The sequence below is a fragment of the Cotesia typhae genome, unplaced genomic scaffold, assembly GCF_013202065.1.
Source record: "Cotesia typhae breed Kobodo isofemale line unplaced genomic scaffold, CoteBio_Ctyphae contig_26, whole genome shotgun sequence".
Lineage (NCBI taxonomy): Eukaryota > Metazoa > Arthropoda > Insecta > Hymenoptera > Braconidae > Cotesia > Cotesia typhae.
Window position 1 is genome coordinate 4,143,881 of NW_027423732.1, and position 144,179 is coordinate 4,288,059.

At 32.1% G+C, this 144,179-nt stretch overlaps 11 protein-coding genes and 1 long non-coding RNA gene across 17 annotated transcripts in view; 3 read left to right on the forward strand and 9 right to left on the reverse strand.

Annotated features, from left to right (window-relative positions):
• Window positions 1–933: 933 nt before the first annotated feature.
• Window positions 934–17,520, reverse strand: LOC141525299 (uncharacterized). 2 transcript variants are annotated; one of them, XM_074239726.1, is made up of 6 exons: window positions 17,419–17,520; window positions 6,226–6,441; window positions 5,717–6,122; window positions 5,446–5,643; window positions 4,485–4,836; window positions 934–2,294 (listed from the first exon to the last, which is right to left on the reverse strand). In XM_074239726.1, the coding sequence occupies exons 2-6, from the start codon at window positions 6,435–6,437 to the stop codon at window positions 1,867–1,869; spliced, it is 1,596 nt and encodes a 531-aa protein (XP_074095827.1). In that variant the 5' UTR covers window positions 6,438–6,441; window positions 17,419–17,520; the 3' UTR covers window positions 934–1,866. The 2 variants fall into 2 exon arrangements, with proteins under 2 accessions (XP_074095827.1, XP_074095826.1); XM_074239725.1 differs by lacking the exon at window positions 17,419–17,520 and having other exon boundaries at window positions 6,226–7,484.
• On the reverse strand, window positions 13,744–14,920 carry LOC141525307 (uncharacterized). The gene is made up of 3 exons (XM_074239740.1): window positions 14,883–14,920; window positions 14,660–14,762; window positions 13,744–14,578 (listed from the first exon to the last, which is right to left on the reverse strand). Exon 3 carries the CDS (start codon window positions 14,417–14,419, stop codon window positions 13,892–13,894), a length of 528 nt encoding a protein of 175 aa, XP_074095841.1. The 5' UTR covers window positions 14,420–14,578; window positions 14,660–14,762; window positions 14,883–14,920; the 3' UTR covers window positions 13,744–13,891.
• A 33-nt stretch (window positions 17,521–17,553) lies between the features above and the next one.
• LOC141525300 (uncharacterized) lies at window positions 17,554–31,722 on the forward strand. Its single transcript, XM_074239728.1, has 9 exons — window positions 17,554–17,666; window positions 28,835–29,457; window positions 29,557–29,681; window positions 29,763–30,028; window positions 30,184–30,449; window positions 30,515–30,684; window positions 30,789–30,966; window positions 31,094–31,212; window positions 31,317–31,722. The coding sequence occupies exons 2-9, from the start codon at window positions 29,367–29,369 to the stop codon at window positions 31,647–31,649; spliced, it is 1,548 nt and encodes a 515-aa protein (XP_074095829.1). The 5' UTR covers window positions 17,554–17,666; window positions 28,835–29,366; the 3' UTR covers window positions 31,650–31,722.
• Window positions 20,883–23,667, reverse strand: LOC141525289 (uncharacterized). The gene is made up of 2 exons (XM_074239712.1): window positions 22,385–23,667; window positions 20,883–22,138 (listed from the first exon to the last, which is right to left on the reverse strand). The coding sequence occupies exons 1-2, from the start codon at window positions 22,537–22,539 to the stop codon at window positions 21,871–21,873; spliced, it is 423 nt and encodes a 140-aa protein (XP_074095813.1). The 5' UTR covers window positions 22,540–23,667; the 3' UTR covers window positions 20,883–21,870.
• Window positions 25,347–28,765, reverse strand: LOC141525301 (uncharacterized). 2 transcript variants are annotated; one of them, XM_074239729.1, is made up of 4 exons: window positions 28,711–28,765; window positions 26,874–26,973; window positions 26,606–26,730; window positions 25,347–26,509 (listed from the first exon to the last, which is right to left on the reverse strand). In XM_074239729.1, exons 2-4 carry the CDS (start codon window positions 26,938–26,940, stop codon window positions 25,838–25,840), a joined length of 864 nt encoding a protein of 287 aa, XP_074095830.1. In that variant the 5' UTR covers window positions 26,941–26,973; window positions 28,711–28,765; the 3' UTR covers window positions 25,347–25,837. The 2 variants fall into 2 exon arrangements, with proteins under 2 accessions (XP_074095830.1, XP_074095831.1); XM_074239730.1 differs by lacking the exon at window positions 28,711–28,765 and having other exon boundaries at window positions 26,878–26,930.
• Window positions 31,723–45,746: 14,024 nt separating the features above from the next.
• Window positions 45,747–48,426, forward strand: LOC141525496 (uncharacterized). The gene is made up of 5 exons (XM_074240011.1): window positions 45,747–45,806; window positions 46,551–46,637; window positions 46,751–46,921; window positions 47,082–47,405; window positions 47,483–48,426. The coding sequence occupies exons 1-5, from the start codon at window positions 45,747–45,749 to the stop codon at window positions 47,492–47,494; spliced, it is 654 nt and encodes a 217-aa protein (XP_074096112.1). The 3' UTR covers window positions 47,495–48,426.
• Window positions 48,427–48,589: 163 nt separating this feature from the next.
• LOC141525302 (uncharacterized) lies at window positions 48,590–108,448 on the reverse strand. 3 transcript variants are annotated; one of them, XM_074239731.1, is made up of 5 exons: window positions 102,856–108,448; window positions 54,355–54,643; window positions 53,887–54,185; window positions 52,994–53,201; window positions 48,590–49,077 (listed from the first exon to the last, which is right to left on the reverse strand). In XM_074239731.1, the coding sequence occupies exons 2-5, from the start codon at window positions 54,641–54,643 to the stop codon at window positions 49,052–49,054; spliced, it is 822 nt and encodes a 273-aa protein (XP_074095832.1). In that variant the 5' UTR covers window positions 102,856–108,448; the 3' UTR covers window positions 48,590–49,051. The 3 variants fall into 3 exon arrangements, 2 of the variants coding, with proteins under 2 accessions (XP_074095832.1, XP_074095833.1); XM_074239732.1 differs by lacking the exon at window positions 102,856–108,448 and adding an exon at window positions 55,566–56,339; XR_012478835.1 differs by lacking the exons at window positions 48,590–49,077; window positions 52,994–53,201; window positions 53,887–54,185; window positions 54,355–54,643 and adding an exon at window positions 96,723–97,356.
• Window positions 65,010–67,209, reverse strand: LOC141525335 (uncharacterized). The gene is made up of 2 exons (XM_074239786.1): window positions 65,423–67,209; window positions 65,010–65,333 (listed from the first exon to the last, which is right to left on the reverse strand). Exon 1 carries the CDS (start codon window positions 67,162–67,164, stop codon window positions 66,610–66,612), a length of 555 nt encoding a protein of 184 aa, XP_074095887.1. The 5' UTR covers window positions 67,165–67,209; the 3' UTR covers window positions 65,010–65,333; window positions 65,423–66,609.
• On the reverse strand, window positions 99,151–100,505 carry LOC141525233 (uncharacterized). The gene has a single exon (XM_074239625.1). The coding sequence runs from the start codon at window positions 100,224–100,226 to the stop codon at window positions 99,213–99,215; it is 1,014 nt and encodes a 337-aa protein (XP_074095726.1). The 5' UTR covers window positions 100,227–100,505; the 3' UTR covers window positions 99,151–99,212.
• A 5,890-nt stretch (window positions 108,449–114,338) lies between the features above and the next one.
• LOC141525417 (uncharacterized) lies at window positions 114,339–115,716 on the reverse strand. Its single transcript, XR_012478848.1, has 2 exons — window positions 115,668–115,716; window positions 114,339–115,489 (listed from the first exon to the last, which is right to left on the reverse strand). It is a non-coding gene; the product is annotated as an uncharacterized LOC141525417 (long non-coding RNA).
• Window positions 115,717–115,775: 59 nt separating this feature from the next.
• LOC141525415 (uncharacterized) lies at window positions 115,776–119,440 on the reverse strand. Its single transcript, XM_074239911.1, has 3 exons — window positions 117,533–119,440; window positions 117,102–117,386; window positions 115,776–116,983 (listed from the first exon to the last, which is right to left on the reverse strand). Exons 1-2 carry the CDS (start codon window positions 117,975–117,977, stop codon window positions 117,256–117,258), a joined length of 576 nt encoding a protein of 191 aa, XP_074096012.1. The 5' UTR covers window positions 117,978–119,440; the 3' UTR covers window positions 115,776–116,983; window positions 117,102–117,255.
• A 20,007-nt stretch (window positions 119,441–139,447) lies between these two features.
• Window positions 139,448–144,179, forward strand: part of LOC141525262 (uncharacterized) — a 7,884-nt gene continuing 3,152 nt past the window's right edge. The window contains exons 1-4 of one of the 2 annotated variants that reach the window (XM_074239660.1): window positions 139,448–141,284; window positions 141,358–141,485; window positions 141,579–141,780; window positions 142,336–142,409. In XM_074239660.1, the coding sequence (XP_074095761.1) occupies window positions 141,216–141,284; window positions 141,358–141,485; window positions 141,579–141,780; window positions 142,336–142,374 (438 nt within the window). In that variant the 5' untranslated portion in view covers window positions 139,448–141,215 and the 3' untranslated portion in view covers window positions 142,375–142,409. Of the gene's footprint in view, window positions 141,285–141,357; window positions 141,486–141,578; window positions 141,781–142,335; window positions 142,410–144,179 lie in introns of those variants that run through there. The other variant, XM_074239659.1, reaches the window with a different exon arrangement.

Genomic DNA, 144,179 nt, shown 5'->3' on the forward strand with positions numbered 1-144,179 from the left:
CCACGTGAAAACTTACTTTTTTACTGTTATTTTTACTTATTATTTTAGTTATAAGTGGTTTTTACAAATTTTCTAATATTCAATTATTAGATTTAAAAAAGAAGCGGTGAAACCCGATCGACAAAGTGTTCAAAAAAATTTCGGATTATTGAAGTGATAAATCTGAAAATATTTAATGATCAAATTAAGTCAGAACACTGCGTCAAAATAAATTTTTTTTCAAATCTTCATTTATTGCTTTTATCTTGTTATTTTAAAATTTCTTCTTTCTATAGCGGTCTTTTTTTATTACACACAAACTACTTTCTTTCTTCGTTGTACGTGGGTAGTGTGGCAGTGCCCTCTATCGAGATATTTTATTACTATGCATAAATCCACATTTTGTTCTGAAGGCCTTACTAAAACCGCGGGATTTAATTTGTTATTTTTTCTTAATAAATGATTAATCTATTTTTGTTTAATTATTTTTGTTTCAACTACCTATACATGAGAAGTTTTCAAGAATTTACTTCATCATATCACTAATTTACTTATTTTATTTTTGGTGGGAATATCGATATGTTCCATTTACTCAATATTTTTATCTCATAATGTGACCAAAATTTTTTTTTATTCCAAAATATCAGCAAGATTCTTATAGTTGTACGCCTTATTGAGAAGTTCTGCAATGATTCCAAAACTCGTTAATACTTATATTGCTTATATTGTCCACGATTAAATCATTGGTATTTATACTCTAATTATTAATTTATATACCATTAATTGGTCAACAAAAATCAATCTTCGGTTTGTCCATTGCCATATACTAAATTTAAAAAAAAAATTTTTTTACAATGGTTAAAAAAATTACTTTTTCAAAATATAATTTTCAAAGATTCTATTATGAGAAAGTTAAATTCTTTTTTTTTTAAGTGATTAATTAATTCTCTTTATTCTTGTTTCAGTGGATTGATTGTCTCTTGAGATAGTTGAGTGTTATTTGAGACTTATCAATTTTAAAAGTGAAGAATATTGAAAAATTTTATTATTATTATTAGTAGTTATTGAATATAATTAATTAAATATGTGCAATTCATAATTTTTTTTTCAATTTTTTGCGAAATTCGATACTAAGCTTTCATGGGAATTACTTTACTGTTTGAATAATTGTTGCTATCGAACGTTTTAGTATTTTTTTTTTTTTTTACTTTTCATAAATTTCTCAAGCTTAATATTTTATCAATCTAGATAGAGTTAAATCAATTTCAACTTATCTCAATCGATAATTTTTCACAGCTTACAAGGCTGGTAATAAACATTGTTCTGATATTTTAACTACAATTCGTAATATATTTTTCATAGCAAATAGAAACCTTCAGTTTCATAACTGTCTGATGTTGTCTATTACATATTTTTTAAATTGTCTTCTTTTATAACCGATCACTAATATCTACACTTCTTTTTTTTTTATTTTAAATTTGTTAGTAAGTTAATTTTGGATGTCACAATAAAAGAATTGTTAATAAAATTATTCGTTATCCCTTTGTTTTTTAAAACAGAATGAATCTTTCGATTACAATTTCTTGATTTTATCAATTAAAAGTACAGAATTGAATGTTATGAATATAAATATTTATCATCAAAGTTTGTTGAGCTGTTCTTGAAAGCAGATTTCTAATCGCTATTGTTGTTGTAACCAAATAGTTATTAATATTAATTAATTATACACTAGTGACTAAAATTAAGGATATAAAAAAAAATTCCAAATGTTTGGGTGATTCTTCAACAGGCTGTAACTCGGAAGAAAATGGTCGAACAGTAAAAATAAAAAAAAGACAAATTGTTTTCATGATCAGTATATTATTTTTTTTCTTTTTTTTATTTATATTAATCAACATGATTGTTTAGTATGAATAGCAAATCTTTATCGTATTGAAAACAGCGGCGGCGTACAGTTATCAATTTTTCTACAATGGAATTTTCATTGTCTTCTGCTGTTATAGCTAATGATAATGCCTCTGGATAAATTTCTAATGGTTTTTCATTCATAGTTATTGCATCAATCATTCTTTTCATATTATCTTGTTCTTTCTGCTTAAGAGATACAATATCTGGAAATTGGTCAATACATTCGAGCAGGTTTTTTGTCTTAATTACTTCTGGATCCTTCAGATGATTATCGACAGTGTTCCAGAAGTTAATTATATTTTTATTTCTTTCTTCTGTTTCTTTTGTTTTCTCACGACCGTCGTAGGCATTCTCTAATATTGCATCGAAATCCAATCTCGCATCTTCTGCAAGTGATTTAATTACACCTGTAAATAATCATTGGTTTTTACTATCGCATGTTATAATTTTTTTTTTCCTAGGTATTTTAATGAAGGGGGTAGAGTACTAACAGAAATGCTGATTTTCGGGGACCAAAATACAGAAAATCGTAATTTTTTAAAGTAAACAACAAATTTCCAGCTGCTGTTGAAAATGAAAAATTTTTATTTTTTGTGGGCAAAATGGGGTACTCCTAAAAGAAGCTTTTCTGTAAAATTATAATAAGCTTGGAAAAAGTAAAATGACTCAGTATACATGTTTTGAAAATTTTTTTTTCGATAGAGTAATTATTTTGATCTTTTAACACTCGAATCGCCGAAATATCTTTAAGTATTTAATGACGTCTTTCCAAAGTAAAACCAAATTTTTGGAAAATTAATATAAGTCGTGTTGAAAATATTAAGAGAATGTTGCAATAGTGATAAAAATCGTAATTATTTTAAAATGTTTCATAAAATAACTAAACTATCTACAATATAAAAAGTATTTACTGATATATAATTTATTGAACATGAACGATCTTCTTTCATCGTAGACACTTCCCTTGATTCAGAATATCATTTTGCTCCAGAACCACTTCAATATTCGCCTTAAAATTTTTCGGCTTCGGGCAAATTTTTGTCTCTGGATAATGCACTTAGCTTGAAAAACTAAAACTGTGCAAGGAATATAACGAACTTCTAGTTGAAATACTATCTTTCCTTCAAGAAACTATTTATGACGATAAAAATTATTGAAGACAAAGCAAAAAGTCTCTTGAAATACAAAAATCTTTTAACCCAAGAAAAAATTTAATGGATCTACAATTATTACATCTAAAGCCTTGTAACAATACTTTTCCCCAAAATTTAACCAAATTTTTACCGGAGGCGGAGATACCGGCTGGGTAAAGTATTTACGCTCGCCCTTTTTAAATATGAAATAAAAATAACAAAAGTAACCCGGAAACTCCTCAAGCTGGGTTAGTGCACGATAGGACGCCAGGTAATTTTATCTAAAAATTACCAAAATAATCAAAATTCCAGGGGCCGCCCCGGACGATCAATTAACGATTAAATTAATGTGAATGAAAAAGTAAACCACAAAGTAATTAAATCAAGATTAAAACAGAATATGCAATCAGAAATAATGGATCGATAATTATAAAAATAAACAAACAATTTATTCAAAACGAAGTTATGTGAAACTACATCATTTTATAAATAATAAATTAAATCCTTTGTGGAATTTTTCTGATTAATATACATATATATACACATAACTTTTTGTTCGACTTATTCATAAAATTGCGTTTGAGAATAACAATATCCGCAACGAAAAATAATAATCTTAATAATAATCAAAACATAATTTGCGTTCGAAATAATACTCGAATTTATGATCAAAGATGACGTAATATTTTAAACGAGCGATCACTGGCCAATTCAGGGACCCACACGCGGCTTTCGGGACAGGTGTACATTTATATCAGTAGATAAATTAATAAATAAATACAAAACAATAAAGTCCGAGACACACCGAGTGTGGATCTGTTACCAAATTTAGGCGCAGGGAGGGACGCGCACAGGAAATAAAAGCCCTGTAACAGCCTTTAAGATTATTTTCAGAAATGAAATTAAACTTTTTACCGGAAATACTTATTTGTAATCAGTAGCAAGAAACAGTGGTTTTAAGGAAAAAAGGGTTCAGTTTGAATACACCGAATTGTTCTACACTGATAAAAAGTTAACTTGACTGAAGAAAAAAAAAACTTGGGTCAATTTTCTTAAAAAAATCATTTTGAAGGAATTCATTATCTTGAGTACTGCAAAACTAATTTTTGAAGCAAAAACTTTCTTCATTTGAAATTTGTCTTCGGGCCAAGCTTACTTCTTTATCGGTGTAATTAATTCTTACATAAGTACTCAATAATTTAATGAAAAGTTATTAAAAATTGATTTTTTCGGTGAAAAATTATTAGTACTCCCGATAACATAACATCTTCTTAGAGTGCAAGACAAAGTTCAAATTTGTCTAATCATATAAGTAACACGTTGCAGAAAAAAAATATTAACAAGTTTTGTGCTGAATATTGTGGAAAAATTAATTTTTGCAAATCTGTCTACAATATTTTTTATTGTATAATTTTCACTGACATTAGTTGTAAAAAATACAAAAATAATAATATTTAAACTTACCAAGAAATAAATTATGACTTGGCCGCTGTTCTTTTATCACAGAATTAATTTTTTTATGGTATGACTCCAACTGGTTATCGGTCCTATTTTCAGTAACACGGTAAACTGATATTTGTTCAGGGCCTTCTGCTCGCAGCCATTGTTTTGCATAATAATCGAGATAACGATCAAAAAATGATCCGAAATTTGTTTTACAATCATTTTTTATTTGATGAAACGTATTTACAATGTAGTCAGGTGGTAAAAGGGCCAAGTACTTTAATCTTCGTAGCACAACATAAATTTCTGGGTATTTATCACTTGTGATCGTTTTATCAATGATCTTATGATCATTAGCATTCTTCATCAACGCCTATAAATAATTAATGGTTATTAGTATTTATCATACCTTCACTGATAAAAAATTTAACTTGATTCAAGACAAAAAAATCTTGAACCATGATTACCATTTTGAACAAAATAATTTTCTTGAGTCAAGAGCAGAAATTCTTGAACTGAGAATAATTTCTTGACTCAAACAAATCATTTTCTTCAAAATGGTATTCTTGGTTTAAAATTTTTTTCTCTTGAATAAAGTTAAATTTTTTATCAGTGTTTGCTTATTTACAACTACATAAAAAAAAATTGTTATCACATTTTTCTTCTCTCGTTTAACGACTTTACGTTGAAATTAATTGTAAATGAAACTGACAAGCAACAATTGGAGCAAGCATTATCAGAAAATTAACAACTAATTAATATATTACGATTTTTTTTGTAACTTTGAATGTGCTTCTCTCTCAAGGAATGCAATTGTATTGACTTTAAGCTATGGCCGTATATGATGTAAATTAATTACTATTGTTATAATAATGATAATAATAATAATAACTATTATTATTAATTTTATTTCAATTTTTATTTTTATTTAATCTGAGAAAATAAATTCGTAAAATAAGATATAAAATCGAACGTTACTGACTTGAGCGTAATGAAAGTAACAAGTTCTTGTCTCGATTTGCGGAAATACCAATTTCAATGCATTTCGCAGTGCTAATTCATGATCAGACATACTGTATTTGGGCTTAAATTCTTCAAAATTATCAGCAATAAATTGAAAAATTTGTTGATAGCACCCCGTCGACTTATTCGTCATTAGAGCCCACATGAATGGAACAGCCTATAAAATTTGAAAGAATCATTTAACATAATCATTTACCGTTTATGGCAAGAGAAAAACCTTTTTTAGTTACCTTGTTAATTCCGTGATTATTGTTTATTTGTGCCATAACCGTTAGTAATTGACCTTTTTTTACGTGCAAGTTTGGAAATGCTTTAAAAGTTGCGTCTACAAAAATTCTGTCAACATGTGAACTTATATGACGTATAAAATCATGGTCATAAATTAATACGTTTGTAGCTGATAAGAGTTCACCGTTAGTTGTTTTTGTTTGGATTGTCTCATGTTTTCCAATAAGTTGAAATTGTTTTAGTTTACCATATTTCAAATCTTTGTCAGATATTTCCAGAAATTTTCCGAAAGTATTTATTTCTTTTTTAGGAAGCTGTATGTTCGTCGAAACTGGGTTGTTTTTGTGGAGACTGCGCTGAACGTGCTTGCGGAGGGCTGCATTACGTGTGGATTGCGGTACTAGATTACTGAATTATAAAAGAAAAATGATTAAATTCTGTGGATTTTCATAAATTTTTACGATTTATAAAAATAAAATAAATAATTTCTAAATAATAACAATGCACTTACTTTGATTTTACAAAATTTATAATCTGCTTCGGTTTTATAAATGGAACGCTCGCTAATTTGTTAATTTGTTCTTTGCACATTTCTTTCTGTTGTTGTGAATGTTTGGGATCGTGATTGTGTCGATATTTTTTGCTGGGTTTAAACTTTCCGTTGATGTAGTATCCTCGTCCAAGGCACTTTTTAACTTTGTAATTATCTCGAATGCAATTCATGTATCTAAAAAGTTTATTGAATAAGAAAATACTTGATTATCGGGCTTTATCATAATTAAAATATCCATTAGAGAAAGACAAATTTTTTTATTTTCTATTGATTTATGTCAATAAAAAACATCAGATCTAAAAAATATCAAACGAGCATGCAACGGCGTTAATATTTGAGGTTTTCTTGTTGTCATACAGTACACATGAAAAATATAGTGATAAAATTTTTGATGAAATGGATGTTTGATAACATACATGTGTATTATTTCATGTAGGAATCTAAAAAAGTATCAGTACATAATGAATAATGTACACAAAACGAAAAAACAATTAATCTGACTCGAAAAAAAATTCTTCAATCAAGAAAATCATTTTGAAGAGTCTCATTCAAAGATAAGATAAAAAATAATTGACGTCCCGATTTTTTGAGCTTGCAATGCTCGAAAATCGTCCAACACGTTGATTTTTGAGCTCTTTGAAGAGCTTAAATCAAGTTTAAAAATCTGAAAATTGTTTGAGATCAACATTTTTTCAAAATTGTTCAACAGCAATATTTTTTAAACACGTTCAATTTTGATCTTCCCCTTTCAACGCAATTTTGTAAGCATAAATAAATTAAGGTTGATCTCTTAGGATAACTAAAATATGTTTGAAAAGTTAACTGAATAAATTATACTTTTCTTTGCAACACTTTTGAATTGAAAGTAGATTCTCGTAACGAAAATAATACGATTTATTGACTAAATGGCTGATAATAGGGGTCTGGTTGATAGAAGAGTCACTTACCTTAAGTTTGATAGAGACAGAAATTACGATTAAAATTATTCACGATATAAAACGAGGATGATGAAATTGTTATTTTTAAAGTCTCTGATAGCTAAGAAAGAAGGGAATTTTCGGAAAAAGTTCTATATACAATTTGGGCATTTAACAACTAAATATCACGATTAAATCCGACAAAAAATTTAACGTTGTGTCCGTGTACCCAAGATTTACAAGATACGGAAAAAACTTAATGAAATAGCAGGGGGTTTTATCCTGTTGTTTCTGCTTCTGAGGATTGAAAAATACAAAAAAATGTAAGAGTAGAGTTCACCACATTGTCTATGCATCCAACTATTGAATGAATCAAAAATACTATGTTAAATTTTTCCGTGGCCATTAATAATTATAAGCACGGATAGGATGTAGGATTCAACTCATAGGATTTCCTTGTCTCTAAAATCATGGTTTCCGTGACTCTTAGTCCTTAGATCCAAGGACAGAAGCATAAAATGTCGATTCTACGCTGTTATCCATAGATGTAAGGACTAAGAGACACGGAATATTGTCCGAGGCTCTAAGTAAAATAGACCCAGAAAAAATCGAGTCAGACGTTTCTATGTTTCTCTCCGTGGACCTAAGGACTAAGAGACATGGAAAAAAATCAACAGAAAATTCTATGTTTCTGTCCGTGGACCTAAGGACTAAGAGACACGGAATGTTGTCCGTGGCTCTAAGGATTAAGAGCCCCGGACAGGACTAATACAAGTCGTTTCATACTTCCTGTCCGTGGAGCTAAGGACTAAGAGACACGGAAAAAAATCAACTTAGAAAATTCTATGTTTCTCTCCGTGGACCTAAGGACTAAGAGACACGGAAAAAAATCAACTTAGAAAATTGTATGTTTCTGTCCGTGGACCTAAAGACTAAGAGACACGGAATGTTGTCCGTGGCTCTAAGGATTAAGAGCCCCGGACAGGACTAATACAAGTCGTTTCATACTTCCTGTCCGTGGAGCTAAGGACTAAGAGACACGGAAAAAAATCAACTTAGAAAATTCTATGTTTCTCTCCGTGGACCTAAGGACTAAGAGACACGGAAAAAATCAACTTAGAAAATTCTATGTTTCTGTCCGTGGACCTAAGGACTAAGAGACACGGAAAAAAATCAACTTAGAAAATTGTATGTTTCTGTCCGTGGACCTAAAGACTAAGAGACACGGAATGTTGTCCGTGGCTCTAAGGATTAAGAGCCCCGGACAGGACTAATACAAGTCGTTTCATACTTCTGTCCGTGGACCTAAGGACTAAGAGAAACGGAAAAAATCAACTCAGACAATTCTCTGTTTCTGTCCGTGGACCTAAGGACTAAGAGACACGGAATATTGTCCGTGGCTCTAAGGTTGAGAGACGGAAAAAACGAAGCCAAACAGATCATTTTTTACGTGTTATCCGTGTCTCTAATTTGAGTCACGGATTTTGTCGTCGAATGGTGTCTTTAGCCGTTTTTTAAATACTCTAGAGTATGTAGCAATTTCCTGCATTGACCCAAGCGTGGACCAAAGAAGGTGCGCTGAAGCTGGGTTCCCCAGTACTGACCTACCCCAGCCCAGTCATTCAACTCTGTGAGCTTCTACATGGTTATCCGTTATTTTAAATTGCCTCCTTATTTTTTAGCTGTTAGAAGCAGTGATAATATAGAAAATTTCGGTTGTCACCTTATTGGCCGTGCCTCCAAGACTCATGAAGCATGGAAAAACTTAAAAGAGCGTAAGGAGTACACCATAGTCCGTGCCTCCACCTCCTCAGAAACGCGGACAAAGTTAAATAAGCGGATAACTCTATTGATGTTGTTTGTGTTTTCGAGAATGAAAGGCACGGACAAAAATGAAAAAGCAGATAATTATTTTTTGTTATTTATTGCTATGATCAAATGCACTTTTATGAATCCTATGAGTTGAAAATATGACAATAAGTAAAGAATTCGAAATGAGATCCATTCTGTCATCTGGAAACCAATTCGGTTGAATCATTTCTAAATTTTACATACTCGTGTAAATCATCGTAAAAACACTTAGAATTGCATCTGAAGATTCCAAAACCGCGTTAACTTATCGAAGCTACAAGCAATAAAAATGAACACTAGTAATTTCCATCAATCTATAAAAATTTTTTATTCTTAGCTAGAATTAAAAAAATAACTTACTTAGTCGGTAAGAAAAGAAATTATACTATCAACAAGACTAGTTCGAGCCCCACAAAGTTTTATCCAGAGCTCATCTAGTTTTCTTTAAAACATCGTATCTCTTAGTGGAGTAAATCATGTAGATGGTTTTAAAAGATAATTACAAAATTATCGACAGAGTTGTCAAAATTAATCTACCAGCGCTTCCGTATTATTACGTCTAAATAAATATACCTGTGAATTAATGTAAATATAAATATAATTTCTCAATAAACACACGCAAAAAGTCATAATTCATACAAGGAGCTGCCAATAAATAAAAACTTCACAAATAAAATTGTAGTTTTAACATTTAAGATTTATTTTATCAAACACTAGTAAAAATATTATTTACTATTCCCATAAAAATCAACATGTTAATTTTAATGAAGTTATCAATGATCAAATTTTTAGTTTATGTTAAATCGACTTAAATAGAACACAAAGATATATTATAAATATTAACTATTGGTACATGACTAAAAAAATATAAAAATAGTAAAAAGACTAAATTTTTTTTTAGCCTTGACAGTACCATAAATATGAAACTTACACCCTAAAGTGGGTTTTTTTTGACGCTTAGGTCTTCCATATATGTTGCTCTGAATTCCGATGTGTCCTGTTACATCCGATGATTTTAGTTCTCCCGTGTAAAAAAGTTGCGGAATTCCTCCGGCGATCCCGCCGAAAATCCTGAAGAATTCATATTTTAACACAAATATGAATTCCAGAGAAATTCCAGATGACTTCCAGAGGAAATCCAGATGAATTCCAGATAAAATAATGCAAAATGATTTTATCAAAAAATTGTATTGTCAAAAATTGAAAGTTTATTCGGTCTAACTTAAGCCTAAAGTCCGCAGAGATTCCCGCAGAAATCCGCAGAGTTTCCACTTGGATTCTTTCGGATTCTCCGAAGGAAATTTAAGAAGCCTGTAACTAATCAATCCACGGAATTGAATTTTGCAAATCTATACAGAAAACGTTATCAAGTTTCTATCGAAAACTAGCAGAAATTCCTGACAGAAAAAAATTTTTATCAAGCTTAATATATCGAATTTTTATTCAAGTTTCTACTACAATTTTTCGATAAAATTATTTTCTGATATTTCATCCGGAATTCTTCTGGAAATCATATTTGTGTCAAAATAAGAATTCCTCAGGACTTCCAGTGGAATTCCTCAGGACTTCCAGTGGAATCACCGGAGGAATTTCGCAACTGTTTTACACGGGCTGGTTCATTAGATGTAAGCCCTTAAAATTATAAACTCAATATTGGTACATAATGAATGCACGTATAATTTAACACAGTAATCATTAGAATGAAGGAGTTACCCATTCGTACAACACGTAAAGAATTATGGGTTATCAATTTATCATTTTGTATGAAAGAGAAATGAAAATTTCTTTGAAGAGAAAATTTTGCATTTGGAAAAAAAACTTTCAACATAGCACTAAAAATTAAAAAGAAAAAGTACTTACGCTACTACTTTATTATATCGTTTGACAAACCGCTTTGTTTTTACATGATAATTATACCCATCAAAATACCAAGATTTCCTCCGTGTACATTTTATTTTTTGAGCAATTATCAGTAGTAATCTCCATTATTGAAAACCATAAAACATTTATCTTAATACAAGTAATATTTAATGAAAACTCAATAATATAATTATAGACATGCACATTCGTCCGAGTATGAATATTCATCAATAAAATATATACTATTGATACTTGAATTACTATTATTATAACGCGATTATAGATTAATGTTTTTAGGTTAATAAGAAATATTAAAAACTAAATATTGAAATTGAATTTCGCGCCGCTGACACTATCGCCGTGAGTAGATTCAGAACTATGATGTGAGTATGGCAGGTTCTGATAAATTCAATGGAGGTTTTAACTTTATTTTCAAGCTGACGGCTGCATTTTGCAGGTTCTCCATATTAACATAGACGATACTGCTGCAATAATAGTGTCCGTGTTCCTGAGCGCTAAGAAACACGAAGATAAAAAAATTTGGAGTACATTTGTACTTGCCTCTGAAATTTGAAAGACACGGAGTTGCCTTTAGAGCAGAAGTTATCATTTCCTATCCGTATTGCTAATAACTACGGGGACTCTGACATGGAAACTAAAACCTGGCTGCAATTATCCAGGTTTCCATAATAATATTACGGCAGGTGAGGTTTGCTCTGCTGGTTAGAAGCCTGGACAGAAATCAATGAAACCAGATCCCGTTGGATCCAAAGAATATCTCTCCAGTTCTTAAATTGTTAGTTTTTTTTTGCGATCCTATTTTTGGATAAATGGTTGTTTTTCTGTACTTCTTTACTTTTTTGATTAGAGTATCGTTTTAGTTATCTTCAACTGAAAAAAAGTAACTGATTTTGATAACGTGATATGGGATTATTTTAATTATTCTCACAGCATTAATTGTTGAATAAATCAATAAATTGATCATTTTCAAAATAAAATTAAACTCTCTTGTTTTTATTTTAACGATATGAATATTGTAACTTTTCTTGGTAAGCAATTTATGATAAGTATTGAAAGAAATATCTAATCAAAATTTTTTTAGATTAAAAATAAATTCTAATTTTTTAGATAAAGATTGTGAAAGAATAATCAGAAAAACAGGCAAGTTAGACATAAATATTTTATAAATATTGTAAACTAAAATAACAAATTGTAACAGGATGGGGTTTCTGTAATTACTTTCTTATTGGACTATGTGGTCTATGCACACTAGTTGAAGCTACTGCGGCGCTAATTATTTTAATTGCAATTTCTGTAGTAACTTGTGATCTTTTTTTCAATAAAAGACAGATAGTAATTTTGAATACTGTTTTATCACTAAGTAATTAATTCTAAATAGATTTAATTCTTTAAATAGAAATAGTGAAATTTCATTTCTTTTGTCTAGGGATCACTCTTGGTGGATTATTATTTGGTACCATAGCTGACTATGGTGGATGTAGAAATTTAATTCTAATTCATATTATTTGCTTCTTTCCTTGGACTCTCATTCTCTCAAACTTATTTATTGATAAACTTTTTTATTTTCATGTTGGGAATTGGATACAAAAACACTTCAATTATATCTCGTTCCAGATGTCATAAGGGCGTATACCGGTAAAATATAGCACTGAAAAGCCATAAGGGCATATGAAAAAAATTTTGTATGGAAATCGACAGATTTTTGTCTGAAACGTGCAGAAATGCCAAAAAAAAAAATTTTTCTCAAAATTGAAATTTTTTTTGGACTTAAAAAAAAATGAATTTACCAAAAAAAAGAAATTTCAATTTTGAGAAAAAATTTTTTTTACATTTCTACACATTTCAGTTTAAAGTACGTCGCCCTTATGGCTCCTGGTACCAACCTCAGATACCATAAGGGCGTATAGTAAAAATTCAAATTTTTTTTTTAAGTCCAAAAAGATATTTTAATTTTGAGAAAAAATTTTTTTTTGGCATTTCTGCACGTTTCAGGCAAAAATCTGTCGATTCCCCAAAAAAAAATTTTTTTACATGCCATGGCATCTGTAACACGATATTTTATTTATATTGAAAAATAAGCCTTTAAATCTATTTGTTAAACTATTAGATTAGCAGGAAGTCACCTGTAAATTTGAGTTTATTTGATTGAGAGCGTTCCAGCTAAGAGAAGAGGCATTTGTTTAGTTTTTGTTGACCTGCTGCTATGGACTATTGGCTACTTTCTGTCATTAGGTATTTATAATTTTTTTTTCGCAGACGTATTTATAATTTCTTTATCGCAGACGTCCACAGCAAGCTTTAATTGTCCTCCAGCAAATGTTTGTTATCAATAATTCTCAGCATATTAATACTCTGAAAATAAATAGACACAGAACAGCCTAAAGAACTCATGTTTTCATGGTCTATCCGTGTCTGTGAAATTTAAGAGATGAGACGTACAAACAGACAGTGGCAATTTTTCGAGATCTTGGTCTGTAAAAGACACTAAAATGGAGACTGTGAACTGCATTGGTCCAGGTCCATATTATGGGCACACAACTGCCGTGTACTGAAAATTACCTCTTTTCCGTGTGTCTTATAGTCAAGAGCCTTGGAAATAGAAACAAAGGGCTACAATGATCCGTGTCTCAGAAATTTAAGAAATACAGAATTGCTGTGAACTATGAAACACGAATGAAGCTAATAAGAATTCAAATCTTACAGTAATATCTTCAATACCATTTAAAATAAAACGACACAGATGAAATCACACACAAGTTTGTTTCATTTATTTGTAGTTTTTAAAAGCATTGAAACATTGTTATGGATCTTTTGTGGGTTAAAAATATCGCATGTTCTCTCGGACTCATACAATTAACCTTTGAAAACTTATTTTAAAAGTAACAAAGCTGAATACCAAAATTTTTAATAAACACATAAAATAATTTGTAACTCATATAGGAAATAAACGATGCTTATTTAATATATTAAATAGACTAAACTCTTTTTTTAACTTTTTTGACTCCGTAAGTTTCATATTCGGCACCTATAGTAGGTTTTATTTGACGTTTAGGTCGTCCACATACGTTACTCTGGATATCGTTTTGTTTTAATTCAACAATTGGCTTAGAAATTGATATTTTTGATGAAAGCTCATGATCAAGATCAGATGGAGATTTTAAAGCTGCTGGTGTAGATACTAAAGACGGCTGTTTAGATGGCGTAGGCAAATTTGAGTGTTGCAATTGAATTACCGTTGAAGTTGAACCATTTTGTGAAGCAGGCGGGCTTGTTGAGGGGAGAAGTTCAAGGTGTGGAGGTGAATTAATTACTGACGATGGCACTACAACATGCGACGACTCTTTACCTGAAGAAACTTTCGGATGATGTTTATCAACTGCTTTTTTTTTTTTATCTAATTTTTCAAAATTATGTAACAACTTGACAAGCATGTCTTTCTTCGTTTGAGTTGTACTGTCATCATAAGCGATACTCCTTTCAAATTTTTGGAAAATTTCTGACATCGATAATGTATTATACCTAGAACTTTTAAGATTCTTTTTTTTTTCCGCAGCCACCTCCAATTCAGTATTACGTTCTTCATCACTGGCAAAAGTTTCATCACTTACGTCGTTGTCATTATTATCTTGATGGCTACCATCAAGAGCAAGGTCATTATTTTCCTGTAAAGATAATTAAATTATTAATTAAGTAAATCATACATAAGTATTGTGTTTTACTAAATTTGTTCCAGTCGAACTTACTGGCAGATGGTTATGATCAGATATCCACTTTGATACGACTAACAATTTTTTATGTAAGTTCGCTGTTACATGGAGCTTAACTGGACAACCATTCTTGTTGGATCTGTAATATATATAAAAAATGTAACTATATAGTAAAACATAACGTTGAATAATCATAATTAATGTAGATGCAATTCAAAAATTTCACAACTAATAATTTGAACAATGAATGATTACTTACTTCACCTTACGGGAAATAACACCATCCTTTTTTTTTGACTAAACTGTCCTCCTCTAGAGCACCGCAAATAGTAATAATAATAATCTAAATTAGGGTAGTCGTTTGCATTCTTACCCATGTGAGAACAATGCGTCACCATTTTACGAGAGTCATATTTACTTAAAGAAAAATTGGTTTGATCTTGATACATTATAATATGATTATTAAATTCTTCATGGTTATTGAATTCTTGGTTAAGGGAAAACAGATCAGCCATAGCGGCATGTAAATAATTATATCCAAACAAATAATTTAGAATTATTAAAAATCAAAAAGTTTTAATTTTAAATTATAAATTTAAAATATACACATTAAGGACCGAAAAATATATCTCAAAATTTTATAACAGGATAAAAAATCGTTTTATTAAGAAAACTTTATGAATGAATAAGAGAGAGAGAGATCAATGTTGAGTTTATAAATGTTATACTAACCAAAAAATATATATAGGAATTTAGCAGTCAGACAACAATCGAAATTGACAACAGTCGATATCTTGACAAGTGAACTTACCTTATTGATTTGGAAAAATCAAAAACGACTGTTATTTTACATGAAGTACATGAACCAGAAGGAAGTTAGCGTAGAATAATTGTTTTTTTAATTGAACCATATGTCAATTAATTGCTCTTTAAATACTCTATTAAAATCCGTAATTGCTTTACGTCTATTACTATTAGTTGATTTTTAATTAATTTAAAAAAAATTTAATTTTCGAGAATTTCGTTTGGCTATAAATCATGAATTATCCACTTTTTCTTGACTTTTTTTTGCTCAAACAATTGCTTTCAATTTGCTCTATTAATAAAAAAAAAAATATTGTAATTTTTCAATATTTATAATATTTAATATAAAAAAAATATTTGCATGCAAATTGTTGCACTATGACGTCATCGGCGGTTGTTGAATCCACTAAAAACTATGCTTACATGAATCCTCATTACGATGATTTCATCTTTGCCTTAATGTTTATATTTTCATTTTAAGGTTATATAGCCGTATTATTATGATACTCAAAAATAATACTATTCATTATTAATTACATTATTACACCTGCTCAAAAATAAAAAAACGTAGATTTAATATTAACTAAATAATTTTTATGAGTACTGTTGTTAGTGAGCTATTGTAGATAGCGATATATTTGCTTATATAGTAATGACTTTGTCGATCGGGTTTCACCGCTTCTTTTTTAAATCTAATAATTGAATATTAGAAAATTTGTAAAAACCACTTATAACTAAAATAATAAGTAAAAATAACAGTAAAAAAGTAAGTTTTCACGTGGTTACTTTTGAAATAAAGAAAAGTTTTACACAATATAAGAAAAAATTCATAAGGATTAGTGATAAATAAAAAAAAATAACGATTTAATAAAGATTTATTGATAATGTGATTTTTTTCACTTTAACCATGTGAAAATAAATTTTTTACTGTTATTTCATTTTTTAGGTTTAGCATTAAAAAATTTGCGTAAAATTTTTAAAATTCAATAATTGGATTAAGAAAAATTGCAAAACAGTAGTTAAACCCATTCGACTACGTGTTTGAAAAATGTAGGAGTAATGAAGAAATTAATCGAAGAGTATATAGTGGTCAAATTAAATCAGATAACAGAATTAAAAAATTTAATTTTTTTTCAAATCTCAAAAAAACATAGAACCAAACGTATACCTACGATTGGACAGGGCTTCCAAAATCTTCAATTCATATAAATGTTTTTGATAATTTAAAAAAAAAATTCCAAGGAGGCATACATTTTGAAAAGCGAAATTTTTTTTCTATAAATCGAAAAAAAAATGACTACAAAAATATTTGATAAAACCATACTTATTTTCGGCGAAAAGCATGCAAATAAAAAAGGAATTTTTTGAAATAATTGATATGTAAGGGGAATGGAAGGTCCAAAGAAATGTGAAAAAATTAACGGAGTTATTTATTTGTTAACAATCAAATAAATACTGTGGTTCAAATGAGAACAGTAAATAGTGTTATTTTATTCGTAGGAAATATGAACATTAATTAATTACAGTTTATTTCTGACGTAAATTCTAAAAGTGTGCAAATATCATATGTACAGTAATTAATAAAATGTCAAAGTTAATCATGAAAAAAATTTATTAAAATTAATTACAAATAAAAGTTAACTAGTGGAAAAATAAAAGAGAAATTTCATTTTAATAATAAAAATTAACAAATGATTTTGAAAACCATAGACGGTTCAAATTTATTAAAAGAATTTGAAAATATATTCTTTGTTAATTTCATACTCATAAAGTAAATATAGAAAAAAGATAATAATTATTAGAATATTTTTTGTGACAAATTACATTTTTTTTATTGAGTAATAATGACATTTTTTAGATTTTTTTTGTTTATATTAATAAGTTTTTTTTATAAATAAAAAAATAATTGTAAGTAATTTTCGTGATTTAAAAAATATTATGAACATTCAGTGTATATTAATTTCTGTAATAATTTGTATTTTTTAACTTACATAAGTAATATTCAATTGATACGATGATAAAATTTTAATAAATCTATGTTTTTGCTCCACAACACTTACGTACACTGTTGTAAACTCCATTTTTTTTAAATCCAGAATTAAATTTTAATTGAAAAAATATTTATTAAAAATTGCGACGCTGACACTTACGACAAGGCAGTTATTAATTGAATAATAATTTAAATTTAAATACCGATTGATAATTTCAGTATCACTCCAAAAACGAAGAAAATTGTCTCGTAATGTTAATAGATATTTTAAACACATCAAAAGATTATTATTATTATTTTTATTATAATAATAATAACTATTATTATTATTATTATTATTATTTGTTATTAATTGCTCAGGGGGGTTTTCCCCGGAGTCCGACTCTCCGAGGGCCCAGCCTGAGCGCCATCCATTACTGCTGCACCACTCCGCACAACAAGGCGGTTAGTGAGTGCAGCAGGCCAAATTCATTTGCCTAAGTAGACGCAGGGATCCCAAAATGACAGCCTTTTGCATCCGCACTGCTAGAGACACGGCTGCTGAACTGCAAGCCGGTATCTTCGCAAGTGAAGACACAAAAGACTGTTTCATCCCTCCAAGGACGCCGACAACCAAAACGACGAGCTTGACACGGTAACCTGGGTACAGTTTGCCAATTTCAAACAGGAGATCCTGATATATCTGGTGTTTGTGCTCTTCTTTGGCCGAGATATTGTATTCGGCTGGGGCCGAAAACTCAATGACATAAATGTCACGAGTAGCCTTGTCAAAGAGCACAATATCAGGTTTGTTGTGGTCAATCCGCCGGGTTGTTGCGAATGGTATGTTCCAATAAATTTTGGAACTGTCATTCTCAACAACCTGCGGAATATCTCCTGGCAGATAAGGCAGCACTGGTGTCTCATCGATACCGCAGCTATATCTGAGATGATAATAGAGTACTCGCAGGGCAGCATTGTGACGCTGTATGTAGGCACCTCTTGCCAGCACAGGACATGCCGACAAAAGGTGCATCAGCGTCTCCGGATGTTGTTTACACGTCCGACAGGACGTGTCCGGAAGCTGCACCTGGAGCACCTTGCTACGGTATTCGAGAGTGTTGATAACACCATCTTGGCAGGCAAATATAAATCCTTCGGTCTCGGACATCAGGCCAGCTGACTTCAAGAAGGAGAATGTCAGCTGGGTGGACAAGCCATGGTCACGGACGTGTTTGAAATACACGCTGTGCATGGACTTGTCCATGTGTTCACCGAGGAGTTTTTTTCCTCGGCTATCCTGACGACGCTCTTGAACTCCTTTTTCGGGAGTTCAATGAGAGCGTTTATTTCTCCGAGACCTAAGGTATTTGCCGCGTAGATTGCTGCCTTATACAAGAACGACCCCTTCCGCGCATTTTCATGACTATGAACAAATTGCATCAGGAAGTCGTCCTCGTCTGCTGTGAAATTGGCAACCTCGTATGTTAAACCCAGAACCAAACGATCGTGAAGCCGCTCCAAGCTCTGCAATCCTCTCCCTCCGATGTTCCGGGAGAGGTACATCCTGGCGACTGATGAGTTAGGGTGCATGCTCTGATTCATATTGATGACTTTACGGGTTTTGATGTCGAGATCTTTCAACTCATTTCGAGGCCATTTCAGGATCCCAAAAGAGTAAAGTAGGACCGGGACAGCGAGCATGTTAGTAGCTGAGACTTTGTTCTTGCCGGAAAGTTCTGATGACCAGATCTTCCGGAGTCTCCTAACATACTCACTGCGAAGAGTTGTTCGGACTTCAGAGACGGCATGCATTTGCCGCTCTTCAATCCCTAGATATCTGTACAACTCTCCGGCGTCTAATTCTCTTAAGACGCTCCCATCCACTAATTCGACATCTCCACCCGTATCAGAGCACTTACCCTTCGCCAGGTGTACGACCGCACACTTGTCCAACCCAAAAGACATTCCGACATCTCGTGTGTACTCTGCTACGATGTTGATGGCCGTTTGTAGATGATCTTTGTTGGCACTGTATATCTTTAGATCATCCATAAACAGTTGGTGAGTGATCGAGTATACTCGATCACTCGGTAGCCCCGCAGAGTACCCACGAGTTTGTCGGAGGGCAACAGATATTGGCAGCAGTGAGATGCAAAACAACAGAGGGCTCAGAGAATCTCCCTGAAAGACGCCTCTCTTGTACTGAACAGTTCCGGTTACGTGCAATGCATTTCCACTTCCTATGTGAAAACGCGTTCGCCAGAGCTGCATCGTACGTTGTATGCATCCCACTGTTTGGCGATTGATTCCGAGGCATTTGAGCAGATAGAGAATCAACTCATGTGAAGTTGAGTCAAATGCCTTACGGTAGTCAATCCAGGCCATAGACAGGTTGCGTTGGTAGTAGATTGCGTCTTGAATGACGCATCTATCTACCAACAAGTTGATCTTGCAACCTGACACGCCCTGTTTACTGCCACGTTGTTCGTATATCTGTTGCCACACAGGCTCTATCTCCTGCAAGATACGGTTATTTAAGATTTTTGTAAAAATCTTGTAAACCGCATTCAAGCAAGTGATAGGCCTGTAGTTCTTTGGGTCGGACAAGTCACCCTTTTTAGGGATGAGTACGGTTCGCCCTTCTACCAGCCAGTCTGGAATTGGTTCGTCGCCCTGAATGTATGATGTAAAAATCCGGGCCAGATGAGCATGTGTAGAAGAAAATTTCTTCCACCAGAAGATGTTTATGCCATCTGGGCCCGGGGCAGCCCAGTTCTTGCTGCCATTCAGGGCTTTACGAACCTCTTGCACACTGACTGCAGGGCTCTCTTCGGCGATATCCTGCCGTCGGTGTTCTCGACAGAATGCCTCGAAGTCGTGCAGAGCTGGAGTATCCGGGTTGACGTTTGGTTGATCTCCGTACAATTCACTCCAAAGGCTTCCACTCGCTCAGATGATGGATAATTCTCGGGAACAGCGGTCTTAGGTGACAGAAAGCGTGAAGGGTTGGATCGAAACAAAGAGTTGTCGATCAACCGCTTCAGCCTTTTCTCTAGTGACTTTTGGAAGCCACCAGAGCCCGCAACCTGTTAAGAGACTCTTCTTTGATGACAAGAAGAGTACTCTTGTTCAGTGTGTGATGTCGCCTTCGAAGTTCTGCCGCCAGGCGACGAACTTTGGCGTGTACGGTCTTTGAGTACTAACATACTCTATCACACACTGAATGCGGGAGACTTGTTTCCGAGAAATGTCAATTTTGTGTCCAAGTTGAGCGATGCGCAGCTTCAACTTCGCCTCGAAGGAGATAGAATGTCTTCTCTCTATCGGCAGAAGCGAAGCCGCGGCACCGTAGACAACTTGGTTGACAGTGAGCAGAGTGGAGTCCTCTTGAAGCTGTGTGGGGAGATCTTCGTTCACCGTGTCGAGCTGTTGTTTTGAGTGAGTCATCTTTTTGGAGATGCTCACTTGTCGACCTGTAAAGAGGTTGTCGTTGTCCTCGGAGAAACGGTGCCGTTCTTGGTGTAGCGGTGCTGGAAATGAAGGCCGATTAGACTGCCTTCTATTTGGCAGCAGCGATCGTCGATTATGCCGAAGGTATGAGGCGTAATTACGCAGGTGTTTGGGCGTAAAATGTCTGTGCTCCGGATGCATGCCACACCAAAGTGTGTGCATCCGGGCCATATACCCTGATACCTCCGGCTCGCTGTTCTGCCAGCACACCAAGAGATCGGCGCGAAGCTCCTCCGTCCACTTAAACTTAATCCTATAAGCGCCGGGGTCGTCATAAGTCATCGGGTCCGGTGTGCTCCTCCCACCTGATGACTGGTCCTCATCCGAAGAGGACCGGTTGTGGGGAGCACTTCTGAGATTATACTGTTTTGGAACTCAGATATTACGGTGCAACGGGTAGTTGGCCCGTTGCTCCGGTTACGTTGTTAGCCTACAGACCAGATGTTGCGGTCTGCGTTTCCCGCGGTGCGCCACTAGGAGGCCACGTAACAAGCACCGCTTATTATTATTATTATTATTATTATTATTATTATTATTATTATTATTATTATTATTATTATTATTATTATTATTATTATTATTATTATTATTATCATTATTATTATTATTTTTAAAAATTATTATTAATATCATTATAAATTATTTCTCACTGAATCATTAATTATCACTTTAAAAGAGTAATGTATATTCATTTTATTAAATAACTTTTACTTTTATAAAAATTTTACATGTGACTCCAATTTACAAGCTGTTACAAGCGTGTAGCTTGAGCTGCTTGAATAATATTCTAGCATAAGCCTATGGATGATGCTTCTTACTCGATATTGAAGGTATATCCGCCATCTATTGACCAACTGCTACACCATCATGAAATGGCCTACCTTATCCACATGTACTTTTATCTACTCATTTCAATGAATAATTTTACAGGAGGCAGCACCTATATACTTCCCGCTGTGTGTTAGCTCCCTAATGGAAACACGAGCGTCCTCACAGTAGAACGTTGTGATACCAACTTGACAATGTTAAATGTTCCAACTTTGTTGGCAAAGTGTCCCCATCCCGCATGGTAGCTCGGTAAATCATTCCAGACACAAACTTCTTTTAAATTAATTTTATCTTCTAAATATCCATCCTTAGCATGTTCATCGTAGTCTTCTACTTTTCGTATTAAAGTTTCATTTTCACTGGTTTGTTTTTCAGAATCAGCTTTGGTTGTCAGGCATATTCTGCAAAAGTAGGTAGCATTAAAGCTTTCTGGGAAACCCAAAATACTGTTGAGACCTAAATTATCTCCTGCTATAGTTATCAGAACAAATTTCACATTTAATTCTTTGTTATTGTTAACGCAAATATTGATGCAAACTTCTTCTAACTTTTTTAAATCTAATATTAATTTTTTAAATATCGATTTATTACCAAATTTTGTTCTGTCGTTAGAATAAAATAATTGAGTTAAAAAAATATTTTCTAACCTACTGGACATAGTTGGCGGAACGGTTGCGATTGACGTATAAACGGCACCAAGCTTATTTATCCCAGCATGACTACCAAGTGGATTACCTGTTTCTAAATCATCGTAGAATACTATTAACGGAAGTATTAAATCTTTGTTTTCTTTCTGCTTCATAACATCACTCCACAAAGTACCTTGAACAACGTTTCGTATAATTTTATTTGTATTATTATTATTTTCCTCAATTAATTGCTTTTGGTAATTGTAGATTGTTGTAAATACATCAGGTAGCTCCAAAAATAGTTTCAATGAATGTTCTAATGGAACAATGTAAGTTTTCGCTTCTGTTAAATTCAAGATTTTTTTATTGTTTACTTTTTTTTCTTCTTATGAGTCCCAACAACTTCACTTCTTGGTTCAACATAACACTCTGAATTTTGATAATGTTGAATACGTCTGTATTCTGTTCCCAACTGAGCAAAAGCATTTTTTATTTCGATGTATATTGACGATATGTTTTGTAACAGGGTAAAATTACCCTTAATCGATAAGTCACCGAATATCGATAATTATTCGACATAGCACTGGCGCGTCTCGATCTTCGGGCCTAAAGGGAGAATAGGAGGGGGTGAGTTTGGGTTAAAATAGGTGAGCCGTGCAGTGGAACAGGGAGAAGTAGTGTGACCGCCAGACTGAGTGCCACGGAAATCAAGAAGGACCGATCCCCGGAGTAGTGACGAGACGAAGGAAGCCAACTACAACTAGGACTTCATCCTCAACGAGTGAGTTAGATCATCGTTTTGTTCGTCAAGGTGTCAATTATTGCTCTGTGGGAAGGAAGTGGACCGCGGTTTATCCAATACCCAGTTACTTCTCCTAATTATTTATCAATTGGATCGTTAATCGACGAAAATTTTATTCAATAATTAAATCGTAGAACATTTGCTAGTTTTTGGATTAGTGATTTTCATGGGGGTTTATACCCGAGGATCACTTAATCGACCTTGCGGGGAAAGTTTTAATATCTAAAAGTTTTCAATCAATTAACTAACATCTAAGAAAATTCATTAAATTAATTTTTCAATAATTAACTGAGTAAAATTGATTGATCCTTGTCATTGAGAAAAATAGACAAATTTTTATTCGTGGAATTTTCGTCAAGCGTCAGTTGTGTGTCGCATAAATTCCAATACCCAAGGTCAAGCAAAGACTTGACTAGCGAATGTTCTAGCAATTGAAGTTGACTATTTCGACTCGTGTCGAATTTTTATAATTGATAAAACGCCCGGGAAAAAATGATCAGACCTGACCATGCCTGTTCATGTATGATCAGGCCTGAAATTAGACCTGATCATGCCTGTTCATGTATGACCAGGCCTGAAGTTATACATGATCATGCCTGATCAGTTCTGTTCATGCCTGCTCATATCTGGAGTACTAAATACGCTCAGGCCTGATCAGGCCTGTCCATGCCTGACCAGACCTATCCATGCCTGCTCATGTCTGTTCATGTCTAAAGTGTTAAATACGCTCAGGCCTGTTCATACCTGTTCATGTCTATTCATGTCTGACCATGCCTGTTTATGACTGTTCCTCTCTGACTATAGTCAGAGATATGATAAAAATTTTTCTTTGACGAAAAAAATTTTTGGTCATCACAAAAAGTGCAAAATTATTTTTAACATTACGTTTATTTAAATAATTTTGAAATAAAAAAATTTATTACATTTTCTATGGGATGTTATGGTCTGCTCTGCTCCTGCCTAATATGAAAATCATTACTTATTATATTATTTAAATAAATGTGATATTATAATGAGATTCGGTTACATAAATAAATTAGGACTATCAAAATATATTATAAAACCAATTTTAACATTATATTTATCATAAACTTATTCGATACTCTATGTACTTCATAGAATTGTTACATCTAATATAGCAGCACAGCAGGCGGGAAATTCAAGGCAAACGGATAACACCAGAGTTAAACAGCATTGAGCATGGTTGGTAGTTGGATGGTTGACCGCTGGTGTTACATCCTTACAATAATATGTAATTATTTTTTTTTTTATTTTATTTTATTATAGAGAATTGCGTACGACTCTATCAAGTACTACAACCATAAAATTAAGCAAAATAATTAATTAAAAATAGTAATGGGTTTTCAGACCTGACCATGTCTGATCAGGCCTGATCAGGTCAATCCATGCCTGATCAGGCATGGTCATTTTTCATGTCTGATCAGGGCTGAAGACTCATGCCTGTTCATGTCTGATCAGGTCTGATCATTTTTTCCCGGGCGATCAGAAAATTGTTGACAATATTTTATATTAAGAATTAATTACTAAGATTGTTATATTTAGAATTTATTATTGAAAATAAGATAGATCGGAAAATTATTAAGTATTAATTGATAAGAATATTATAGTAAGAATTTATTATTGAAAAACAATACCGATCGAAAAATATATTAAGAAAATTATTAATTGAGAATGTTATAGAGTAGAAAATTATTAAAAAAATTTTGTTAGGAGTTTTTATTGAAATTATTGTATTATAAATTATTTTAACAACTATAATTTAAGTAAATTTTGGGGATTAAGTCCGTGAATTAATTAAATTAATTTTACTCTAAATTGATAATTATCGGCATGGACATTAAGTCCAAGTAATCAGTGATATTGAGTCAAGGTCAACACGAAAAAAAAGTTTAGTAAGAAATTGGTCATGATATAGGAATTTTCGTTTCACCGATAGCCAATGATTGAATAAAATAAAAATAAAATTAATAAGTAGAAATCAATTAAGCGAAGTGTGGGTTATGTGTGTGAAGAATTGTATGGGTTATGCGTGATAGAGAGTGTTAATAGTGTTAAATGCGGTAGTCCTGTGGACTTAGTTTTAAGTTAAAAGTGCGTAAAGTGTGGAGTTAGTTTTGGTCGTCCGGTGGACGTTAAATTTTAAGCTTAGTTTTAGGTCAGGTGTGGGAGACCGTTCGTTAGAAAAAGCCCAGTAGTTTTAAGCAGGTGTGGGAGACCGTTCGTTCAAAAAAGCCCATTAGTTTTAGGTCAGGTGTGGGAGACCGTTCGTTAAGAAAAGCCCATCTAGTTTTAAGCAGGTGTGGGAGACCGTTCGTTCAAAAAAGCCCGTCTAGTCATCGTATCGTCAATTGGAGGTTCGTTTGTAAATATCGTTTATTTCGCAGTTATTCTCCGCTTCGTTAGATTATAAGTGTGTGTGTGAGCGCTTAAAATTGTTAAGTTTGTTAAATTTTTATTGTTAATAAAACTGATCAGATTGCTAATTAAATTTTTATTATTTAACAGCACCTTCCTCCACTCTCTCTACCCTAAGATAAGTTTTCTCAGCTCTGGACCGGTTCCAGGAACCGTGATTAATAATCCTGGTGGCGCCCTGATAATTTTTATTGTTATTAGTTTTGTTAGTTAATTTTATAATTGATTAGGGGCTAACCTGAACAGGTAAAACTGTTACAGTTTGTTAGTTTGTCTTCAAATGGCATGCTGGAGTCATTTAATGATTTTATAACATTCATCAATAAATCTAATGTGAATGTCTCAATCATCTTAAATAAACTTTGAATCAAGGATCTTGGCGTGCTCAGAAAGTTGTACATATGAGATATAAGTTTATTAATTTCAGAAAAATAATAATTAGATCCATTACTGCAGTTTTCTGTTCTTTCATACCCAATGGTTTCATCAAAATCAGTATTAATATTGTTTATATCAGACGAGGCTGAATCAACGAACGATCCAGAATTGCTCAAAAAAGTATGATTCAAGTTCGTGTGAGATAAATTAAAATTCGATGCGTAGTTGCTTTTATTAGATGATGATGATGATGAACGCTGAATAACTGATGAATAGTCATTATGAGAATGATCGAAATGATATTGTAAACTATGTTTACTATCATATAATCGATAACAGTTTTTCACTGGACAGGGAAATCCAGATTTTTTGTGAGTTTCTGTTAAATGTAAAATGTGTTGTTTGATTGTTGTTTCTGATATATGGCATAATGTACATTCTAAATATGAATAACTATCTGCTGTTGATGATGAACTTGATGGTTGAACAGTACTCGTATTGCTTGAACAATTTGATACCGAGTATTCCTGAAAGTTTATTAAATATAATAAGTATTATTAACTCGGTCAAACTATTATGATATTTTATATATATATAATATAAAAAATATTTGGTTAACTTACTTGATCCGCTAACACAAAACTTTCGATGTGTTTCTTCAAAGATATTTTAGTATATTCATCTAGACATAATTCTTCGAGGTCCTCATCGGTTAAAAATTTTAATAATTGAAGTGTTATCCCATTATCTGAGAATAAAAAATTTTATTTTAGTCATTACAATTATTATATTAAACCTGACTAAAAAATCGATGTAATTCATTCTTTCAAAATTCTACATCTTTGATAGTTCATGGTTTAGCAGCTGAGTATTTATTATTCCAAGCATTACCTACAAATGTTTTTGTTGTACAGGTAGGAATATTCCATGTAGAAAATGTTTCTTGTAATGTCCACATTTCACGAGTATTATCCGACCTCTTGGTACAACGCTACAAAAATTATATTTGAATTAAAAATTTTATAGAAACCCTGATTAAAAAAATGGATTGAAAAGTATTCAAAATAATTGAACACATGTAACTGTATATCTAAATATTAATACACTATAGGTATATAGTTTACATAAATTCAATTCTTTTCAATCCATTTTTTAATCTTACAATAATTAGGTAATTATTTAGTATAACGATCACGGAGTTCTTTTGTCATAAAAAATTGACATTTAAAAAAAATTTTTTTCTTTCATTTGATCATTTCACAACAGATTATAATAAAACATAGATCGACAATGAGAAATCAAAATTTTAATGAGTTTTTTGCTATTAAAAATCACAAAAAAGAATAAGGTTATTGTTTTTTCTAATTAACAAAAAAAAATTGAACACCCTTGTGGAAATAATTCTCTGAAAAAACTCTTGAAAAGTCTTTATAACTCTGAATAAGACTTTTCGAAAGTCTTCACATCCCTAACTAAGTAAAGGAAAGTCTTAATAAGTCTTCAAAACTCTGCAATACTCTTCAAAAGTCAAATTTTCCCTGCAATTTCGGAATTTCTCAAAGAGTTATTAAGACTTGATAAGACTTGTTCAGTTTTACAGCAAAAGAAGAAAATATTTCTTTTCAAAAAAATTACTTATCAGAATTAAATAAGACTATAAAAAAGAAGTAATGCATGTTTTAAAAAAATTTTTTTAAATAATATTTTCATCACGAAAATACTTTGATGGGCATCGAATCACTCATAGTTGAGCAAGTCAAAACATCAACAGCAAATGAAGTGCACTTGATGTTGGAAAAACAGATACTACTCAAAGAGTAAATCCAATCGGTATTTAATTTGGACTATCAAATATTAAAGTCAACTTTCTAGGTAGGAAAGAATTTTCTATCCACACGCTATCTGCTGGAATTAATTGATACCTAACATATTTTAGTTTACGAATTTACAGTTAGAATCTTTGAGTGTTCTTAGTTTCTAATAGGTGGCATGTGGTTAGAAAATTCTTTCCTACCTAGAAAGTTGACTTTAATATTTGATAGTCCAAATTAAATACCGATTGGATTTACTCTTTGAGTAATATCTGTTTCCAACAGCAAGTGCACTTCATTTGCTGTTGATGTTTTGACTTGCTCAACTATGAGTGATTCGATGCCCATCAAAGTATTTTCGTGATGAAAATATTATTTAAAAAAATTTTTTTAAAACATGCATTAATTCTTTTTATAGTTTTATTTAATTCTGATACGTAATTTTTTTGAAAAGAAATATTTTCTTCTTTGCCTGTAAAACTGAACAAGTCTTATCAAGTCTTAATAACTCTTTGAGAAATTCCGAAATTGCAGGGAAAATTTGACTTTTGAAGCGTATTGCAGAGTTTTGAAGACTTATTAAGTCTTTCCTTCACTTAGTTAGGGATGTGAAGAATTTCGAAAAGTCTTATTCAGAGTTATAAAGACTTGTCAAGAGTTTTTTCAGAGAATTATTTCCACAAGGGCAGCTTAAGAAAACAATTCTCAAAAATTTCATTTTTTTTTTTTTATTTAAAAAATTGACCTTTTAAAAGTTTTGTTTCAAACTAATTTATTTTGAATGAATTTTTAAGAATATAAATAAATTATAGGTGGAAAGAAGTTTTATTGTATAGATTTTCAAACTTATAACCCGGCGACCGTGATTCTAAACAATTACTAATAATTATTTACCAAAGAATTTAGAGGTTACTTACAAACCAAACAGTTTATGCTGATCGATGTTATTTAAATTTTTGGAGTACTCTAACGGTATTTTTTAATTTATAAATATATATTGTGATTTTAATTAAATTTTCACTGTGAACATTACATAATTAGCGCATTACAAAACAATTATTTGTCCAACATAAAAATGAAAAGTTTAATGCCAGTAATATCACTAAAAAAAATGTCGCCATCTAGTACAGTGGTTGCTTACTAGCGCGCTTCCTGGTGTCTAAACTTACAACTTATTTTGAGTGAGTTTGCCTTTGTCAATTATTTACTTTCTTCGCTCTTAATTACGTACGACGTTATTGGTAATCTTTTATTAAAAAAATAATTGCATAACTTTTTTAAAAAACTAATCAACATAGTGTAATTTATTATTGTCAAGTAACAATTAGTTGCATTAATTAATTTTAATTTTCAAGATTATCGCATAGATCGATGAAAGACATTGATATTTTTTACATTCAACTACAGTTAAAAAATAAAATAATTATTGAATTTTATATTTTTAATCAAATTTAATTAAAATAATGTGCTATTAAAATTGACCACTAAGGCCTTACTTTCATTATTTAATTAAAAATATTTTCAATAACGATCAAATTTTAAATAGCTAACCTATACATGTCTATGAGTTAAGATGTCCAATAATAATGATATGCCGAGATTATCGATAAAAGACCTTTTTGATCAATGGAATATTCCCGAAGATATAACAAATAATTTTATTGGTAATCAAAATTATTTCAATTATTAGTATTATTACTATTGATGTTTTTAAAAAAATTACGATCTTCAATAAATAACAGAACATCATAATATTTTTTTAGGAGATGAAATTACACTTCAACTATTAAAACAATTGTCACCTGATGTGTTGAAAGAATTATGTCAACATATTCCTACAAGAATAATTTTACAGCAGCATATTAATCAATTTGTGGTACCAAATCAGGTAAGTAATTTTATTTTTTGTTTATAAAAAAGTTAGTGATTTCCTTTAATTTATTTAAAATAAAAATGTTTCAATGTGTAGAATAACGCTTCAGAAGAAGTTAATGAAGACGATGGAAATAATTCTGGCAATGACTGTGATGATCATCCTGAAGTAGCCGTAGAAGCAGAAGTTATCGATGAAGTTGATTATTTTCCATCTTTAGATTTAACCAAGCAGATAACAGCATCTCCTGAAGGACCTCTTATCTTTGCAGATTATTCCCAGAATGGGAAATTAAATCCGACTAATCAACAGTCAGTAGTGGACATTATTAGTCGCTTTTTGTTTCCTTGGCTGGAGAAAAAGTAAGCAATTCTATTCGATTTTGGTTGTCTATATTATATAAATTTACACATAACAAGTATCTTCTCGGTGAATTGAAATATTTCTTTTATAATTGAGCAATGTTGATTCCTACAAATTTATTTTAGTTAAAAATATATTTAAAATTTTTTTACAGCATGATAACAAGTTGTCATTACCGTTGTTTGTTAAACAAAATAAAAAAAACATTCCCAAATGAATGTTTAAGTGTTTACTTTATCAAGCCAGTGCCTAAACGGCTTTCACCTAGTAATAAGCCTATTCCTATGAGAGGCAAATTGCCTGATAAAATTAGAAATACAAGGCACACTTCTGGGATTACTAAGGGTAACAGAAAACGAAAGAGCAATGTATTCGATTTGACTATTGAAGAAAAACGAAAGCGATACGACGAATTATTAGGTTTGTAATCGATGTGATAATTAATAGATCGTAATTAGAAAAATAATATAAAATAATTTTTTTAGGTGACCACGCTGATGATATCGAATGGTTGAAAGAAAATGATGAACCATGGGAAAGTGTTGTGGCAAAATGGAAGGAAACATATGAAATCAGAAGCTGTTGTACTCATAAGACAGTCACTGAGTTTCTTGAAGAATGGCCGATACTCAATGACTTGAGAGGAAAAGATTTGGTAAGTTTACAATTACATTCAAATAAATGTTTTTTTGTGAAATGTTCAGGTAAAAAAGTAAAGAAAAAGATATCGTAAACTACATCAATCTTCTTTTCTTTCAGATTTCTTTGCACTTTTTAAGTATGTACCCTGATAAAGCAAATCTTTTGCGGTCTGGTTGGTCAACATTCATTGATAGAATCAAAACTTTAAGAAGTTTAAAATATGCCGGAGATGAAACAATTCAAGAATATAAAGAATTTATTACTACTTTAGGAAATGGAGAAGAAACCATTAATTGTAATGATCTATTTTATTTATTTATTTTTTTTTTTTCAATAATTTTGTACTTTGACCGTAAAATAATTTATTGATACTGTGAATGCATTGATGCTATTTTAATATTTTGTTCACATAATGTTTTCAGTGAAGTTTGTTATTGAGCTTTTGATGTTGCCGTATTTTGTTCCCCCAAAGGGAAGAAATTCGAAAAAAATTAAACACAGTAAGAAAGAAGCATCTAATACGATAGTTCTTTTTGTAGAAGTGAGTTAATTAAAATTTCATTGGTTTTACAGCCTACTTCCGCTAGTTGAAAAGATAAAATACATATTAATAATATAACATTTCATCATGATTATCATTTTCAGAATCCTGGTGACATTGAGACTGAAATCGAGAAACAGAGGACCCGTGCTTATAATAAGCATGATACGGTACCACCATATGTACTTATTCAAGGGAACATGACAGAGCATAACCAGGTGCTGTTGGTTGTAGACGAAATTAAATATCAATTTACGTCAGCAATTACAGCATGTGATTGTTTATTTAAATGTTACCACGTTTTTGGAGCACAATATCCAAAGGATTCAAATCATATATATTTATTAATACAAAGGTGCCTCTTCAAGATTAAAACTCAGTATGATATTTTGCCCACGACGATTATTGATATCGATCAAACCTTTGACAGACCATAGGATAAAGCAATATTTGAAAAAAATTTATTTGAAAAGAAAAATAACAATTTTTAATTGTGTTGTGTTTAAAAAATTTAACAACTATTACGAATGTTTAATTTTAATTATTTATTTTATTTATCATGTTTTTTAGAAATAAAAAAATTTTTCTAATAATAAAAAATTGTAACATTTCTTTATCTACCCTTTAACATGTATTTTTTTATACTCTAAAAGCTAAAATAATATTTTATGATGATTAAGCACAATTTTCTTTACTTGATCAAGTTATTTTTATATTAAATAATCAATTTATTCATAAAAAAGATATGTTAGATCGAAAGTCTATTGAAAAAATTTTTTATTGACTTCAATAACATGGTGATGGAAGAAATTATTACTTGAACCAAAAATTTTTAATTTTTTAAACGATAATGTTATTTTGGTTGAAAAACTTAAATGTATCGATTGAAGATAATATAGTTTTGAGTAAAGATACAAAACTTCTCCAACAGAGACGTACATTTCTCAAGCCAAGAAATTCTAAACCAAGACAAGAATTTCTTAAAGCAAAATAATCATTTGTCTTCCAAAATAAATTCTTAGATCAAGAAAATATCTCTTGAATCAACATAAATTTTCTATCAGTGTACATAAAAATTTACTAACGTGACATCACTACTCCCAGATTTATTTTTTAAAATGGTCACAAAATTATTTCTCATGGATTATATATAAAAAAATTAAAATTAAAAAAAATATATAAACATTGACGAGTCAACGTCCGCTGTAATTATTTAAGTAAATAAATGGAAACTTATAGATAATACCTTATTTTTACTAGATAATTTCGTATTTTTCTTTGATCCAGCAATTGGTGTTCCGTTTCCGATACTCGTTCTTTTTATAATAGGAATTCTTTTGTCTGATATATGTTGATTTCTTTCTCGTAAGGCGTCTTGGTCATCTAAAACCAAAATATATTCATAAGACTATTTAAACAACAAACTACTAAGGAATTCAATGAAAATTAATTAAGTTACCCGACATCCAAAAATTTTAAGAATTTTTTTTATTGAAACAATTATTGCAAAATAAAAAAAAAAAATTTCATATGTAAAAAACTTTAAAAACTATGAGTCCAATTTTTAAAAAATAAATTTTTAGTTCCGATATAATAAATTTCAAAAAATTATAAAATTAAAAGTCGACTAATTTTAATATCATAAAATTTCACTTACCATCATCATCTAAAATTTTTATTTCCACTTCATTATTATTCACTGTAGTCATGTATATTGAACGATTTAAATCATCCTCACTTGTAATTTTCAAATGGCCATGCTGAGTTTTAATGTAGAGCTTATTCCGATGAGCGATTTTAAAAACAGAATTAGTTTCTACGTTGGTTTTAATCAACACCCATTTCTTTAGTACTGTAATTTTTAGAACTCAAGTAAGGTAAAAGTAAGGTAAAATCAACGGTCAGTTGTCAAAAACCACATGAAAATATTTAATACACAAACGAATCACTTGTGTACACTTTTATCAGCGTCAGTAAATCTATTATAAAAAAATTATTATAAATTGGCATAACCTGTACAATTAAATTATCAGAACGCGTGTCAAGCACAATAAATTTATAAATGTATGTTACGAGTTTTTTCGACAGTATAATCTGTTATAGTCGTCCCGGTGAAAGAATGACTTTTTTCACCACCACATGGTCAATCCCCACCATCACAAAAAATTTAGTGCGCCTGTGCAGAAGTACTACACACCTCATCAACAAAATACTCCGCCGAATAAAAGTAGTCCCTAATTCCGTGAATAGTTGTGTTTGGTACATAGAGTGCGCTTCAGTTGTTCAATTTTTAGTGGCAATAATTTAAATGAAAATTGCTTAGACTTTATTTAACTTCTACTACAGCTTACTTATGAAATGTGGGCGAATTTTTATGTATAAAAATTAAGCATATTCAGCTGTGATTGAAGTCTACTGCTCCCAAAGATACAAAATTGAGAAAAAATATGTTAACGTACTTTGATTATAATATAAATAAATTGAAAAAATTATAATATAGATAAATTTAAAAAATTATCCCTAATTAAAAAAATGAATTAAAAAGTATTGGAAATAACGAAATTTGAATTCTTTTCAATACTTGTGAATACTTTCAATACTTTTGAATTCTTTCTCTTATGGAGAATTAATATTGTCAATCGTTTTGAATTTTTTTTTTAATCAGGGAGTACACAGGTAAGAAGTGAAACTTCTTTATGAAATTTTATTTTTCTACTGTTTACAATTTCACAGAAATTAGGTATGAAAATTAAGTTAGCCGACATTTAAAAATTAAAAAAAAAATTTTTATTGAAAAAATAACTAAAAAAAAAAAAAAATAAACTGTCCATTGTTAAAAAACTTGAAAAACTGTAAGTGCTATTTTAAAAAGATATTTTTTTGTTCTAATTTAATTATTAAAAAATAAAATTAAAAACGTCGGCTAACTTTGGTATCATAAATTGGGTGGATAAGACAAAAAAAATTTGTTTCAGTATTAAATTAAAGCTATTTTCGTATTATAGCCATGCATACAAATAATGTAAGTAATTCATTTTATCATTGCTCTTATTATTATTATTGTATTTCATCAATTATGATCGCATTGTAATAACCATTGTTGTCATTAATTAAACTATGCTATTACGTAATCTAAAAATTAGTTTAGATTAAATTTTGTAATTTAGTTAGTCAATTTACAAAAATTATAAAACGAACTTCAATATTTACATTTCATGTCATAACTTGGTAAAAATGATTCAAAGCAGATATTTAATAACTTACTCAATTACACAAGTTATGAGTAAATGATTGGAATTATCTATTTATGTAGACATGTAATGACTTTATAGAATTCAAAATAAAGAAATAAATCATTAGAAACGAATAATTACAAAAGAAGTACGTATACCTTTTTTTATTTTCTAATTGTGTTTTGTTTTATTTTTAAATTATTATTTTATTTGTTAATATAATTGTTTTTAAAATTATGAAAATTAAGTTATCCAACACTCAAAAATTTTTGATAATTTTTATTAATTCGAAATAAGCATTAAAAAACTATATTTTTTAAATTCCATGTATAATTTTTGAAATTTTCTACATGTGAAAATTTTTATTTGGATTTTAAAAAATTATTTTTATTGCATAAGATTATGCTGAAAGAATTATAAATCTTTTCTCATTCAAATTTATAAAATATCGAAATAATTTTATTAGTAGAAGTATAATTTTACTGTAAAAGATTTACTATACATTATTATACTATACTCTATATCTAATTAATTAATTGCTACCCAAAAACATATCAACTATCCTTTCCATATAGAAAAATGAAGATTTTTTGATGATTGAATTGAATTCTTCGAGTATTTTTAGTTTGCTGCTAACAAGCAGTAGGAAATGAACAGTGCAGATAAGTTTATTAATTATTTATTTTGAGCTTCTAAATCTTAATAATATATTGTAACCGTTCTTTCTATTAAAAAAATAGTAATTGGAGGTTTCTTAAGTGAAGGTCAAGCTATGAATTCAATTTTTCAAGTGCTCTTGGTCTACTGCTAACGAGCAGTAAGAAATAAGTTGCATGGATAAGGTATATTAATTCTTTATTTTCTACTTTTAAATGTAATTAATTCTTTATTGTAATCAAAACAGATATCGAGTGTTTTTTCTATAAAAAAAAAGATTAATTGAAGGCTTTCCAATAATTCAATTCGATTTTTTGAATACTTTCAATTTACTGCTGACGAGCAATAAGGAATAAATAGTGTATATAAAGTATATTAAAGTGTATTAATTATTTATTTTGAGCTTCTAAATATTATTATTTAATTATAATCAAATAAGATATCATCTGTTTATTTTATGAAAACCAAAAATAAAAAAAGAGACGGTTTCTTCAATAATTGAATTGAATTTTTTGTCATTTTTTTTGGATTACTGCTAACGAACAGTATGAAATAAATAGTGTAGATATGGTATATTAATGATTAATTCTAAGATTTTAAATATTATTAATTGATTGTACACAAAAGAGATATCAAATGTTTTTTCTATACAAAAATAAAATTACTCAAAGGCTTTTTTGAATAATTTCGGCTTACTGCTGACGAGCAGTAAGGAATAAGTAGTGTAAATGCGGCATATTAATTATTCATTCTGAGCATTTAAATCTTATTATTCAATTGTAATCTGGTCTGGAAATCTTGTGTACAGTCTCCTTAACAATTTTTAGAAGTTTTCTTCCTTAATCTCCGGTGGACACCGAGAATTGAATTTCTTATAGTCGAAATTCAGTTAATTTAATTTAAAAACTCCCTTTTGTAGGGCTGTTACTCGGTATCCATGGGGTTAATCTATCGATTGTGGGTCTGGAAATCTTCTGTTTCGTGTCCTAGATGATTTTCATGAGTTTCCTTCCTTAATCTCCGGTGGACACCGAGTATTGAATTTTTTAAAGTCTAAATTCAGTTAATTTAATTAAAAAACTCCCTTTTATGAGGCTGTTACTCGGTGTCCATGGAGTTAATGTGTGAATTATGGGTCAGGAAATTTTCAGTAGGGTCTACTGAAAAAATTCTATGAGTTTCCTTCCTTAATATACAGTGGACACCGAGAACTGAATTTTTCATAACTCAAATAATCGACAAATAAGTCAAAAAACGCCTTTTATGGGGCTGTCACTCCGTGTCTATGGGGTGGATCCATCGATTATGGGTCTTCCCATAGAAATCTTCCATAGAGTCTCCTCTATGATGCTTCAATTTAAGATTATGTATTATTTATCAAGTCAAATCATTTGTTAATGTCGAGAAGTTAAAATTATGTCAATTTTTTTTTCAAATTACGTTGATGATCTCAAGTTTTTTTGTTGTACTTAGGGGTAATTATTTGGTGAAGGTTACGGTTTAACAGTTTTAGTGTTTAATAGTGAATAATAGTGAATAATATAGTTTATTTACTTATTGGACATTACTTTTATAAAGGTTTCCCTCATCAACTATCAACGGTCTCATTTAAGATAGCACATCGAAGGTATATATATTGATGATTAATATATGTATAGTGTCTAAAAAGTTACCCGAGGAAGTGATGAGACACCAAAAAAAAATATTTCAACGACGCAAAGTGCTCTACCACTTTTCTTTCTGACGCATAGGTAATTAATATATTTATTTATATAAATTGTAAATATATTCATTAAAATAAATATCCAGAGACAAGCTTCGACTGCAAGCAGGAAAGTAGCGGTGAAACATACGTATGCTTTATTTCTTAAAAACGAAGTGAACATTAAAAATTTTTATTAAAATTTTTCCATGCTTGAAAAGTTCAGGCATGAAAAAGCTTTAATTTATATACAGGGTGTCTCTGAAGTGGCGGGAGTAATTGTTGGGGTCGATAGAGAAAAAAATACTGAATCGAAAGTTCCTGAGCCAAAAATTTTTTTGGGCCATAGAATTTGAGTTATGAATTAAAAACGATAGCCAATCAGAAGCGCGCTATTCGAGAAATGAAAATGAGCGGGGAAGTAGAGGAGACGCGAGAGTGAGATGCTGCAATAGCAGCTTACTCGCTCACACAAAGCCGAGCATGAGAGGGGATTGTGACGCTATGAGCCGAGTACGTAAGTGTGAATGAGTGGATGTATGAGGTCGCAAGCGGACGGCTTAATGTATGAGTGTGTGTCCGTGTATCGCAGCATTATTGGAGGCGTTGTAACGCTGAATTAAAGCTAACCGGGTACTCTAAGACAGAGGAAAAAATTTTAATTTTTATTTTTATTCGAAAAAATTTAATAAAAAAATAAAAAGGCCCAAGATTTAACCAGACCCACAGAAACGGAGAGTAAATTTTTAATTCTCATTTATTTTGCTGGGGATTATTTTCAAATACAAAAAAAAAAAAAAGGCTAAGATTCAACTGGAATCCAAAAAGAGATGGATGAAAAATTTTATTTTTATTTTTAATCAGCAAAATTATTTTTCTTCAAAAAAGAGCCCAATCTCGACTGGAGCAAGAAAAAATGATTGAAAAATTTTATTATTAATTTTCAATCAACAAAATTATTATAAAAAATAAATGGGCCCAAGTCTCAACCGGACCCAAACAAACGGATAAAAATTTTTATTACTTACTTAATTTGCTGGAAATTATCTTTAAAAACGAAAAAAATGCCCAAGACTCGATCGGATCCAAAAAAATAACAGTACAAAAATTTTTCCTTATTTTCAATCAGCAAAATTGTTTCTTTTAAAAAAGGCCCAATCTCAACCGGACTAGAAGAAACTGATTGAAAAATTTTATTTTTATTATTAATCGAGAAAATTATTTTGAAAAAAAAATAGGGCCCAGAATCAACCGGACAAACAATGGACTTGAGTTCAATTTTTTCTTAATTTATAATTTGACATTCTACCTGTTAATTCACCGATAGATAATTCTAATAAAAATATCAAAATTATTCGGACTTGAGTTCAATTTTTTTCTTAATTTATAATTTGACACTCTACCTGTTAATTCACTGATAGATAATTCTAATAAAAATATCAAAATTATTCGGACTTGAGTTCAATTTTTTTCTTAATTTATAATTTGACATTCTACCTGTTAATTCACTGATAGATAATTCTATTAAAAATATCAAAATTATTCGGACTTGAGTTCAATTTTTTTTTAATTTATCATTTGACATTTCGCTTGTTGATTAAGTGATTAATAATTTTAATAATAATATCAAAATTATCAGGACTCGAGAGCGATTTTTTTTTAGTATATTTTTTACATTTTACCTGTCAATTAACTGATAAATAATTTCAATTAAAATATCAAAATTATTCGGACTTGAGTTCAATTTTTTTTTAATTTATTAGTTGACATTTTACCTGTTAATTAACTGATAAATAATTTTAATAAAAATATCAAAATTATCAGGACTCGAGAGCGATTTTTTTTTTCAATTCCTTATTTGACATTTTACCTGTCAATTAATTAAAAAATAATTTTAATTAAAATATCAAAATTATTGGTACTTGAGTTCAATGTTTGTTTTAATTTATTTTTGACATTTTACCTGACGATTAATTGAAAAATTATTTTACAGAATAATTCCCAGCAAAATAAATGAGAAATGAAAGTTTTCCATCCGTTTGGTTGGGTCCGGTTGAGTCTTGGGCAATTCCTTCTGTTTTCAAAAATTATTCCGAGCATAAGAAATAAGTAATAAAAATTTTCTATCTGTTCGTTTTGGTCCGGTTGAGTCTGGGGCCTATTTTCTTTTTTGAAATAATTTTGTCAATTAATAATTGATAATAAATTTTTTCAATCAGTTTTTTATCGTCTTGTCAAGATTAGGCTGATTTTTGTTCAATAAATTTTTGTTTGTTATTGAAAAGAGAAAATAAATTTTTTTGCATTCTTCTATTCTTGGCTCTGGTCGAGTCTTGGGCATTTTTTCGTTTTTAAAAATAATTCCTAGCAAAATGAATGGGAAATAAAAGTTTTCGATCCGTTTGTTTGGGTCCGATTGAGTCTGGGGCCTATTAATTTTTTTTTAAGAATAATGTTGTTAATTAATAATTGATAATAAAATTTTTCAATCAGTTATTCGAAGTCTGTTTGAGATTGGGCCTTTCTTTTCAAGGAAAATTAATCTTGGTGATCAAGTAATAAAAAATTTCTATCCGTTTATTTGGGTCCTGCTGCGTCTTGGGTCTATTTTTTTTTCTTAATAATTTAGTTAATTAATATTTAGAAATAAAATTTTTCGATTTATCTTTTTCGGGTCCGGTCGAGTCTTGGGCAATTTTTTTGTTTCGAAAAATAATTCCCAACAACAAAAAAACAGGAATAAAAGTTTTCTTTCCGTTTGTTTGGGTCCAGTTAAGTCTGGGGCCTATTTTCTTTTTTAAAAAATTTTGTTGATTAAAAATTCATTATAAAACTTTTCAATTATTTTTTCTTGCTCCAGTCGAGATCAGGCCCTTTTTCAAAGGAAAATAATTTTGCTGATTAAAAATAGAAAAACAAAGATTTTCAATTTATTTTATTTCGGGTCTGGTCGAGTCTAGGGCATTTTTATCGTTTTCAAAAATAATTTCCTGCAAAATAAATAAGTAATAAAAATTATTTATCCGTTTGTTTGGGTCCAGTTGAGTCTAGGGCCTCATTTGTTTTTTTAATTAGTTTTGATGATCAACAATAAAAAATAAAATTTTTGGATCATTTTTCTGGGTCCGGTCGAAATTGAGCCTTTTATTATAAAAAAGTTAATTATGATGATTAAAAATGAATAGTAAAATTTTTTTATTCATCTCCCTTTCGGTCTGATGGAGTCTTGGGCATTTTTTTCGTTTTTAAAGATAATTTCCAGCAAATTAAGTAAGTAATAAAAATTTTCTATCCGTTTGTTTAAGTCCGGTTAAGTCTGTGGCTTATTTTCTTTTTTAAATAATATTTGATTAATAATAAAAAATAAAATTTTTTAATTAGTTTCTCTTAGTCTGTTTGAGATTGGGCCTTGTTTCGAAAAGAAATTAATTTGGCTGATTGAAAATGAAAACAAAATTTTTCAATTTATTTTTTTTTTTTTGGGTCCGGTCGAGTCTTGGGCGATTTTCTTCGTTTTTAAAATAATTCCCATCAAAATAAATAAGTAATTAAAACTATCTATCTGTTTGTTTGGGTCCGGTTGAGTCTGCGGACTATTTTTTTTTTTAAATAATTTTGTTGATTGAAAATTAATAATAAAATTTTTTAATCATTTTTTTGCTCCAGTCGAGATTGGGCCTTTTTTAAAAGAAACAATTTTGCTGATTGAAAATAAGGAAAAAATTTTTGTACTGTTATTTTTTTGGATCCGATCGAGTCTTGGGCATTTTTTTCGTTTTTAAAGATAATTTCCAGCAAATTAAGTAAGTAATAAAAATTTTTATCCGTTTGTTTGGGTCCGGTTGAGACTTGGGCCCATTTATTTTTTTATAATAATTTTGTTGATTGAAAATTAATAATAAAATTTTTCAATCATTTTTTCTTGCTCCAGTCGAGATTGGGCTCTTTTTTAAAGAAAAATAATTTTGCTGATTAAAAATAAAAAATAAAATTTTTTCATCCATCTCTTTTTGGATTCCAGTTGAATCTTAGCCTTTTTTTTTTTTGTATTTGAAAATAATCCCCAGCAAAATAAATGAGAATTAAAAATTTACTCTCCGTTTCTGTGGGTCTGGTTAAATCTTGGGCCTTTTTATTTTTTTTTATTAAATTTTTTCGAATAAAAATAAAAATAAAAATTTTTTTCCTCTGTCTTAGAGTACCCGGTTAGCTTTAATTCAGCGTTACAACGCCTCCAATAATGCTGCGATACACGGACACACACTCATACATTAAGCCGTCCGCTTGCGACCTCATACATCCACTCATTCACACTTACGTACTCGGCTCATAGCGTCACAATCCCCTCTCATGCTCGGCTTTGTGTGAGCGAGTAAGCTGCTATTGCAGCATCTCACTCTCGCGTCTCCTCTACTTCCCCGCTCATTTTCATTTCTCGAATAGCGCGCTTCTGATTGGCTATCGTTTTTAATTCATAACTCAAATTCTATGGCCCAAAAAAATTTTTGGCTCAGGAACTTTCGATTCAGTATTTTTTTCTCTATCGACCCCAACAATTACTCCCGCCACTTCAGAGACACCCTGTATACATAATGGGTTAATGAAATATAATTGTTAATTAAAAATTTATTTCTCAACGACCAAAAAAGAAAAAAATTCAAACGACAATGCAAATACAAATTTTTAGTAGTACTCAATAAAATACAGAAATCGCCATCTTTTGAAATTTACACTCAGAGACACCAAGATACACTAATTAAATTAGCATGGTTTACAAATTTACCATCTCTAAAAATAAATGTAATTTATTTATTAAACGTAATATGCGAAAAATATACATTATCTTATGTGTAATTTTTTTTTAAAATATACAAATGAATTAGTAATATTAATTTTTAAACATATTCCGCCTATGTTGCCGTATATTTTTACGAGTTCAAGCTTACGCAATGAGATTTCCATGTTACCGATTGACAAAAATGTAGAAGTCTGTACATATCAAAGAGGGAATTAACGTATATGTATGAAAAAATTGGAGTAGACAATTGTTCAAAGATATATTGGCATATTGGATCCGTTTCGTTAGTCAGGCTAGCATTGATATATCAATACTTTTTTTTCTAATTACAAAATAATTTTCAAATAATTAAAATCAACCATGAGATATGTTCGAGGTGATACTTCACCTAAAAAAGAAAGAAAATTAAAAGAAATAACAGCTCAACTTAAAAATAGACGAGGAAGGCCATGCAATCGACAATTACAATCAGCAATTGTTTGTTGCCACAGATTTATGACTAGTGAGAAAGAAGCTGGTGGTCCTATTATTCCACTCAATAGAGTAAGGTAATTCAAAAATTATAATTATTGAAGCCGCAGGTAGAATGTAAGTGTCATTAAGAAGAATGTTCAGTGTCGTTATAATTTGAGTTCATATATATCTATTAATACATCGATCAATGTCAATATATAACAATTTCTGAGAACACTTATTACGAGATTTTGTTGATGAATCATACAATTAAATCAAATCAATAAATGATTAGTCAAAAAAATTTTGGAATCAAAGAGAAATGTAAAATTTTTTCTATAAATGTAAGAATACTTTTGCAACAAGAAAATATAAACTTACATTGAAATCATCTAAGAAGTAATAAAAAAACTTCATTGTAAAATATATTTTAAAAACAAAAATATAAGGAATAAAATGTCATTGTTGTATATTATAGGGTTTATGAGTGACATCTTTGTAATCAACGAATAAAAATTTTCTTTCAAGTCTCTAGATTGGATAGTTTAAGTAATAATTATATATGAAGATGTGTCAAACATTTTACTCAATGTATAATTTTTTCAGAGAAAGAGTTATGAAAGCCCTCAGTGTATCTCAAAAGACAGTAACAAAGTATGTGAAAGTTGGAAACTCAGGTGCAACTTACAGTACTCCAGGTAAATCAAGACCTCGAAAAGCTCCTATTCGTGATGTGAGTGAAGATGTGAAGGAGAAGATTCGTACAATAGTTTACGAGTTCAGCAGAAGTCGTAAGTTTAACATTTATCAATCTTATTATTTATTCAAAAAGACAAAATCTGTTAGAAATCTATTGTATGGTACTTACAATACGTAAAATTAAAAATCATTAAAAGATAATTGATAAAAAAACGTAAAGAAAAAGTAATAAAAGAGAAATAAAATTACAGTTTTTCCTGGAATAAGGAATGAGTATTGAAATACCAAACAATGACTGTAATTGAAGAAAATTCATAACATGTTTTTTGTCTGTTGAAAATTTTTTAATTCTTTAACTTTTGAAATAGGTCGCTCTGTGACAGCGAAAGATATTTTAACGAAAATCAGGTAAAAAAATTATTAAACGTTAATACTCTATATTTCAAATTATTAAAAATTAAAAATTTTTCAGAGAAAAAAGAATTGCATTTGAGGGGAAAGAAGAAGTTTTACGAAAAGTTTTGCATGACATTGGATTCAAATACAAAACCCGAAATGGAATACGCTATATTATAGAAGATTCAGACATAGTAATTAAGCGCTTGAACTATCTTAGAAAATATAAACTGAATATGGATAGCAAAAACCCAAAAAAAGTCATATTCCAAGATGAGACCTGGACTTACCGTAATGGAACCAGAAAACGCAAAGATTGGCAAGATAGCAGTCGCAACAGCTGCTCGTTGAGAAAAGTTTCTCAGGGACCGCGATATCTAATATGTCATGCTGGAGGAAAAGATGGTTTTGTAGAAAACGCTTCTTTAATTATGTGTATAGAGAAGAAGCCTAAAGTGCAAGATGATTACCATGGCGACATGACCTCGAAAATATTTTTGAACTGGTTTGCAAAGATGCTAGAAAATTTAAAGGAACCATCTTTAATAATTATAGATAATGCATCATACCATTCAACTTTGATAAGATATGTAGATAGACTATATTTTTAAACTCAATTTGTAATCAAAAATATTATTTTCAATAACAGTTAGCACAAGGCTGTTATAGAAACAGATAGACAGTCAGCAATGTTTCAATTATATTATTTTTTTTTCGTTAAAATAGAGCTGTCTGGAAAAACTAAAAAAATAAAAATATCTAGTATGTTGTAGTTATATTGCTGAATTAAAATAGTAGTATCATTTTGACGAGATTACTTTTTAATGAGAATAATCCCACGTAAAAATTAATGATTGAAAATAATAATTTTAATAATACAATGTATTTCAAAAAAGACTTTCACGTAAATTTTCGTTTATCTAATACAACATTTTTTAATTCTATGTATGATAGATATTTAATTAAAAAATATTATTTTCTGTAAATGATGATGATCTCAATATTATTTTAGGATGGTTTATTTGTTGCACTGGTGGGTTCTTTTTGATTTTCAGAGTTGCAAGAATGGTTAAAAGCACAAGGGATTCCTTTCGATAGCAAACTAACGAAGAAACAACTCTACGAGCTATGTCAGGCACACAAGCAACCTGCAAAATATGAAATAGACAAATTATTGTTAGGGACACCGCACGAACTTTTACGGTTACCTCCATACCATCCTTTTTATAACGCAATAGAGTTGGTCTGGGGAATAACAAAGAGGTATTACGATAAACACGTCGGGCGTGATAACGACTTTTCAGAAGAATCAACTTTTAAAATTTGGGATGAAGCTTTAGCGCAAGTCACTCCAGAAATGTGGAGTGACTGCGTAGCTCATGTTGAGAAAAGAATCCTCGAAGATTACGAAAAAGAGATTGGCCAGGAATTTCAAGTATTTTTGAATAATGAAGATGATGATGACAGCGATGAAACCTGGGAAGATGTATCGGATTAGATAGCAACAGCGATCAGGAAATGACGTTATTGAATTATGAGGAAGAAGATGTTATTAACAATAATGATGTTATAATAGAAAATGATTTGGACAATAATTTCAACGGTATTGAAGTTTCAATTGATGAAATTCAATGCGACAAAGTACTTTCTTCTGCAACATCCGAGAAAGAACAAGAAGTACGAAGATCGTTACTAGCAACTTTAGATTCTTTGGATAATGTAAGGATATAATACAGAAGTACATATTATCGAATCATAACTTTATTTAATATATGTAACAGACTTTCGCTTTTAATACAACTATTGAAATATACTAGAATATAATTTTTTTCTTATAGGATGTTCAAAAAAATGAAAAAAAAAGTACAAAAACACCAAGATTTTAAATCTAGATCAAAATCAACTATAGTAGCTGTGGCTGAAAATAATAATCGTAATTCTCATAAAAGCTTCACCAGTAAACTACACTCGGTAACTAAAAAAAAGTTTTATTAGTGATGTAAAAAAATTTTTAGTCGATAAAGAATAAAGAATAGAACTTTATATCTCGAACCTATAACTTCAAAGAAAGTTTTCTTTAGGGTAAATATACTTTTTTACTTTCAGGAAACTCAAGCAGCTAATAACTCAATAAATGAAGAAGTCATTGATGACGTTATACCTCCAGAGGAAATTGCTGCAGCTGTCAATAGTATTTTGGATAATACAGAAAATGTCGAATCAATATTATCGGATGTTTTTTCAGAATTTAAAGTGTATGAGGTTAGTTAATTTTTTATTGTTAAACATTTTTTATATTATCTTTAAAATATAATTTTAAACTACCGATAAAATAATAAAAATTCCTGAAAGATCATAGGCAAGTAATAAAAGTGCTCGGAATTTATAAAATAGAACGAAAGTTAGTGGCTTCTTCATATATTAATGACAAGAATCAGATCACTTTTCAGAATAATATCTTTATAACTAAAATCTTTAGGTATCTGCTATATAACAATGTATATTTTTAACTTGTCACAAAATAATGTTGAATTCGTGTTTTTAACAGAACTGTTTAGGTCAATCGGAGGATACTACGATTACAACTAGTGTTAAGATGCCTATAAAAGTCTCGGATATTAAAACTCTGTTTCCTGGGAAGTGGCTGAACGATCAAGTAAGCGATATATAAGTACAAATGATTTGTCATAAAATAACTTGTAATGAATAATTATATTCATTTTGAAATATTTTGATAGCCAAGTGAGAAAAATTCATCGAAATTAAGTAAGTCGTAATACTAGATGTTTACTAGTTTACTACTGTAAACTATTATTTACAGTATGCATGTGAAGATTTTTAAATGTAGAATAAAATTTACCTAATAATTATGTCAATGATGCATTGAAATTGATTATATCAATTTACAATATTAATTGTATTTATTTTTTATATTTATAGATCATTAATGTTTATTTTGAAATGATCAAAAAGAGAGGACCCTCAACGCTGCATGTTTTCAATACATTTTTCTTCAGGCAATACTTAGAGGGCTACAATTCTGTGAAAAGGTGGACAAAGAAAGTATGTCAATATAATACGATCAAAATAATTTCGAGTTTCTGCGTTTTGAAAAACCATTATCAGATTTATTATAAGTTCTGCTAGTTTAAGAAATACATTGAAAAAATTTAATGATTTCAAATTTTTAGGTAGATATTTTTTCTAAGGAGTTACTACTGATACCAATTCATTTAGGAAATCATTGGTGTTTGTGTACTGTTCATTTCAAAGTAAAACAATCGCATACTATGATAGCTTAGGGAAAAAAAATTACGAATGTATGAATGTGAGTATGAAAAGTTTTGAGTTCATTAAATTAAAATTGACACATTTTGCTTCAATGGTTTTATAATTACAGAAAATTTTGGAGTATTTGGTTGAAGAATATCAACACAAGAGAAAGAAGAAATCGCCAACGGCAACTTGGAAGAAGCTGCACCCAAAAGTACAATTTTTATTTTTTAGAAAAAGTTATACGTTAGCTTAAGTTAATTGATTAGTGGAAATGATTGACATGCCATTTGAGATAAAAATAATATATTCGTTGTTTGTTCACAGAATATCCCACTGCAAAAAAATTTAAATGATTGTGGAGTTTTCGTATGCACATATGCCAAATATTTAACAAGAAATGCGGAATTTGACTTTACATTTAAAAATATGTTAAACCTGAGACTACAAATTTTAAATGAAATAGTATCCGGTTTATTAGAAAATCAGGTAGCGATTGTAAGTATATATTAAAATAATTTTATAAAAGCAATTTTTATACGATGATTATAATTCTTTCATTATGTTATTTGTTGTTTGACTTAAGTTTTAAATTAAATATATATTAACAAAATTTTTTTCATTATCGTCAATTTAATGTCGCAATTTTTGTATTCAGGAATTCAACATTGGCAAACATAAAGATTCTCAACCAACACAAAAAAATGAAAGCTTCTCCGAAGAAATAATAATAAAGACAGATATTCCCGAAGTTTACGTTGTTCAATCTGCTAATTTTCATCAAGGTAGCAGCGAAGTTTTTAAACATCAAAGAGCAAATGCTCAGTGTATGGCAATGTCTGTTATAGCCATATTACTTATTCCTACGAAAGCTCAAAACATATCTGCTCAATTATTGAACAAAATATTAATTGAAGGTGATAAATATTATATTGATTGTTTAAATTCACGAGCACGAGCGATTAATAATGATCATTTAATGGTAACTGAATTAAAAGAACATTTTAAGCTTGATGAAAAAATAATAACAATAAATATTGACGATGTTTATTATAACAGATATTACAGTAATGATCTGGTACGCGATCTGACAGATGCTTTGGCAGATATTTTAAAAAAATATAAAGCTGAGTCGGAAAATGTAGGCTTCTTGTTCATAGGAGATAGTAAAACTGTTTCTTTTAAAATTGTTGATGATTGTAAATCATCATTTTTAATGTTTAATTCACATGGAGTGAATCTGAATAATATCTACGTACCAGAACAAGGTTTAGTAAGGCTGTTTTATTGCACTAATCTCGGTTCGTTGGCTAAATTACTTGTCCAAAATGTTTCTAATCCTTATTCATGGTACTCGATACACATTTTAAGATTTGTAACCATTAACTAGAAACCCAAATTCAACTTTTTTTTTTAATGTAAATTTTATTCGCGTTATTATTAAATTTTTTTTTTTCATAAACAGTTGTATTCTTTTATTATTTTATTAATAAATTATATTTTATTACTGACTATAAATATTTAATTTATTTGTTGTATTATTAAAATATTTATAAATTATTTAATTTTCAAATTGTTTCGCGCTGTATGCATGCGGTGGCGCTAATTTTAATTTCCAGATCATAACTACTTTCACGCAGAGGGATATCTCGTCATTTTAATACGCATGCGTAACAAAAATATATAGAAGTGGGGGATAGTCTGATGGTGGGGAAAAAAGGCATTCTTTCACCGGGACGACTATACATTCATCGAAACTTCTACAAAAGTTTTGTTTACTTGTACTGTCGGTTGTTAATGTACAGGTTAAAGTGTGTTTCAGCACCATGAACATGTGCTTATTCCCGCCACTATGCAGAGTGCGCTTTTGTGAGCATTTAGTCGAACGAAACTGTAGAGGGAGGTTCACATATACATCTATACTATGCTATCCTGTCTACCATACGAAATTTAAAGAGTGTGTATAATTCGAGCGCCTCCGTTTTATTTACTGTACTAAAATACGGTATAGATGAATGAAAGTAGAAGGAATATACTTTTATCTATACTCGGTATTTTGATCATAAAGCTACAATATAATTTATGTGGATATTTTTGTAATCATGTGCTATAAGGTTATAAATGAAATTTATAAATAATTAATTCTATAGATCACCTTGAGATATAATAGTGTTTACAATAATTAATACAAATAATTAATCAACACGAAATATAATTACTATAAAGACAGGATATCAAGTTGATTTATATATTTATCTGCAATAGACTCCAGGTAATTGTGAGGAAGTGAATTAAATAACACCAGTATTTATATTTAATACTCTAAATAAATCTTTATTTGTCTTCTAAAACTCTAATAATTAACAAACTGTAATTAATATAACGTAATCTTTAATAGAGAGAATTAATATATATAGCACGTGGTAGCGTGTAACACGACCAAGTGAAGAACGCACATACGGATACAAGTATAGAAAAGAATGTGGGGAGAGAAATCGTATACGCCATCAAGCGGCGCGTAGGCCGCCGCCAGCTTACTAGTTATAATAATAATAAGCTTAAACGGGCTTGGGTAAATCTTGATCTCCTAACACTCCCTTCATTTTCCCACGTCCAGCTTCCACTGCGTTACTTCTTACGATCAACAGATTTTTCTGTAACATAGTGAACATATAATTATAATTAATTCTATCAATTTTATGAACTTCTAATTATTCTAGTCCAAAATTCTATCTCTTAAATATCTAAATGATTCTGCAGGTAATGGTTTTGTAAGTATATCTGCTAGGTTCTCTTTCGTAGATATCCAACTGACTCTTATTCTATTTTCATTAACGCATTGTTTAATGAAATCACCATGTGTTTCTGCCATGTGCTTTCTATTACCTGTTTTCTCTCTTTCTATTAATTCTAATTTAATTTCATTTACACTATTATCGAACATCTTAAGCTTGTGACTTCCATCCTTCTTAGTACAGTCGCCTGCTGACTTGTTATCACACCAAATAGTAGTAGGAAATAATGTCTTTCCAATTACAAATCTAATTGCTTTATCCAGAGATATTATCTCTTGACAAGCATCACTCATTGCCAAATATTCTGCTTGACAAGTGGACAGTGTAACGTACCTTTGTTTATGACTTCTCCAAGCAATTACGTCACCAAAAAGTCTAATAATATATCCTCCTGATGACGTGGAGTCATCATTATCTTTGAAACTGGCATCTGAGAAAGCTCCTAGGTCATCTGAGTTACTTGTGTACTTCAGGTTTAAATTTACTGTACCTTTCAAATATCTCAAAATTCTTTTTACATCTTTCCATCCAATCATCTTCGGTAGCACTTAGTTGTTTTCTAGCTAAGTAATGTACAGCAAACGAAATATCTGGTCTAGTTCCATTTGCTAAGTACATAAGACTTCCAATTGCCTCTCTGTATGGAGCTTTTCTAGTTATTGACGATTGTTCACATTCAGATGATTCTAACTCTTCCAATTTTCTTCTTTTACTTCTATTTTCAGCTTGTCTGGTAACCATTGGAGTATTCTGCGGTTACAGTCAGTCATCTTTAATCTATCTAAAATGCTTTCGATATAACTACTTTGATTTAATACAATGTATTTCTTTTCTCTATTTCTTTCTATCTCAATTCCAAGAAATTTCTTGGGTTCACCAAGAACTTTCATCTCAAAATTCTTACATAAATGGTGTCCAATTTCGTCTAACTTCTTTGGATCATTGCTAGCAGCTAAAATGTCATCTACATAAATTAGCAGTACAGCTACAATTCCATTTTTCCTCCAAGTGTATAAACATGGTTCATGTAGATCATTTTCGAACCCAATCTCTTTTACCACTTGATTGAATTTTATATTCCACTTCTTAGGACTTACTTTTAATCCATACAAAGATTTCTTTAATTTAAGTATCTTTGTTTGCTTTGTCTTTTCATCTACATCTAGACCTTCTGGTATCTTCATGTAAATATCTTCATCTAAATTTCCATAGAGGAATGCAGTTTTCACATCATATTGACAGATTTCTAGATCATATTTATTTACTATTGAAAGTAATACTCGAATGAGTGATAGTCTAGATACTGGCGAATATGTATCTTTTAGATCATAATCATTTTTATCTTTAAAACCTCGACATACTAGTCGTGCTTTATAAAGTACATCTTTATTTAATCCTATTTTCCTTTTAAATACCCATCTTGAATCAATGATATTTAATTTTCCTTTAGTTTTTCTTGCTTCTTCCAATTCTACGAATTCCCAGACGTCATTTTTAGTTATTGAGTCCAATTCATCTTTGATAGCTTTCATCCATTGACTTCTTTCACTTAAGTTACTTGCCTCATCATACCTGATCTTATTGATTCTTGTTCATCCATGTTAAATTGATCTTCAGACACGTTGACATTTCTTGCAAAGCTTATGTCTTCAATCAATTTTCTATCTTTATCCTTTTTAGATTCTAATTTTCTTTTCATCTCACCTCTAGTACATGGTCTAATTTCTTCTGATGAGTTCTTCTTTTCATTTAAGTTTTTAACATCTAGTGAATTTTTACGGGGTCTTCCTCTTTTTCTTTGTTCCGGTTTCTCCTTTTCTTCGTTGGTTTTGTCTTCTAAATTATTTGGTACATTTTCATCTGATTTCCAACTAATTTCATCTTCAGTTTCTTCTGTTTGTTTAATCTTATATACATCTTTGTACACTAATTTTTCATTGAATCTAATATGTCGTGACTCTAGAAATTTTCCAGTACTTGGATGCCATAGCAAGTATCCTGTGGGTTTATATCCCACCATGACTGCTTTGATTGCTCTCTCGCTGAACTTGTGCTCTGGTTTTGGAATTCTAATATATCCAATACATCCAAATCTTTTAATTTTGTCAAAATGACAATTTTCATCCTTATTAAATTTCATCAATGGTACATCATAATCTATAGATTTGTGTGGTGTTCGGTTGTATGAGTGAACAGCTGCGTCCACTGCTAACTCCCACATACTCTTGGGTAAACCAGAATCTAGCATATAGGTTCTGACCTTTCTCTGTAACGTGGCGTTGAATCTTTCAGAGACTCCATTATGTTCAGGGGTATAAGGCGGTGTTAATTCTAATTCTATCTTTTCTTTTCTTAAAACCTCTAGAAATTTTCCACCAGTGAATTCTGTTCCTTGATCCGATCTAACGTAGCATACTTTTTCATCTTTGCCGAGTAAGTTTTTTGTAGATATTAGAAATTTTTCTAATGTTTCTCCTGATTCATCTTTAGTCTTTACTGAATATGCTCTAGCTAATCTGGAGTAATCATCTATGTACACATTAATAAATCTTTTGTGTCCTGGGTGTGAAGTTGGTTTTATTGGACCCATCGTGTCCGTATGTATTATTTGTAATGGTCTTGATGCTCGTCTTCTAACTTCTTTAAATGGTAATTTTTGCTTCTTTGATATAATACATATTTCACAATCTAGAATTGAATCATCAAATCTAATTTTTTCTAATTTGCTGTATACTTTCTGTAACTTCTTGAGATAATTTAATGAAGCATGACCAAGTCTTACATGCCATAACATAGCTTCATTTATTTTACTTGACTCTGTTGTCCCTTGCTCTAATGAATTTGATGTGAATAGCTCTTCTAAATTCTTAATGCTCTCGATGTCATCTAACTTAATTGTATTTCTAGTTATTAAACTAGAATCCCAATTAAATATGTCATCATTTGGATTTTCAGAATGTTGTCCTATTTCTGGAGGTGTTGTAACTTCTTCCTCCCTTCTAATTGAAGAATCCTTGGCCTCTATGTTTTCTGAATCTCCCTTCTTCCTTTGTAGATCTATTTCTGATTCATCGGTGTCATCTTCTTGAATCATTACAGCTTTACAACGGTAAGCGTTATATTCCCAATCTGATTTATTTTTATCGTCGATGTAATTCTTAACTTTGAAGTTCAAAATCCAGTTGGGTTGTTCATATATTCATATATTCCTTCTAGTATTATTTCTTCTAAATTTTCACTAAATACTCTCAAAGTTTTATCATCTAAATAAATCTTAAATCCTTTATCTACTAATTTTCTTAATGATAATAAATTATCTGATACATCTTTAGCGCTAATAACATTTGATAATTTAATTATCTTGTTATCTTGATTCGTGTAGAGCAAAAGATCACCCTTTCCATCTATTAAAATGTCAGCCGATTTATTCTTATTGGCACTCTTAATTACTCTATTTTCACATTTTTCAAAATTACTTAATATCAATCGATTCTTTACTATATGATCTGTTGCTCCTGAATCAGCAATAAATTTAATCTCATCTATTAAATCGTCACTTAATAATTTCTTACCTTTTCTTTCGTCAGTCACTCTTTTTGCACTTCTGTTGTTGTGTGCATTTTGAACTGACTGTTGATCATTCTTATTATAATTCTTAAAACGTCTATCGTTATTATATGGCTTAGAATTCACATTATTTCTAACTCTAATAAAACCTCGTCTATCTATTTTACCTCTAGATTATATATATTATCATTATTATTTAAAACCTTACTTTTGAGTCTTCCTTCCTTGCATTCTGCACCTTTGTGATTTTTAATATCCTGGCAAAAATAACAAAACCACAAGTCTTTTGACAATGGGCAGTCCTCAATTCTGTGTCCAGTCTTGGCACATCTATAGCATCTAGTTTTACTGTCAAACTTGGCTGTCTGAGCTTTGACAGTATCATCTCCATCTCCGGTCTTCTTTTCTGCTTCTAACTGTAGAATAAAAGATTTCATTTCATTTAGTGTCATCATCTCTTTTGACTGAGATCTCTTAAGAAAATCTGCGGACATTAATTGAGGAGTTACAGGGGTAATTGCTTGATAAAAGGCTGATCTAATCTCTTGCTGAGTTAATTTTTCTCCATCTCCACAAGAATCATATTCTCTAATGATCTGGTCAAATTTTTCACAGAAGTCGTTGACCTTCTCATTCTTTTTCATCTTGATTGAATACAATCTTTTTCTAACTGAACTTGATGTAAGGTTTATCTGTTCTTTTCTACATTCTTTAATTCTTTTCAAAATTTCTACGGGTTCAGAAATATCAATAATTCTCTTGTGATAATTTTCATCTAAATGATTAATAATAATATCTCTAACAAGGCATTTTCTTTTATTATTTATTGAATTTGATAAGTTATTATTATTACTGTTATTTTTATCTATTACATCTAATAAATCACAACTAGTAAGTTCTGATTTTAAATAATCAAACCAGATATTATAGTTTGTTTTTTGAGTTAATCTATATTCTCGTCTAACATTAATCTTACTTTGATTTGATAGTAATGCATCTTTAATTACATTCAAATCTCTAGAGGTAATATGATTCCCATATGTAACTTCTAAATCATTCTTATTTGGGAAAGTAGGAAATGTATGTGAATTCTTTCTTTACCTTTGTTTCTGCCTTAGTCTTTTCACGATCTAACTCTGCTTTATACCCTTTTGTCATTACCTTTAGGGCATCTAGCATTGCAATAGAGACTTCCTCGAGTCTCCTAGCTGTTCTTTCCATTGACGTTGCCATTTCTTGAGTCTTCTTGTTTGACTCCCGCATCAACCTCTTCATATCATCTAAATCTTTATTACCAAGCATTAACATCTTGTCGCTGCTTCTAATTTTAATCTTGGTATTTTCACTCTTATCTTTAAGATCATAATCATCTTTAGCATCATTTGTACCATCATCTGTACCTGTAAACATGTAATCTTAATTAGTATCTGGGATTTTCTTAACATCTATACATCTTTACACATCTTAAATAGGCCTCATCTAACTACTCTTAAACACTTTCATCTATTCTTAAAGTGTGTCTTCTAATTATGTTTACAGCTTCTAAATTATTTTATAGTCATTACTTACTCGTCGACTGGCTTGGTTTGACAGGAGTTGAGAAGTTATTCATCCTTTTGGATGACACCTTTACTTCCTTATTATTATCAGTTGTTGTTGATGACTCTGAACTAACTTCATCTGTGGATTGAATCAATCCTTTGTTAAACTGTGATAGACTGTAAAAAGTGTCCACAATTTTCTCAGTCTTAATTTTTAATTCTGATTCTTGTTCCACATTTTCAGGATCTTCAATTCTTTCAAGACTTCCCTCACTATCATAGTCAACCAGTGTAATTTTTTTATTTGACTCTGACATCTATTTCGGATTTTATGAAACAGAATTTAAATTTAATTAAATATACATTTAATTAGTAGTTTATTATTTAATTAATAATTTATCATCTATCTCTTATTATTAATATTCTAAAATTCTATTCATCTAGTACCCGATACTCTTCTTAATTTTTTATTCTGTTTCGTGCTTCTAAACCAAAATAAACGCACAGCAATTTACTTTAATTTGAAACGCAAAATTGATCATCGACACAGCACCACCTCGAGTATGCATACCTATTCCAACGTATAGTTTTACGTACGACAATAAAACGACGTTGAAGGCGGTTGATCACGCACACACTCGGGATACATTGTGCAAACAAACAACCTCACAAACTATAAGATATTTGATACCGAACGCAAGCATCGCATATCTCAAGTTACCGAAATATTTCTGATATGTATTTTATATTGATCAATATTGATGACATGTCCAAATACATTTTTATTTTATTTCAAAATTTATTATGATTCGTAATCAAATCCAAAATCTAGTTTAAATCATCTTAAAGCATCGTAATCTAAAGTGTAATACACGTGATTTCTTATATGTTATTATTATTATTATGACGCCGTTATCCGACATCTTGAGATTTTTCGCGCCTACCGGCTTCACTGATTATTTCATCATAAAACAAAAGACAATCTACTTAATGTTAATCTCTTTGTCACATTCTAATATACTGAAAATTATTTTCAGAAATCTATGAATTTATTTAATGACGCAAATAAATATTTGTCAGTTTTTCTTAAGTTGTCTAATTCGTCGTCTGTTAATACGCATCTATTGTGTTCTATCTTCTATGTGCATGCATGACTCCCTCATCTATTCATTTCGTCTTATCTTCTTACTTAATTTTTGTATTTTTATTTTCTAAATTAATGTTTATAAATACTCTTACCTTATAATAAATCACTTCCACAAAATTTATTATATTTTTAGTAACAAAATCACAAACGCTGTGGTAGCGTGCACTGGGCCTCAATAACCTGTGAGGAAGTGAATTAAATAACACCAGTATTTATATTTAATACTCTAAATAAATCTTTATTTGTCTTCTAAAACTCTAATAATTAACAAACTGTAATTAATATAACGTAATCTTTAATAGAGAGAATTAATATATATAGCACGTGGTAGCGTGTAACACGACCAAGTGAAGAATGCACATACGGATACAAGTATAGAAAAGAATGTGGGGAGAGAAATCGTATGCGCCGTCAAGCGGCGCGTAGGCCGCCGCCAGCTTACTAGTTATAATAATAATAAGCTTAAGCGGGCTTGGGTAAATCTTGATCTCCTAACAGTAATTTTTTTAATAAACAAATTATAACAAAAAAAATTTTTTTTTAAATTGACATGTAGAAAATTAAAAAAAATTAAAAATGCAATTTTTTAAAAATAATTTTTCGGAACAAATTTATTTGTTAAAAAAAAATTCTTAAATAATCAAGTGACTGCTAACTTTAACGTCATCGATGTTCGTTGAGTTTTAGATTTGTGATGTGATAAAAATATAGGTTATGCGTGCCCGGGAAAAATTGATTTTATGGAATATTGATACTTAAATTTGGTAAGATTCTATGAAATTTTAATAGAGTGTGTTAAATTTAATAAACAAAATGAAAAATTAATAAATTTACATAAAATTTTTTACAATATCATGGAAGGGCAAAAAATTTCGTAAAATGTTATCTAAGACGAAATAATAATAATTTTCATAAACTTGTATATGATTTTGTATTAATTGTATGGACTATGATGAAATTTTATAAAATTCCTTAGTTTCGTAAAAATTTACAATTATATTAAATTTTGTATAATTCAAGTTCTAGCATTTACAAAATTTCTAAAAACCATTAAAAAATTAAGTCCAAAAATTTTATTCTACAGTTCAATTGAAAGGATTTTTCAAAATTGGTATTTCTTAAAAAGAATTTTGAAATCAACAATTAAAAATTCAACATAATAATAAGTACAGTTATTTTACGTATTATCACTGTAATAACTATTCTAGGTACCCACTATGCCCAAACGAGATAAACCAGGTTCGTCTCGTTCTGCCGTAATAAAAAGAAATCGAAAAAGGCTAAAAAGTTTTCTGCTGTCTTCCGAGAATACTATTCGTCCTATTCCACCAAACTTTTTGGAAAATATGGTAACTATGAAGAAACTATTATTTTATCGATAAGATACAACAACTATAATACTCTAATAAAATATTTTTTTATTAATATTAAAATTTGCCCTTTTAGCCTCAAACGTCAGATTCACGAGTTCCATCTATTATTCTTAATGCAGGCGAAGAGGAAGATGGTATTATTGACAACATTTTAGACTTGATGATGATAGCGATACATATTTTGGAAAAAACGAATATTATTCTACAGAGGGTGCTTCCAGCGAACTGAACGAAAACGTTTTTGATGAAAGCGTTCATGTTGTAGAAGAAATGATCGATGAGGATAGTAATGATGATGAAGAAAAGTTAACCTATGATGATGATGTCGATGATGTCGATGTCGATGATAATGATGATGATGATGATGATGATGATGAAAATCCATTTTTTGCCATCAGTAAAGCAAGTTGTTTCAAGTTTCCGTTGATACCTAACAAGAATTTGTCTATCATTGATAATTTTCTATCTGTTATAGCCACAGCTATTAAACATCACATGTCTTACGAAGCAATATTAGATATTTTCCGTTGGATGAAAGTATCATATTCAGCAAATCGCTTACCAACGACCAAGGCAGCATTGTGGAATATTTTGAGCCGCAACAAGTCAATGATCACACCGCATTATTATTGCGAACTTTGTGACGGATATCTAGGCAAAAAAAATTAAAAAAACCTTTTAAAATTAATGTGTTCTTGTAAGACATGTGGACCTAAAAAACCTGAGAAGCATCTTGGATGTTTTTACAGCATTAGCTTGATTTCACAAATAAAACAATTATTTAAAATTCCTCATATTGCAAAATCCCTATAGTACCGTAACATAAGGGTGAAAAAAAATAATGACGCTTTTGAGGATATATATGATGGCTGAGAATATCAACGATTGTGTTCGCCAGGTAATTTTTTAGAAGATTGGTTTAATTTTTCTATCACTTTCAATACTGACGGGTGTCAAATTTCCAATTGATCAAAAGCAAGTGCTTGGCCTGTTTACGCAGAAATTAATGAATTGTCTCCTCATTTACGCAAGAAATATGTTCTACTAGCAGCTATCTATGTTGGTGAAACGCATCCTAACATGAATAACTTACTTCGCCCATTTACAGAACAAATGAGAAAACTTTTTACAAAAGGTGTTACCTGGAAACCTTCGGAATTAACTGAAGTAACCTCAAGATTTATAGTTATAGCCAGTACTCTTGATGCACCTGCTTGTGCAGCCGTAGTGTGAATGAAACAATACAATGGCTATTTTAGCTGCATGCACTGTTATGCCGAGGGAAAACGTACAGCAAGAAAATTAGTCTTTCCATTTAAACAATCTTATCTGAAATTACGAACTGAAAACGAACTTAAGGCAGACATGAAATATGCCATCCGTACTGGCAGTATAAGACATGGAGTGAAAGGTTATTCATCGTTAACAGCTTTACCTTTATTTAAAATAACTAAAGGAGTTGTAGTTGAAACCATGCATTCTGTTTTTTTAGGCGTCGTAAAATTGCATACAACAATTGTGCTAAAAACAGTAGGAGCTCCTTATTACATTGGGAAAAAAAAGACCTTAAAAATTATTAATAAAATATTACTATCAATAAGACCACCATTCCGTCGTTCTCGAAAGCCACGAAAAATACAATCTTACGCTCAATGGAAAGCATCTGAGTGGAGAAACTGGTTAGATTATGCTCCAGTGTGTTTAAAATCAGTTTTAGATGAAAAGTATGTAAATCATCTGGCTCAACTTTCTGAAGCTATTCACTACTTAAACAGTGATTCAATAACTTTACAAGAACTCAATCGAGCGGATTTTTTGCTAAAAGAATATGCAAAAACATTCGAGCAATTTTTTGGGGAAGAAAAAATGTCATCCAATGTCCATTCTTTATCTCATCTAGTTAAGTGTATCAGAAATTGGGGTCCCATGTGGGCACACAATGCTTTCACATTAGAATCGTGGAACCGCAAAATTATGGAGTGCCTAACAAGTCCTGTCGGACGAGAAGATCAAATTATAACTCGTTTTTTGATGCAAAGATTCATCAATCATGTTGCTTTTGATGAATCTATTTCTGATGAAACGAGAAGTTTTATAGTTAAACAATTGAGAGTAATAAATGACAGCAGCCGAATAGAACACCGAGATAAGTTTATTGTGGAAAAAGAGTCAAGAGCACGGCCTTTGTCAGAAGAGGAATTTGAAGTTTTACATGTTGCTGGATACATACCTCAGCAGCTTACAGCATATGAAAGTATGCACGTAAATGGAGTCAAATTTTCTTGCCAAAATGAATTGAAAGTGACTAAGTTTTCAAACTCTTTTATATATCATGATATTGGTGGAACATTTTGTACAATCAACAATATCATACAATTTCATAGCAATCGTGAAATTATTACTGGTTTAATTGTTAGAAGCTATGAGCATATTGGTTATGGATTTGATGCAAGTCATATCCATATTGTTGAACAAAAAAAAACCTTAAACTTTATAAAAGATACTCATATGATAAGACCTGCCATAAAAATAATTACTGAAGATCTTACTTTTGCTGTAAAATTAGCAAATAGCTGGGAATCAGATTGAAAAAGATACAATTATAAAAGAAATGATTTGCTTTTTAATGTTTAATGTATAATAAGATTAAAATAGTCGTAAAAATTTGGTAAAATCTAATGTGCCTTAAGCAGAATTCCAGATTATTTAATTTTAAGGTCCAATGTATGTTTCTACTAGAAATTTAATACTAAATATAATACTAATTTAATCAATGTATTTATTGCAATGAATACAGATAATTTTGTTATCTATTGTAAATTATTTTATTAATAAACACAAGTAACTACTACCTACAATTTATTGTTCATAACTCCTATATATTTCCAACATAAGTACAAATTTTCAAGTTTTAAAAGTTTAAAGAAAAAAAATTATTGGAAACTTTTTTTTCAATATAAGCGTTGCATTAGTGAGTAACAAACTATTGGTTTCATTAATTAAATTTCTAACACCAATCATCATCATTAGCTGCAACCAAAATTCGTGAAAGGTTTTGGACAGTTGTGATTATAATAAAATTTTCAGTAACTTAAAAAGTAAATTAATATTTAAATCACAGCTGACCCAAATAATGTAAGTATATGATTTTTTGACATAATTTTGTTTTATATAAATTAACAAACAAAATTAGAAAAAAAATTAAAAAATCAAAAATTTTTTTAAATGATTAAAAATAATGAAGTTATATAAAAAATTTTGTACTAAATTTTATTTTCGTAGAAAATTTAATTTTCTATAAAAAATGTCTATTATGATTTTTTTACTAAATCAACATCTCTTACCGTAATTCTAAAATCAAGATCAATAATTAATGATTCAAATTTATTGCTAACAATATAAATGTTGGTTTTGGAATTGCGGCTTTATTATTGGTCCCCAGAAAAAATCGCAAGAAACATTTTTTTTAGAAAATTGAATTTTAAATAACTTTTATGCAGAAAATTTTTTTATGCTACCAATGTTTTCACTAATATCAACAAATATTCGATAATTGTTTGAAACAATCGAAACAAATTATAGACTTCTGTGCGTTATTTCTGTCAACTCTATAAAGTTACGGCTAAACAAGTTATACTTTTTAAAAAATTTTTAAATTTAAAAAAAAATTTAACCTTACCGACACTTCTACTCTACCGACACTTCACCTGCAATTGACCAGAAATTCACCCGTAGATCACTCGAGATTCACCAATCACATACTCGAAATAGATCAGCGTTCCCTTTTTTAATAACGATTTTATTGCCATCAAATGCCGGTTGGTTCTTGATGAAATTCAAGTTACCCATTGGTAGAAAGTCCAAGAAAATACCGCAACAAGCAAATCATTTGAAAGGTTTAATACTACACATCTACGAAATAAAAATTCGCAAATCTCCGGTTACGTTCCCTGTGTTCTCTTTAATTCAACTATAGAAATACCTTCCATTAACCATACGTTTGCCGCGAAATAATTTCACATTCTCACCTGGTTTTCACCGTGAAAAAACGACAGTTCAACGGTCAATAGACTAGTTTTTGCCTGTGACGTTAAATGACGGTGAAATCACCGTCATTGAACCGTCATTTCACCGAGACCATGAATCCGCTAGGATGAGGAAAGCTGATGGTACTGCTGTAAGTGCTACTACGAAGATGGTCAACATGGCTGTTTGTCATATATTTGAAGAGATACGTTATGAGCTCAATGGCGTAGAAATCGATAGATGTAAGAATGTTGGTATCACCAGTGTTATGAAAGGATACGCTTCTCTGAGTCCGGGACAACAAAATATTCTGGAAAATGCTGGTTGGATTGTTAATGAAGATGACAACAAGCTGACTGATAATAGCGGTTACTTTGATGTCTCAGTACCGCTGAGTTTCATTCTTGGATTTGCTGAAGATTATCAACGAATTATCGTGAATGCCAAGCATGAATTGATACTGATCAGATCAAATACTGATCAAAATGCTTATGTTATTACCGTTGAGAATGAAAATGTTTCAATTACGATTCAAAAAATTGAGTGGATTGTACCGTATATAACAATGTCTGGCAAGCAAAAAATCGAGGTGTTGAATTACATAACCTCCGATCCAGCTATCCCAATCAGTTTCCGGACTTGGGAATTGAATGAGTATCCACTGCTACCAGCTACCAACAAGCATATTTGGGTAATCAAAATAACAAATCAGCTTGAGAAACCTCGTTTTGTTATCCTTGGATTCCAAACAGCAAGAAAGAATCAATCGAATCAAAACGCGAGTTTGATCACTGCAGCATAAGAGACATTAAGCTGTTCTTGAACTCTCAGAGTTATCCATATGGAAATTTAAACCTCAACATTGTGCATAATCAGTATGCCTTGATGTATGATATGTACACAAATTTTCAAAGTGCTTACTATGGAAAAGAAGCTGAACCGCTATTGGCTAAAAAAATTTTTCTGAATAAAGCACCTCTGTATATAATTGACTGTTCCAAGCAGAACGAGTCAATCAAGTCTGGACCTGTGGATATACGCCTGGAATTTGAATCATCAGCACAGTTTCCAAATCAAACTGCTGCTTACTGCTTGATAATTCACGATCGAATAATTGAGTACAATCCCATTAGCAGGACTGTGAGAAAACTTACTTAATGGTGCAGTTTGATCCCAAACCCACCATACATTACATGTATGTATGGGACTTTGCATCCAGACAAGCGAGGAAAGGACCATGGGAACAAGCAGCAAGAGATGGAGAACGATTTCGCCGACGAATACAACAAATAAATAAAATTATTGATCCTGTACTAATCAATAAACTTAATGTAATTAAAAATAGTAAATAAACATGATGTAATTAAAAATAGTAAATAAACATGATGTAATTAAAAATAGTAAATAAAGAAAAACTTTTTTATAATTTTGGGTTTTTAATTATAAACCTTACTATAATAAATACGAAATATATTAGTAACATTACATAGATTTAAACTTTTTCATTAATTGCACAGTTGGTATAGATGGTGTGTAAATGAATTTAAATTTATTGTATGATGTACCGATGTAATAAAAATAAATCTTTTCACCATTATTGATAATATTCTTCATCTTTGCAAGTAGATGCGGCTTATTCAAAACTTCTGGTTGCATGCAGCAGGGAGAAACGTTGAACAAGTGTTGTCCAAGCATATTTCAACGTTGAATCCAAATTGTGTTCTAACTATTCTGATGTTTGTGATCTCATAATTATGCCCAGTTTCCAATTCATGCATTCGCCTGAATGGTAGACGGCACCCGTACATCCTGGTGATGATAGCAGATTCCAGCAGCAGATTCCAGCAGCGGGTAGCAGATTCCAGGACCAAATAGCAGATTCCAACAGCAGATTTCAGCAGCAGGTAGCAGCTTCCAGGGTAGCAGAGTCACTACAGTATTTTACTATGGTACTTCACAATATTTCACTGTAAACTCGTACTTCGCACTGTAAACTTGTACTTCACTGTTGTGAAGTATGCTCTCAGCGAGCTGCTTTTATAGCCAGAGGATACTGCGCAGTTACCCCTCACTCTTCTACCTCAAAAACGGTTTGATGACATCATCTACTGCGCAGTTAGAAGTAAAACAAAGAAAACTGCGCAGTTACGCGACCTTGAACAGGTTCAAACCTGTCCGATGACGTCACCTTCTACGCAGCAGAAATAGAACAAAGAGAACTACATAACCTTGAACAGACTCAAACCTGTCTGATGATGTCATCTACTACGCAGTTCAAAACTCTACCGTATAGTTTGAATAACCAATCAAATTATTATTAATTAATCAAGAAAAATAATTAACCAATAAGATTATCGAGTGGTGGGAGTAAAATCCAGAGATCGGGTTATAAAAAGGTTGAATTGATTGTAAGAGTCATCATTCAGTCACTCTTCGTTGTCAAGAGCAGTAAAAATGGAGATCATTCTAGACATTCAACGATTCAGAGGAGCTGATAATCGCTTCATTGTTAAGGAGTTGGCCTCAATAACAATTCAACATGATATTGATAATATTGAAGAGTTATCATGCACACTATTTCAACCGCCATATCACTGGAAGGTGTTACCAGTCAACTATCAACGTCTGAATACCTGGCTGATCCGAAATTATCATGGAATCGGTTGGAATGCTGGAACAACTTCATATTACAAGCTCAAAGAAGTTCTCAATTATTTAACTTGTAATAAAAAAATTATTTAAGTCAAAGGCATCGAGAAAAAGTTATGGGTTCAAAATTTAATTGATTGTAATAATAAAATTGTAATCGATCTCGATAATTTCAAATGTCCCTCTCTAAAAAGTATGAAAATTTGTAACAATCATTTTTATAATTATCATGAACGTTTATCTGATTTATGTGCCTTGGAAAATGTAAAAAATTTAAAAGATTGGTTTGTAAGCACTCAATAAATCTAAAATAAATGAATTATAATTGTTATTATTATTTCATCCTAACACATTTAATTAAGAATAGAATTAATTATTGTTAGTTATTAAATTCAAATAATTTTCCAACACTACTACTGATATTAATACTTATCAACAGATGGCGTAATGGTTTTTGATTTTTTAATTATGAAAATCAATAATCAGTTTTTGTTTTTCTAAAATTTTATAATTAATATTTGTTTAAATTAAAAGTCATGCATTATTTTATATAACCATTTAAAAATAAAAACTGAGTATTGATTTTCAAAATATATCGCTAGAAGATTTTTGGATTTGACGATAGAGAGCACATCAACCCCATATTAGTTTATCAAATAATAATAACAATAATAATAATTTTTGAAATAAAGATAAATAATTATTATTTTCTAATATTTTGTTATTAATATTATTAACTTTGTTTAAATTAAAAGTTGTATGCTATTTTATAAAGTAATTGAAAATAAAAAGTGAGTATTGATTTTCAAAATATATCGCTAGAAGATTTTTGGATTTGACGATAGAGAGCACATCAACCCCATATTAGTTTATCAAATAATAATAACAATAATAATAATTTTTGAAATAAAGATAAATAATTATTATTTTCTAATATTTTGTTATTAATATTATTAACTTTGTTTAAATTAAAAGTTGTATGCTATTTTATAAAGTAATTGAAAATAAAAAGTGAGTATTGATTTTCAAAATATATCGCTAGAAGATTTTTGGATTTGACGATAGAGAGCACATCAACCCCTATTAGTTTATCAAATAATACATAACTTTTAATTTAAATAAATATTAATAATATTAATAACAAAATATTATAAACTAATAATAATTATTTATCTTTTATTTAAATTAAAAGTCATGTATTATTCTATATATGTATATATAACTAGAAAATTTTTTAATATTTTTGAATTGACAGCTTTCACGCTCTAAGAATAAACTGATAGTAGATGTCTCTAGTACAAGAAGCGCGAAATTCAAACTATCATTATGATAAGTAACTTAAAAAATTATGATTAAGTATAACTTATTGAATTTGAATTATAAATATTAATCTTAAATTAAAAATGTGAGGAATTATAAATAAAAACAATGAATTATTTATATTGAAATCCAATATTTTATTGATTAAATAATTCCACTGGTCATTTTTACATCAAGACTAGAATTAATAAATTCAAATTTATTATATTTTCCACCATGATAACGCAGAAACAGATAGTTTAAATCTATTAATTCATTGAAACTCTTCATGAAGTTATCATCTATTAGATGTTGAGTAGTTCTTGATGGTAGATAAATGTTAAATTCATCGTTTATATTAGCAACAATCCTAGTTCCATACTGAGTTGTAATAGCTTTGATACCGTTAATCTTATATTCTCGATTAAACTCCAACTCGTTCATTTTCTTAACAGGAAGAATCCCAGTAACACAATTAACCTCATTTATCTTGGTAAGATCCATGATTGATTGCTGTAAAAATTTTTTAATTAATTGTAATGGTTGATTAAATGATTCTTCATTTAATTCATATTTGGATTAGACAGAAAATGAATACTTACAATTAGTAATACTGATAGGTAGAAGATGTATATAACCAAGAACTTGTACTTCAACTTGTAGTCACCACCAGCTCGTACTTTACTGGAGACGTGTACTTCGTTTTTGTGAAGTACGGCTTGAGCGCGCTGCTTTTATAGCCAGAAAATACTGCGCAGTTACCCCCACTCTTCTACCTCAAAAACGGTTTGATGACATCATCTACTACGCAGTTAGAAATAGAACAAAGAAAACTGCGCAGTTACGCAACCTTGAGCAGGCTCAGATCTGTATGATGACGTCATCTACTACGCAGTTAGAAAATTCTAGAACAGAATGAGTCATCTACTACGCAGTTAGGAATAAAGCAAAGAGAACTCCGCAGTTACCGTGACCTTGAACAGGGTCAGACCTGTTTAGAAGTCGACAGAAACCTGGACAGATTGCGTATCTTCTCGCATGTACTCCTCATACGTACAGTTTGAATATATTAATCTTTTCAGAATATAAACAATGAAATGCACCTGTGATCTAGGCAACTATTATTGATGCTGAGATCACAGGTGCATTTTTTAACAAAAATGCAGGAAATCAGAATCAAAATTTGAAATGGCGGAAATCAGACTCAAAATGGCGGATATTATACTTAAAATGATGGCTCGATATAAAAATGGTGGAAATCAGATTCAAAATGGCGGATTCATAACATAAAATGGCTGAAGTCAGATTCAAAATGGCATATTTCAGATAGCAGCCACCAAAATGGCGGATAGCAGCCACCAGATGACAGATTCAAAATGGTAGGAAAATAGCGGATAAATTTTAAAAATGGCGGGAAAATGGCGGATAGATTTAAATTACAGAATTCAGCACCAGCAACACCTATGAAAACAACCGATAAAAACCTTATCCATAACCTCAAAATGTCATACATATCTACCACTGGCAACACCCATTGTCGGTAAAACAGATCGTTCATATCCACAGATAATGCTTATTACGAACCTACAGTCGGCAATGTATGTCCCCCAATATGGACACGGACCCACGAATCTGTTTTACCGACTGATTATCACCCCCTGTTTACCTACTTTTCAGGATGCCCAGTTTGAGGTTCGTATAATGCAGCCACAATACACCAGAGAAAGCAATACTCTTCGAAGTTCTCAATGTTAAGGACCGCTCTTTTGTGTTGAATATCTTTAGGCAGTTACACATACGTTGATTCACCAGCCTGTAGAGGTAAAAATGTTGACATAGTTACAACCAAGTTGTTAATTTTCACCAAACTCCATCCTGAATCTTTTTGATTGAATTCTTCAACTTTCTTCAATAATTTATGGTACACATTGTCCATGTACCATCGAGTAGCTTGTATTATGTCACGGCTTTTCGTGTTAAAAGACTTTTTTTCTTTAACTGTATCGCCATTTTTTGAATTTCTGAATGTACAGAACAATTCTACATTAACTTTGAGGTTTCCAGCATTTCTCATCATACTTCCAATTTTTTCAATAACTAAATCTGTTGAGTCATTTAAAAATTCTCTTAAATCAGTATGGGCACGATTTACAATACAACCAGTTTTAATATTATTTGAAAAAGCATTCTCAAGGTCTTGCCACTTGATCAGACTATTTCTTGCACTTAGATCACCACCAACAACTTGACCGCTTAATCTGGTAAATTGATGAGCATACCAACACAAAAGTACAATGTTTGCTTGAATACTTCTTTTGACTTGAACACTTGTTTGCTGATCCATCAAAATAGTATTAAAATATTCAATTGTTTCAGAGCAAACATTGTAACATCTTTGACAATACTCTTCACTCATTGTCTTTTTTCTTAAATCATTAAATGATTGAGCTATTGAGTTGACTAAGTTTTGGAGAGATTTGACGAGATCACAAGACTGATTCATTTTATTGAACTATTTGACACTTAAAATTGAACAGTAAATATGAATTATTTTGCAATAATAATTTTCACAGTTAAAATAAAATATTTTTATTAATGTTATGCACTTTTCCACCGTGGCAAAAAAAATGATTTTTTAACTAAAGTGATTGTAGGACCCGAGTCAAGTCACTGATAGAAAAACCTTCTCAGTCCGGCTTTATATAGTGGTTAAAATGATTCATCAAAAGCTTATGCAAAAAAAAATTTGTAACTTCATAATTTCAATTATATAAATATTTATAGAAACCTAAAACCAGTGCGTAGTTATTAAAATTTTTCTAAGCTGACATAATATTTAAAAAATAATTAGGGGGTAGTATTTCAACGATTTATATGACATCATGTAAGTGAAAATGTGCAATGACGCTAAAGATATAAATTCAGTACAATTCATAAGTAACAGAAAGTTATGAAATTGAATCCTTAAAAAATTAATAAATAATGCTAATTTATTATTTTTTCTTTGAAATCTTGAATTTTATACTGTGTAAAATGATAAATTATACTGTTGATGAATTCTTTCTTGATGATCTCAAACTAACTACTGCTTAAAATAATACTGAAATTCTGTTGAATTTTGTACTGCGTAAAATAATAATTGCAAAGATAATTGATAAACTTTTTTCCCAGCAATCTCGAATTTTTTACTGCGTAAAGAAATAATTCTCACAAATGTTGACAAATTTTTTCATTTATTGCGTTGTAGTTCCTAATTTTTAAGAGGAGGAACATCCTATAAAAAGGGTCGATTCAAGCTAGACTGCATAAGTTACAGTTGAAGATTCATCAAGAAAGATCGAAGTAAAACAATAAAGTTAAAACTCAGTTCTTAAGTGTATTCATACATATTTTGTGACAAAGAAGTAAGTATACTTAGTTAATCAGAATTTTTGTTGTAATTATTCATACTAAAAATAAATTCAATACAGTTCAATTGGAGATGTAGTTCACCAAAATCTATATAATTAGTCGTTGCGAAGATTATTTACCAACAAAAAAATTAAGCGAATTGGAAGTTGATAAAGTTTATCGAATTACTGATATAAAATCTGTAAAGGCAAAATATGGAAGAACAATCATCGTATCGATTGATAATGCATTTTCTGTATTTTTGCCAAGCAGAATTATTACAATATTGCTTGATAACCAGAAAGATCTTGAGGACATGATGAATACTGCAAATGAGAATCATCTTGGACTGCGTTTCCTCGATGGCAAATATAATCAATTAAAATTTTTAACTATTTAAATAAAATTTTCAATATTTTTTCTTCAATTGAAATATTATAAACTAAGAATTTTTTATTACTTATGAATAATATTACAAAATATGTCAATACTTATTATTTTGTATAATAATACGAAAAATAAACAATTTTTTCTATCGATAAATAAATTTTTGAAATTATTTTAGTATAATTAATAATATGAATATTATATGTACAATAAATTATTTTTCTATACATAGATCAAGTAAAATAAGTTTAAGCATAACTAACTGTGAATATAATGGGAATGGTATTTATCATTATCTCAACCTAAATAGTCACAGTTGACGCTAAATTGATGAAAATTCCCAACTGTGATTGATAGTTAATTAGATGAAATAATAACTTAACATAGAATAAATTGGTAGTAGAGATCCAATCCTACGCTAAAAGCGGAAATTACAATCAATGACCGATATAATATCGATAATTGAAAGTTCTCTCTCTCTCTCTCTCTCTCTCTCTCTCTCTCTCTCTCTGTAAGTACATAAACACGCTAAATTTTTCACTCTATCTTTAGAACATTTTTCTGCTTAAAATTGCCCCCGGGCATTTGTTGTTTCAGAAATATTGCAAGCAACAAATTGCAATCTGCAGATTAACATATAAATTTTACTTATTTGTTCATTGTGGATTGCAAAATAATTAAATATATATTTCTCATCATTGAAGAGGTTAAGTCGACAATGGTTATTGTGTGCAGTGAGCTGTTAGCCAAATTAGCGTCAGTTGATGTCAACTTACACTTGAAGTTTACCAGATTTGAAAGATATCATCAATTTGATATCTACTCCGGTAAATTGTTATCAACTTGTTTCTGGGCATCAAATTGCTACTACTCGACAACTTATAAGATCTACAGTGTGCACCACAATAAAGTTTAGGAGACAATAATTATCACTGGTTATTTACTTGGACATTTACCTTTTAATTTACCTTATGTATATCGAGAAGGTTTAAGTGACACTATAAATAACTGGTTATTTATCTTGTTTCTGATTGAAAACAATTCAACTATCTCCTGGGAAATTTAGATGCAAAAACGAGACTTGCTTCACTAAAATCTACCAGCTCCAACACCTCTTCAGTTTCAAGTTTCAAATCCGCGAGATCTACATCTGAGCGTGTGTCTACAGGTCGATTATCGGTCTCATCTTTGAAGTCTCCAACGACACCAATCTCACCACTATCACCTACTTCTGACTCAGCATTCGTATCACCTGTTGTATCTCCAGAAATGGCGCAGTTACCAGTAGGTTGGGCAGATAAGTCTCTCGATCAAAAATTAACAGCAATGATGGAGAGATTCTGTAGTCTGGAAGTCTCAACGAATGAAAGATTTGAAAAGCTACATGCTAAGTTACTTGAAGTTCAACAGTCCCAAGACTCTATTGCTGCAAATCAGGAAAGGCAAACTGCGAATATTAAGGCAAATGCTGCATCAATCATCAAGCTCAGTTCAGATCTTGAAAATTTTAGAGATCAAACAAAAATGAAATGGCTGCGGTAACTGAGAAATTGTTGCTCGTTGGAAATTCAACTTCTGTTGCATCTTCTTCCTCTCAGGTACCAGAGAGCTCTGCCGAATTAGTCATTTCGGGTATTCCCGATTCGGTAGCGAATAACCTAACACCAGATGATATTTGTACAGCCGTCCTAACGAATTTGAGTATGCCAAATCTAACTGGCTGCATCTTAAATGCTCGTAAATTTGAGAAGAAAAACAAGCAAGTGCGAGATCAAACTAGGCCTGCCTCTCACTCTTATATAATTTCAATGATGTCGATTCAAGCTCGTAACTTTGTTGTCAACAAGAAGCGTCAATCTGGCAATCTTCTGGTAAAGAAGGTTTTTCCTACTCAAGTCGATGCTGCATTCAAGGGATCTATTTATGTTAATGAATTTTTTCTACCAGAAACCCATCGACTTTTACTCAAAACTAAGGAGAAGGCTAAAACTGCTAAATTCAAGTTTGTTTGGGCGAGAAATGGGCAAATTTTTTGCAAAGAAAGATGAGAACTCTGAAAGACTTGTTATAAATTATGAATCTGATCTTATGAAACTTGACTAACGCTTAGACGATTCAACAAATAATTCTCCTAATAACTTAGCTTCAACATTAAATATACTCAGTTTAAACATAAATAGTATTATTGGTCACTTAGCTCAGTTTTTAACTTTAGTTAGTGATACAAAACTTGACATTATTGTACTTGTTGAGACCTGGCTCAAACCTTCACTTGATAACAGCATTTTTTACACTTGATGATTATTTCATTATCCGAAGGGATCGAGTCCTAAAACATGCTGATTCTGGTCGGTACATTCAGGGAGGTGGTGTTGCATGCCTAGTACATAAATCCTTAAAAACCAAAGTGCTTCACATCTCAACTTCTGACTACTTAAATCAACCGGAGTTTCTTATTGTTGACCTAACTTTGAATACAGGATCGCATCTTTTACTATCTTATATCTATCGAAGACCTAAAGGATTACTTCTCAACGAATTCTTTGAAATATTTTCAAGACTCTCTCCAAGTTTTAATAATATCATTATAGCTGGTGATTTGAATTGCAACCTGATAGAGGATAGTTATATTGCAAATCACTTGAAGGATTTCATTGTGGAGTCATCACTGTATTGTGTACCTTATGGTGCTACTTTCCATAAAAGTGACTGTGATTCATGGCTAGATGTGATTCTGTTAGACAATGAAAGTAAGTTAATTTCTCTCTACCTGAGAGAGAAGAACTACCTGATGAGTTAGTAAATTCAAGTAGCTTAGAAGTGTTTAAGAACAGAGTTTTTGATCATTTATTAACTTTAGATAACTAAATAAAAAACTAAACTAATCAACTAAACTAAATAAAGAAAAAAAAAAAGATTAATTAAGGACTATGAAAGACTTTGAAGAACTTTGTAGTTAAAAGGTTATCTGAAGCTAATGTAACAGAGTTATTGGTTGAATCATTTATATTATTTTATATATCAAATTTTTCAGTAGACTAAGTATTGTACTTACTGTTACTTATATTGCAATATCTTATATAATATTTTTGTATTTAATATTGCCATTTGGCCTGTGCCTTGGCATTAATAAATTATTAATCTCTCTCTCTCTCTCTCTCTCTCTCTCTCTCTCTCTCTCTCTCTCTCTCTCTCTCTCTCTCTCTCTCTCTCTCTCTACCCTTCCTATCTATTGTCAAACAAAATCCGTCGATCGTGTGGTTTATTTGGACAGTCACGATTATGTGTTTTTATTTTGTTTTTGGGGTGGTTATATGTGTTATTCACATCGAACTAAAATATTTATGAAAATTATATGTTAAAAGTATTTTATATGTACAATGAGCAGCTCAGAGAGTGTATTTAGTGATAGTGGCGATATCGTTTCTAATGAAATTAGAGAGACTGCAAAAAATGTCACATTGGATTTATTGCCTGACAAATCTAAAAGATTGTATGTAGCACGTTATAATTTGTTTAAGAAATGGTGCAAAGTCAAGACAAATTCGTTTTGTGAGGATGTTTTATTGGCTTATTTTGCCCATCTTGAGAAAAGTTATGCACCATCTAGCTTATGGGCTACTTATTCGATGTTAAAATGCACGATTAATACAATAAATAAAATAGATATTGGCAAGTATAAACGGTTAACGATGTTTTTGAAGAAAAAGTCTACAGGATACAAATCTAAAAAATCTGAAATATTTTCTAAAGAAGATATTAGTAAATTTTTAAATGAAGCGCCGAATGATGTTTACTTAGGCTATAAGGTACGTAAAATTGAGTATTTTTTGAGTCATCGATTCAGTGATTAATTTAAATTATTTATTGCAGACTGTCCTTATTTTTGGAATAGCCGGTGCGCTTAGACGAGCAGAGTTTATTAATTTAACAGTAGACGATGTTACAAATTTGGATCAATCTGTGCTTTTAATTAAAATTAACGACACTAAAAATAATGTGCCTCGATCGTTCACTATAACAGGTGAATTTTATAAGGTGTGTATCAAGTACATAGAATGCAGGCCAAAAATTAGTAAGACGAGCAGATTTTTCTTGAAATATTCCAATGGAAGATGCGTCAACCAACCAATTGGTGTTAATATGATTCCTAAAATTGCAAAAGATATAGCAGCTTATTTAAATTTTCCTAATTTTGAAGGATTTACTGGCCACGCCTTTCGTAGAACTTCCGCAACATTATTAGTTGATGCTGGTGGTGATTTAACTACGCTTCAAAGGCATGGTGGATGGAAATCCAGTGGGGTTGCTTTTGGTTATGTTGCTGACTCTTTGAATAATAAAAAAAAAAATTTGTGAACAAATTAGCAGTGGAATCAAACTAAATAATCAAGTTAAATACCCAATCTCTGCTTCCAAGATAACAATTAATCCAGCAATTGTAGTAGCACCAGATCAAACTCCATCTATGTTATCTACCGGTTTAAGTTCGTCTTCTCAGTTCCAGAAAAACGGGTTTCAAAATAAAAAACAAAAATAATATTTTTCTCAAAATTCGAGTTCTGAAATCTCAACATTATATCAGAGCGAAGAAGATTTTTTAGTTAATGAAGAAAATCAAGAAAGTTTTTCAATTTCGTAATTAAAACCGCAATCCAAAAATTTAATTTACCCGGACCAAATTCGCAACAAGACTCAATACACAGAAGTTTTATACGATCGAGACGTTGGTTTATTCGTATACGATCCACTAAGTATCTATTCAAATGTATCTTATGTTTTTGGCAATTGCAATGTTACCGTAAATAGTAATGGCAATTGTGTTTTTAATAATTGTACCGTAGAAAATGCAACTCAAGCTAAAAACATACAAAAAAACTAAATTATTTTATGTTAGTATTTTCTTATGTATTTCTTGGTTAATTACTTTAAAATTTTATTTATAATTTATTATAAATTATTTTAATAATGTTCATAACATAATCTAATGTTTTGTTTATAATTTAAGATATTCTAATAGATATTACTAATTAAAACTTTCATGTTTTTGTATTAATTATTGATGTAATTTTATCGTGTTTCAATAAATATTAGTTTCCAAATATTAAAAAAATTTTCAAATTTCCACAAATAAAATTACAAAGTTAATATACTACTCTAAAATTATCAAAACAAAAAAAAGTACTGAACTGATTTATTTAATGCTTATTTCAGTCGGTATGAATGTTTATATATGTTTGACAGTTTAAATTAACCATAAATATGATGATATATTATTAGTATTATAATATTTTCTGGTGCTCCTTTGAATAATTACATGAAATTTCTCTTTTTTCTGCTTATTTGTATGTTTAAAAGAATTATTTTGTAGTTTATTATCTTTGTATAGGATTCCGTGAAGTAAGTAAGTGCGTGGTTTAAGCAAAGGATAGATCTATCCTTTGCTTAAACCACGCACTTACTTACTTCACGGAATCCTATACAAAGATAATAAACTACAAAATAATTCTTTTAAACATACAAATAAGCAAAAAAAGAGAAATTTCATGTAATTATTCAAAGGAGCACCAGAAAATATTATAATACTAATAATATATCATCATATTTATGGTTAATTTAAACTGTCAAACATATATAAACATTCATACCGACTGAAATAAGCATTAAATAAATCAGTTCAGTACTTTTTTTTGTTTTGATAATTTTAGAGTAGTATATTAACTTTGTAATTTTATTTGTGGAAATTTGAAAATTTTTTTAATATTTGGAAACTATATATTTATTGAAACACGATAAAATTACATCAATAATTAATACAAAAACATGAAAGTTTTAATTAGTAATATCTATTAGAATATCTTAAATTATAAACAAAACATTAGATTATGTTATGAACATTATTAAAATAATTTATAATAAATTATAAATAAAATTTTAAAGTAATTAACCAAGAAATACATAAGAAAATACTAACATAAAATAATTTAGTTTTTTTGTATGTTTTTAGCTTGAGTTGCATTTTCTACGGTACAATTATTAAAAACACAATTGCCATTACTATTTACGGTAACATTGCAATTGCCAAAAACATAAGATACATTTGAATAGATACTTAGTGGATCGTATACGAATAAACCAACGTCTCGATCGTATAAAACTTCTGTGTATTGAATCTTGTTGCGAATTTGGTCCGGGTAAATTAAATTTTTGGATTGCGGTTTTAATTACGAAATTGAAAAACTTTCTTGATTTTCTTCATTAACTAAAAAATCTTCTTCGCTCTGATATAATGTTGAGATTTCAGAACTCGAATTTTGAGAAAAAATATTATTTTTTGTTTTTTATTTTGAAACCCGTTTTTCTGGAACTGGAGAAGACGAACTTAAACCGGTAGATAACATAGATGGAGTTTGATCTGGTGCTACTACAATTGCTGGATTAATTGTTATCTTGGAAGCAGAGATTGGGTATTTAACTTGATTATTTAGTTTGATTCCACTGCTAATTTGTTCACAAATTTTTTTTTTTATTATTCAAAGAGTCAGCAACATAACCAAAAGCAACCCCACTGGATTTCCATCCACCATGCCTTTGAAGCGTAGTTAAATCACCACCAGCATCAACTAATAATGTTGCGGAAGTTCTACGAAAGGCGTGGCCAGTAAATCCTTCAAAATTAGGAAAATTTAAATAAGCTGCTATATCTTTTGCAATTTTAGGAATCATATTAACACCAATTGGTTGGTTGACGCATCTTCCATTGGAATATTTCAAGAAAAATCTGCTCGTCTTACTAATTTTTGGCCTGCATTCTAGGTACTTGATACACACCTTATAAAATTCACCTGTTATAGTGAACGATCGAGGCACATTATTTTTAGTGTCGTTAATTTTAATTAAAAGCACAGATTGATCCAAATTTGTAACATCGTCTACTGTTAAATTAATAAACTCGTCTAAGCGCACCGGCTATTCCAAAAATAAGGACAGTCTGCAATAAATAATTTAAATTAATCACTGAATCGATGACTCAAAAAATACTCAATTTTACGTACCTTATAGCCTAAGTAAACATCATTCGGCGCTTCATTTAAAAATTTACTAACATCTTCTTTAGAAAATATTTCAGATTTTTTAGATTTGTATCCTGTAGGCTTTTTCTTCAAAAACATCGTTAACCGTTTATACTTGCCAATATCTATTTTATTTTTTGTATTAATCGTGCATTTTAATATCGAATAAGTAGCCCATAAGCTAGATGGTGCATAACTTTTCTCAAGATGGGCAAAATAAGCCAATAAAACATCCTCACAAAACGAATTTGTCTTGACTTTGCACCACTTCTTAAACAAATTATAACGTGCTACATATAATCTTTTAGATTTGTCAGGCAATAAATCCAATGTGACATTTTTTGCAGTCTCTCTAATTTCATTAGAAACGATATCGCCACTATCACTAAATACACTCTCTGAGCTGCTCATTGTACATACAAAATACTTTTAACATATAATTTTCATAAATATTTTAGTACGATGTGAATAACACATATGTTATGTCCGCCCGAAAATTTTTCTTTTTATTTAAAATTCCCCCTTTAGTTAGAAGACCCACCTATGCGCGAAAACCACCTTAAAATTAATATCAATGCGACTGCCGACTGACCGATGGGGATTTCTGCAAGCTAAGCAGCGGGAACTTTTAAAAAAGGCGGCAACCACCGCCCAACGTCTTTTAACTAATTCAATTCAAGTATCTTTGTTAACTGGCCCACGTTCGTAGAGGCTTTTGGTTTAATTTGCACGGGACTTAGATCAAGCGGGTCCCCGCTAATACGGCGAACGTGATAAAACTAAATTCAGGTCTTTTAATTAATTTCCACTGCACTTAGTTAAAGCGGGCCGCCGTCTGTAAGGGCTTTTGTTCTAATTTGCGCCGCACTTAGTTCAAGCGGGTCTCGGTCATCCGGCAGACGTAAAATAGATAAATTCGTTAATATAAGGGATTAACCGTTTAATTTGCTCCGCATTTACATCGGTTCGAATCCATTAAGTTTAATTATTATTCGGTCAGTTACGCGCTTTTTCCTGCGGGAAACTGGAAAGACGTTAACCGAAAATTAAAGCGTAAAATTTAAATAATTAGTTCATAAGTGCTAATTAAAATTATCGTGAAAGTGTAACATCCCGGTTGCTGCTGTTCTAATAAAAACAAACTACACGAATCTCGAGTCGTTCTTTACTGAGAAAGCAGCCCTTAATCATCCATTCCTGGCCCTCAAATTCAACATCCAGACTTGAAAGCGCTTCCAGCTGCCCTTCGAGGCCCGGATCAGTAAGAAACAAGCCATCTAAAGGTAAGTGAAAATTAATCTATTAAATCTAAGAAAATCAAATCTCTACAAAAATTCTCAGTCTCTTCAAAAGGCGTGGTATTTCGTCTCTCGAAAGCTCCCACAACAAATAATTTAACAACGAGAATAAAAACCCCTCGATGTGTATTCTTAAAAGTTAGTCCGATCCTCCACCGTAACTTCGCTACCGCATTTTTAACGCCTACGGACATAACATAAGAAAACTGGTGGCAGCGTTGGGATTTCGAACACGAAATTTCTATCGTTCTCTTTGAAAAACTGAGGAATTTTTAAATAATTTTTAAATTTCTCTAAATTTTAAAATTTTTACTTTCGGAAATATTTTTGCGCTATTTTCTATTTGCGATTTTTCTAAATTTTTCAAAACCAATATAAAAACATATTCCTCTTGAAATATCTCTAGCATTTCCTAAAACAAAATTTTTTTTTTATTAGCAAGTTGTCAATTTCGAAATCATCAAATATAATTTATACATACCTCGGATCAAATTTTATAAGTTTATTTTTAACGTTCGCTGATCTCGGGGTTTCCGTATAACAATTGATCGCGTTGGCGACTCCGTGATACGATACCCGCGAGCTCGTTTCAGTTCGAGACTCTCGTCAGCAAGTTTATTAATATCCTGAAAATAAAAGTCCAAGCATTATTACAATTATATCAATAAATTGCCATCAGCAATTTTAATTAAATAAATACAAATTTTTTTTTATTTTAAAATATCTCGCTTCTTTTTGCAAAAAAAAAAAAAAAATATTATATTCGAGTATTATAAAGTCTGATTTCGTTTTCTAATCTTATAGATCACTTTCTTTTGTCCAAGTGGCAATTATTTAGACGCGGGCGTCTTATAATTTGCTACAGCCGATATTCGAAAACGCGCCGTACAGTTGGCGATTCTCGTTATCTGCACCGGGTCTCACCTAAGCCGATTTATAACATCTGGAGGAAAATTCTAACGATTTATAGTCGAGACATTTCAAAATTGAATTGTGCAAAAAAAAAAAAAAAAAGTTTTTCTTGTATGTAGAAATTTTTTTGTTATTATAGAATTCTGTAAACAATAACTTTAACGAGGTTAATTAGTTTTCCCCCAAGTTTTTATTTATTTGCTGACCAGAGTACTCTTATGGGAAAAAGAGGTAAGCGCACTGGATTAAATTACCAGTTACGGAAAATTCACGCAGAGTACACATCTGGCAAAGTTTACCATCGCCCATTGATTGAATGGAACTATTGGGAAGAAAACCCAGTTCCTAGACGTACTCTAGACCAATTCCGTTTAAGCACTACCCGACCCCATATAAAAATAATCGAAGATACTGTCGATTCAGTCGGACACTTTATTCCCATCGCGGCTATCGAACGAATCCGGAAAAATCAACTGTCGGTAATCGATAACGCGACCAAAGATTCCCATCAGAACCCGCGGGGGGGGGGGCGTATCAAAATTAGACGAATCCTTTGAAAATCCATTAACCACTTCAACTTCCAAAAAAAAAAAAAAAAAAAAACAGGATAATTGATCCCTATAACATTTTCAAAGTAAACATGGCCGAACCGCAACCATTCCGGTTAGAAACCTCGTTGGCGGATGAGAAGATCGAACCGCATCACCTCTCTTTGGTTAAGGAGATGTTCGAGGCCCTTCCATATTTTAACGGAGAAGGAGCTAACGCGATCAGAGACTTCGAAGTCTTCGAAGGAATAGTTCGGAACTGGCTAACGGTCATACCATTAGATCATCAACAGCATTTCGCACATCGTCTCACTCAGAGAATTCACGGTAGAGCTCGCCGCATGATAGAACACACGGACCTCACCACCGTCGAAGACATCCTTCGTAAACTAGCTACGAAATTAAAGAAAGGAGATTCATATCTCCTTTGGCAGAAGAAGTTAGCCTCAGCGTCCCCAGAGGAAGGCGAGAACATCGAGGATTTTTATTATCGATTAAGAGACATCCTACAAGGCATCAGCGACACTGCTCCGGAGGCCGATCGAGAGGTCGTCCGAAGGACTTTCGAACTATCAGCCGCTCACTCCTTATACGAGCATCTCCCGGACTTCCTGAAATGTCTGTGTAAAATTCAAAAATCAAAAACTCTTGATGAAATATTTAAGGCAGTCGAATCTGAATCATATCGATTTCCCAAACGCCGACATCTAGCTTACGACGAACCATCTCGGGCTAGAATCTTACCACCAGGATCAGATCATTTTGGAAAATCAGGCCCAGGTCAGCACCGATCACAACCGTCAAGAGGACCCACATACGATGACCAAGGCAATTATCTCAACCGGGGCAGGGTTTTAGCTTACCAAGAAGCAAATCTAGCTCCCTGTGATGACTACTATTACTACGATACCTACCCGGATAACGCTTACGAGAGCCCACTAATTACATCGACACTAGCATATGCCCACGAGCACGGTGCGCAGGGTCACCCTCGACTAAATTATTCCTATCAGTCCGGAATTCCTACAGGATATACATCGAATCCAGCCTTCCTTCCTCAAGTCGGACATACGCCGAAAATGGTGCATTTCTAACAGGATCTAAACCCTGAAGAGGAAAAGCTACGTCATAAAACCGACCCGAATATCGTTTGTAATTGTCCATTTTGTCCTAAAGGAGAGTTTAGAGGACTTCAGTCGGTTCCTTTAAACGAACGGGGCGCCCGTCAACCAGAGGCAATGCCGGGTGCGCCCTTCCAGCCTCCTCGTGGTCCAATGCCTTATCCAATGAGACCCTACAACTCCCAATACCAACCACGTTCCCAAGGATACCGAACCTACCCACGGCCGATCCTTCAAAATACCAATCACTCCTACCCCTCTCACCAGATTCCAGCTACTCAAACAACTCCTCAGGAAATCTTGAATCCAAACCTACAGTTGAATACGACCCTTCCTCCGCAAAATCTTTCCTCCCTTCCTCAAAATTCAACTCCGCCTCGAATTCAAGCTCAGGCGATACCAGCGAAAGATCTGTAAATCCAACACCCCATGCTACTTGTCTGGCCACGGGAAAGGGCACCATTATCAAAATAGTCAATCAAGAACTTAAAAATGGAAGAACGATGGCCCTTCTAGACACAGACTCAGATTATAACCTCATCTGTATACCGGCACTTCTCGACACTGCGCTCTGTCATAAAGTAAATAATGGAAGCATAGGAGGTATAGGTCAAAGCAGCATGCCAATCAAAGGAAAAATCACATTACAAACATTAGGAACCGAAATAACATTCCACATCGTACCAAATCCCCTAGGAGGTTACAATGCCATCTTAGGTAACGAATTCTTTAAAAAGGAGCAAGCTAACATCTCATTTTACTGGAACACACTTGTGCTCCGTAAACGGCCTATAAAACCTATACCTATTATCATGCCTAGGGAATATCCAGAAAAACGAGTACTGGCATTAGGAATAGGCCCAAAGGTCTACCTATCCTGCAACTCACTCCTTGGCGATTATCAACGGTTTTTAATCGATACAGGGGGGGACGCTTCACTGATCAATTTATCAGCCCTTAAACCTACCACACCTATAAACGCAGAAAATTCGATACAATTGAGAGGACTCAATGGTTGGCCTTTAAAAACCAAAGGCACAGTCGATCTCAAGGTTTTAGGTTTAACAGTCATATTTCAAGTGTGTGAAGAGGATTTACCTTTCCCTGGAATCGGTATTTTAGGAAACAATTTTCTAAAACGAGAAAAAGCTGAAATATCTTACCATCAGCAATCTCTGAGTCTCATATCTCATCCGTCGAAAACAATTCATTTCAGTCTCGAAATTCAGCAATCCTCGAGGTACACCATACCTCCTCGAATGAAGATGACAATCTCGATCCCGATCGGAAACCCGGAAATAACCGAAGGATACCTGCCAAGAATACCTCTGCCTCAGGGAGTACTTTTATGCGAAGCACTTGTGACAGTCGAAGACAAATTCGCTATGTGCATGGTAACCAACGTCACCAACGAGGCCCAAGAATTAGACATCCCACCTCAGACGCTCGAGGAATTCGAATTCGACAATTCAGACTCAGAGGGGGACGAATCCAACGGACCCGAATCCTGCAAGTCCTCAAAAATAACAGATCCAAAATCCAGAATCGCCTACATCATGGATAAAGTAAAACTGAATCACCTATCAGAACAGGAAAAAGAAACAGTTAAAAATCTAATTCGTAATAATCACGATATTTTTCATATTCCTGGAGATAAATTAGGATGTTCCAAAAATTTTTCTTGTAGAATCGAAACGACTTCAGATATGCCTATCAGAATTAAACAATACCGATCTCCTCCCGAACAGCGAGAAGAAATAGCTAAGCAAATCGCGAACCTCGAAAAACAAGGGATAATAAGACGATCCAATTCTCCCTACAATTCACCGCTTTGGATAGTCCCGAAGAAATCCGCTGATCCTCATGTAAAGAAATGGAGACTGGTCATTGATTATAGACAACTGAATAAAATCAGCAGGGGGGATGCATATCCACTTCCGCTTATTATAGACATCTTAGACCAATTGTCAGGAGCCAAAATCTTCAGTGTATTCGATCTGGCCAGCGGATTCCACCAAATACCGATGGACCCAAGAGACGCTCATAAAAATGCATTCTCCACACCAGACGGGCATTAGGAATACTGCTGTATGCCTTTTGGTTTCGAAAATGCTCCAGCTCAATTCCAAAGGATGATGGATTCAACATTCAGTGGACTTAAAGGAGTAGAACTGTTCGTTTATATTGATGATCTCGTCAGCTACGCGAAAACGCTCCCCGAACACGAAGCAAGGGTACAGAGACTATTCAATCGTTTAAGAGAAGCCGGATTAACCCTCCAACCAGAAAAATGTAAATTTTTCTGCCCCGAAGTAGAATATTTAGGGCATATAATAACAAAAGAAGGAATAAAACCGGATCCTAAAAAGATAGACTCCCTTAAAAATGCCTCAATTCCTCGTAATCATACTGAAGCTCGCAAATTTATGGGTTTAGCTAATTATTATCGCCGTTTCATCCAGAACTTTGCCGAAAGGGCGAAACCCATTACGGATCTAACACGTAAGACTAAACCATTCGTCTGGACGACAGAATCACAAAAAGCTTTTGACGATATTAAAAATGCCCTTTGTGAGGACTCCTTTTTACAATACCCAGACTTTAATCAACAATTCATCCTGGCGACCAGCGCTTCAGATACCGGGATTTCGGGAATTCTGAGCCAAAAGACCCCTTCTTCACAGGAATCTACCGCGTCAAGCCTAGAATCCGAGGAAAAGATCGTCGCCTGCGTCTCCCGTGTCTTCCACGATACCGAAACTCGTTATACTGAAATGGAAAAACAAAGTCTAGCCGTCGTTTATGCCATACAGCAATTTAGGGCATACCTTTACGGAAAAAGATTCATCCTTATTACCAGCAGCCCGTGCGTAGCCTGGTTAATGGACAGCATAACAGTCACCGAAAGGATGGCAAAATGGAGGTCAAAAATTAACGAATACAAATTCAACGTTATTGTTCGACACAAAATCATGGAACAATATGCCGAGGGACTCTCCTATAATCCCAAAGGTCGTTCATTTCCAGAACATGAAACGGAAGCCGATCCTCTCGCGCTTCCCGTCTCGGTTAATGAGAACAAAAGACTAACATCTAAAATAACCGATGACCAAGCCATCAATGCTGTGAGGAGACCAGGACGCCCACCTGGAACTAAAAACAAACCAAGAATTAAAAGCGCACCTGAAATTCGGGATACCATAGCTTCTAGATTACGAGTGCGTGCACAGGGAACGACGCGAGTACCCCCGAAACAGAACTATAAGGAATTGGAGTCCAGCCACGTCGAAGATGATGTTGATAAAACCCAAGAGGGGGACGACGAGGTCTTTAAAATCCATCCGATCGTCGAAGAATCGGCGCTAGACAAGGGACAAGAGGGGGACGACAAATCAGAAAAAGATCAAGAAACACTTGCCGCTCCAAAGCTCCGTAGGAAAACTCACGAACTCGTTAAAATGTTCGACGAAATGTTAAAAAAACGACCTATTTCCCAATCCAGCTATCGAACAAAAGCTCTCGAAAATCTTGAGCGTGAGGAACTGATTAGTCAGTATACCCCTCGCGAACGAGCGGGCCTAAAGGTAACAAGTTCAAGCATCGCAAAACAAATCCGCGAATCCCTGAGTGAACTTCCTTCACTTCAAACTGAATCCGATGACACCATCGAAGAATTTTTGAGAGATAATAAAGATATCTCGGAGCACGTAACCAGCAGCGAGATCAGCCCTGAAGAAGATGAAGTACCTACAATAGTCGATCCAGGATCCCCGGATTTAAACCAGCCTCCTACGAACGCTGAAGCTAGTGCCACTTCAACTTCTCCGAATGAAAAACAAGGCTCCAAAATTACTGACTACTTCAGGAGCATGAGAGGATCTCTCACTCCCTTATATGCTCGAATTTTAGTTCCAGATAATCTATCAGCCATGGGAATACGGTATGACCACGAAGCACGAGACATCATCGATACTCTAGACAAACCCCGGCCCTCAACTAGCCAGACACTCGACTTCGAAAATTTCCCAGTCGGAAGCTCGACGCGAAGAGAAACAGCTCCACATACGGCTGAACAACGATCAATTTCTCCGCGAAGCCTAAAAGAAGGCTATAAAAATTCTGAATCTCAAAGGGCATCGGAATCTATAATACTCGATAAGGAATCAAAATCATCAGAAGGCTCAAGCAAAAGATCCGAGGTAACCAAAAATCCTTCTCCGCCAATAAATAACGGCGAACAAAGCTCGAGAAGAATTTAACGAACCTTTCCTCCAATTTCAATACGGGATCCCCCTACCTATGAGCAAATAGAGGACATGATGCGAGAAAAGTACTACCGAACAGATATTCTCTCCTCATCAAGTTCAGAAAAACCTCCAGCGAGTCAAGAAATTAACGTAAAGTTCGAAGTCAGTCGCGACGGCCTTACCTATGTGCGAGATCATCTGGTACACTTCTTGGCTGCCGATTGTGAAATAGTCAAACCCGTATCTCGGCTGCTCCGAGTCCTTGAGTTTATTAACGGCCCCGACCTAATAGCTGCCCATCCTAAAAAAGGGAAGGTTCTAATTACTCGGATAGGAAGATGTAAAATTTTTACAGTCATCGTAAAAGATCATCATTTCGAAAAAACGACACCAATCGATCTAATTGAAGGGCTACGTAACCTCCGCGCAACGATGTACGATTATCAAATTCATTCCTTTCACTGCGCAAAGCAGGGGGACGAATTCGATGATTTGGATATCAGAAAATATTTAAGCCAAGAACTGAGAGACTGTCCTGCAGTCATAACATTGTGCGAAGGAAACGTCGAGGTCCCTGAAGAACCTAAAAGGACCGACATCATCGAAGAAAATCACAGCAGCCTTGTGGGTGGGCATAAAGGTGTTGTAAAAACTTACTGGCGAATCAGAGAAAGATTCTATTGGCCTGGAATGAAACAACAGATTTATCAATTTATCCAGCGATGCGAAGTCTGCCAGAGGAACAAACTAACACGAATAAAAACCAGGCAACCCATGAACATCACAGATACTCCTCTAGAACCGTTCGAAAAGATAAGCATTGATACTGTAGGGCCATTATCAATGACCCCTGATGGAAACGTGCATATCCTCACTATCCAGGACAATTTTTCCAAGGCAGCAGCAGCAGTACCAATTCCTGACATTCGGGCAGCAACAGTGGCAGACGCCCTCTTAAATCATTACATTCCATTCTATGGGTGCCCTCGGATAATACTTTCAGATAAGGGCACCTCATTCACCAGTAAGCTTATTCAACAACTAGTCAAAACCTTAAAAATCCAAAGATTGACCACCTCCTCCTATTATCCCCAGGGAAATGCAACCCTTGAGCGCTCCCATCAACCTTTAGATGACTACCTGAGAGCCTACGTAGATAAATTCCAAGACTGGGACAGATTCGTACCTCTCGCGATGCTAAATTATAATACCACCGTGCATACCGCGACTAAATTCACACCATACGAACTTTTATTCGGGCGAAAAGCGAAAACACCGACGCAGTACCCAAGCTTTGATAAAATCGAAACCTATAGTGACTACGTAGCTGACCTAATTAGCCGGTTATCGGAAATCCAACGAATAGCCGCGGAAAACTTGATAAAAGCCAAACATGATTCTAAAGAAAGATTTGATAAACATATCCATCCGGTAAATTTTCACGTAGGAGACACGGTATGGGCCCTAAAAGAGCCCCGTATAAATAAATTAGACCATTACTATACCGGTCCTTACAAAATCGTCGAAATTAATGACTTCGGAAACCTTATTATAGAAAAAGACAACGGAAAGAGGAAAACCTTAAATCCGAACAAAGCCAAGCTTTCTAGTATCGAACAAATCTAAAATCAAATCTAAAGAACTCTGTTAAAGGCTTTACCGATATGAAGACGCTCTTGATCCTTCTCATTCTTGGGAGTGGATGCATGGGGGAAGACAATCCAGGAGAGGGAAATCAACAACCCAAGGGTAAAGTCACCATAAAAACCCTACCTTCAAACCCTGGACTACTACTCGACCCATTCAAAAGGATCCACCTGGTCGAAGAAGAATGGAAGATCGTTAGCTCCATCAACATCCGGATGCTAATCGAAATAGAACCGTACAACAATCACCAGTACGAAACCACAATAAATCACTGCGAAAGATATTTTATGAAACAAGATTGCTACCTATACCTCAGGATACAAGTATTCAGAGAAACCTATGGCGAAGTACAAGATGCAATCCACCGATTAAGCCAATTACTCGAAGAAACACAAGAAAAAACCGAGGAGTCTCGCATCCGAACCCGAAGGGGACCTTAGTTTGATAATGAGCATATCAACGAAGAATTAAACAAGCTCTACCAGGAAAATCGAGAATTGGTACAACTGACGCAAAACAACACACATATCATTCGCAGTGAGATCAATCAAATCCTTCGACACGAGAATAACATATCCAAGAGAATCGAGACACTGAGCCAGGAAGCCGATAAGATGCAGCACTCTATGACCATGGAGCTCAGGAACATCAGGCGTATTCACATGTTCTGCCTAATAGGAAACGAAGCAGTTCAAGTACTCACTCATCAGCTAAGAGCCCTAAATGACGCCGAAAGAGCAATTGAAGAAGCGCAATTAGGCAGAGCATCATACATGAGCATCTCCGCTAAACAGCTTCATCAAGCCACACTCGACATGATGGCAAAACATCCGCATCTTAACCCGCCTCAGCCTCTCGACCGTATGGACATCCCTGCTTTAGTACGGGTATGCAGAATAGAAACAGGCAGAGCAAACGGTCACTTCTTAATAATCATCACTGTACCCTTGCTCAGTAAAATGCCTTGGCTTAGCTACGAACTAAAGCCTTTACCGAAACCGGAGTTCCTGGGAGACAAACTATCAACGCTCACGATCTTACCGTCAAGTAAATATTTATTTACTGATCTGGACCACAAAAATTACTTCCTCAATGGCGTCGAATTTATAAAAAATTGCAAGCCTATCCAACAGGACCTAGTTTGCCCACCAGACACTCCAATTAAATCAACGACCGAAAATCCACAACTAGACTGCGAGATGAAAATGCTGATGGATCCGAAAGAAATCATACTTCGAAGCTGCAACGTACGAATTATACCCAAATGTGTATTGACGTGGAGCAAGATCAACGCAAAGAACACATGGGCATACTCCACATGCAAAACTGAAAAACTAGTGTGGTCATGCAAAAACCAACCTATGCAAACCACAACCATTAATGGTACCGGCGTCATTCAACTGGAACCTGGCTGTAGGGTAAAATGTAACGAATTTTCATTCCATGGTCTTAGCCAAGACATCACGGAAATCGAATACATAATTCCCCAGATTAACCTGACCCTGGAAACCTTAAATTCAAGTCTAGCAGTCCAGACTCCAAATCTGCTACTAAAGGACAGCAAAGATGCAACAGCAATCACAGATGAATTCGCGCCTTGGGGTCAAGGATTGTCCGAAAACGAAGCGAAGATGTCCCTAATTGCACTAGACCACCAAGAAGACAACTTACACAGGAAATTAGCAGTTGGTTCAGCAATCAGCATTCTAGGAATAATCCTCACCGTCGGCGCAGTTTGCTGCTGGAGAATTTTCCCTGGCTACCTACTGGCATGGAGGAAGACCTGGAAAAAAGAAAAGGAACCAGTAAAAGGCCCTACTACAGAAGTAAATGAAATTATATATACCATCAAGACGCCAGCACCAGAGAAAAGACAGCCACTAGTCAGCCCATCACCCACAACTCAAGCGAGCACTTCAACTTCATCCAAGGACATCTCTACGGACACCGAAGAATTTTCGACGTCAGGAGTAAAACCTTTCCAACTCAGCAAATTCCAGTCTCCGTGAAGAACAGCAGCAGCTCACAATAAATATCGTGGATAAGTCAATAATATATTAGTTACTATAAGGAAGAGCAGGTGATTTGTCTTTGGCAAAAGGTATATTAATAAATAAAAAAAAAAAAAAAAAAAACCCAAAGACCAGTCACCCGCTAATATAAAAATTAAAGTCATTTAAGACGCGAAATAGAAAAAAAAAAGAGGAAAATTCGGATTTTGAGATTTCTGTACAAGCATTAATTAATACAAATTTTACCTACTTACGTAAATCGCCAAACACTAGAAATAATCCTTTTTCAAATTTTTTTTATATACAATTAGATCCCGATTTCTTTTTCTAATTATCGAAAAGGTCGTCACCTTCAGAAACGTCACCACTGAAAACAGATCTTGACAATCGCTGAATACCCAGCCATTATACAGAAACAGCAACAAACCCTCGATATATAATGGTCACCTATGGGAAAGAGAGAACAGTAAGTTGATGCTAATAACTTTCAAAGAATAAAATCAACTATAAATAATTACCTTTTATCACCATACTTACCTGGCAATCTAATAGGTAATTAGATCACAGAGGATTCAGAACTTTATTTTTACATAAAGATTTCTCCGAAAACTACTGTGTATCAGGAATGAAATAATTTCACAAAAAAAAAAAAAAAAAAAAAAAAACGCTCTGAAGCTGTTGCACTTCTTACACCGTTCCAACAATAATCCCAGAATCACAGCGAAAAAGATCAGCTTTTCCCACAAAACCGCTAAACCACAAAAGTAAGATTTTTAATTTTTTTTTCCTCTTAAACAAGCTAATAAAAGCGATGTACAGATATCTCGAAGGCGAAATAACAAAAAATTTTTTTTATTTTTAATCGCAGCTACGTCGATACCAAGAGCGAAAATTTTGAGCATTTCCGCTCTTGAGGGGACGAGATAGAGCAGCACTTAAATCAAAATTTTTCTAATTAAACTGAATTTTTATAATTTTTTTTTATCAGCGTAAATCCTATCACTCGCACTGTATACTATAAGATAAATATTTTTCTTGAAAAATGCCACACCTCAAATGAATGAGAGAGTAAAATTTCGCTTACACGGCAAAAATTACATACATCGCACAAATACAAAAAAAAAAAATAAACTCGAAAATTTAATTACTAGTAGAACAAGTTGCTTTAAAAATTTTTTTTTAACAATTATAGGGAAACTTCTATATGATTCAGCTCTCATTAAATAAAAAAAAAACTTATTTACTATTATGCATTCGATTTAATCTAAAATTAATGTTAATAATCATAACTAATTCTAAAACGTCGTTTACCGAGAGATCGACAGAGAAACAGGGCATTGCGAGCCATCTAGTAACGCTCGACAGTAACCTAATTAACACGGGATCTACTGCACATTGATCAATGAACGGACTAATTACCATATCCGTACTGGGTCGATAATTAGGCAAGTTGTAGCATGTATTGTCCCCTAAGCCGACTACTAGCCTCCCGCGCTACTCCCACGCGCATGCTCGGAGTAAGACCAGTTTACGGTAGATTCACTAACATCTACACAATAAATAATAATAATTAATAATTCGCAAATGAATAATTAAATGAGAGTCATAATAATTAATTAACTAATAATGAATAATAACAAAAAAAAAGGGGAGGGATTGGAAACTTTTTTTCTTTTAAACAAAAAAAAAACATGCGCAAAAATGCCTAATTACCGACCGTCACTGTAATCAATCTCATACCAACTCCCTATGACCAATGCACTACTCTCTGTCCATCTCCACTATATGAACACCATATGTTAACGTAATTTATATTAAGTAGCTATATCTTTTATTACAAAAAATTATATATTCATGATGTAAGTGGTTATCGCTTATAGGTGAGGTAGACATAAGGAAAGCAAGAGGGCATTCTTACCCTCTCGCTTTCCGGGGGAATGTTATGTCCGCCCGAAAATTTTTCTTTTTATTTAAAATTCCCCCTTTAGTTAGAAGACCCACCTATGCGCGAAAACCACCTTAAAATTAATATCGGTGCGACTGCCGACTGACCGATGGGGATTTCTGCAAGCTAAGCAGCGGGAACTTTTAAAAGAGGCGGCAACCACCGCCCAACGTCTTTTAACTAATTCAATTCAAGTATCTTTGTTAACTGGCCCACGTTCGTAGAGGCTTTTGGTTTAATTTGCACGGCACTTAGATCAAGCGGGTCCCCGTTAATACGGCGAACGTGATAAAACTAAATTCAGGTCTTTTAATTAATTTCCACTGCACTTAGTTAAAGCGGGCCGCCGTCTGTAAGGGCTTTTGTTCAAATTTGCGCCGCACTTAGTTCAAGCGGGTCTCGGTCATCCGGCAGACGTAAAATAGATAAATTCGTTAATATAAGGGATTAACCGTTTAATTTGCTCCGCATTTACATCGGTTCGAATCCATTAAGTTTAATTATTATTCGGTCAGTTACGCGCTTTTTCCTGCGGGAAACTGGAAAGACGTTAACCGAAAATTAAAGCGTAAAATTTAAATAATTAGTTCATAAGTGCTAAATAAAATTATCGTGAAAGTGTAACATCCCGGTTGCTGCTGTTCTAATAAAAACAAACTACACGAATCTCGAGTCGTTCTTTACTGAGAAAGCAGCCCTTAATCATCCATTCCTGGCCCTCAAATTCAACATCCAGACTCGAGAGCGCTTCCAGCTGCCCTTCGAGGCCCGGATCAGTAAGGACCAAGCCATCTAAAGGTAAGTGAAAATTAATCTATTAAATCTAAGAAAATCAAATCTCTACAAAAATTCTCAGTCTCTTCAAAAGGCGTGGTATTTCGTCTCTCGAAAGCTCCCACAACAAATAATTTAACAACGAGAATAAAAACCCCTCGATGTGTATTCGTAAAAGTTAGTCCGATCCTCCACCGTAACTTCGCTACCGCATTTTTAACGCCTACGGACATAACACATATAACCACCCCAAAAACAAAATAAAAACGCATAATCGTGACTGTCCAAATAAACCACACGATCGACGGATTTTGTTTGACAATAGACAAGAAGGGTAGAGAGAGAGAGAGAGAGAGAGAGAGAGAGAGAGAGAGAAAGAGATTGATTATTGATTGATTAATGATTTATTCATGCCAAGGCACAAGCCAGATGGCAATATTAAATACAAAATATTTACATAAAATATAAAATATAGTAAAGTATGTATATGGGGTATTCCATGCCAAATCGACCACTTTTGACCCCGACCCTTTTCGATTTGGCCGAAAGTTTTCCATCCTTTTCTACCCTATAAAAAACGGTTCTCAGAATTTTTTTGAATTTTTTTACCTAACTCCAAAAAAGTTATGAATTTTTCAAAAAAATGGCTTTTTTATTTTCAAATAGCCATAACTTTTTCAAAACGAAACATTTAGGTACCTTTTTTTTTTTTAAATTTTTGTTTTTAGATGTACTTTCCGATAAAAAATATTAAAAAATTTTTGTAAGTCAATACATATGGAATTTTTCAGTTTTTTGACAAAGATCAATGATTTTTCGAAGTTCGACATTTTTTTTTTTTAATTTTTTTTTTCTAAAATAAACTTTAATCAATTCCACAGTTATCCCTGTAGAACCCAGATTGGGCCGATTTCTCTGTCTATTTTTTTTATTCAATTGAAAAAATATTGTTAAATTTTCAAAAATGGAAAAAATATTTTTTTTCATAAATTTTATTTATATAATGAGATAAATACAATTCAACGATTTCACGGCATTGTATTCACAATTTAGAGGCTTCATCGATGACTGTATTTAGTAAGATTCAAATTTTAATATATCAGTTAGATCGATAAACTAGGGATAACAATTATCGACTTACCTATAGCCAGTAAACTAGATGCTATAAGCTAGTATGTTTTGATTAAAAGTGCGGCTTTTTCATTTTGCGATCTAAAACATAACCTATAAATCTTTTGTGCAATCTAGTGTTTTATAAAAGATTGTCATTACATTTGTTGTATAAATAAATAATTTCTCTAGTTTATAAGCGCTTTTTTAATTTGTCTTTATGGCGTCAAAAAAGGTATTTGATCGGTGTTGTAATCCTTTTGAGTTGGAATCTCATTTAAAAAAAATTGGTTTACGTCCGGCGACTGATATTATGAAAGTAACGTAAGGATTAGATGATAATTATTTATTATGCAGTTCATGTCGAAAAAACGCTTCAGAGTTAGTGAAACAACAAACAAATGCTCGTAATGATCCTAGTGCTGATGTAAGTGATCGTGAAGACAACTATAGTGACAATAATGACAACAATGTTCAGGCTGATAATGATAGTAATACAACTGCCATGGATCTCCCATTATCCTTATCATTCCGTAAGGTTTTTTAATTATTTATACGTTACTTGAATACATTTCTAGTAGCTATATGTTTCACTATTATTTTTTAAGGTTCCATGTCATTTGATAGCGAACCCAAAGCATCACAATCAAGCTCAGGATCCCAAGTTAGCGCTGCAACTCAATTACCCGTAATAAACCATGCATTAGACTTGTTAAATCAATCACCGATTCCATCGAAGAAATTGAATGATAATCAATTTTTGAACAATAAAATAAATCGGGTATCCGACAGCTTGAAAAAGTTTTGCTTTCTTCTTCAGATGAAGAATCGATTGATGACGATGGTGAAAATTTTCGCTCTCTAATTAAAATGTTGTATGATAAATTCAACGATAAAGAAACTGATAAGTCTTTGAAAATACAAATTTTAACATTATTACCTGTAAAATGGAGTGAGAGACGTATTTGTGAAACTATGAATACATCAAGACATTTGTCAAGAGTAGCAAAAATTTGGTTGAAGAAACGGGTTTACTTTCTACACCTGAATCGAAATTAGGTATGGGTAGCGTAAAATCGATGTTTTAAATACACTTGAAAACTAAATTACTCAACATTTTTGTATAGAGAGGACAATTACTGATCAGGTAAAATTAAAAGTTGAAAATTTTTACAACGATGATGAGTATAGTGCTCAAATGCCCGGTATGAAAGACTTTGTATCAATTCGAAGTGATGATGGTAATCGGATACACGTCCAAAAAGACTTATCCTGTCTAACTTAAAAGAATTATACCAATGTTTCTGTGAAATAAATCCTACTGAGAGAATTGGATTTTCAAAATTCGCTTCTTTGCGACCAAAACATTGTGTGTTAGCAGGGGCAAGTGGAACACACACCATCTGCGTGTGTACGATTCATCAAAACGTGAAGTTAATGATGCTTGGTAATTATCAAATTAATTAATAATTATAAATGCGTGAATTTTAAGTTTACTAAATTACTGTTATTTTAGGTGCAAATATTTATTCTTTGACAAGGAACACAGAAAAGCCCATTAAACACTACAGCGATTACTTGAGCATGATTATATGTGAAAATCCATCTTTCAGTGTTATTTAGGTGGATGTAAAAACTGTCCTGGGGTCGATGAGTTGAGTAAAATTTTACTAAAATGTTTTGAGGACCGGGAAATCGAGAATATTACATATAAATATTGGATATCAAAACCGAGAAGTAGTTTAGAAACTATTATTAAGCCTACAGAAGAATTTGTGGAAAAATTTTGTAGTGAGTTAGAAATTCTTCTATCTCATTCGTTCATTGCTAAGGAGCAAGCCCAATTCTTGAAGACATTGAAAGAAACATTGAAACCAAACGAATACGTTATTATTTGTGATTTTGCAGAAAATTATGCCTTCGTAGTACAAAATGCGGCAGCTGGTTTTCACTGGAATAATAATCAGGCAACAGTTTTTCCAGTCGTTATTTATTATACAGTAAATAACAAACTTGAACACAAAAGTTTAGTAATTATCTCAGATTCTAACAAACATGATGCCGTTGCTGTTCATGTTTTCATCGAAATAATAACTGATTACGTGAAAAGTCTTCCTGAACGTTGTAACAAGATTTATTATTTTTCTAATGGAGCTCCTCAACAATTTAAAAACTTTAAAAACTTTGTAAATTTATATTACCACGAAGATGATTTTGATATTCCTGCTGAATGGCATTTTTTTGCGACTGCCCATGGGAAAGGTCCGTGTGGTGGAATCGGTGGTATTCTCAAACGACTTGCAGCGAGAGCAAGTCTTCAACTCGCGGTAGACAAACAAATAACGACACCAGAAGAACTTTTGAATGGGCTTCTGCACCGGATAACTTGCCGAATATTATAGTGAAGTTTTCCCCAGAAGAAGATTATGACACAGCAGTAAATGATTTAAATGATCGATTTTTTAAAACGAAACCGATTACAGGAACTCAACAACTACATTGTATAATTCCGGACAAAAATGGTTGTTTACTAGTTAAAAACTTTTCGAATTCGAATGAACACAGAATTTGTAAAATATTTAAACGACAGAGAGAAAAGTAATTAATTTTAGCTGCATCAATTATTGATCTTACAAATTACAGTCATCGATGAAGCCTCTAAATTGTGAATGTAATGCCGTAAAATCGTTGAATTGTATTTATCTCATTATATAAATAAAATTTATGAAAAAAAATTTTTTTTCCATTTTTGAAAATTTAACAATATTTTTTCAATTGAATAAAAAAAATAGATAGAGAAATCGGCCCAATCTGGGTTCTACAGGGATAACTGTGGAATTGATTAAAGTTAATTTTAGAAAAAAAAAATTAAAAAAAAAAAATGTCGAACTTCGAAAAATCATTGATCTTTGTCAAAAAACTGAAAAATTCCATATGTATTGACTTACAAAAATTTTTTAATATTTTTTATCGGAAAGTACATCTAAAAACAAAAATTTAAAAAAAAAAAAGGTACCTAAATGTTTCGTTTTGAAAAAGTTATGGCTATTTGAAAATAAAAAAGCCATTTTTTTGAAAAATTCATAACTTTTTTGGAGTTAGGTAAAAAAATTCAAAAAAATTCTGAGAACCGTTTTTTATAGGGTAGAAAAGGATGGAAAACTTTCGGCCAAATCGAAAAGGGTCGGGGTCAAAAGTGGTCGATTTGGCATGGAATACCCCATATGTAAGTACAAAAACTTAATCTAATCTAATTAGAAATATATCAAAATAAAAATAATATAATAGATAAAAATAAAAATAATGTAATAGATTCAACAATAATTTTATATTAAAGCTTTAACAACTCAATTTTTAAAGTCTTATTAAAGTTTTTGATTGCCAGTTTTTGACTTCTAACTTAATTATCTAAATTTAGCAAATAATCAAACAATTTATTTTTAAACACTTCACTACTACTCGAGTTTACAATATCTTCAGATAGATCTTCCCATTAGCGGATAAGGGTTACCACTAACTAAAGTTAAAAACTGAGTTAAGTGACCAATAACACTATTTATGTTTAAACTGAGTATATTTAATGGTGGAGCTAAGTTATTAGGAGAATTATTTGTTGAATTATCTAAGCGTTAATCAAGTTTCATAAGATCAGATTCACAATTTATAACTAGTCTTTCAGAGTTCTCATCTTTCTTTGCAAAGATTTGCCCATTTCTCGCCCAAACAAACTTGTATTTAGCAGTTTTAGCCTTCTCCTTAGTTTTGAGTAAAAGTCGATGGGTTTCTGGCAGAAAAATTCATTAACATAAATAGATCCCTTGAATGCATCATCGACTTGCGTAGGAAAAACCTTCTTTACCGGAAGATTGCCAGACTGACGCTTCTTATTGACAACAAAGTTACGAGCTTGGATCGACATCATTGAAATTATAAAAGAGTGAGAGGCAGGCCTAGTATGATCTCGCACTTGCTTGTTTTTATTCTCAAATTTACGAGCATTTAAGATACAGCCAGTTAGATTTGGCAAACTCAAATTCGTTAGGACGGCTGTACAGATATCATCTGGTGTTTGGTTATTCGCTACCGAATCGGGAATACCCGATATGACTAATTCGGCAGAGCTCTCTGGTACCTGAGAGGAAGAAGATGCAACAGGAGTTGAATTTCCAAGGAGTAACAATTTCTCAGTTACCGCAGCCATTTCATTTTTTGTTTGATCTCTAAGATTTTCAAGATCTGAACTGAGCTTGATGATTGATGCAGCGTTTGCCTTAATATTGGCAGTTAGCCTTTCCTGATTCGCAGCAATAGAGTCTTGGGACTGTTGAACTTCTAGTAACTTAGCATCTAGGTTTTCAAATCTTGCATTCGTTGAGACTTCCAGACTACAGAATCTCTCCATCATTGCTGTTAATTTTTGATCGAGAGACTTATCTGCCCAACCTACTGGTAACTGCGCCATTTTTGGAGATACAACAGGTGATACGAATGCTGAGTCAGAAGTAGGTGATAGTGGTGAGATTGGTGTCGTTGGAGACTTCAGAGATGAGACCGATAATCAACCTGCAGACACACGCTCAGATGTAGAAGATCTCGCGGATTTGAAACTTGAAACTGAAGAGGTGTTGAAGCTGGTAGATTTTAGTGAAGCAAGTCTCGTTTTTGCATCTAAATTTCCCAGGAGATAGTTGAATTGTTTTCTGCAACAATCAGTGAGCGGCCTGTTTTTTACAAAATCACGTGCACAACCAGGATGAAAATGTTGTTGACAAGTGTTACAAATAACAGATGATTTGACAGGTCTCTTGCATCTAACACATGTGTCAGACACTAATGGCATAACCAGAAGATTTGAATTAAAATTTCTGTAAGGTGATCAGACAATTTAGTGCGAGGTTTCAAATTACCAATCAGAACCAAGATAAATAACCAGTTATTTTAGTGTCACATAAACCTTCTCGATATACATAAGGTAAAGTAAAAGGTAAATGTCCAAGTAAATAACCAGTGATAAGTATTGTCACTTAAACTATCTTGTGGTACACACTGTAGATCTTATAAGTTGTTGAGTAGTAGCGATTTGATGCCCAGAAACAAGTTGATAACAATTTACCGACGGAGTAGATATCAAATTGATGATATCTTTCAAATCTGGTAAACTTCAAGTGTAAGTTGACATCAACTGACGCTAATTTGGCTAACAGCCCACTGCACACAATAACCACTGTCGACTTAACCTCTTCAATGATGAGAAATAAATATTTAATTATTTTGCAATCCACAACGAACAAATAAGTAAAATTTATATGTTAATCTGCAGATTGCAATTTGTTGCTTGCAATATTTCTGAAACCAAAAATGCCCGGGGGCAATTTTAAGCAGAAAAATGTTCTAAAGATAGAGTGAAAAATTTAGCGCGTTTATGTACTTACAAGAGATTGATTGATTGATTGATAGTTTATTAATGCCAAGGCACAAGCCAAATGGCAATTTTAAATACAATATGAATTACAAATACAATAATAATAGAAAAATTATATAAGTACATAAACTATAATAAAGATCTAATATAAAAATTTATATTTATTTTATCTGATTCAACTAACATACTCAATAAATTATTCAATTAATAACAGCTGATAAAAGAACAAATTTGGAGAATTTAACACTAAGAATCTAACAGTAATTATCAGAGAACTTATCACTTTACAATAACAAAATTAATAATCCAAATTCAACAAATGGTCAAAAATTTTATTTTTGAACACTTCAAGACTAGATGAGTTTACAATCTCTTTAGGCAGTTCTTCCCACAATCGTATTACACTCACTTGGAATGACCGCTCCATGAAGGTCGTAGCAAAATGCGGAAACGTGAAAAGAGAGTGTTTTTTGGCTGCTAACCTATCTGAACGTCTGACTTCGGTCTCCTCAACAAAAGCATCTCGTAGGTACTTGGGTTTACCAACTTGAAGTAGCTTAAAGAAGTAACAACTCATGAAGTACATTCTACGATATTTCACAGTAAGCCATCCCAATTCTCGTTGATAAGGTGTTATATGCTCATCTTTTCTAAGATTAAAAATGAACCTAATTGAGCAATTTATTGCACGTTGAGAGAGAGAGAGAGAGAGAGAGAGAGAGAGAGATTTGATTTGATTTGATTGATGATTTATTCATGCCAAGGCACAAGCCAAATGGCAAAAAGAGAGAGAGAGAGAGAGAGAGAGAGAGAGAGAGAGAGAGAGAGAGAGAGAGAGAGAGAGAGAGAGAGAGAGAGAGAGAGAGAGAGAGAGAGAGAGAGAGAGAGAGAGAGAGAGAGAGAGAGAGAGAGAGAGAGAGAGAGAGAGAGAGAGAGAGAGAGAGAGAGAGAGAGAGAGAGAGAGAGAGAGAGAGAGAGAGAGAGAGAGAGAGAGAGAGAGAGAGAGAGAGAGAGAGAGAGAGAGAGAGAGAGAGAGAGAGAGAGAGAGAGAGAGAGAGAGAGAGAGAGAGAGAGAGAGAGAGAGAGAGAGAGAGAGAGAGAGAGAGAGAGAGAGAGAGAGAGAGAGAGAGAGAGAGAGAGAGAGAGAGAGAGAGAGAGAGAGAGAGAGAGAGAGAGAGAGAGAGAGAGAGAGAGAGAGAGTTTATTCATGCCAAGGCACAAGCCATAATTGTTTAGATAATAATTGATTAAAACAAATAATCTTAATGTCTTACAATAATAACCGAGAATTATTTTGATAATTAGTTTAATCTAAATAATGCTTAATGATCAAGTTGAAAATTATTAACATAAAATTAATGATGAGAATTAATCAATTATAACTGAATTTTCCTGTGAAATTTTCAACACGAAATAACTAATTTCTTGGACTTAATGTCCACGCTATTAATTTCCGGTAAATTTTAATTTATGTAATCCACGGACTTAACCCCAATTTAATTCTCACGTAATAAATATCTCGCAATGGAAATTATTTCAACTAGTATTTCTTAATATAGATTTTCAATAAAAATTTCCAGATAATTTTATAAATTATAAAAATTGACAAAAGTCGACTCACTCAAATTTTGATTCTAAAACATTCGCTAGTTTGGTTGTTATTGACCTTGGGTATTTGGAATTACTCTGATGTAGATATATCAAGGCTTGACCAAAATTCCACTAGAAAATGCTTATCGATTATTTTTCAAGTATAAAATTAATCACTCTTTCTTGAATTAATTGTTATAAAATTATAACGATTAATTAAACGAATTTTTCAGATGTTAATTAATTTGATTGATTAATTTTAGTTTCTTAAAAATTCTCCGGAGGAATTTAGAAAGAATTTATCCCTCAAGGTCGATTAAGTGACTTTCGGGTATAAGCCCCCAGGAAAATCACTCAATTCAAACTAGCGAATATCAAAATTCTGATTAATTAAATAATCGTCGATTAAACGATCCAATTGATAATTAAATAGGGGAATTAACCGAGTATTACGGAAACCGCGGTCCACTTCTTTCCCACAGTAATTGATAATTTGACGAATAAAACGATGATCTAACTCTCTAATTGAGGATGAAGTCCTAGTTGTAGTTGACTTTCTTCGTCTCGTCACTACTCCGGGGATCGGTCCTTCTCGATTTCCGTGGCACTAGGTCTGGGGGTCATACTACTTCTCCCTTTTCCACTGCACGGCTCACCTATATTAACCCGAAACTACCCCCTCTTATTCTCCCTTTAGGCCCGAAGATCGAGACGCGCCAGTGCTATGTCAAATAGTTATCGATATCCAGTGACATCAATTTAGGGTAATTTTACCCTGTTACGTTAAGTCCCTACAAATAATCGAGGAAAATCAATCATTTTTATAGCGGCATATTAAAAAAATACATTATAACAAAAAATTTTTACTATTCAAATATAAATGGACGCATACGTTTGATCAAATCTACGTCAATTATTACAATTTTACGTAAGCATCAGCAATTTTTTCTTCAAAACAAGAAGAGTTATAATGTTTGAGTGTAACGTTGAGATCTCGATGTCTATTTAATGTTTGAGCTAATAATAATTCGTTGTGAGTGATCATAATTGTCGTATTAAGAGTGCGAATTGATTTTAATCCTAAGGCCAAAGGTGGTTTCTTTTTATTACTACGTTCATAAAATTCACGCAATACTTTATTGATTGTATCTATCTTACAAGAAATTAAGAACGTATTTTGTACCACAGTATTTTGTTTTAACATTGCGGAAAAATTGAAATTTGTTGTGTTGTTGTATAACTTATCGCGATGTAATGCCATTTTCACAATTTGCGGGTACAGGCCATCAAATAGTTTACCCATTTTTAATATCTTGATTGACGTATTCCGGTGCTTGGTCTGAATAGATAAAGGAAGTTCTCTATCGATCATAGTTATATGTTTTACCTGTAATTGCATCACTTCGCTCGATCGCAAATTGGTTAATAAAGTCAAGACAACAGCAATTTGAGTGTCAACGATTCTTCTAGGTCGAAGTCCAGTACATTCAATAATGTTTGCTTCTGTCACATCTTTAACTATGTCAAGTAATAGTTTCATCGTACCGACAAATGTATCGTGATCACGATGAATAGAATTTGGGTGATTCTGTAGGTGAAGTCCTAGTTCACGACGTGTTTTGGTTAACGATGGTTGAAGTCGTCGTATTGTAGCGTAAATTCCGTTAACGTAATTGTTTGAGAGTTCCTTACTATCAGCTCCGGATTTCTTGATTTGCATTAATTGAGCGTTGATTGTTTCATCTGTGAGTGACAGAAAATTTATTCCAAGCTTTTGGAGTTTTTTAAGATGTGCATTGTGTGTTTTCAAAGTTGAACTATGATATTTTAATTCATCCAGAAATGGATGAGAACTGACATTGAATGTGTTACTATCATTTACAGTTGATGTTCGGCTGTTATTATCTGTGTAATCATTAATTTTTGACATTATTGAAGCTCATGTATACGTAAAGATTTATCGAACTAATAAATACTGTTAAGAAATCAAATTTTTTTCTATTACTCATAGCGATTACATGAACAAAATGCTGACTAACTTACAAGATGAAGTGGTGTCATGGGACAGCAGGTAGGAACAAAGTTCCTTCACATATTATACGCCACGTGCTTAGATAAGAAGTACTAATTATAAGGTAATAATTTCAAACGGCACCTCGGAATAACCGAGTGGTTAGTAAGTAAGAACATTTATGTATTTACTCATAATATAGGAATTAAGTAATCAACAAGACTACCACTGTAAACATTTTGTATGAAACAATTATCTTCTTTTCTAATATATTGGGTTAAAAGAGAATCATTATTAATTATTTTCCAAACTAAACATGGTTGTATTAAAATTAGAGAAGGTCAAGTGCATTTTAGATTAGACAAACTTCACTCGAGATGTGATTACGGCCCGCTGCTTACTTTCACAATTTAAGTCCCTGAGTCAATATCCATCGCCACGCTTCTAACTCACTATTACATTCGTATATTAAAAGAGACAGCAATAAAGTATCTATATCTTTACCGCTCAAGATATTCAGGTACACGGTAATAAAAGAAGGTAAACACATCTTTTGGTATCTTTAAAACAACAATTACATAACAAAGATTAACTATCGATCGTGACACCTTTTTACAACTGAGATAAAGGCCAATATAACAATATATAAAAATTCAAAGGATAATCTCATTCACTCACAACTTTCATACGGTTATATTTCGCGTTGTCTAGCTGATCCTCACGTCGCTGTAGTGCCCGCTGTCCACTAGACCCTCACGCTCCTCTATCTACTTCGCGCTGTCTATCGGACCCTCACGCTACTCTAACTTAGTTCACGCTGTCCCACGGACCCTCACGTCACTGTGTTGGACCCTCACGTTACAACACACGCTGTTCACACAGTTAGTAATTATCATTACTTATTTCCTAATTATCGTTCCTTAATTCCTAATTACAATTTTTATAATACAAAATTATAATTATTTAATACAACAGTTCTTCGTACTGTTACGTTCTCGCCAAAATTAAAAATTAATATGGGCTAAATATTCTCAGAAGTTTAAAAAGAGATATCATTGCTACCTATGAAACGGAAATCTCTATGATAAGAAATTGCCGTGGCTCGCGGGTAGTCTAAACATGCAATTCAGCATGAGACTCGGGCCTCGACGACGTTCTCGAGGTGCAACCTGAGACCAACAATGGCTGACAAAATGATTATTGTATAATTATGTAGCCTAATGAGCAGGCAGTCCATCGAGAATCTCCGTGCTCCCTCGAATTATACATTGGTTTTCATTGCTATAATAATAAATGTTATAGGTTTTAGTCAGAAACCAAGGACTATTTATTTAGCTAACCAGTTTGAATCCTTACTTTTATACGATATGATAATTATTCGATCAGCCTAGCTGTACGGCCCTCCTGGAATCTATCGATGTCCTAAAGAGGCCAACCTGGATTTTATATTTCTATAATAGTTTAAAAATTTCAATAAATGAAATTTTCAGAACGTAACAGTGTCTTAAATAAATCCTGTTTGTTATGTCCGAGAATTCATTAAATAAATCTTAATCCATTTATTTTAGTCCAAATTGATTTGATTCCGATATTTGAATAACCTTAATTATTGTCCAAATTATTTTTATTTAATCCAAACTATTTAATTTAATCCATTTTAAAATGTTAAAATTTTACTGATTATTATTTCCCTTGTAAATGTGAAATTATGACAAAATTTATTTCGTTGTAAGCCGAGAAATTTTATTTTATTTTAAAATTGAACTAATTCTTTAGTTTCGACCTTGAGTGTCCTCTACTCAGAGTTTGAACGCGGGAAGAGGGCCGACTCTCTCTCTCTCTCTCTCTCTCTCGGTCTTGCGTCTTTGTCGCACACCTTTTGATGGTTTCTTTTCGAACGAAATTTACAAATATTTCATTTTTTTCTTTTGACTAATTAATTTAATGAAACATTTTAACAATTATTATCTGATCCTAACTTTTAGTTATATTGTATTTTCACAATTCAAATTTATTCCAAATTATTTGTTGAGCGATTTCCTGATTTTATTTCTGCTGATTTTATTCAGACCTTTTTTTACTGAGAGATTTTAATGAATTAATTTCAATGTACATGAAATTTTGTCTTAAATAATTTTAATTCCGGTTTATTTAATTCCAATTTTTCTGGCTTAAGTCAGATCTTTAATTTCAAAATTAGTAACAATTTCTATTTAACTCACGACATGAGAATCTAAAATTAATAACCCGAAATATGTTCCGAGTATTATTAACCCGGATAGGCCTATGTGTCAAATAATTAACCTGACTAGGACAAATCATTTTTTCTAAACAAATTAATTAATAACTCAAAATAGGTCCTCGTATTATTAATTAATTGTTTTATAATTTTTCTAGTCTGAATTCTAAATTAAATTCTAATCCTTAAATACTAGCGGTTGTAACCGAATGCGAAATGGCGATGACCTTCAACCGACGTAAGGCCTGGTTGACGCCGCGAACCCGAGAAATTAATCAGTCATGATATTTGTACCTGGAGTTTATTTACCTTGTCTTAATTTTTTACTAGCAATCCCTCGTCGCTGCAACTCCTTGTAGAAATTTCTGAGTACACATATCTCCTCGGTGAGGTTCTTAATTTGGCGGCAAAATCCCAGGTCAACACGTCGCGTCCCGTTCTCCTCAGACATTACTTTCCTGTAACAGCAAGTTGGCATTAGAATTTTTTACGATATAAATCAAACTTAAGCGAGCTGACATATTGGCCTAGCAAGCATTAAATTTGTCAAGTTTTCATCACCTCGTTTCACTTTGAGCGAGCGAATCAAAAATAATTACCTGATTCGAACTTTTCACGAGGTGTTGGTTTCGACACTTCAGTTACAATGATTTTCCCAAATTTTGTTGGTTCGTTTTTTTCTTTACTCTGTTTTCCCCACTCTCTCTCTCTCTCTCGGCGCCGGCGCTTCCACCTTAGGGACTTACTAACTTACACCTACTGACGCGATTACTTCAGAGCACAGCGCTCTGGGGAAACGGTCGATAACCAGCTAGCACGGATTGGAGACCTTCTTTGGATAAAGAAGGCCCCGTGTATTCCGTTACAAAGCAGTTATATTTCTGTCAACTTAAAAGTTAACATTTCAAGAATAGCCGATAGATGGTATTTGTGACTTCTCCCGCTCAGGAAATCAAAGATTTCCACAAATCGGAAAGTTATTGGTCTTATCCCAATTTGCAAAAATCGAGTTTTCACTAGATCTCAACGTTTCAAGATCTCAGGAACCGTTCCTGACTACCCTCGCGACCATGTTTTTTTTTACCAAAAATGTATAACTAAAATTGGGAGTTCGGAGTTGTAAGCTCCAGGTTACATTAATTGATAAAGTTAGTAGACCAAATTAACGTTCTACTAATAATTTATTTGTATGAATTTATACAAGAATGTAGTTAAAATTTACTTATAAAAATATTAAATGCGAGGCAAATTAACAAAGTTATAAAGTAATTTAAACGGTAATAAGACGGTACGTCTTGAACAGAAATGCTAGATGCTATTACGGTGCTCTGTTAAGAGGAACGTTTTTTCTGATCAGAAGTTGAACTTGATGACAAGTTCCAAATTTTTCGTACTGCTAAGATCTTCTAGGGGTAAGGGGTGGAGTAAAAGATATACAAGACCCTTGATTGGTAATTTAGGAAAAGTGGGTGTACATGTAAGGACTCAAGCAAAAAGGAAAATATCGAGAGTGAGTTAGAGAGAGAGAAAGGACTTAGATAACTAGATGCCAATATGATGTACAGATGTACAAATGACTAATACTCCAAACCGAGGAAAAAACCAAAGCAATAAAACAATTAAAAACAGATGCGTTTTGGGAAAAAATATTTTACAATAGAAGGATTAGAAGACCTTGGACTACCCTCTGTACAGTCTGTCTGTTGCGCGCGCGCGTGTGTGTGTGTGTGAATGATGGTCGGTTGTGAGGGATTTTTACCTACTGAAAAAACTCCTCTTTCCTTCCCCGTCAATAGTACGGAGATGACTAGATCAGAACCGCGTTAGCATTACTTCAATCCAGCCCGTGTTTCGCATTAAGACGCCTACTCCTGGTTACTGGTCCCTTTCTGCGGTTTTTTCTTTTAGAAGGCGCTGCGCGTAGGCTGCGATAGCTGACCAGTTATCTTCTATTCTGAGCGTGCAGGCTATCAAGCTCTCAGGGGAGAGTGTGGTGCCTATAATTTATCCGGTGCTGCTTCTGTAGTACTTCCACCGTACACACAGCCCCATCTTAAGGAGGTAAGCGTTGAACTGTCCGTGTCCTGTCAATAGCTGTGTGAGAAAGAAGTCAGTGTTCCCGTGCTTCTGAGAAAACCAGACGCTGATATTCGGGATCAGACGCGTCGTCCATCTGCCCGTCTCTCCCGATATCTATCCGTCCTGCCACTTTTGCTGCGTTTTCGCCTGTATTCTCGTTCTTGCATCCTTCATGTTTTCGTCACTATTTTTAGCGTCATGGAGTTTTGCTCTTTCAAGCGCTAGTAGGTCAATGGGTGCGGCTCTCGCAATGACCAATATTATTAGTAATAATAATATCTCTACAGGTAATAATGACAATAGGAATAATGATAATAATAGTAAAAATATTGTGTCCATATTAATAGCAGACGTCTTGTTCTTCGTCAGCGTTATAGTACAGGTTGTAGCATTGAGACATCTGGTTGTCAACTTTGTGTATTATTCTTTGAATCAATTCTTCATGGTGGTGTAGCAGGTCCCAGAAAAATGAAAACCCAATATCTCCAAGATTAGTGTGAATTGAAGGCGTCTTCTCGTTATAGTAGAATAATTCCAGGAAATGTTTTTCAAAATATTTTAACATTGTATTTGTGTTTGGTGTTTCTCTGGTGTTGGGTAGTAGATTTTTTAGAATATATCTTGATATATTTTCTCCGACTGAATTAATGTATTCGGCGATAGGTAACTGTTCAATGTATTCAACCGAATAATTAACACTTTGGTGAACTGATTTAAGATTCGTTGCAGTTTTTCCAAGTAGAATAAAACGCGGATCTTGATGAGATAATATAATACACCGTTCTTGTTTAAACGTGGAAAAATCCATACATAGGTTTCCCACTGGTCTTCACACTGTACTGGACAGAACATGCGATGGAAATTATTGTTTTCTTCTTCGTAGAAATAGTTAGCAAATGATTCACTTGTGGAGCACAGTTTTTTTCATTCGTTCAGGTTTAATTGTATTATCTTTTTAGGATTAGTAGCGATTATTTATATTACAGGTTGAAATCTGTTTTCAATATATTTTAAACCGCACCACAGTTATTTTGTTTGTGACTTATTCAATGGAACTATTTTTGACAGATAAATAAATTGATTTATGTCCATTATGACAAACTTGTGATGTAGATATACTGATTACTGTCCACTATTAAGACAGGAATTTCTAATAAAGCGTCATAGAACTAATATTTTCTTATTTATATTCTTTCCATCTGGTTGGTGAGGAAGGGGTTTGACTAATCATTGAGCGAGTAGGTATTTTTTAATATGAGGAGAGGGGGGAGGGTAAATGTTAGAAGAGGGGAAAGGGTAGGGGGTATGAAAAATAATTTTCAACTTTTCTGAAACTTCTAGTATCACATTCAACTCTATATCATAATGGTATTTCAACCATATTATCTTAAACCACTGGTAGCTAAAAACTTAAAAGAGGTGTTGGTAAAACGTAGGCTCAGACCCGTTAAAAAAAAGATTTAAACTTAATAATGTTATAGACAAGTTTAGTGTGTCGAAAATGTGTATTCGAAAATCATTAAATGACTGTGACAAACGTGAAAAATGAACTCTTCATAGGGTTCATATTCACAACTGGAGATTTTCGGTTTTGATTGATGAAGATTCCGACTATTTCGAAAAATGTATAGAAATCCAACAAGTCTGTATACCTATAGAAGTGAAAAACAAATATAATGACGATATTTCTTGGAACATTAAAACTGATCCTCCGACTTTACGTAGCTTAGCATGCGGTTCTATTTTCCAACATATGCATAAATTACCAAAAAAGATTGATCTAGGACATCTCTATTTCTTGATGCAGTTCAGTCCTACTACAAAAATAATTATAATGCAAAAACTGGCCTGTCTCGATTTTGGGGTGGTGGACCATGCTATAACAGTGAAGGCTGTATGGGAAGACAAGTTTTGGGGATATGGAGTAGAATATTTTCCTTATTACCCACTAAACCTTCGCTATGGTGGGAAGAAAATAACAGTATTGGATGGATCTTAAGAAAATTATGTAAGAGAGGGATAAAGACCCTTTTGCCGTTTTAGTTTTAAGGATAACCTCGGTCCTGTCTTTGAGTTTTTAGTAAACAGCCAGTGTTCTTGTGACAGGGAAAACTGAACTTCCCATGGTCGTTATCGACCACTTTATTGACGCCACGATAAATGAGGGTTTTCCCTTACCGTTCGATTTTGACAAGTAGTTCAGACTTGTCACCGGGCGTGCAAATTGAAAGTCCCCACTGCTGTCCCCAAAAAACGAAGCGGGGTTGACAATAGGAAAGTTCGAGAACTCGGAGTCAAGGGTTATAAAAGATCCGACAAAAGAAACATCAAGGCTTTTTGAGCCAGGCCCTGGAACAAGTAACGCTTTTTTGAGCCAGCCTTTGGAACAAGTAACACCTTTTGAGCCAGGCTTTTGAGCCAGTGACGCTTTGAGACAGTGAGGCTTTTGGCACAACAGTGAGTCAGTGTAGTGCTGTGTAATAAATTCTGTCATCGAGATTCAGGACCATCAAGAAGGAAGTCAATCTACGATCCGGAATTGGGAACCCATTACTTGGAGCCGGAAAATTTATTGGAGACGAGAGAGAGAGACCAACCAGCCGCTGATTTCGCCCGTTTCCACCGGGACTTCACTTAACGTTTGGAGAGTTGTAAAAGTTAAGTCAGGTATTATTATTACAATTATTTCAGGCCAAGCTTGAATTTGAAAATTGAGAGGCCGAATTAACTGTAATAAAATTTGCCAATTAATGATCGCTATTGTCTCAGATGTCACTTTTAATTTAGTAGATTCTTTTATAAGTAAATTATTCATAAATGTCAATTAATTAGTTTGTTACAAGCCTTTTAGTTATGGGAAATTATTTAGTTAAAATTATTTGATTAAGTTGAAATAGTAGAAGCATTTGTGTAATTTAGATAGTCAAGGTCACTTTGGAATATATGCAGTTTGAATATTTAATGAGGCTTGTTAAATTTGTAGAATTTGAAATTTGAAATTTTGTAAAATTAATTCTAGGCCGTTGGGCTGAATTTAATTAATTTAGTAAATCTAGTAAATTAGTTTATTGAGAAAATAGTTAATGACTTTAATTGAATAATTTTGATTGATAAAATTTGGTAATGAATTAAATTAGTGAATTTGGTAATTGGTATTAAAGAAATGTTAAGCGTAAAATTCAAGGAATTTAGATAATTAGTAATTCGAAGAAATTTGAGTAATTAGAGAAAGTGTGTATTAAGTTAGCGTCCGGTGAACGATTTTTGTATGGAATTTAGTGAGTATTTAGAAACATTGTATAGACGCCCGAGTCGGGGGTACAACGGATTAAGTTAGGAAACCGCTGCGTAGACGCCCGAGTCGGGGGCGCAGTCGAGAATAGGTTTTAACTGGTATTCCGTCAGGTTGACGAGGTAAATTATGTTAATTGGTATTCCGTCAGGTTGACGAGGTAATTAGTTGGTATTTTATGGTATTCCGTCAGGTTGACGAGGAAATTAAGATATTGAGATATTCCGTCGGAGTGACGAGGTTGAATAAATTGGTTAATTAGTTATAGGAAAAATTGGCAAGGGCCAACGTAGGTGAGAGGTTCTCACAATTAAGTTAGTTTTAAGGAGATTGTTAAGTTTGTGGAGTTGGTTAATAAATCAGTTTAATTTTTATAAATAAATTTTCTCAGTTTTATTTACAGCCTTTCTCGGACTTCTCACGACCCTGTCTTTTCCCTCTCATGCTCCTCCGGTTTCTGGGACACCGTGTCTAAAATCCCAGTGGCGCCCTTTCTAAAGAGGAAAGGGATAGCTAACGGAACCTGGGCAAAACCCCTTGGTTACACGTTAGTTTAACCAAATTTGAAGAATTCATTCAACAAAATTTGAAAAAAAAGTTTCAACGATAGTTTAACCAAAATTTAAGTAATTTATTTAACCAAGTTTAGGAATTAATTTAACCGAATATTAAGAAGTAATGAACAAAGTGTTTAAGAACAAAATTTGGTAAACTAATTAGAATAGAGTCCGAATAAAATTAAGAAAACATTGAAGAACAAGTCAGAAATAAAATGCTCAATATTTAATTAATAATACCAGAAATTATTTCGGATTATTAATTAAACACGTAGGCAGAGTCTGGATTAATTTTACTAGGAATTATTTCAGTTTGTTAATTCATGATTTTGGTGTCACGTGGAAATTTGATCTCTGGTATTTGAATTTAAGTAAAATCAGTTAATTTTGTGTCAATTAAAATCATTGAAATAATTCCAGTAAAATATTTTAGTAAAATCATCAGAAGTAAAAATTAGTTAAAATCAATATAAATAGAATTGGAACGAATTTTGATTGTGTAAAATAAATAGAAGTAAAATTAGAATCAGAATAGAATTGTTCAAATAATTGTTCAAATCATTTAGTTAAAAGTAGAAAATAAATCAGTTGTAAATTACATTTAAAGAAAAATTCGACAAAAGTTTGGGAGAGGATCCGTCATCTTGTCTCGAGCTAAAACGGTGAGTGAAGGACACACAAGGTCGAGACTAAAAATCTCAAGGCGTTAGAAAGTGAATTTAATCTCCAAACTTAAAATAAAATAGATTTGAAGTTTCAAGTAACACAAAGGAATTAAAATAAAGTAATTTTGTAAAAAAAAAATATACTCAGTTATTCAAAGACAAATAAAATAATTTAGTTAAAATTATATAAAATAAAATCAATTGTCAATTTCTTAATTCGAAGATTAAAATTAAATAAATTAATTAGTTAACTCTGACTAAATGATTTGGGCAAAACGAAAATGATTTGAGTAAAATAAATTTACAAATTTCGGCAAAATTAAATTCGGATAGAGCAATTAATAAAATAAAACTGAATCAACTTTAATTATAAAATGAAGTAAAATCATGTTATAAAATTTGCAAAAGTAAAATAAATTTGTGAAATACTCGGGCGTAACGAATATTTTGTAAGCAGATTATTAAAACCTCTGTCGTCAGATTTTAATCTATTGATACTAGATACAAAGACCTCTTAGTATTAAATATTAATAATTTAGTTAAGAAATTAGTTAAGAATTTTAATAGGAAATTAACTTGAAAGGAATTTGGATTAGGAATGAATAGAAAATTGATTCAAGTCAAAAATTTAGTAATTGAAATTTAATTTGGATTAAGAAAATTTATTAATCAAATTTAATTTGAAAAATAAAAGTAAATAATAGTCTTAGAAAATAATCAACAAAGTATGGAATTTTAATTAGTGTGTTTGAATGATAATAATTACATTGTGGGTGCGTGTGGAAAACTATGGAATTATAGAAATATGGAAAATTATGAAAACATGGAATATGGTAGAAAATAATTAAAAACCGCGGTATGGTCGCTCCATAAGAGAGTATCGTCGGGACTAGGAATTATGATAGGAAACCGTCGTCCAAACGAGAATAGGACTTAGTATTAAGTGTTAATTAATTGTAAGGGGAATATCATTATCATGGGGTTGGTTAAATAAAATTTCTTATGAAATGAAATACTTTTATAATTTCTGTTTCCTTCCTAGCAGTCTCTCACGACCCTGCAGAACTTACTCCATGCTCTAGTCCAGTTTCTGGATACTGTGTCTAAAAATCCAGTGGCGCCCTAACTAAATTAAGGGGTGACCAAAGAGAACAAGTAGTCTTTGTCAATAGAATCTCTTCCGTTTCAATGACATGGAGGAGTCTCCACCATCGCTAAACGGGGTACTATTATCGGTTATGAGCGACGTCCACAAACAACTGGGACCAGTACAGCAGCCTAAATAGAAGATTCCTGTCATATCAATCGACGAAGATATCCCCCTTATTGTTTTGGGTGCAGTGTTGGAGTCATCGGCTCATGCGTGTCATCCTACCTACACCTACTATCCTATCATCATCACTATACCATAAGAATACAATTATACTAATCATTAATCAGTTTGTTATAATAAACCATCAGGTATAGATGCGATGTAACAGCTCCTTGTAACTACTCATTCACCTAAATCAGTATTCCACTCAAGATCCCAACAGGTTACGGGCCGAGGCACCTGGTTTGGGTAATGAGGTAGACAACCCGTGTAAAAAAAAATTGTCATAAAGTTGTCATAAGCTTATGATCCTAAACGTGACACAATTTAGGACACTTTTATGACAACTTTATGACACGAAGCCGAAATAAAATTTGGATTTTCGAAAAATATTGTCGCACTTACTCAAAAAAAAAAATATGTTGTAAAAAGTACGTTTATGACAATTTTAGGAAATTTTAATGAAAATTTTAGGATGCCTTTATGAATTTTATGATACTTTTATGAGAATTCTAGGACATTTTTATGAATTTCACGATACTTTTATAACAACTTTAGGACAATTTTATGAGACTTTTATGACTACTTTAGGACAATTTTATAAGACTTTGATGACAACTTTAGAACAATTTTATGAGACTTTTATGACAACTTTACGACTACTTTATGAGACTTTTATGACAACTTCAGTACTACTTTATAACAACTTTAGGACAATTTTATGACACTGTCTTGATAATTCTAGAAAACTTATAAATATTAGGATAATTTTATGACAATTGTATGACTACTTTATGATAATTTTATGACTACTTTATAACAATTTTATGACTACTTCATAATAACTATAGGACAATTCTCTGACAATTTTATGACTACGCTTTGACAATTTTATGACTCTCATGCCGATTTTAGGAAACTTTTATAGATATTAGGATAATTTAATGACAATCTCATGACTACTTTATGACACTTTTATGACAACTATAGGACAATTTGATGACTCTTTCATGACAATTTTAGGAAGCTTCTATGAATATTAAGATAATTTTATGACTGCATTATGACAATTTTATGACTACTTTATGACATTTTTATGACAACTTTAGGACAATTTTATGACACTGTCTTGATAATAGTCATAAAATTGTCCTAGCGTTGTCATAAATTTGTCATAAAGTAGTCCTAAAGTTGTCATAAAAGTGTCATAAAATTGTCCTCTCGTGGTCATAAAAGTGTCAAAGTGTAATTATAAAATTGTCAGAGAATTGTCCTGTAGTTGTCCTATGAGTGTCATAAAAATGTCATAAAATTGTCTTAGAATTGTCCTATGGTTATTATGAAGTAGTCATAAAATTGTTATAATGTAGTCATAAAATTGTCATAAAGTACTCATACAATTGTCATAAAATTATCCTAATGTTTATAAGTTCCCGAGAATTATCAAGACAGTTGTAACAGTTTTACCTGTTCAGATTGGCCCCTAATCAATTTTATAAATAAATAAACAAAACTAACAACCAATGTAATTATCAGGACGCCACCAGGATTTTTAATCACGATTCCTGGAACCGGTCCAGAGCTGAGAAAACTTAATCTTAGGGTAGAGAGAGTGGAGGAAGGTGCTATTGAATGATAAATAATTAATTAACAAGATTGATCAATATTTATTAACAATAAAAGAAAAGAAAACTTAACAACGTTAACTTACAATTAGTTAACAAAATGCATTCACTCACCCACTAACCACACTTAACAATATCTTAATCTCGACGAGCCCCTCCCGGCGTCTACCCGTCGATTTCTAACTTATTCTTGACGGGCCCCTCCCGGCGTCTACCCGATTTCTAAACCTACAATCCCCCGCACAGAGATGAATTATATACTGGGCTCGTTGACTCGGCTCACAGGAGTAACAGCCCAGCGACGAAACATAGACCTAGATACTCTGCAACTCACACATAACCCACACTTATCTCACGCTCACACTACTAACTGACTTTACTTTATAAATTTTATTTTAATAAAATCGAATGTAATTAATTTCAATTAAATATTTCAAATTAAATTATTCAATCATTAGTAAATTAATAAAACGACAACCTTCAACTTACAATCAATTTCTAACTAACTATTTCAGTTCTCAATTTCCAATAGTTAATTTCAATTCTATTAAAATATTAAAATAGCTTAAAATTCCTAAGTCATTATTTCGAACGAGAGACTTAATACCTTGAATTACTTTTGTTAAATAAATTAATCACAATATAAATCTTACAATCACTTCAAAATTATTAACACAAGTTTAATTAACTAATTCTCACTAAGTTTTTACTGAGACGATTTTTACTCAAAGACTGATTTCTTGGACTTAACGTCCACGCCCATAATTATCAAGTTTCAGTAATTTTAATTTAACTACTTCACGGACTTAATCCCCAAAATTACTAAATTTACACTTGACGAAATAATTTTATAATATAATATTCTCAATAAAAAATTCCTAATATAATATACTTAATAATTTTCCAATCTATATTATCCTCAATAATTAACTCTTAATATAAAATTCTTAATAATTTTCTTAATATAAAATTCTTAATAATTTTCTTAATATAAAATATTCTTAATAATTAATTCTTAATAAAATATTATTAATAGTGTTCTTCTAGTATTATCAATTATGAAAAATTTGACACAATTCGAAATATTCAAATTTCAATTGCTAGAATATTCGCTAGCTGTTTTGCTTGACCTTGGGTATTGGAATTTACTGCGACACAAAAATTGACGCTTGACCAAAATTCCACGAATAAAAATTTGTCGATTTTTTTCAATGACAAAAATCAATCAATATTACTAAGTTAATCATTATAAAAATTACAACAGTTAAATTAACGAAATTTTCGGATGTTAATTAATTAATTGAAAATTATTAGTTATTAAATTTTCCCGCAAGGTCGATTGAGAGATTTTCGGGTATAAACCCCCATGAAAATCACTAAATCCACAACTAGCAAATGTTCCACAATTAATTTATTAATAATCGTCGATTAAACGATCTATAATAATTAAATAGGAGAAGTAACTGGGTATTCGGTAAACCGCGGTCCACTTCTTTCCCACAGAGTAATAATCGATACCTTGACGAACAAAACGATGATCTAACTCACTCGTTGAGGATGAAGTCCTAGTTGTAGTTGGCTTCCTTCGTCTCGTCACTACTCCGGGGATCGGTCCTTCTTGATTACCGTGGACTCAGTCTGGCGGTCACACTACTTCTCCCTTTTCCACTGCACGGCTCACCTATTTTAACCCAAACTCACCCCCTCCTATTCTCCCTTTAGGCCCGAAGATCGAGACGCGCCAGTGCTATGTCGAATAATTATAGATATCCGGTGACTTATCGATTAAGGGTAATTTTACCCTGTTACACAGTGTCATAAAATTGTCGTAAAATTGTCATAAAAATGTCATAAAGTAGTCATAAAATTGTCATAATGCAGTCATAAAATTATCTTAATATTCATAGAAGCTTCCTAAAATTGTCATAAAAGAGTCATCAAATTGTCCTATAGTGGTCATAAAAGTGTCATAATGTAGTCCTAAAGTTGTCATAAAATTGTCCTATAGTCATCATAAAATTGCCATAAAGTAGTCATGAAATTGTCATCAAATTATGCTAATATCCATAAAAGTTTCCTAAAATTGTCATGAGAGTCATGAAATTGTTATAAAGTAGTCATAAAATTGTCATAAAGTAGTCATACAATTGTCATAAAATTATCCTTATATTTATAATTTTTCTAGAATTATCAAGACAGTGTCATAAAATTGTCCTAAAGTTGTCATAAAGTAGTCCTGAAGTTGTCATAAAAGTCTCATAAAGTAGTCGTAAAGTTGTCATAAAAGTCTCATAAAATTGTCCTGAAGTTGTCATAAAATTGTCATAGTATTGTCCTATAGTTGTCATAAAATTGTCATAATGCAGTCATAACATTTTCTTAATATCCATAAAAGTTTTCTAAAATTGTCATAAAAGAGTCATCAAATTGTCCTATAATTGTCATAGAAGTGTCATAAAGTAGTCCGAAAGTTGTCATAAAAGTCTCATAAAATTGTTCTAAAGTTGTCATAAAAATCTTATAAAATCGTCCTAAAGTTGTCATAAAAGTCTCATAAAATTGTCCTAAAGTTGTTATAAAAGTATCGGGAAATTCATAAAAATGTCCTAGAATTCTTATAAATGTATCATAAAATTCATAAAGGCGTTCTAAAATTTTCATTAAAGTTTCCTAAAATTGTCATAAACGTACTTTTTACAACATATTTTTTTTTGAGTAAGTGCGACAATATTTTTCGAAAATCCAAATTTTATTTCGGCTTGGTGTCATAAAGTTGTCCTAAATTGTGTCACGTTTAGGATCATAAGCTTATGACTCTTTTATGACAACTTTATGACAATTTTTTTCTACACGGGAAGTAAAACTAAGGTTTCAAGTTAACATAAAGTTTTTTTAGTTAACTTGGAAAAATTACAGTGCGTAAGGTTAAAGTAGAGTGAAACACGGTAAAGTGCATAAGGTTAAAGTAAAGTAAAGTAAAGCACGGTAAAGTGCATGAAGTAGAAGTAAAGTAAAGTCAAAGTGAAATAAAGTCCAAGTAAAGTTGAAGTCAAGTTCCAGCACAGCATAAGTTGCAGTGAAGTTCCAGTGTTGTAGTCAAGTTCCAGTAATACAATTAAGATAAATCAAGTTCAGTTTAATCGAAGTCTAGAATTAAGTAAAGTCAAGTAACAATAAAATACAATGTAAATTAGCGAAGAAGTAGAGCTGATGGACAAAGATTCTTCGTCTAACGATGATAACTGCAGGCCGGACTAGATCGGAACCGTGGAGATAAAAACCAGGATCGGGATCCCCGTGACAAAAAGAAGGAAAAGCAGAGTCCAGTTTTTCATCAACTCTCATCAGGATTATAAGGACAAGCCTCCAGTTAAAATTGAGCCAAAGTAAACATCTATCACAGATTTGAAGCCCTGTAAGTCATCAATCTATTACTACTTCGGAATTTCAATAATACTATTAAAGATAAGGCATGACATCAGGCCAGAATACTTCGGAGGATCATCTACAATTATCAGTGATGACCATTATGCAGCGGTTCGGGAGAGGTCTCGGCAGTAGCAACGTCACTCCACTTACACATTTACTCACCAATAATTTTAATCCTAATTAATGAACATTTTAGGCCCTTCGGGTATTATCCATGTTACCTCTATAATAGGGTGATTCATTTCCGCAAAAAAAATTTTTTTTTTCGGTGCTCATGAAAAATATTAATCTATATATAGAAAAAAAAAATTCCTACCAAGTTTGAGCTCTTAATATTAATTTTAAGTACTTACAATAAAAATTTAAAGTTTTACTATTTAAAATGCATGTAAAAAAATCTTTTTTTTTTTCAAATTTCTAATGCTTAGCCGGCTATCACAATATTGCAAATCAGTTTGATGGACCTTGTGGGGAATTTCACGCTCTTCAAAAAAGCCTCAAAGTTTTTTTGTGTAACTCGCACTGGTTCACCGGTAGGAGTCGTCAAAGTACAATTTTTGAAAAAAATATAATTTCTTTCAATTTTTCGAGCAAATCACCAATGGTAGGAAGAAAAAAAGACTGAGTCATAAAAAAAAAGTTATTCAATCAATATTTAATGAATTTACAGCCATTTTTATACCGAAAAACGTAAGAAATTGATAAATACTAACTCATAATGTTATGTAGATTCATTTTTTCTATTTATTACCATTATATTTCCCTACACTAAGAACTTTTTTAAAATTAGTATGATTTTTTACTCATAATGAATACAAAAACAACACATGAATTCATAAAAAAAACAACAAAAATTTTATCAAAATGTACAGTTATCATAATGTCAAATTAAACTTATCAAAAATCGTGATAGATTTTTGAGTCACAAAATCACTTATACTTTTAGACGACATTATTTCAAGCTTTTTCCTGTCTAAAGTAAATCGAGAATATTTACTATTGCTCGATTTTTTGTTTTTAATAGAATCAACTATTTTTAATTTTTCTTCTCGGGATAATTTTTTATCAAAAAGCGCCAAGCTTGTAAGATTCTCGTTTAAGTACCACAAATGCTTGGAAAGTTTCTCTAAAGCAGCTTCTGCAACTTTTGGGTGATCTTTTTTATACTCTAATAAATTTTAAAATAGTTTTAACTCATGATACGGAGCTTCAATAGCACTTGTTGCTATGAAGCATGCTTCAACATGAAAAAAAACAATAAATAAGCCAACTTCTTGTAAAGCTAATAATTCTGAAGGGTTGACGTGAAATTGTTTTCTGAACATATAAATTTTTAAACTATAGATAGCTTTTGATAGCCAACGAGCATGGTGCATAGCACCAGGAGCTCTAAATTTTACACTTTTGTTTGGTACACCTCCTAAAAAAATGTAGCTCAACGTCAAAAGTTCATAATAGTCATCTCTTGAAGTTCGATTCTGTAAAAATGAAATGTAGTTAATATTAAAATATGAAAATTGTTTACTCAGTGAAAGAAACAAAGCACAACTCAGCAATAATTATTTCCATTAGTAAAAAACTGTACAATATTTTTACCTGTAGATGATCTTCGATAAAGGGTAGTAGAGTACTTTTTTTTTCATCCAGAATATCTTTAATTATAACATCTTCTGTACCGATGTCATATTTTAACTTGTCTATTTTTTCCCAATTACTTTTAAATCTGATAAAAATCGTTACATTAGGACTATTAGTACTTAGGCCACGCTACTGCTGCTACATTTTTCAACATTATTTCAAAAATATGGTGCCTGCAAGCCAAATACAATAACTCTTTATTTAATTTTTCTTCTAATAGAATACACGCACCGCTTTTATCACCTTGAACAAAGAGTCAAAATTATTAAATAATTGAAATCATAAATTACTCGTAAAAATTAAATTAGCAAATGAAAATTAATAAATTTTTTGTTCCTTCAATTTTTACAAGTAGTATATATATAAATTGAATTAAAGTTAAAATTTACCAGTATTTACACTAGTAGTGTCAAAGCACATCCCTACTATACTGTCAGTAACATTCCACTCATTTAACGTTTCAAAAATAACTTCAGCTTCATTAGCTCCAGTAGATTCATCTAAAGCAGGTACACCGAGTAATTGTTCCACATCCATCCCGGAAACAACAATAGGAAGTCTTTCGACTTTTTTCATTGGCTGATTTGAAAGTTCCGGAAGTAACTTACCGTCCCAGTGTACGATAAAATTTTGTGCAGTTTCCTGTATCCCGTCTTTCAAATTCCCAGCAACTGTTTTTCTGAATTTTAATCGAACATTGCGAATAGTCGTGTAACTGATATTATAATTGTCAATATCTAATCCAAGACTAGTAATGACAGCAGAAATAATATGCATTGCACTCCGATTACTGGTTTTAGTGCGATCCAGTACTGCTACTAGAACTTCAGTCATAACATCAATCTTACGTTTCCTTTTAGCTTGTGGAAACTCATCTTCGTAATCTGACAAACGTCATTTTTCAGATTGATTTGGTGATTGGCTTTTTCCTTCATTAGACATTGAGAACTGCGATAATTTTTGACTCAGATCAACAAAAAGATTAATGCATATTAGTTATAAAATAGAAGATTACGATCTCTTAAGAAATAATTATTTCACATTATTTTATAAAATAATCGTTCCATAAGTCTTTTCAATTGTAATAGTGAGTAAAGATAATTTTGAAAATAATAATCTGTTAAAAAAGAGATGTGTTGATACGCAATTGTAATGAACAAAAATAAAATTTTAAACTTTTTCAATATTCTAAGGATACGACGACAGAATTTACTAAGAATCACAAAAATGAATGCCAAAAAGTGTGAAATTTAACATGACAGGATAAATTCATTATTATCAATGCAGAAATCACAAGTCAACCATCAGTGGGAATAGAATTTTATACTTACTAAATTCAATGTTGTTATATTCATCTTGTATTTCATCCTGTATATCTTGCAAAACTGATTGATCAGAAAGTACTATTGCATTTTCGTTTAACTTAGATATTAATGGTAAACATTTATTGCCAACATTTTGTCGGCATTCTTCTAAAAATAATTGTAAATCACTCGGAAGATTCTCAACTTCACTATTATCAGCAATATCGAATAATTTATTCAATTGATTAACGAAATTTTCCACATTGTGTTTTTGATTGTCTGAGAGATTTTTAAAAGATTTTCGTTTCTTAATGTCTTTGTAATCGTCATAAAACTTTTCAAATTTTCGAATATTATTTCGTTTCAGTGTCGTAGGAATTCCAATTTTATCCCACATAGCCTCTAGTTCATCGATAGCTTCGGTAGCACTGGTACGTATTGTCAAATTTAACGTCAAATGCTTATACATAAATAAATTAATAAGGTCACGATAAGTAGGTAATTTATAACAATTGAATTCTTTAATTTGAAAGCCAACTAAATGTTATATGTCCTATTACCAATTACTTCAGTCATAATGAACAATAGTTAGAAAGTTAATGAACCATAATCAAATATATACTGAAGAATATCAAGAAATAATTTAAATACGATTTATACCATTAAACACAAGTGACGGCGAAAAATTGATATTAAAATAGTAATTTGAATATAGTTTATTAAAAAATTGGCTTATTCTGTCTTAGTATCAGCGATAATTGATTCTCGGATTAATCACTTAATACAACAAACGATGAGAAAATTATTTTGAGGTTAGGTACGCCATAAAGGGTCAAATTTGTCAACAAAGACAATAGAGACGGTAATATCATGCTAATTAACTAGAGCTATGATAGAATATGCGATCTTGGGACTACTTGCTGCAGTTCTTCAAAGAATGATTTTTACTTATACAAAGTTGGCGTTAATAAAGTTGACAATGAAAAAAATTAAATTTTTTGCTAATTTAGGAATTTTGTCACAAAAAATTAAATAATCTTCATTTTTATTTTTTTGGTAAACGACAGAAATGTTGAAAAATTGCAAGATCTATGTTATAATTTTATTCTTGTAGTTTTTTTATTAATTTGTATGTTGTTTTAATATTTATTATGAGTGAGAAATCATAATAATTTACAAAAAATTTTTAGTGTAGGGAAATATAATGGTAATAAATAGAAAAAATGAATCTACATAACATTATGAGTTAGTATTTATCAATTTCTTATGTTTTCCGGTATAAAAATGGCTGTTAATTCATTAAATATTGGTTGGATAACTTTTTTTTATGACTCAGTCCTTTTTTTCTTCCTACCATTGGTGATTTGCTCGAAAAATTGAAAGAAATTATATTTTTTTCAAAAATTGTACTTTGACGACTCCTACCGGTGAACCAGTGCGAGTTATACAAAAAAACTTTGAGGCTTTTTTGAAGAACGTGAAATTCCCCACAAGGTCCATCAAACCGATTTGCAATATTGTAAAAGCCAGTTAAGCATTAGAAATTTGAAAAAAAAAAAAAAGATATTTTTACATGCATTTTAAATGGTAAAACTTTAAATTTTTATTGTAAGTACTTAAAATTAATATTAAGAGCTCAAACTTGGTAGGAATTTTTTTTTCTATATGTAGATTAATATTTTTCATGAGCACCGAAAAAAAAAAATTTTGCGGAAATGAATCACCCTAACATACATACATACATACATACATACATACATACATACATACATACATTCATAAAAATCAATATTATTAACGTATCAGACATTATTACTGCGGATTTTATAGGTTAAACTGCAAATTAAACAGAAAAAATAATTTTCTAAGAACGAAATAAAACAAAATATTTTTTTCTATGTTATAAGTGGGTTTATCATTTTTTTTACAACTTTTTTGTTAAGCAAGCTTTAGTCGGATTCGGATATTTGGTTTTATATTCCTGCACAACTTGTATTAAGTTCTGTTTTTGGTCCCCTCGTGTTGCTAAAATGTTAATATACTCTTGGGTCAATTTAACAGCTCTTTCGGCGATATCATTGATAACTTGTAGATTGTCAATAGTTTTTAAGCCCTCCAAATAGTAATTATAGCTAGCTCAGGTCGAAACATCCAAATTCAAAAAATTTGTATTAATGTTAAATCTGTCGAAAAATTTCAAGGAATTTGAAGAAATGAAGAAATCAATGTCCTTTTCTTGTAATCCTGCAATTTCACTAATTGTATTTATTCCATAGCGTTTGGAGGAATCAATATCTTCATTCTCATTTTTCTTTAAGGCCTTGACCATCTTTCGTCTGATAGAGATAGATATGTTTGAATCGAATAATGAAAGAGCAGCTGTTTCACTATTAAAATACTGCAGGTGGTTTTTAAATTTATTTAAAACAGCATCAGATAATTATTTGTCCATTGTTTTATATTGATACACAGCTTTCAAGAACCGCAAATCTTGATTCGGAGCCAACGCCGCAAGAGGCCCTCCTTCAAACCAAAATAGTACATAAATAAATACAATAAATAGGCAAATATCTAAAAGATTTTCTTTCGTATCATCGTTTAAATCAAAAATATCTCGAAAAATATAAATTTTCAGCGAATAAATCGCTTTAGATATTCAGCGGGCGTGGTGAAACGCTCCTGGCTTGTAAGTTTAATTTCATCAGAATCCATGGTACCAAGAAATATTTGGCATAACTCTAGGAGCTCCTTGTAGTCATCACGAGGCAGAGTTGTACTCAGAAAATCTTCAATTCTATGATTTATTTCTTTAACCTGGCCTGACAATTTTCGAGGAATTTTATTACCGACTAATCCATTTTTAAACTTGGTTTGATCAACTGTACTCCAACTTTCTTGAAAGCTCTTAAATAGTTCAACTAGTTTTCAGCCGTATTCTTTCTGATTTTTGGTCTACATTTATTGAATGAAGTTTTATTGAATATTAAATCATTGGTATCAACCCCAAGAGCTGTCGCATCGATGATATCACTCGTACAGAATTCCTATAAGAAATTCTACAACTGTCTAACGTCGCAACCACGTCTTTCGTGAGAATATTAATTGTTCCTCTTTCCTTTTTTGGTTCATAATTTCGCCCTTGTAATTCAAATATTGACGATGTGCTCTGTTGAGATGTAGATGTTGTTTCGCCACTCAAAATATGATCACTTATTGTGCTTTTTGAACTCGGTGGTAACGTCAGATCTAACATAAATAATAATTAAAAATTACAACTGTCATACATTTATTTAATAGATAAATCTTTTTTAAAGAGATAGTTTGATCAATACCCGACGTTGAGCGATCATCGGTAATTGTTGAGTCCACGTCATTGACATTAATTTCGTCTTCATTAACGGATTGAACCAAGGTGATATCTTCGTCTGCTTCAAAAATTATGTTTCCTGAAATTAATTAAACAATGAATTAATCAAGAAATATTTGATTCATCAATTACAATATTTTTTACAAGTTCTAATAATTGTAACAGTTTTACCTGCTCAGGTTGGCCCCTGACCAATTTTATAAATAATTAAACAAAACTAACAACCAATATAATTATTAGGGCGCCACCAGGATTTTTAATCACGGTTTCTGGAACCGGTCCAGAGCTGAGAAATCGTTTCTTAGGGTAGAGAGAGTGGAGGAAGGTGCTGTTGAATAATAAATAATTAATTAACAAGATTGATCAATATTTATTAACAATAAAAATTAACAAAATAAGTACTTATCAGAATCAATTAAATTTCGCTCGAACACTCACACCATAATTAATTAAAACTTATAAACTATAGCCTAACTAACGGCTAACCAGGACCAACGAGTCTCTCTGCGCAAAGACTGTAGTGCGACAGAGACCGTCTAGCCTAACTAACGGCTAACCAGGACCAACGAATCTCTCTGCACAAAGACAACAGTGTGACAGAGATTGTCTAGCCTAACTAACGGCTAACCAGGACCAACTTAACACTATTAACACTCTATCGCGCATAACCCATACTAATGTTCACACACATAACCCACACTTGTATGATTTTATTTTATTGATTTTACTTTAGCAAAATTGACTATACTTAATTTTAATTAAATATTCTAATTTAATTATTCAATCATTAGTTATTGGTAAAACGATAATTCTGAATTAACAATCAATTTCTAAATGACCTTGAACTAACTATTAAAATTCTCAAATTCCGATTGTTAATTTTAATTCTATTAAAATATTAGATAGATTAAAATTCCAAAGTAAGTTATAGTCACGGTCTTAATAATATAACAATGACTATTTAAAACAAGAGGCTTAATACCTTGAATTAACTTTGGATAATTAAATTAGTCACAATATAAAATTCTTACAATCACGTTCAAAATTATTAACATAAAATTATTAATTAATTCTGACTAAATTTTCTCTGTGACATTTTCTACTCAGAATCATCAATTTCTTGGACTTAATGCCCACGTTATCAATTATTAATTTTCGGTAATTTTTAATTTAGCTAACGCACGGACTTAATCCCAAAATCAATTAATTTATCATTAATAAATAAAATAGTTTTACAATATAAAATATTTTCGCTAAATAATTCTTAATAAATTTCCCATAGTTTTATCAATTATAAAAATAATCGATACAAGTCGAAAATATTAAGATTTATTTGCTAGAACATTCTAGCTAAGTTTTACTTGACCTTGGGTATTGGAATTTACTGTGACACAAAAATGTATTGACGCTCGACCAAAATTCCACGAACAAAAGTTTGTCGATTATTTTCAAGTAACAAAAATTAATCAATTTTACTAAGTTAATTGTTATAAAAATTACAACAATAAAATTAACGAAATTTCCGGATCTTAATTAATTAATTGATAATTTTTTTAGTTGTTAAAATTTTCCCGCAAGGTCGATTGAGTGATTCTCGGGTATAAACCCCCAGGAAAATCACTCGATCCAAACTAGCAAATATTCAACTATTATTTATTGAAATAATCGTCTATTAAACAATCTAATTGTAATTAATTAGGAGAAGTAACTGGGTATTAGGTAAACCGCAGTCCACTTCTTTCCCATAGAGTAATAATTGATACTTTGACGAATAAAATGATGATCTAACTCTCTTTTTGAGGATGAAGTCCTGGTTGTAGTTGGCTTCCTTCGTCTCGTCACTACTCCGGGGATCGGTCCTTGATTTCCGTGGCACTCAGTCTGGCGGTGACACTACTTCTCCCTTTTTCACTGCACAGCTCACCTATTTTAACCCATAACTACCCCCTCCTATTCTCCCCTTAGGCCCGAAGATCGAGACGCGCCAGTGCTATGTCGAATAATTATCGATATCCGGTGACTTATCGATTTAGGGTAATTTTACCCTGTTACACAATTGGAAGTTAACTACAACTTATAATCTAATTGCAACTTACCAACGGTTCCACTGGAATCTTTGTCTCGTTTATAAATGTGCAAATGATATTTTCTCACTGTCCATTGATCATCTAAAAATTTCAAAACGTTACTATCGGCTGTATGTTGAACATCACCGTGTGCAATATCACATAACTGGTCGAAATAATCTAAAAATTCTTGTTCAAATCCAACATTTGATTTTCTTTGAGCACTTCTGTAATTGTTGTAAAGTTTTTCTAATTTTTCTACACATCTTGCATTATATTGCACTGGAATTCCAGCCATACTCCAAAATTTTAACACTTCATTTATAACTAGTCGACAACTTTCTGCAAGTGTTTTTTTAGTTTCTCTAGTATAATGAAATAATAATTTCAGCACTTGTTTATTTGTCGGTAGTTTATTACCACTGATTGAGTCAGTTGTATCACCCAAAAAACCATAGGATTTCGTGAATCCATAGATGCATCCATTGTGACACGATTGGCAATAAAATATCCGTTGAAGTAAATATTTTGTAAATTTCAGAAGGTTAGATTTCAATTATCTGTACAAAAAATGAATCTTCAACTAAGTTCAATAACTTCATTTATACATGCTCAATAAAGGATATAGTTTCCAATTTATTTTAATCTTGAGTTATTATTATGTTATATTCAGTAAAAAATTAACGAAAAACACTGTACGAGTTAATTTGTTATTTTTCTTTTCTTCTAATTATTACAAAGCAATCGATTATCGGCTGAATAAAATGACTTCGAGTTCCATTGAATTTCTCATAGATGGCATCAGGTGAAATAATGAAAATTTGAATTTAAATTAAAATTTTGTCGATAGCCTCCTAGTAATTAGGATTAAATTCACTTAGTAAGTACAAAATATTGATTGAAGTACTAAAATTTATTCTGTATGAATTGTATTTCATAATTATAGCAAATTCGGAATTGTGTTACTTGTTTCAATTCACTATACTGGCATGGGTTTTCTCTGTGGTTTCCCCATCGCCACTATTCCAACAACCGATCGAAAGGGGTGAGGAATAGGGTAAATGCAGTACAGAAAGCACAAGTCGGTCCACAGCCGCATGGAGAATAATGAAAGATATGTGCAGGAATAATATATTGATAATTGAAAGTGAGAGCAGATATGTTGATAATAAAAAGTGGAGAGATATATTGGAATATGTTGATAGTGAAAAGTGGAGAACATATTGGAATATGTTGATAATAAAAGTGGATAAGAGTTGAAAGATTGTGTTGATAATATAAAAAAGCGGAGAGCATACGATGATAATAGAGAGAATACTATATGTGGAGACGCTGAGACAATCGGCCTTGTACGAGCCAGAAATGGTATACAAGTAAAACTCATAATAATAATACTTGTTTTAATTCTCAAAAAATTATTTTTTCTGTTTAATTTGCAGTTTAACCTATGAAATCTGCATAAATAACGACTGGTACTTTGATAATATTGATTTTTATCTTTTCTTCCAATGATTTTATAGTAAAAAAAAAATAAAAAATGAGCAACAAGTTGAAAAGATTGCAAGATTAATATTAGACACAAGTTAAATGTTGAATAACTATTAATGGAGTGATTTAATCGAAAATTCATAAGAGACCTTTTTTATAGAGCGTTAAATTTTACGTTAGAATAATTTGTTTTTAGGTTTTTTGATCGATTTGTTTCTGAGAAAAAAAATTAAAAGTAAAAAGTAAAAAAATTCCATGTTATTTAAATGGCAAATGTAACATGATTAGGGCACGGTTTAATTTAAAAATTAAGAGCTCAATTGTATTCGATATTTTTTTTTATATCTTAAACTAAAAATTCAGGGGGCGATTGCTGTAAAAAAATCAATTTGGGAAATATCGGACACCCTAATACAAATACTTTACTTAAAAGTAGTTTTAAAAGAGGTAAGAGTAAAATTAAGAGCGAAGAAAATGTTTAAAATATCGCATTAGATCCTATGAAAATAAATGCAATCAAAGGTTTGTTGAAAAATTACAACGATTTATTTTTTTTTTGACTTATTACTAACTTATGAATTTACGTTAATATATACTATATTCAATGTTTTCACGAAACTGTGAAGCGCAAATTTTAACAACCTTTAATAAAGCAGAATTTGGAACTACAATGAATAACAAATTGGCTGGGATGAGAAGAGAAGCTAGGTAGAAAAATGTAATTTAACAATCAATAATTGATTTTTGTGGGTAGTACTTGAACACTTTTCTATATTAATAGGTCTAAATTTTGGTTAATATATTTTGGCAAAAGAAAACATGATAAAAACAAAACTAATCACGCTGTAGGAATATCAAAATAATTTTTAACTGTAATCAAAGAAGCACGGTATACTTTATGCACATTGATATTTTTTCTATACTTTATATTGTTAAACATCAACATTTATCCTTATTATTGAGTTCATCTTATCTTTTTCGAATACATGACTCACCTTGAAGTCTTAAAATTAAATAAATTTATTTGTTATTTACGCAAGTATCTACAAAAACACTCTGACTTTAATTACCGATACATTTCCTAAAATTTTTCGACACATAGTTTCACGTATATTGAAAATATTTTTGCATGCATTTGTCAATAAATTGCTCCATAAATTTTCAAACTTATTTTCCGTTTAATTCTGTATATATCTTAGGATATATATTTTCATGTATTTTCGTATACATATTTGCATATAGTTCTGCATAAATTTTGGCATATATTTCTGGGCGAAATTCCATATCGTTTTCATAAAATTTTTTCATATGTCTCATATATGTTTGCCTACATTCTTGCATATATTTTCAGATATATTAAAAATATGTTTTTTTCCGTGTTGAAAAGTTGCTTGAAGAAAGGCCATCGTTTGATTTATTTGCTGAATGACAGTACATAACTACTATTGTATCGCAGTAGACTAACATCTTAAAAATACTCAGCCTCTGTTAGATTAACATGATAAATTAGAGTTGAGACACAAATTATCCGTTCGTCACGTATCAGAATAAGAATTATTGAGTGTATAAGTTTCAAACTTTAAAAATACAGAATACTTACCTTGTACATTTTTTTCCCGAATTCGATATACTAACTTTTCTGTCCTTTCATCGATAGTTAAATTGAAAAAAGTGAAAAACAATAGAAACGAAACTTAGAAAAGACCTTTTCATTTTCCAGTAAGGTGGTCATCAATGGAGCAGTGTGTGACGAAGGTTGGTTCTGGGTTAGAGCTAAGCCCACTTTTTAATGTATAACGCCACCGACAAGTAACCTGAGGTTATTATTCCCTTTATGATATTGAAACTGAATTCAACCATTTGTAATTTTAAAAACTGACAACCTGGTCAGTCGTGTAACGAAAAGCTACAACCATCTGCAGCACCCACTCCCACAAGCTACGGTTCAGGTTGGTTCCACTTTGGACAACGAGCATATCTTTTCGACCTATTTTACGTTAAACTTTCTATTACAATTTTTAAATATAAACTTTGACAACAATTTAATAAATACTCGAAGAGTAGAGACTAGTCATGTTACACTACGAAATTCAATTCTTGATTTACTTACTGGAGCAGTCATGGAAAATAATAATTCTGAGTCATTTTATTTATTTCTGCATCAATGATTTTGAACAAATATTGCATTACATTTATTACAAATTCTTATAATTGAAGCTAGTTCATCAGCTGCTCTTGTTTGTTGTGATATGGTATCAAACGCATGTTTACAGTTTGAGAATTCACAATTACTGTTGTTAATTGTAAAATTTGATTCGTACTTAGGTAGATAACTGTCAGTAAGAACAGTTATGTCAAAAAGTCGACATACAAAATTATCCATTAATAGAATAATGTCTGAATCCATGGGATGAGCATTGCTATCATGAGGTGAATGAAGTTGATTGGCATCTAATAAGTTCTTCTTCAATCGGCGTAATATGTTCAACTTATTTTGTTGAGTATGCTGAGGTTGAGAGTACGTTTTTATGTCAGATTGTATCTCGACTTGATGTTTTTTCATAATTGAAGAATAGTCTTTGAATTTCTCCGTCATGCGCTGATAGCTAAGGATGACTGAAGTTAAAGCTGTAACGAAATATTTGAAAAAACGAAAATGAGTACTGCAACACACAATTGTATGCATTAATTGTGTTGTGATTGTGTTTTAAGGGTCGAAATTTATGAGACGGATACGAAAGATACAATAAGGTATTTATACAATATGTGGAAGACGAAAGCATAAGTACGAAAGCCAGACCTACCCCAACATTTACCGATCTGTAAATGAGATCGAACATTTATTATGACGTTTTAATAACACCGGTCCAAATTGCATTTGAAATCTAAATTGGTTCAGCCCCTTCGAATGGCGCCAACCGCGATGGAATTGGTCAAGCCGTTCAAAAGTTATAAGAGGTTTACATACAAACACCCACACAAACATATACATAAACACACAAACACATACTCCGGGAACACCTCGATAATGCATGCAGGAAAACCAGTAAGACGGTATTTAGCCTATCAAGGATCATGGCGAGGGCCACAAAGTTGGTATTTTCAGGTTAGCTGTAATTTTCTGATTTAGTAAAATTACTACTCAGATAATTTCAGCACGTAAGCAATTTCAGACTTGACATGATCTAATCCGGAAATTCTATAAGTTTCTTTCCGATATCGCTATGTACTGTACCGTCTGCATTTACAAAACATAAATAACTATTCTTCTGTATTTCTAAATTATCTTTTATTTCTAATATATTTTCGTTACTAAAATCGTCTGAAATATTCGAAAAATCTGAGTCTGTTGAATTATCATCCGAATCATTATCATCTTGGGGTGAATCGTTATTATTGTCATCAGGCGGATCGTTGTTGTCGTCTATAGGTCGAGCGTTATTATCGTCACTGGGTTGATCGTTATTGTCATCGCTAGATCGATCGTTGTCGCTGCCATTAGGTTCATCATTGTTAATTTCACCATCATGTGTTACTAATTTATTTATATTATTAGTCTCTTCTGAAATCGAATCTAACTGTTGCGAATTTATTCGGTTACTAATATCGTTATTTCGTATGTCATCATCGGAATCGTCTATGTATGAAGCGTTTATAGTTTGGTTTGAGTTGTTTTGAGTTTCGTTTAATGTTTTATTTTCTTTTTCGGGATTTTCTGTATCTGGGATTGGTAAATTAGGATTTTCTCGTTCAGTTTGTGTGTCGATATTATCGATCTCTTTTTGTTTTTGTGTGTGGCTCGATCTATGTGAGTTTGAATCTTTCTGTGAATTTTTTGGAGTTATAGAATTTATATTTTTATTTTCAGTAATATTATTTTCGGCTATTGTTGACAATTTTCTTTTTGTTTTTGTAATCTTATTTGTATTTGAATTTTTATTATTATTATTATTTTTGAGTTCTTTTAACGTTACCATTATGTCTGGTAATTTAATGTTTTTTTGTCTTTTTGCAATTTTATTGTTAAATTGTTTATTTTGAATCTTCTTTGAAAGAGTCTGTTTTATTTTTGGTGTATGTTTATGTGTGTGTATGTGTGTTTGTATTATCCGATCCACACGTACATGTTTTGAGTTTTCGTTGTCTCGTAGATCTGCGTAATGGTGGAGGGTCATTAGTCTTTACCGTTTGAACTATCTCTTTTCTAGCGTCTTTGTTAATGTCTATTTGTTTGTCTGTTATTTTATTTTTAGTCTGTGTAATGAGTGTAGAAGGTATTTTTTCTTCGGATGAATCTACTGTCATTGATTGCATGGTATTAGAAATTTCGTTTATATTTTCTATAGACATGTTATTATCATTATCATTATGAATAAGAGCTTCGAATGTTATGTGTTGAGGGTGATTGTCGTCTTCGTCTGAAGACCACGATACAGCACCTCCCATATCTTCTACTTTTTGTCTGTTTATTTTATTTGGCGATCTTTGAGTAATTGGGATTGTTTCTATAGGGGATTCTGAACTAATGTCATTTGAATGACTTGAATATATTTTTGAGTCTATTATTTCCGATTCTTCAGTATTCGATTCATCATCTGAACTATCGATAACTCTAAACGTTGTTTTGCTAATATTTTTATTAATTCTTTTACGCGTACGAAATATTGCAGACGGTGTAAAATCCGCGAACCTTTGTGTTCTCTTATATTGAAGAGGAATAAATCTATTTTTGAATTTATTATCTTTGATTTTTGTATGTACGTTTGGAGTAAATTGTGTAGATGTCGTTGGTATGTCTGTATTTTCTGTAGGTGGTAATGTAGGTTCTGTGATTTTTGTATTTTTGGATTTTTGTATTTGGGAATTTTTGGATAATAGATTTTGATTTTGTGAATTAATTTTATTTGAAGATTTATTTGAATCTTTATTTATGTATGACAAGTCGAAGTCAGTCATGTCTGATTCTTCATCTGATAATAAAACTTCATTATTTCTAATGAGTTTCTTTCTTAGCGTTAATGCGTCAATTATGTTACCCGATACTGATGATGATGATTCATCAGAATAGTCAGGTAATTTACTTACATTACCTATTGTGGTAAATTTATTTTCTGTATTTGATGATTTTAAATCATTATTTGATTTATCATTTTGATTATTATTATTTGATGAAATTTATTTTTATCTGAATTCATTTTGTTATCAGTATTTGCTAAATTTAATTTTGAATTTATGTTTTCGTTTGTATTTGTTGTTTTTGAATCCGAATCTAAATTTTTGTGTTTGGATTTCGATTTATCGATAGGGTAGGGAATATACCGTTTTTCATTTTGGTCGGTGTTTCCACTTATCCTAACTTTATTTGTTCCCTTTGAAAATGACCGTTGATTTACAGGGTAGCTACTCCTATTTCCATCGCGTCTTTTCGAAGGTATTTCGACTGAGGCCCACGGCTCAACCGCCTGATTATCTGTGTCAGGAGAATAATGTTTATTTGAATTTTTATGAACGAATTTATTAGCTATCTGCTCCGTATCGTCAGATTTTTGCCTTTTGACCGAGTCGTTTAGCTCCGCCGCCTGAGTGCTTTCATCAGGTAAAACCACGATTTTATTAGTCGCCTGGATCGTTTTGTAAGTTGAGGACCTTTCGACTGAGTCGTTTAACTCCGCCGCCTGAGTGCTTTCATCAGGTGAAACCACGATTTTATTAGCCATCTGCTTCGTTTTGTAAGAATTTTGTCTTTCGACTGAGTCGTTTAACTCCGCCGCCTGAGTACTAGCCTCCGGTAAAATTTTTGAATTCATAATACTAACCCCGTCGACTGAATTAGCATTAATTTTTGAAAATTGATTTTTATCTTTAGGATTTATTTTTGAATTTTTGTCTGGACTATCTTTTTTTGAGGGGATAGCCACTTTCCGTTTTTTTGTAATCTTGATCTCAGAGCCTGACGTATCGGTTGTTCTGAGTCATGCAATCCCCGGTTTGCCCGTGGGTCGCCATTTAAATTTTATTGGATATGCTTCGCGTTTTTCTGATACGGGATTACGAGACAAGGCGTCGGCATTTGTATTTTTCCTACCCGCTTTATATAATACCGTATATTCAAATTCTTTAAGTCGTTCTCTCTACCTCATCACACGAGATGTCGGGTCATTCATTGAGTTTACCCATACTAGAGGTCTGTGATCGGTGACGAGAGTAAATTCTTTACCGTAAATATAGGGCCTAAAAGTTTTCATACCGAATAGAGCTGCAACCATCTCTTTTTCTGTCATAGAGTAATTTTTCTCGTGTGTATTTAGTACACGAGAGGCTGCTGCTACTATTTTATCTTCACCTATTTTACCCTGAGAAAGAATTGCACCAACTGCGTAGTTAGATGCATCGGTCGTTAAAATAAAAGGTTTTGAAAAATCTGGGTATTGTAATATCGGAGCTGTACATAGTTTTTCGCGTAAAGTTTCAAATACTTTCTGGTGTTCAGGAGTCCAGATAAATTTCGCGTTTTTACTTGTAAGATCCGATAATGGTTTAGCTATTTTTGCAAAATCCTTTATGAAACGCCGATAATAACCAGCAAGTCCAAGAAATTCTCTTACTTGTGTGGTACTAATGGGTCTTTTGTATTCTTTAATTGCTCTAATTTTCTCGGGGTCAGGTTTGACACCGTCGGCAGAAATGAGATGACCTAAGTAAATGACTTGTTTTCTTAGAAATTCGCATTTATTGGGTTGAAAACTTAAGTTGGCTTTACGTAAACGTTCTGCTAATCTTTTGAATTTAGAAGTGTGCTCTTCAAGAGAACGAGCATAAATAACTATATCATTTAAGTAAACAAATAAATCTACGCCTTGTAAGCCACGTAAAACTAAATCCATTAATCTTTGAAAGGTTGCTGGTGCATTTTTAAGTCCAAATGGCATTCTGTTAAAGTGATAATGACCACGAGGAGTTGTAAATGCAGTTTTATGTTTATCTTTTTCGTCTACTTTTATTTGATTGAAACCCGATTTTAAGTCAAAAATTGAAAAATAAATTGCACCACCCAATTGATCAAGTATATCATTAATTAGAGGTAATGGGTATGCATCGCCAATAGTTTTCTCGTTTAATTTACGATAGTCAATTACTAGTCTGTATTTTATTCTGCCTTGAGAGTCTTTTTTCTTAGGTATGATAAATAAAGGTGAATTGTATGGAGAGGTAGATGGTTCGATAACATCCATTGACAGAAGTTCAGTAATTTGTCTTTCGATTTCCTTTCTGTGTGAAGGAGGATGCCTATATTGTCTAGTGTTTACTGGAATATCGTCTTTAGTAGGTATGGTATGTGAAGCTACGGATGTTGCCTGCAAATTTTCTCCCGGAATGCTAAAGAGGTCAGCATATTTTTCAACGAGTGAACTTATTTCATTACGCTCTTCGTCATTCAGATGTTCTAAACGCAAGAGACTTAATACATTATCAACGCGATTTTCCCGGGCCCTGGTACTTTTGTTATCTTGTTGATCTGTTTCATCTTGCGATAGGGAAGTGCTACCTTTTTCACTTGTTTCAAAAGGATACAAGGAGATTATTGGCACTTTTACTTTGACATTTTCGCTAAGAGTATTTATTGCATACAAATGAGCTATACCATTACGATTACTAATTATTGCTTCACCAGCAAAAACACCGTCACCTAAGTCTATACGAGGCACGTATCCTTCATTAAGATTGTTATCTACTCGGACAAACATTGCTGTTTTAGTTCGAGCTTTTAAGACTAAATATTGTTCCTCTGTTAATGAGATCTCTAGGTTATTTAATTTTGTAAATGTTACTATATTTCGAACTAAATCGATTATGCCGCCTTGTTCGCGTAAAAATTCCATACCGAGTATACCTGAATAGTCTAAAGGAAAGTCGTCTGGGATTACATGAAAATATGTATTTTTGTTGAAAATTTGAATTTGTACTCTACCGAGTGTAATGGCTTCTGAAACTCCGTTTAAATTGCAACAAAATGAGTCATCGATTAAATTTTTATTTTTGACTTCGCTATATTTGATTAAGTTTAAATTACACCCAGTATCTAATAAAACTTTCCCGTAACTCGAAATTATATCTTTTGATTTGATCATAATGGATGTAGACTTATAATCCGATGACATTGCGCCTACAAAATATGTTTGTGAGGGTATTCTTATTTTTGGTTCTGGCTCTGGCACTGCTGGGTGAACGCGTTTTCCCCTGAAGTGCCTGGAAGGGGAAACGTTTGTCCGTTTCCCTGGCTTGTTTGTGCCGCCTTTAGTCCAACCTGTTTACCTATGTCATAGCTCTTTTTACGATAAGCCTTTTCTATGTGCCCGAAATTCTTACAGTAATTACATTGGATTTGATTTTTATTATTATTATTATTTGGTACACCATTTTTGTTATAATTACCGTTATAACTAGTATTGTTTTTATGATTATTTTTGTTGTAATAATTACCATTATTCTTGTTATTACCGTAACTTCTAGGTTTTTGGTTCGTTAAGAATCTGCATTCTTCTCTATTATGATTATTTCTCTTACAAAAATCGCAGTATTTATTTGTCCCGTTTGAATTTGTTTGATCATTTTGATTAATATCTTGTGGACTTTTTATTGTATTGTTAGTTTGATTATTTTGTATGGCGTGACAGTCCGTATTGTTAATTGCTTTAAAGATATTATTTATATTACTCATCGATTCTAAATTCTTTTCTATATCTGATGCTACTTTAGCAGCGGTCTGAAGGTCAACGTATTCTACTTGACGCAGGTATATTGCTATCTGTGGGAATAATCCGGATAAAAACGTCTGAATAGCAATTTCCGATGCTAGTACTCTTTTTTCGTTACTATTTATGCACGCTGAGTCTTCTATGTCTGCTAATGTTTTTCTTAAATGTTCGTCTATTCTGAAATAAAAATCCATAACGCGTTCGTTCGGTTTTTGTTTAAATTGGTTAAATTCGCTCAGCCACATAGATACTTGTTTGCTTCTACAATAATTTAAATTTAGGAACGCAATTAATTGTTCTACTGTATTTATATCTGCATTTAATAATCTAGCTAAAGGTCTGCCCTTACATTTTGAGATTAATAATCTAACTAACACTTTTTCGTCTACTTCGCGAATAAAAGCTTTTGCGTCTGTGCATACTTTTGTAAATGATTCTACTTGTACTGTCGTTCCGTCAAATTCGGGGATGATTTTAAGAAAATAATCAAATTTATTTAAATTTGGGGTACCGTTATTTGGAAAAACTTGAGGGTTAGCAATTTGTGGGTTTAGATTATTTTGAAAAGTTCTTAAACTTTCGTTAATTAATTGTTGACAATTTCTCCCAAAATTATTTTTCATTTCCTCCCTCTCTGCTAATAATTCTTGAATTTGCTGTTCAAGGGCTTGTATTTTTCCCGTGTTGTCTGTCATAGTTGTTTCCATTGCTTCGAAACCGTTAGTCATTTTGAGAAATTAAAAAAATTTACGAGCGAGAGAAAGAAAAAAAAATTTTAAACGATAATCTAGTTAAAAAAAAATTTCTAAATAACAATACTATTTTTAAATTGACGAGAAACAAATATTCAGAAAAATATATGACTTACTACTTAGAAGTAATTATTGAGGTTCTCGTCTCCGGTTGGGCTGGTAGTTGTCGGCTTATCTTTTTTTAGTCCTTGAGCGTTGGCTGGTACGTGTTATCGTAGGTCAAGGCTGTACTTCGATGTTGATGGCTTCTTCTTGATGTTTTTATTTTACCTTTAAATTTTATTTATCGTTTTTGTTTGTATGCGATAAAAAAAATTTGTTAATTAAATTTTTTTTTTTTGTTAATTAATTTTTCTTTGAACTTTTAATTTTTAATTTTTGGATTGCTTTTCTTTTAATTCCAAAAAAATTTGACTTTTGGAATGAAACCACTTTTTAATTTATATTTAAATTTATGTGTATTTTTTTTTTTTTAAATTTACTGATTGGTAATTTTATTTATGATGACTACTGGTAGATGATGAGTTGATTTTTTTTGCAAAGAAAAAAAAATTTTCCGCCAGTTTCTTCGGAGCGTGTTCGAATCTGTCCCTGCCACCAATTTATTTATATTACACCGGCACACAAAAAAAAAAAAGTTGTCTGTACTTGGGACGCGCCACATATATTCCCATGTAATTTGACCCGCTGAACCCGAATTTGAGGTCCGTTTGGCCCCTACACCCTAGGATTTTGAGAAAACTGTAAAAAACCGAAAAAAAACGGGAAAATTGGGGGTTTTGGTGATTGAAAAATTTTTTTAGATTCTAACTATGCATGATTTTCATGTATTTCGATCTGCTTTATACTTATCTGAAGTGTACTCAGACCAGCAGCCATTAAAAGTCTAAGTAAATCCCGAAAAACCCATGAAAATTGCGAAAAAAAACAAAAAATTCCCAATATTGTGATAAAAAAAAATGTATTGAGCTAAATATATGATGATTTTCATGTAGGTTTATCGACGACATATAAATCTCCAACTTTTATAACTCAGACGTCTCGAAAACATCAAACAAATGTGCAAAAAACCCCGAAAATTGGAAAAAATCAAATGTAATATAATAAAAATCGAGTTATTATTCAAAATAAATAAAAAAATCATATCATTCGATCTGTGGTGCATAAAAAAAAAAGTATTTCGTCCTAAGACTTAAAAAAATTAATTTTTCGGAAAATATCATCAAAACCCTTTGGATTTGAATTTTAATTCGTTCTCCGCTTATATCTCACCCTTTTATCTTCAAACGTCCTGCATAAAGGGTTTCTCTTTCGTTTCCTCTCTTCTTCGGGTAAATCTCTCTTCAGAGTCCAACAATGATCTGCCATCATATTTACATCCCACGTTCCTTGATATCGTTTTTCCATCACACTAATGTCTTGATGGAATCTCTCACCTGCTCTTCACTAAAATCACCAAGATTTTCAGGAAAGTGTGAAAGATGAGAATGTAAATAGTGCAATTTTGTATTCATTAAGCAACCTAAAGTATTATAGTTGTATAACAACTCGTCAACTAAAGTTGCGTAGTTATCACTTTTCGTATTCCCTAAAAATTGCTGTGATACTTCCTTAAAACTTCCCCAAGCTGCTCTCTCAATCTCGTTCATCTCATATTCAAGATTAGCATCCTGGAATAGAGTCCGAATTTGGGGTCCATCAAAAATTCCTTCTTTTAATTTAGCGTCACTTATAGCTGGAAATTTTTCGCCCAAGTACTTAAAACAGTTTCCATCTTTATCCAGAGCTTTGACAAATTGCTTCATAAGGCCAAGCTTGATATGAAGTGGGGGCAGCAAGTACTTGGAAGGATCAATTAGAGATTGTCGCGTAACATTGTGAGAACCAGGATTCAAATTTGTTCTTGTTGGCCATTCTTTTTGAATGTAATGATTCTTTCGGTCTCGGCTATCCCACAAACATAAGAAGCAGGGGTACTTTGTGAACCCTGATTGTCGGCCTAGCAATATTGTTGCAATTTTCAGATCACCACAAACCTTCCATTGATGTTCTGAATAGTTTATTTTATCTAATACAACCTGTAAATTGTCATAAGTCTCCTTTAGTTTAGTCGAATGAGCTACTGGAATCGGTGCCAATAAGTTTCCATTATGAAGAAGCACAGCTTTAAGACTTCGCCTAGAGGAGTCAATAAAAAGCCTCCATTCTTCGTCTTTGTAAGTGTTTGGCTTCAACTCATCGATCAGTCCTTTTACATCTGAACAGTACACAAATGAATTTTCGCTGTCTTTTGTAAAATACTTCCGGAACTCTTTTTCCCTATCACGATAAAAATAAGCTGTTGTATTTTTAGCTAATAAATTTTTTTCCTTAAAGCTGAGGCTAAATGTTCAGCTTTTACCTTAGATAGTCCTAAGTCTCGTACAAGGTCATTCAATTCAAGTTGATCGAAGACTTCAGGGTCTTTACTTCTAGGAACACCACTCGGGATGTATTCTTCATCCTCAGAATGGATCTCTTCGGGTTCAGGATCGATTTCTTCAAAGTTATCTTCAACTTCCATCTCTTCATGTTCATTCACTGGTTCAGGAGCTGCAGGTTCTTCGACATTCAAAACTTTTTCTGCTGGCACAACTGATGTTACGTTGGCATATTGAATTTTATGTTTGGTTGTCGAAGAAAAACCTGAAACTTCCGTCGTGCAAAAATAGCAGTTTTTTTGACTCGTTGGTGCAGACCAAATCACAGGTTTTGAAAATTTCAAGCACTGTTTACTTTTCGTCTGCTCCCAACGAGTAAGCATCGTGTGACACCGATTGCAAAGTGAATGTGGTACCCAAGTTGCTTCCCAGTTCGTAATCTGGATACCGAAGCAGGTTTCGTAGACATTTTTCAATTTGTTTGAAAAAGATCTACGACTTTTCGTTACTTCAAATTCTCCACATATGTAACAGAAGCAATTGGAGTTTTTGTTACATATGTGAGAGACACTTCTTGTCATATTAAACCCTTCAGAAGCCAAGTCACCCACTAATGAAGAGCTGCAGTCACTTGATGACGACGCCTGCGAGCCTGCTTTCTCACTCTGACCAGACGCCGATACTGGGATTCCGGGTCCCTGCATCGTAAAACACTTATTACTTGTGCCTGCCATGACGGCATTCAAGCCGTTAACCCAGGGACTATGCCAGACGGTCCTGTTGCCCGCCGTCACCACGTGGAGGTGCCCTGGTTACAGGCACAAGCATTTAAGCAAGAAATCGATTCTGAGCCCAAAAAGTTCCTAGAAGTGAAAACCCTGAAACATCAGCTTAAAGAAAAAAAAATTTATTAACTAAAAATACAACAGCTTATTTTTATCGTGATAGGGAAAAAAATCTGATAACATTTTTAAAACGGCGAAAATTCATTAGTGGACTGTTCAGATGTAAGAAGTTTGATTGATGAGTTAAAGCCGAACACTTTCAGGACGAGGAGTGAAAGTTTTTCATTGCTTTGTCTAAGCGAAGTCTCAAAGCACCGACTCCAGTAGCTCATTTGACCAAAAATCATTGAAAAGTTTGTGGTGATCTGAAAATTGCTACACTAGTTAAGCCAACAATCTGGTTCACAATATATCCCTTCTTGTATGTTTGTAGGATAGTCACGATCGGAAAATTCCCTACAGTAGAAAAGAACGGCCAACAAGAAAGAATTTGAATCATGGTTCTCACAACGTTATGCGAGAATCTCTCATTAATCCTTACAAGTACTTGCTGCCACCACTTTATATCAACCTTGACCTTATGAAGCATTTTGTCAAAGCTCTCGATAAAAATGGCAACTGTGTTAAGTACTTGGACGAAAAATTTCCAGCTATAAGTGACAATAAATTGAAAGAAGGAATTTTTATGTACCCCAAATTCGGACTCAATTCCAGGATGCTAATCTTGAGTATGAGATGCACAAGATTGAGAGAGCAGCTTGGGGAAGTTTTAAGGAAGTATCTCGAAATTTTTTAGGGAATGTGAATACAAAATTGCACTATTTACAATCTCATCTTTCACACTTTCCTGAAAATCTTGGTAATTTCAGTGAAGAAAGAGAAGAAACATTCCATCAAAACATGAGTGGATGTCAATATGATGGTAGATCATTGTTGGACTCTGAAGAGAGATTTACCCGAAGAAGAGAGGAAACGAAAGAGAAACCCTTTATGCAGGACGTTTGAAGATAAAAGGGTGAGATATAAGCGGAGAACGAATTAAAATTCAAATCCAAAGGGTTTTGATGATATTTTCCGAAAAAATTAATTTTTTTAAGTCTTAGGACGAAATACTTTTTTTTATGCACCACAGATCGAATGATATGATTTTTTTATTTATTTTGAATAATAACTCGATTTTTATTATATTACATTTGATTTTTTCCAATTTTCGGGGTTTTTTGCACATTTGTTTGATGTTTTCGAGACGTCTGAGTTATAAAAGTTGGAGATTTATATGTCGTCGATAAACCTACATGAAAATCATCATATATTTAGCTCAATACATTTTTTTATCACAATATTGGGAATTTTTTGTTTTTTTCGCAATTTTCATGGGTTTTTCGGGATTTACTTAGACTTTTAATGGCTGCTGGTCTGAGTACACTTCAGATAAGTATAAAGCAGATCGAAATACATGAAAATCATGCATAGTTAGAATCTAAAAAAATTTTTCAATCACCAAAACCCCCAATTTTCCCGTTTTTTTTCGGTTTTTTACAGTTTTCTCAAAATCCTAGGGTGTAGGGGCCAAACGGACCTCAAATTCGGGTTCAGCGGGTCAAATTACATGGGAATATATGTGGCGCGTCCCAAGTACAGACAACTTTTTTTTTTTTGTGTGCCGGTGTTATTAGTTGTTACGTCCCGGTTACCCCTTGGGTTTGGGTATGACCAGCAGAAAAACTAGAGCTGGAGATAAAGATGATACGACCTCCAGAGTCGTAAGTAGAGGTTCTCGAACTAACTCCGAAATAATTAACTTCGGTGAATTTAATTAATAAATGGATTTATTTAACTATTTAAAATACACTTTTAATTTGAGCGGTTTGACAACTGCCGTGTAGTATGTAATAGTATTTAACGTGATTTGATTTGATAGTCTCGCGACAAGAACTAATCGAGAAGAGCTTTAAGTTCGTAACTTTGAGATCCAAAAAAAGCCTTAGGAAAAAGAGAGCCTCGAACTACCCGTGCACCCTGCTTATATCTCCTCGTAGAAGGGCCGCGCCCTGAGGGGAGTAGGGTTGCGTATCAGGCCCCGAATGTCCTATTCTCCTGAGTTGATCTGCGCGGCATCTCCGAGTCTCACTCGGATGATCCGCGCTGACTCAACTCCAGAGTCCAGGACACGCAGGCGTTCGTTATCATCATTTATTTAGAACATTCCTCGGACGTTCTCGAATATACTTATGCACTCCACGCTAGTTGTCTTACAATGAATCATTTTCCATTAACAATCTTCGTGAGAAAATGTTAATGTAAACTTAAAAATATTTTGTTTACTCAGATGTTGGCTGAGTTTTACTTTTCTTATCGTTTTCTATTTTTATATTTAATATTTAACATTTGTAATTCTTTACTTATCATTTAACATTATATTTATAAAAAATGAATATTTATGAAATTATTGTACAATTGTTAGAGTTTAAATTAGCGCGCGTATTCGCTATCAGCGACATCTGCGAATGCAGGTGGGGACGTAACATTATTATGAAAAATTTACTTTATAAACCATTGCTCATTTCTATAATTTTTTTAATCAACGAAGGCATATTAATTTTTTATTTATCTAATTTCACAGACACCGGCGAGATTACAAAATTGGAAAATTTCGTTGGGTATTGAATTAAAGGCTACTGATTACATCTGTCATCTCCATTTTAAAGAGGAACAAATAAAAATGTACGAGAAACTGTACATAAAAGGAGAGCTCAAGATTATGCCTTTAGGAAAAAAAAATACTTAAAGAAGAAGCTTTACCAACGATCCAGCATCAGTTTATTCCGATACTTGAAAATGAGCTTCTAACAAGTACTGTAGATGAACTGGAAAAGCCAAGCTTACATTTAAATAACTCTGGAGACGAAGAGCTGTTTCAAGTGCACGAAAACAACATCGAGCCACCGAAAATATTAGCAGATGAAGATGTTCCTAATAATCCAATAGGTGCTGTTGTTCAAAGTGAACAAGACTTGATAGAACCACCTCTCAGTCAAGACGCATCTAAGGATTTCTATAATCTGCAAGAAATCGAAGCTCCAAAATTACCGCCGTTTTGGCTGTATATACCCAAGCCCAATGGATTAGTATTAATGCGAATGGACCCAACAACTCAGCAGATCAAAATTCGGTTACGCTTAAACAAGGATACATCTATTACTGTATGTATTAATTAATGGTCGAGTAGATACATCTATTTTTTTAAAACAATCATTGATTATTATTTTATTTCAGGTTATTTTTCCTAACAATGAAGAACTACCTCTAAACGAAAAATTGCATTCATTAAGTTGTGTCTATAACTACTTAAAATCAGTGGAAAGGTGGCCTATATGCGTTGGTACTCAGATTGACAGTACTAAGTAAGGATTGCTTGTTTTTTGATAAGTGAATGTATAAACTACTGAGGACAGAATTGATAAGAATTGAATTAATATATTTACATTAATTTTCAGGTATTCAAAACTTTGTAAAAATGTGATAGTTGGTGATGACATTTATAAAAGAAACCAAGCTAATCCGAGATGTAAATCTTGTCGAATCTTACGGAATCGATTACAGAGTCAAAAGTCGACTTCAATGAATTTGGAAACAACAACTGCTAAAAAAAGACGTGCTTCAAATCTGGTTAAACAGTGCAAACGTTTAAAACAAATGGTAAGTTTTCTAAAATACAATTGTTTGAGGCTAGAAGCAGCATTTCATTCTTACTATTGTTCAAGATTTGTTAATTTAACATTTATTAATTTAACAATTGGAATCGTTTCTAATTTTACGTTTATCACTTCTACTATAAATTCTATGTTTAAGCAGTTATAATGCTTACATAATTTAACGAAGGACGACAACAAAGGGTTTATAAACGTTAGGTGGAGGGTGTATATAATAAAATAATAAATTTTCACATTCCAGTAATAAGTTTTGATACTATATACGTATTGAATTTATCTGACATATAAAGTAGATCGTTACTAATTTTTATCATTTACAAGTACCTTATTGTACACTCTGGCCTTTAATTCAATATTATTTAACAAAATTGGTTATGGGAAAAGTTGATTTCATGCTCGACTGGTTTTTCATTTGCAAAAATATCAACATACAAATACTCTATGACGGTAAAATGGAGTGAGGTCTAGAAATCACAAAATTTATATGACTTTCAATTCATTGGATGTAATTAAACAACTTTTTTATATATTTATTTAACAGGCAAACTTCTCAATTTATACAACTGCAATGGCTACATAGTTCATCAAAAATTGATTATCACTCGTAAAAATTTCCTACTAGATAATATTAATATATGTGTACTTGCGAAGAGTATGCAAACATAATATTACTGATAATCTGTTGAGAAGTATCGTTATATCAACATATATATATATATATATATATATATATATATATATATATATATATATATATATATATATATATATATATACTATATATATAGATATATATCATACTACAGTATGATCATGTTAATCGTTAAATATTCCATTTTTACATGGCAATTTGAAAGTTTTTGGACAGTATTCAATAAGACTAAAGATAAAATAATTTTATATACTTCCTAATGTTTTTAGTTCCATCTAGGGTGAATTATACATACAAATTGTACATATATTTTTGCAATGAAATAGTTTTTATACCTAATACGCACAAAATTTGTACATAATATTCAATAATTCATTTGATTTTGGTTAAATAAAAATTGTACATTAAACTATAAAACTTCCGTCATTTATGCTACAACATAATAAAGTACTACAGAAATTTCCAAATTTTTAAATATATTATTAAAAAATTGATAATAAAATTCTGTTAGTTTACTTACATACACTACTGGAAAAAATTAAGGGATCAAAAAAAAATTCCAAATTTTTCGGTAGTTTTCAACAGGCCGTAACTTTGAGAGAAATGGTCGTACAGGAAATAAAAAAAAAGGAAATTGTAGCTCCAAGTGTCTAGTTTTTGGATTAGAACTTCAAAATTTTGTAGCCTCCGCGGTTTCTGAGTAATCGTAGAAAAACCAGCAACAAAAAAATTCTCAAAATTTTTTTAGTTCTTTTTTTTGGTCTACGGGCGTGGAAAAAATTTTTTTAGCTTAACCACCATAAGAATCGGATACTTTGTTCATTTAGCTTTAATTTCATTTTTTAAACACCCTGATACGTCCACTCCTCGCTGAGATATCGGTCTTCAAATGAAAAAGGATCTTTTTGTCTTTGATTATCGATATCTCAGCAACCAATGATCGCACAGAAAGTTAAAGGTGGGTTTCAAGAACTTGAATGAATTCCCCTTAACGACTGTCTATTGTTTTTTCGAAAAAAAATTTTTTCTTTCCGTCACATGAATTTGAAAATGCAACAAAAAAAGGGCTTTTAGTGGTTTTTTGGAAAATCAAGCGCTGGATCGAAAATATTGAGGAAACCACTAATGTTAAGTGTGCCTTTTACAGTTTAATATGTCCACAAAAACCCTACAAAGTATCAAATTAATCCAGCCAGCCGTTTTTTTGTTTCACTTGATCGAATTTTTGAAAAAATTAAAGGATCACGTTTTTGCTCTGAAAAGCTCATAGTTTTTAAAAATGAGAAAAAAATGGTTTTTTCGAGCTTTTTCCACATTTTCGTTCCAAAAGTGCTTAAATTGAAAAAAAAAAATTTTTTTAAAAATTTTTTTGAAATTTTTCTCTTGAAAAGTTTAAGAAAACAATTACCGCCGGCATTAGCGTTATCCAAAGCGTACCACGTGCAGGTCGCGCGGTCGGATTTAAGCTTCTGTTTGTGTGTGTGTGTGTGTGTGTGTGTGTGTGTGTGTGTGTATGTGTGTGTGTGTGTGTGTGTGTGTGTGTGTGTGTGTGTGTGTGTGTGTGTGTGTGTGTGTGTGTGTGTGTGTGTGTGTGTGTGTGTGTGTGTGTGTGTGTGTGTGTGTGTGTGTGTGTGTGTGTGTGTGTGTGTGTGTGTGTGTGTGTGTGTGTGTGTGTGTGTGTGTGTGTGTGTGTGTGTGTGTGTGTGTGTGTGTGTGTGTGTGTGTGTGTGTGT

Coding starts and splice junctions, on each gene's coding strand:
- LOC141525299 (XM_074239726.1), bottom strand. CDS start 6,437: ATGAATTGCATTCGAGATAATTACAAAGTTAAAAAGTGCCTTGGACGA. Junction 6,123..6,225: donor ATAAATTTTGTAAAATCAAA/GTAAGTGCATTG, acceptor TTTATAATTCAG/TAATCTAGTACCGCAATCCA. Junction 5,644..5,716: donor ATAATCACGGAATTAACAAG/GTAACTAAAAAA, acceptor CAAATTTTATAG/GCTGTTCCATTCATGTGGGC.
- LOC141525307 (XM_074239740.1), bottom strand. CDS start 14,419: ATGTCAGAAATTTTCCAAAAATTTGAAAGGAGTATCGCTTATGATGAC.
- LOC141525289 (XM_074239712.1), bottom strand. CDS start 22,539: ATGAAGCAGAAAGAAAACAAAGATTTAATACTTCCGTTAATAGTATTC. Junction 22,139..22,384: donor CCGCCAACTATGTCCAGTAG/GTTAGAAAATAT, acceptor CTACTTTTGCAG/AATATGCCTGACAACCAAAG.
- LOC141525301 (XM_074239729.1), bottom strand. CDS start 26,940: ATGTGGACATTACAAGAAACATTTTCTACATGGAATATTCCTACCTGT. Junction 26,731..26,873: donor TACAACAAAAACATTTGTAG/GTAATGCTTGGA, acceptor TTTTATTCTCAG/ATAATGGGATAACACTTCAA. Junction 26,510..26,605: donor GTTTTGTGTTAGCGGATCAA/GTAAGTTAACCA, acceptor ATAAACTTTCAG/GAATACTCGGTATCAAATTG.
- LOC141525300 (XM_074239728.1), top strand. CDS start 29,367: ATGTCCAATAATAATGATATGCCGAGATTATCGATAAAAGACCTTTTT. Junction 30,685..30,788: donor ACTTGAGAGGAAAAGATTTG/GTAAGTTTACAA, acceptor CTTTTCTTTCAG/ATTTCTTTGCACTTTTTAAG. Junction 30,967..31,093: donor TGGAGAAGAAACCATTAATT/GTAATGATCTAT, acceptor TAATGTTTTCAG/TGAAGTTTGTTATTGAGCTT.
- LOC141525496 (XM_074240011.1), top strand. CDS start 45,747: ATGCCTATAAAAGTCTCGGATATTAAAACTCTGTTTCCTGGGAAGTGG. Junction 45,807..46,550: donor GGAAGTGGCTGAACGATCAA/GTAAGCGATATA, acceptor TTATAATTACAG/AAAATTTTGGAGTATTTGGT. Junction 46,638..46,750: donor GGAAGAAGCTGCACCCAAAA/GTACAATTTTTA, acceptor GTTTGTTCACAG/AATATCCCACTGCAAAAAAA.
- LOC141525302 (XM_074239731.1), bottom strand. CDS start 54,643: ATGTCAGAGTCAAATAAAAAAATTACACTGGTTGACTATGATAGTGAG. Junction 53,202..53,886: donor AGACTAAGGCAGAAACAAAG/GTAAAGAAAGAA, acceptor TTTATTCTACAG/TTAGAAGCAGAAAAGAAGAC. Junction 49,078..52,993: donor CAAGGAAGGAAGACTCAAAA/GTAAGGTTTTAA, acceptor ACTATGTTACAG/AAAAATCTGTTGATCGTAAG.
- LOC141525335 (XM_074239786.1), bottom strand. CDS start 67,164: ATGGATCAGCAAACAAGTGTTCAAGTCAAAAGAAGTATTCAAGCAAAC.
- LOC141525233 (XM_074239625.1), bottom strand. CDS start 100,226: ATGTCAAAAATTAATGATTACACAGATAATAACAGCCGAACATCAACT.
- LOC141525415 (XM_074239911.1), bottom strand. CDS start 117,977: ATGACTGAAGTTCTAGTAGCAGTACTGGATCGCACTAAAACCAGTAAT. Junction 117,387..117,532: donor CACTACTAGTGTAAATACTG/GTAAATTTTAAC, acceptor TCTTTGTTCAAG/GTGATAAAAGCGGTGCGTGT.